This window comes from Eumetopias jubatus, unplaced genomic scaffold (genome assembly GCF_037043125.1).
Source record: "Eumetopias jubatus isolate StellerSeaLion01/CBP00866 unplaced genomic scaffold, mEumJub1_p1.0 scaffold_7, whole genome shotgun sequence".
NCBI classification, from domain to species: Eukaryota; Metazoa; Chordata; class Mammalia; order Carnivora; family Otariidae; genus Eumetopias; species Eumetopias jubatus.
In genome coordinates this window covers 122,943,384-123,085,206 of record NW_028274813.1, presented here as the reverse complement: position 1 = coordinate 123,085,206, position 141,823 = coordinate 122,943,384, and the positions used below count along the sequence as shown (strand labels likewise).

At 50.1% G+C, this 141,823-nt stretch overlaps 2 protein-coding genes and 1 pseudogene across 9 annotated transcripts; 2 read left to right on the top strand and 1 right to left on the bottom strand.

Moving 5' to 3' along the window:
* Window positions 1-49,302: 49,302 nt before the first annotated feature.
* ZNF710 (zinc finger protein 710) lies at window positions 49,303-116,789 on the top strand. 8 transcript variants are annotated; one of them, XM_028122111.2, is made up of 5 exons: window positions 49,303-49,431; window positions 104,807-106,310; window positions 109,501-109,692; window positions 110,204-110,378; window positions 114,112-116,789. In XM_028122111.2, the coding sequence occupies exons 2-5, from the start codon at window positions 104,835-104,837 to the stop codon at window positions 114,276-114,278; spliced, it is 2,010 nt and encodes a 669-aa protein (XP_027977912.1). In that variant the 5' UTR covers window positions 49,303-49,431; window positions 104,807-104,834; the 3' UTR covers window positions 114,279-116,789. The 8 variants fall into 8 exon arrangements, with proteins under 8 accessions (XP_027977912.1, XP_027977911.1, XP_027977909.1 ...); XM_028122110.2 differs by lacking the exon at window positions 49,303-49,431 and adding an exon at window positions 49,444-49,683; XM_028122108.2 differs by lacking the exon at window positions 49,303-49,431 and adding an exon at window positions 50,933-51,012.
* Window positions 116,790-117,999: 1,210 nt separating this feature from the next.
* On the bottom strand, window positions 118,000-134,597 carry IDH2 (isocitrate dehydrogenase (NADP(+)) 2). The gene is made up of 11 exons (XM_028122117.2): window positions 134,383-134,597; window positions 125,640-125,731; window positions 124,601-124,766; window positions 122,662-122,822; window positions 122,434-122,577; window positions 121,315-121,451; window positions 120,982-121,133; window positions 119,230-119,342; window positions 118,956-119,053; window positions 118,768-118,860; window positions 118,000-118,359 (listed from the first exon to the last, which is right to left on the bottom strand). The coding sequence occupies exons 1-11, from the start codon at window positions 134,495-134,497 to the stop codon at window positions 118,275-118,277; spliced, it is 1,356 nt and encodes a 451-aa protein (XP_027977918.2). The 5' UTR covers window positions 134,498-134,597; the 3' UTR covers window positions 118,000-118,274.
* LOC114223261 (ubiquitin-ribosomal protein eL40 fusion protein pseudogene) lies at window positions 123,063-123,645 on the top strand (annotated as a pseudogene).
* Window positions 134,598-141,823: the final 7,226 nt, after the last annotated feature.

Here is a 141,823-nt window from a genome sequence, read left to right as displayed (position 1 = left end):
CTCTAGAACAGCAAATTATGGGAAAGTAAGCATATAGGGGAGTAAGATTTGTTATGTAGACTCCTCTGGCCCCATCTCCAGACTGAGAAGACTCTAGAGTTGTTTGTGTTGGTTACCAATCATTCTGTCCTTCCTGGTGGAAGTGACTGGGGGAAGAGTTTTTCTTGTGTTTGCTTCTTCTCAATTGCCTTTAGCTCAAAATCATCCTTATGCTGGAGTGGCATATTTTGGAGTGGCATACTCTGATGCCTCTCATCTGTAACTGAAAATGATTAAAAATCCATAAAAATTCAGAAGATTAGGACATTATTAGCAAACCTGACTTAACTGACATATATAGGACACTGCACCCAATGACCACAGAATCTGTATTATTTACAAGTGCAAATTAAAGGTTTACTAAAATCAGTGACAAACTGGGCCATAAAGCAAGTCTTAACATATTTCAAAGTACTGAGATCATATATGTTCTGACTGCAGTGGAATTAAGCTAGAAATCAGTTACACAAGGTCGCTAGAAAAGGCACAAATGTGCAGAAATTAAGCAATATACTTCTAAGTAACCCAGGAGTCAAAGATGAAATCACAAAGCAAAATAAAAAAAAATCTTTTGAAGTGAAGGATAATAAAAATATGCATCAAAATTGTGAGATGCAGCAAAAACTATGAATAGAGTGCAATTTATGGCTTTAAATGCAGGTGCTAGAAAAGAAAATAAATCCATTATCTAAGTATCTTTCCTTAAAAAGCTAGAAAAGAACAGCAAATAAAACTCAAAGAAAGGAGAAAAAAGGATAAAGAGCAAAAACTAATAAAATAAAAGACAAATTTTGTTTTCTTTGGGAAAAATAATAATATGTATGAGCTTTGTTCCAGAGAGAAAGAGAATGCAAATAACCGGTATCAGAATTTGGAAAGAGAATATCATTATAGTATCAACAGACTTCAAGAAGATAGTAAGAGGAAACTATGGAACACCATGCCAACAAATCCAAAACTGAACTAATTCCTAGAAAAGCATTTTACCAAAAAGAGATATAAGAAATAGAAAATCTGAATAGTCTTAGAACTAGCTAGGAATTGAATCTGATCTCCTATGCTTCCAAATACTTATTGGAAAACTAATTCTAATCTTACACAAACTTTTTCAGAGAATAGAAAAGAAAAGAATACTTTTGGGACGCCTGGGTGGCTTAGTCGTTAAGCGTCTGCCTTCGGCTCAGGTCATGATCCCAGGGTCCTGGGATCGAGTCCCACATCGGGCTCCTTGCTCAGTGAGGAGCCTGCTTCTCCCTCTCCCTCTACTGCTCCCCCTGCTTGTGCTCTCTCTCTCTCTGACAAATAATAAATAAAAATCTTAAAAAAAAAGAAAAGAACACTTTTATGTGTTCTTTTGAAGTCTACATAACCTTGATACCAAAAGGACACTACCAGAAAGAAAAATTACAGATAAATCTTTCTCGTGATTATAAATGCAAAATTCTAAGTTTTTAAAATTTTTTATTTTTTGAAAGATTTTATTTATTTATTTGACAGAGAGAGACACTGCAAGAGAGGGAACACAAGCAGGGGGAGTGGGAGAGGGAGAAGCAGGCTTCCCTCGGAGCAGGGAGCCCGATGTGGGGCTCGATCCCAGGACCCTGGGATCATGACCTGAGCCGAAGGCAGACGCTTATAGACTGAGCCACCCAGGCGCCCCCTAAGTTTTTTTTTTTTTAATAAAATACTAGCAAACTAATTGGCCAACTGGTATACATACAGCTTCTCAATGTTACTCATCATCAGGGAAACGCAAATCAAAACCACAATGAGATATCCCTTCATATCTGTTAGAATGGCTGAAGTCAAAAAGACAAAAGATGTGCTGGCAAGGATGCGGAGAAAAGGGAACTCTTATAAACTGTTAGTGGAATATAAATTGGTGCAGCCACTATGGAAACAGTATGGCAGTTTCTCAAAAAATTAAAACTAACACTACCTATGATGCAGCAATCCCACTTCTGGAGGCATATCCAAAAGAAATGAAATCAGTATCTCAAGGAGGTAACTTCACTTCCACGTTCCTTAAAGCAATATTCACAATTGCCAAAGAATGAAGACAATCTAAATATTCGTCAACAGATGAATGGATAAAGAAAATGTGATATATTAGAATATAATATATTACAATATTATTCAGTCTCAAAAAAGAAGGAAATCTGCCATTTGCTACAATATGAATGAATTTGTAGGATATTATGCTAAGTGAAATAAGCCAGACATAGAAAGAGAAATACTGCATGATCTGACATATTTGTGGAATCTAAAATAGTCAAATTAGTAGAAGCAGAGAGGGGCACCTGGCTGGCTCAGTCAGAAGGGCATGTGACTCTTGACCTCAGGGTTGTGAGTTCAAGTCCCATGTTGGGTGTAGAGATTACTTAAAAATAAAAAATCTTGGGGCACCTGGATGGCTCAGTTTGTTAAGCGTCCAACTCTTGACTTTGGTTCAGGTCATGATCTCAAGGTTGTGAGAGGGAGCCCTATGTCGGGCTCAGTGCTCAGAGTGGAGTCTGGTTAGGATTCTCTCTCCCTCTGCTCCTCTCCCCACCCCTCTCAAAATAAATAAAATAATTTTTAAAAAATAAAACATCTTTTTTTAAAAAGCCTGGAAACAATCCAAATGTGCATAGAAAGTAGAATTATAAATAGGGGCACCTGGGTGGCTCAGTGGGTTGAGCGTCTGCCTTTGGCTCAGGTCATGATCCCGGGGTCCTGGGATCGAGCCCTGCATCGGGCTCCCTGCTCTGCTGGAAGCCTGCTTCTCCCTCTCCCACTCCCCCTGCTTGTGTTCCCTCTCTCACCGTGTCTCTGTCTCTCTCTGTCAAATGAATAAATAAAATCTTAAAAAAAAAAGAATTGTAAATAAGTTGTGGTGTAGTCCTCGAATAAGGCAGCCATTAAAGTGAAAGAACCTTTGCTACACCAACATGGAAGGTTGTTGTAAATATAATGCTGAGTGAAAGAAGCCAGTCGCAGAAAAAACTCAGGGAGTAATTCAATTTCTCCAGAGTTCAAAAATTAATTATTTTGAGATTAATTATATTGTTTAGGGATAAATTAATTATATTGTTTAGGGATAAAAGCTCAGGTGGTAAAATTCCAAAAGAAAATCAAGGAAGCTCTCCTTGTGGGAAGAAGTAGGGAAATGACATCATGTAAGATGGGCTTCCGGGGTCCTGACAAATGGTATTTCCCGGCTTGAGTTGTGGTTACATGGGTGTTCACTTTGTGATAAATCACTGAGTTAAATGTGTGTGTTTTGTGTACTTTTCTGCATGCATGTTATACTTTTCAATAAAAATGTTTTAAAAAGAGTATTTATTAGGGGGCATCTGGGTGGCTCAGTCAGTTAAGCGTCCAACTCTGGATTTCGGCTCAGGTCATGATCTCAGGGTGGTGAGATCAAGCCCCACATCAGGCTCCACGCTCAGCACAGAGTCTGCTTGAGATTCTCTCTCTCTCCCTCTCCCTCTGTTCCTCCCTGCCGCTTGCACACTCTCTCTCTCAAAAAAAAAAAAAGTATTTATTAGCAAGGAAACATTCTTGAAGTATCAGACAGTGAAAAAAGTTTTCAAAACTATACAGCATCGTCTTAATTTTACTATATGAATATATATTTACACATGTTTATATAAATGAAATGATCTGGAATGATAGACACAATAGTAAAATGGTAGTTATCCCGGGATACAATCATGAGTGTTTTTTGTTTCTGTCTGTGTATTTTCTAATCTTTCTGTAATAAGCCTTTATTGCTTTTCTAATAAGAAATAAAGTCATTTTGTAGTATCAGCCCAGGAATAAACTAACAGATCAATAGAACAGAACACAAAACTGAGGAGGAGATTCACTAGATAGAAGAATTTGATGTGTGATAAAGGTACAATGTTGAATCAGTGGGGAAAAGATGGGTAACTCAATACATTACATTCGTTCAACTGGCTAACAATTTGGAAGATAAAGTTGAGTCCTCATACCAGATGCTAAATAAACCCCCACGTTAACTTAAGTGCAGACAAAACACTTTTAATCATACGAAGTAAAAACATGAAAATTTTAGAAGAAAATCTAAGCAAATGGCTCCATAACCTTGGAGTGGAGAAGACCTTTCTAGGCTAGTATCAAAGTTGGCAGGTGTTGAGGAAAAGGGCAGATTTGACAATATAAAAATATGCAAGCACTATATATATATATATATATATACACACATGTATGTATATGCTTTAAAACACCCTAAGTTCAAAATAATAACAGCTGTAAAATACCTAGGAATAAACTTAACAAGAAATGTGAAATTCCTATGTGACAAAAACTACACAACTTTACTGGAGGACAGAAAAGCAGCTCAGGGAAAATGAAAGCTCGGTAGAAGGAGTGGGATTTATTCACTAAGCTTTGTTTATGTTTAGAGAGGGAGCGAGCATCTAAATGTTCGTGAATAGATTAAGCCTTTTGACGACATGATTTGTGGTGGTTAAAAAGAATGTGTCAGCTCTGCGGGTGGTTTTCCATGCAGGGCAGATTGCTCTGCCACTTCCTCTCCACACACCCCAAGCCTGGAGGAGGAGTTGTTAGGCTTTGATCAGACCCTGTCTAGCAGGGGTGACGTTACTGTGTTAAATGGACACGGCCATGCATGCTCTTCCCTAGACTGCCCTCTGTGCTCACCCTCGTGGGCTGGTAGCATCACAGAACTGGAACTAGAGCTAGAACAGCATCACAGTTAGGAACACAGGTTTGAGACTGACCACGTTCAAATCCAGATTCTACATCTAGCCAGCTGTGTGACTGTTGATGAGTTACTTAACCACTCTGTTCCTCAGTTTTCTTCTCTGGAAAACATTATCATCCTAAAATACTATCATGTCATGTTTGCTTTCCAGAGCTCTCGGGAGGATTAAGAGTTAGTATATAAGAAGCAGGCTCAGAGCTGTGCCTGGCGCAGACTAACTCTGTGAGTTGCTATCATCATTACAATGGAATCCAAGAGACTCCGAAAAACCCCTGCTCAGGCAGAGCTCCAGCCTTGACAGCTGGCTACCTAGCACCTCTTCTGAGAGGGAACCAGGAAACTGGAGAAGCCACCTCCCACACCTCCAGCCTGTGGCCGCCGAGCAATGTTGGCTAACTGGCCTCCTGCTCACTAATTGCAGGAACACGGACCTGCTCTAAGATGGAAGCACCAGGATGCACGTTGTGTGCCGATTTTCAAACCCAGGCCTCTCCAGTTTCAGGCATTTGCTCAGCCAGTAATGAAATGAATGGTGCTTTGATCCCCATCTGGCTGCTGAGCCACATACATGAGCTCCCTTTGGGAACCTCTCCGGTGATCCGTGGACAAGAGCAGCCTTCCGGGGTTCCCCGGCTCAGGGCCACGAACCCCACCTTACCTGTGGGGCCTTCACAACCCCACCTCCACCCCACTCGGGGCTCACGTGGAAAGACACCCATCACGCTGTTAGAACCACGTGTCTAATACAATTCTTGCTTAAAACATACATAAAAATGCATTTTGAAATTCTAGAGGGATGTATGTCGAACAGCTAGTCATGACGTTGGGTTGGTCTTCCGAGGCGCGGCGTGCGGGTGTGGAGGACCGGGCGCCTGCGCTGTTTGCTGTAGATCATTCGTGTTGCTGGGGTTAGAGCAAGTAAAGGCACCTTTCGCTACGAGGACATAGAGATGTTTTCTCAACAAACATCAAATATTTACAACACAAGTGGCGGACAAAGGGTTACAGCACGTATCTGTAAATGTGTGTGAATACAAAAAGTAGTTGAAGAGACTAGAAGAAAGCCACAGTGCTTATCCCTAGAGGAGAGCTTAATGGGGTAGTTTAATTTTCTTCTTTATACCCTTTTCCTATATTTTCCAAACATTTAGCAATAAATTCAATTTCTCAGAAATTGAGAAATTGGGTCAGAAAAATACGATTTTTTAAATCGGAGGGAAATACCACAATAAAAACAGATAATTAAAGAGGAGCTCAACCAGAAGGCTTAAAAGGTTGGAAAGGACAGAAGGTAAAAATGAGGCCATTTAAAAGGGAAAAATAGGGCGCCTGGGTGGCTCAGTTGGTTAAGCGACTGCCTTCGGCTCAGGTCATGATCCTGGAGTCCCGGGATCGAGTCCCGCATCGGGCTCCCTGCTCAGCAGGGAGTCTGCTTCTCCCTCTGACCCTCTTCCCTCTCGTGCTCTCTCTCTACCATTCTCTCTCTCAAATAAATAAATAAAATCTTTAAAAAATAAAGAAAGAAAAGGGAAAAATAATTGGGAGCAATACAAGTCCAAATAATAAAATAGATATTCATTCAAATAAAAAAAAATGAGCTAGGATATTAGAAATCAGTAGCCAGACAGCTGGAAAAGAAACCACGAGAAAGCGGACCAGTGGTGAGTCCCCAGGCAGGGCCTGCAGGGAGGAGACCCTGGCCGAGCATCCCACAGGCTTCCAGGGAGAGAGGCCCCAGGCCCTTGGCATTTTGTGGTCATCTAGCAGCTAGGGCCCCACCTTCTGGGATCCTCCACCCTGCCTCAGAGCCATGTGGGCATTTGTCCTAACACTCCCAGGGCTGCAAACCCCGTGAGGGCGGGCGCTCGGCTCCACCTGCTTCAGTCTTTGGGGGACCAGTAACTCCCTGGTTGCTTGCCCCGCCCACCCCACGGCCGCCGGGCCCCGCGCCCTTGGCTTTCTCAGGGCCCGCCTGAAGGGGAGCGCACCCGGCAGCCTGGCCCAGTCACCTCACAAGGCTGAGCCTCGGCTCCCAACCACTCCTTGGGAGATATTGGGGCACGGATTAATCAGATGTTGGCAAAGTACCTGGCACACAGTGGGTGCTTAGCAAATGCTTAGGGAGTAAGTGACTGAGTGGCATCCCAACCCCCAGGTGGCAGGACAGAAAATCAAAATTACAACCTGCCCAGGGTCCCTGCAGACGCCGCTCTGCCCTCCCCAAAGACAGACCCCTCATAGCAGCAGCGTCCTCGGCCTGCACGTTGAAGAAAGCCCCATGCTGCTGCATGCCAATCCCAGGTCCGCCAAGGAGACTCATGGTGCAAGACAGAATGGGCTTCTGCGGATAGAGGAGGGTGCTCTGAGGGTGTCAGGGAGTCCTCAGCAGGCCCCTTCCTCACCCAGACCGTGGTCCCCCTGCCTGAGAGTACCCCATGAGCTTCTGTACAACCCACAGCCTCTAGCCAGCCCCACGGGGGCCCAGAGTTGCTTGCTGGGGATGCATGTGCGGTCATCAGCTAATGATGAGCCTACGTCAGAAATAAGCCCTTAAGCTGAGAGCTGTGGTCAGCTCAGGGCAGGCCACTGCTGGTGAGAGCAATGGAGGCCGTCAGGGCACAAGGACAGCACTTCTCAAGCTGTTCTGTGTACGTGAATCACCTGGGAGCTTGTGAGAATGCAAATTCTGATTCCTAGGGCTGGGGGGTGGGGGGGGCGGAGCCTGAGATCCGCCATTTCTAACAAGTTCCCAGCCAGTGCTGCTGGGCCAGGAATCACACTGCGAGTGGCAGGCCTCTGGACAGAGCCTTCATGGCCATGAAATCATTAAACACGGAGGGACCCCAGAGACCATGCTTTCCTGTTTCCCACTAAGGCCAGAAATCCTTCCTGCCGCAGGTCCGATGGCGGGACAGTGCCCGGCATATACCAGGTGCTAAATGAATGTTAGTTGGCCTGAAATAAAATTATGTCCAGGAACAGGAAGCTCTTCTGGTGGAGCAGCTCTCTCGTGGGTAGAAAGTTCCTTCTCTGGATGCAGTGGGGCTCCCCGAAACTGCCACCCCCTGGCCTCAGCACACCCCAGGTCACTTCACACAGTGCTGAGGCTGAGCAAAATGTTTGCAAGCTACAAAGCGACCAACGAGCAAACAAAAGAGATTGACTCCAAAGACTAAAAATAGCACGATCACAATAAATGTTTGCCTGCAAAATGTAACCTTTGTCAAACAGGCAAGTGTAATGCGACTCTCATGTAGTTAGATTTAAGGGATATTGAATTGTGGGCGCAGGTGCATTTTATTATATTTCATGTGACCTGGGGTGGCATGTTTCTGACCCTCAAAGATCTTAGGTGGCCCTGTACCATCTTCCTCAAGCTCTCTTCCCCCTTAGAAGTCAGCAATGGGGGCCTCCTTGCTTTGTTCCCCCTCCAAGCTAAGTCAATCCCACAGGCTGCATAAGGGGGAACACACCTCAAAAGCAACTCAGAATGCTTCTAATCTCCTATCAAAAATAACAGTGGAATCAACATCTTTTTTTTGCACAAAGGCTTTTTAATAGTTAGGATGATTTCACTGGCATAAAGACTCAGAGAAGATGAGCATCACTAAAATCTCTTTCACCTTGACCAATCAGTTACCGATCCCATCAATCCTTTCTTTTTACTGTCTCTTGAATCCATCTACTCTTTCAAGTTCACTGGTTATTTATTTATGAAGATTTATCCATTTACTTTAGAGAAAGAGAACAAGAGTAGGGGGAGGGGCAGAAAGAGAGCTCCACACTGAGCATGGAGCCTACATGGGACTCAGCCCCAGGACCCCAAGATCATGACCTGAACTGAAATCAAAGTCGGACACTCGACTGACTGAGCCTCCCAGGTGACCCTCAAGTTCACCATTTAAATTTATGTTGTCAGGATTTCTTGGTCAGACTTAGGCCATTGCCTCCTACCTGGTCTCCCTTATGCTTGGATTGCCTTCCTCCAGTTTACCTTCCATATTTCTGCTAGAGTATTCTTCCTAAGATTAAATTAGAGGGAATCACTCTCCCATAGAAAATCTTCAATGCCTCCTCATTGCCTCTGGAGCAGAGCCCTAATTCCTTAGACTGGCTCACAAGGCCCTTAATGCCTGGACCCTAACTTCCCATCCGGTGCCCAGGGTACATTCCCTAATCTCCCCATCCTACTTATGCTGAGCCAGTTACAGCCCCTCCCCTACAAAGAGAGGCCATGCTATTTCTTGCCTCCATGTATTCATGCACACACTAATCCCTCTGCCTGGGATCCCCTTTCCAGATGCTCTTCGCAGAAAATACAACTCTCACTTCAAGCTCAGTACGCATCTGAGGAGGGAGGGAGGGAATGATGAATATGGATGCAAACATTCTGAAACACTGACAAGCACATGGATGGGTTATGGGAAAGCAGAGGCTTGGAATCCCCTAATTTAAGAGCTGCAGGGAAGGTGGCTCTGGAGACTATCTTGTCCAGTCTCTTCACTTCATGGGTAGGAAACCTAGGACAGAGAAGGGCACTGACTAGTGTCCAACATCCCCAAAAACTGGTGGCAAATCTGGGACGAGAACCCCGGACTCCTAATTCCAGACCAGCCTTTTCTCCACACCACTGCCCAGCTGCAAAATGCTCTTTTTGATGGCCTTTCATTCTTTGAAAATTTTTGTTCCTCAATTATCTACCCTGAGTACCCTATCCCACTCAGTGCCTTAGTCCTTTTCAATAAAATGCCTGAGCCACATGTTCATTTATGTAAAAGATGATTAGAGCTGTAATCCTCAAATCAGGAGCAACAGAATCACCTTGTGTGGAGGCTTACTAAAAGTACAGTTTTCCAGAACCCTACCCAGATCTACTATATCAAAAACTCTAGGAAGAGCCCCAGAAATATGTATTTTGTTTAAAGCTTCCAAAAGAGCCAAGAAACTGATAACACTGGGTGCCTCTGGAGAAGAGAACTGGAGAGTGGGAGACAAAAATGGAAGGACCTCATGTACTTTTAAAATTCTGAACCATGTGAATGTATTACTTTCAATAGATGGTATAATTTTTAAAGGAAAGAAATAGAATAACCAGACAGAAGATCAATAAGTAAATGCATGACCTGAATGATACTACAAACTAACTGGACCTAACAGATATATGCAGAACACCCAACAACGACAGAATGTATATTCTTCTCAAGTGCATACAAAACATTCTCTAAGATATACCACATTTTAGGCCACAAAACAAGTCTTAACAAATTTAAATGACTGAAGTCATAGACGGTATCTTTTCCCAATAACAAAGGAAGGCACTAGAAATCAATAGCAGAAGGAAAATGAAAATCCACAAATTCATGGAAATTAAAGAACATGGCCATAAAATCACCTATGGGCCAAAGAATAAATTACAAGGGAAATTAGAAAATACCTTAAGACAAATGAAAACGAAAACACAGCATACCAAATCTTATGAGATGCAGTGAAAGCAGGGGGATCCTTATAGCTGTAAATGCTTATATTAAAAAGAAAAGAAAAGAAAAGAAAAGAAAAGAAAAGAAAAGAAAGGTCTCAAATCAACAACCTAACTTCATACCTCAAGGAACTAGAAAAAGAAGAACGAACTAAAACCAAGCTAGCATAGGAAGGAAATAATAAGATTAGAGCAGAGATAAACAAAATAGAGAATAGAAAAAAAACAACAGAAAAAAAATCAACAAAATTAAAAGTGGTTTTTGAAAAGATAAAGTTGACAAACACTTAGCTGGATTAACTAAGAAAAAAAGAGAAAAGACTCAACTAAAATCAGAAATGGAAGAGGAGACCTTAAACTGATTTTACAGACATAAAAACTATTGTAAGAGAATATTGTGAACAATTGTACATCAACAAATTGGTTAACCTAGAGGAAATGGACAAATTCCTAAAAATACACACCTATCAACACTGGATCATGAACATCTGGTCTGACTACAGGCCCCACTCACCAATGAAAACTTCTCAGGGGATGGGACACCTGGGTGGCTCAGTCAGTTTGGCATCCAGCTGTTGATTTTGGCTCAGGTCATGATCTCAGGGTCATGGGACGGAGGCCCACATCAGGCTTTGCACTCAGAACAGAGTCTGCTTGAGGTTCTCTCTCCCTCTGCCTGCCCCCCACAGGCACAAGCACATGATCTCTTGCTCTCTCTCTCTCTCTCTCAAATAAATAGATAAACCTTTGAAAGCTTCTCAGGGGACAACAAAGGGAGAGTGCCTTGCAGTTTGATGCCACCCAGCTCTGGCAAATGCCTGTTCTGACCCAACAGATGCTCAAGGCAGACCCAGACTGGCCTATTAACAACGTGGGGACCAAACCCTGTCCAAAGCAGGCAAAGAGAACCACTGCAGGTGACTGGACTGAAGGCAAATGTGGCTCAGCCACAAAGGTAGGGTGCACATAACACAACTAGGAGACATGCCTGGAGCACCAGGGTCTAGTGAACAGGGGACATTGCACTTCAGGGCACTGCAGGACCTCTTCTTTATAAGGCCACCACTTTCAAGAGCAGGAGATGTAGCTGACTTTCCTAATACACAGAAACAGACACAGAGTTAGACAAATGAGGGGACAGAGGACTATGTCCCAAATGAAAGACCAAGACAAAATCACAGCAAGAGAGCTAAATAAAACAGAGATAAGTAATATGCCTGATAGAGAATTTTAAGTAATGATCATACAGATACTCACTGGACTTGAGAAAAGAGTGAAGGATTTCAGTGAGATCCCGAACAAAGAAATAGAAAACATTTTTTAAAAATTAGAGATGAAGAACTCAATAACTAAAATTAAGTTAGGCTAGAGGAAGCATAAGAATGGATCAGTGACCTGGAAGACAGAGTAATGGAAAGCAATCAAGCTGAACAGGAGAAAAAAAAGAACGATAAAAAATAAGAATAGATTTAGGGAACTCAGTGACACCATCAAGTGTAATAACATTCCCATTATAGGCATCCCAGAAGGAGAAGAGAGAGAAAAGGGGACAGAAAATTCATTTGAAGAAATAATAACAGAAAACTTTCTGAACTAGGGAAGAAAACAGAAATCCAGATCCAGGAGGCACAGAGACCCTCCCCCACCCCCAACAAAATCAACCCAAGAAGATCCACACCAAGACACATAGTAATTAAAATGGCAAAATGTAGTATAAAGAGAGAATTTTAAAAGGAGTAACAGAAAACAGTTACACACAAGGGAAATCCCATGAAGCTATCAGTTGATTTTTCACCGGAAATTTTGCAGGCCAGAAGACAGTGGCATGACATATTCACAGTACTGAAAGGGGAAAGAAAACAAAAACAAAAACAAAACAAAAACAAAAAAACCCCTGCAATCAAAAATACTCTACTCAGTAAGGCTATCGTTCAGATAAAAAGAGAAAAAGAGTTTCCCAGATGAACAGAAGTTAAAGGAATTCTTCACCACTAAACCAGCCTTACAAGAAATGTTAAAGGGGACTTTTGGAGTGGAAAGGAAAGACCATAAACAGGAGTAAGAAGAGTAGGGAGCACAAAAGCAGCAAAATTAAGTATATCTATAAAAACCAATCAAGAGACTCACAGAATAAAAAGATGTAAACTATCACACCATATGTAAAACATGAAGGGGAGAGGAGTAAATATTTAGTGCTTTTAGAATGGGTTCAAGCTGAAGCGACCATCAACTTAATATGGATGGCTATGTGCAGGAGATGTTATATACAAATCTAATGGTGGGGCCCCTGGGTGGCTCAGTCGTTAAGCATCTGCCTTCGGCTCAGGTCATGGTCCCAGGGTCCTGGGATCGAGCCCCACATCAGGCTCCCTGCTGTGCGGGGAAGCCTGCTTCTCCCTCTCCCACTCCCCCTGCTTGTGTTCCCTCTCTCGCTGTGTCTCTCTCTGTCAAATAAATAAACAAAATCTTAAAAAAAAAAACCTAATGGTAACCACAAATCAAAAACGTGATAGATATGCAACACATAAAGAGAAAGGAATCCAAGTATATCACTAAGGAAAGCCAGCAAACCATGAGAGAAGAGAGCAAGAGAATAAAGGAACAGAGAAGAACTCCAAAAAGTGATTAACAAAAGTAACAAAATGGCAATAAATACATACGTATTAATAATTACTAGGAATATAAATGGACTAAACACTCCAATCAAAACACATAGAGTTACAAAATGAAGAAAAAAAGCAAGAGTCACTGCCAGGAAGCTGGCATGGTAGTAGGACCCTAAACTCACCTCCTCCCATGGATACAACTAGATAACACTCACATCAGTGCCAACAACCCAGAAAATGACCCAAAGACTGGCAAAACAAACTCCACAACTAAATGTAGAAAAGAGGCCACGTTGAAGAAGGTAGGCAGGGCAGGGATGTGGTGAAGAGAGCTAAGCCCTGTGGGTCTGACCAGAGGAGAGAAGGAGCCATGAGTGCAGAGAGGGATGAGAAACTGACTATCACACCAGGAAGCTTGTACGGGGAAGAGAAATCCACATAGCATTTGGTGTTGAAAATCAGGGGCCAAATTTGGTTGAGTTCTTTCAGCCAGTGAGGCATAAAGCCTGGAACTTTAAAAATCAGCAGGTTTGGCTCTGGGAGAGCCCAGAGGGAGATAGGAAGCTGAGTCCTCACCCTTAAAGAGAAAGCACAACAAACAGCCTGCAGAGATACAGCATAGGAGCAGCAGTTTGAAAAATGCCTGGAGCATACAGGAGAGAGAGTTAGTTACTAATCTCAGAGTTCCCTGAGGGACTTCTCCAGGAACAAAGGAGTTGGCAGGCGCCATTTCCCCTGCCTCTCAGCGTAAACATACAACCACCTCCAGGAACCAGTGCAGCCAGGCATTCACCACCTAACTTGCTGACACTGTGCCCCTACCCCTTTAGCCAGACCTGCCTCAGTCCCAGGTCGGCAGGTCTCCTTCCCTGCAAGGCAGGTGCAAACCTTGCCAACACTGCATCTCCCAACCTCCTGAGGAAGACAACCGAATCTTGTTAAAACTACACGACCCACCCTCCCATGCGCAATTCAAGGAGCAACCATGGCCACCCTGGTCTCCCCAGCGGCTTTGCATCCCCTGTGGGAAAAAAAAACAGTGCCACCTTATTAAAAATGCCTGCTCCACCATTACTTGTAAGAGCAGGAGATGTAGCTGACTTTCCTAACACACAGAAACAGACAGAGAGTTAGGCAAAATGAGAGGACACAGGAATATGTCCCAAATGAAAGAATGGGACAAAAACGACAGCCAGAAACTTAAGCAAAATGGAGATAAATAATATGCTTGAAAGAGAATTTAAAGTAATGATCATAGGGGTGCCTGGTTGGGTCAGTCAGTTAAGGGTCTGCCTTCAGCTCAGGTGATGATCCCGGGGTCCTGGGATCAAGCCCTGCATCAGGCATCAGGCTCCCTGCTCAGCAGGAAGTCTGCTTCTCCTTCTCTCTCTCTGCCCCTCTCCCCTCTGGTGTGCTCTCTCTTTCTCTCTCTCTCTCTGTCTCTCTCGAATAAATCAATAATACAGCACTGGTCCACATTTAGTTGTGGAGTTTGTTCTGCCCGCCTGAAGTAGAACTCCAAACAAAATCAATCCAAGGAGGCCCACACCAAGACACATAGTAATTAAAATCGCAAAAAGTAGGGGACCTGGCTGGCTCAGTCCATAGAGCATGGAACTCTTGATCTTCAGGTTGTGAGTTTGAGCCCCATGTTGGGTGTACAGATTACTTAAAAATAAAATTTTTAAAAAAAGAAGGGGGAAAAGTAGTGCTAAACAAAAATAAAGCAATTACATACAAGGGAAACCCCATAAGGGCATCAGCAGATTTTTCAGCAGAAACTTCACAGGCCAGAAGGCAGTGGCATGATACATTCACAGTGCTGAAAGGGAAAAATCTGCAGCCGAGAAAACTATGCAGCAAGGCTACCATTCAGAATAGGAGAGATATGGAGTTTCTCAGACAAACAAAAACTAAAGGAGTTCATGACCACTAAACCAGCCCTGCCATAAAAATATTAAAGAGGGCTCTTTGAGTGGAAAGAAAAACCATAAGTGAGAGTAAAAAAGTTGGAAGCACAAAAGCAGCAAAAAAAAAAGTATATCTGTAAAAATAAGTCAAGGGACTCACAGAAGGATGTGAAGTACGTCACCACATGCCTAAAATGTAGAAGGGGGGGTGAGGAGTAAAGAATGTGTTCAACCTTAAGTGACCATCAACTTAATATAGACTGCTACATGCAGAAGAGCTTATATACAAACCTAATGGTAACCACAAATCAAAAACCAGAAATAGATATGCAAAGAACAAAGAGAAAGGAATCTAAATATATCACTAAAGAAAGCCAATAAACCATGAAAGAGCAAGAGAACAAAGGATCAGAGAATATCTACAAAAACAACAAAAAATAATAAAATAGCAATAATTACATATTTATCAATAATTACTTTGAATGTAAATGGACTAAACACTCCAATCAAAAGACATAGGGTGAAAATAAATAAATAAATAAATAAATAAATAAATAAGACATAGGGTGACAGAGTGCATAAAAAAATAAGACCCATCTATATACTGCCTACAAGAGACTCATTTCAAACTGAAAGACAATTGCAGATTGAAAGTGAGGGGATGGAGAAACATTTACCATGCAAATAGATGTCAAAAGAAAGCTGGGTTACCAATACTAATATAGAACAAAATAGAATTTTTTTATTAATATATAATGTCTTATTTGTATCAGGGGTACAGGTCTGTGATTCATCAGTCTTACACGATTCACAGCACTCACCATAGCACATACCCTCCCCAGTGTCCATCACCCAGCCACCCCATCCCTCCCACTCCCCTCCACTCCAGCAACCCTCAGTTTGTTTCCTGAGATTAAGAGTACCTTATGGTTGGGGCGCCTGGGTGGCTCAGTTGGTTAAGCAACTGCCTTCGGCTCAGGTCATGATCCTGGAGTCCCGGGATCGAGTCCCGCATCGGGCTCCCTGCTCAGCAGGGAGTCTGCTTCTCCCTCTGACCCTCCCCCCTCTCATGTGCTCTCTCTCTCTCTCTCTCTCTCTCTCTCATTCTCTCTCTTTCAAGTAAATAAGTAAATAAATCTTTAAAAAAAAGAGTACCTTATGGTTTGTCTCCCTCTCTGGTTTTGTCTTGTTTCATTTTTCCCTCCCTTCCCCTATGATCCTCTGTCTTGTCTCTCAAATTCCTCACATCAGTGAGATCATATAATAATTGTCTTTCTCTGACTGACTTATTTCACTCGGCATAATACCCTCTAGTTCCATCCATGTTGTTGCAAGTGGCAAGATTTCATTTTTGATGGCTGCATAGTATTCCATTGTGTATATATCCATCTTCTTTATCCATTCATCTGTTGATGGACATTGTGGCTCTTTCCATAGTTTGGCTGCTGCGCACATGGCTGCTATAAACATTGGGGGGCACATGCCCCTTCAGATCACTACATTTGTATCTTTGGAGTAAATACCCAGTAGTGCAATTGCTGAGTCGTAGGGTAGCCCTATTTTCAACTTTTTGAGGAACCTCCATACTGTTTTCCAGAGTGGCTGCACCAGCTTGCATTCCCACCAACACTGTAGGAGGGTTCTCCTTTCTCCGCATCCCCGCCAACATCTGTCGTTTCCTGACTTGTTAATTTTAGCCCTTCTGACTGGTGTGAGGTGGTATCTCATGGAGGTTTTGATTGGAATTTCCCTGATGCCGAGTGATGCTGAGCACTTTCTCATGTGTCTGTTGGCCATTTGGATTTCTTCTTTGCAGAAATGTCTGTTCATGTCGTCTGCCCATTTCTTGATTGGATCATTTGTTCTTTGGCTGTTGAGTTTAATAAGTTCTTTATAGATTTTGGATACTAGCCCTTTATCTGGTATGTCATTTGCAAATATCTTCTCCCATTTTGTCAGTTGTCTTTTGGTTTGGTTGACTGTTTCCTTTGCTGTGCAGAAGATTTTTATCATGATGAACTCCCAATAGTTCCTTTTTTGCCCTTGCTTCCCTTGCCTTTGGAGATGTTTCTAGGAAGAAGTTGCTGTGGCTGAGGTCGAAGAGGTTGCTGCCTGTGATCTCCTTTAGGATTTTGAGGGACTCCTGTCTCACGTTTAGGTCTTTCATCCATTTTGAGTCTGTTTTTGTGTGTGGTGTAAGGAAATGGTCCAGTTTCATTCTTCTGCATGTGGCTGTCCAATTTTCCCAACACCATTTGTTGAAGAGACTGTCTTTTTTTCATTGGACATTCTTTCCTGCTTTGTCAAAGATTAGTTGATCATAGAGTTGAGGGTACATTTCTGGGCTCTCGATTCTGTTCCACTGATCTTTGTGTCTGTTTTTGTGCCAGTACCATACTGTCTTGATGATGACAGCTTTGTAATAGAGCTTGAAGTCCGGAATTGTGATGCTTTGCTTTGCTTTTTCAAAATTCCTCTGGCTATTCGGGGTCTTTTCTGGTTCCATACAAATTTTAGGATTATTTGTTCCATTTCTTTGAAAAAAGTGGATGGTATTTTGATAGGGATTGCACTAAATATATAGATTTCTCCAGGTAGCATAGACATTTTCACAATATTTGTTCTTCCAATCCATGAGCATGGAACGTTTTTCCATTTCTTTCTGCCTTCCTCTATTTCTTTCATGAGTATTCTGTAGTTTTCTGAGTACAGATTCTTTGCCTCTTTGGTTAGATTTATTCCTAGGGATCTCATGATTTTGGGTGCAATTGTAAATGGGATCGACTCCTTAATTTCTCTTTCTTCTGTCTTGTTGTTTGTGTATAGAAATGCCACTGATTTCTGTACATTGATTTTATATCCTGCCACTTTACTGAATTCCTGTATGAGTTCTAGCAGTTTTGGGGTGGAGTCTTTGAGTTTTCCACAGAGAGTATCATGTCATCTGCAAAGAGTGAGAGTTTGACTTATTCTTTGCCAATTCAGATGCCTTTTATCTTTTTGTCGTCTGATTGCTGAGGCTAGGACTTCTAGTACTATGTTGAACCGCAGTGGTGATAGTGGACATCCCTTCCCTGTTCCTGACCTTAGGGGAAAAGCTCTCAGTTTTTCCCCATTGAGAATGATATTCACTGTAGGTTTTTCATAGATGGCTTTTATGATACTGAGATATGTACCCTCTATCCCTACACTCTGAAGAGTTTTGATCAAGAAAGGATGCTGTACTTTGTCAAATGCTTTTTCTGCATCTACTGAGAGGATCATATGGTTCTTGTTCTTTCTTTTATTAATGTATTATATCACATTGATTGATTCGCAGATATTGAACCAAACTTGTAGGCCAGGAATAAATCCCACTTGGTTGTGGTGAATAATTCTTTTAATGCGCTGTTGGATCCTACTGGCTAGTATTTTGGTGAGAATTTTTGCATCCATGTTCAGCAGGGATATTGGTCTGTAATTCTCCTTTTTGATGGGGTCTTTGTCTGGTTTTGGGATCAAGGTAATGTTGGCCTCATAAAATGAGTTTGGAAGTTTTCCTTCCATTTCTATTTTTTGGAACAGTTTCAGAAAAATAGCTATTAATTCTTCTTTAAATGTTTGGTAGAATTCCCCTGGGAATCCATCTGACCTTGGACTCTTGTTTGTTGGGAGATTTTTGATGACTGCTTCAATTTCCTTACTGGTCATGGGTCTATTCAGGTTTTCTATTTCTTCCTGGTTCAGTTTTGGTAGTTGATACATCTCTAGGAATGCATCCATTTCTTCCAGATTGTCTAATTTGCTGGCATATAGTTGCTCATAATATGTTCTTATAATTGATTTCTTTGGTGTTGTGATCTCTTCTCTTTCATTTATTTGGGTCCTTTCTCTTTTCTTTTTGTAAGTCTGGCCAGGGGTTTCTCGATCTTATTAATTCTTTCAAAGAACCAGCTCCTAGTTTCGTTGATCTGTTCTACTGTTCTTTTGGTTTCTATTTCATTGACTTCTGCTCTGATCTTTATTATTTCTCTTCTCCTGCTGGGTTTAGGCTTTATTTGCTGTTCTTTCTCCAGCTCCTTTAGGTGTAGGGTTAGGTTGTGTATTTGAGACCTCTCTTGTTTCTTGAGAAAGGCTTGTATTGCTATATACTTTTGTCTTAGGACCACCTTTGCTGCATCCCAGTGATTTTGAACAGCTGCATTTTCATTTTCATTTGTTTCCATGATTTTTTTAAAATTCTTCTTTAATTTCCTGGTTGACCCATTCATTCTTTAGTAGGATGCTCTTTAGCCTCCATGTATTTGAGTTCTTTCCAACTTTCCTCTTGTGATTGAGTTCTAGTTTCAAAGCATTGTGGTCTGAAAATATGCAGGGAATGATCCTAATCTTTGAGAACTAGTTGAGACCTGATTTGGGACCTAGCATATGATCTATTCTGGAGAATGTTCCATGGGCACTAGAGAAGAATGTGTATTCTGTTGCTTTGGGATGGAATGTTCTGAATATATCTGTGAGATCCATCTGGTCCAGTGTGTTATTTAAAGCCTTTATTTCCTTGTTGGGCTTTTTGCTTAGATGATCTGTCCATTTCAGTGAGGGGAGGTGTTAAAGTCCCCCACTATTATTGTATTTTTGTCAATGTGTTTCTTTGCTTTTGTTATTAATTGCCTTACATAATTGGCTGCTCCCATGTCAGGGGCATAGATATTTAAAATTGTTAGATCTTCTTGTTGGAGAGACACTTTAAGTAGGATATAGTGTCCTTCCTCATCTCTTATTACAGTCTTTGGTTTAAAATCTAAATTGTCTCATATAAGGATTGCCGCCCCAGCTTTCTTTTGATGTCCATTAGCATGGTAAATGGTTTCCCACCCCCTCACTTTAAATCTGGAGGTTTCTTTGAGTCTAAAATGAGTTCCTTTCAGACAGCATATTGATGGGTCCTGTTTTTTTTTTTATCCAATCTGATACCCTGTGTCTTTTGTTTGGGGCATTTAGCCCATTTACATTCAGGTAACTATTGAAAGATATGAATTTAGTGCCATTGTATTGCCTATAAGGTGACTGTTACTGTATATTGTCTCTGTTCCTTTCTGGTCTATGTTACTTTTAGGCTCTCTCTTTGCTTAGAGGACCCCTTTCAATATTTCTTGGAGGGCTGGTTTGGTGTTTGCAAACTCTTTTAGTTTTTGTTTGTCCTGGAAGCTTTTTATTTCTCCTTCTATTTTCAATGACAGCCTAGCTGGATATAGTATTCTTGGCTGTGTATTTTTCTTGTTTAGTGCCTGACTATATCATGCCTGTCCTTTCTGGAGTGCCAGGTCTCTGTGGATAGGCCTGCTGCCAATCTAATGTTTCTACCATTGTATGTTACAGACCTCTTGTCCCAGGCTGCTTTCAGGATTTTCTCTTTGTCTCTTGAGACTTGTGAGTTGTACTATTAGATGTCAGGGTATTGACCTATTTTTATTGATTTTGAGGGGGGTTCTCTGTGCCTCCCGGATTTTGATGCCTGTTTCCTTCCCCAAATTAGGGAAGTTCTCTCCTATAATTTGCTCCAATATACCTTCTGCTCCTCTCTCTCTTTCTTCTTCTTCTGGGATCCCAATTATTCTAATATTGTTTCATTTTATGGTATCACTTATCTCTCAAATTCTGCCCTCGTGGTCCTGTAGTTGTTTCTCTCTTTTTCTCAGCTTCTTTATTCTCCATCATTTCGTCTTCTATATCACTAATTCTCTCTTCTGCCTCATTTATCCTAGCAGTTAGAGCCTCCATTTTTTATTACACCTTATTAATAGCCTTTTTGATTTCTACTTGGTTAGATTTTAGTTTTTTATTTCTCCAGAGAGGGATTCTCTAGTATCCTCTATGCTTTTCTCAAGCCCAGCTATTATCTTCATAATTGTCATTCTGAACTCTACTTCCAACACCTTACTAATGTCTGTATTGATTATGTTCTTGGCAGTCTGTACTGCCTCTTGTTCTTTTTTTTTTTTAGGTGAGTTTTTTCATTTTGTCATTTTGTCCAGAGAAGGATAGATGAATGAGAGAACAAAATGCTAAAAGGGTAACAACAACCCCAGAAAAATATACATTAAAAAAATCAGAAGAGATCTGGAACCGGGGGTGGGGGAGGGGGGAAGGAAAGGGAAAAAATAATAATAATATGATCAGGCTGCTGAATACAACAGAGCCACACACTAGATTTGGGGTGTATTTTGGTCTGCTAGAAGAAACTGCCTCCCAAAATTTTAAAGAAAGAAAAACTCATATATATACAAAAATAAGGGTAAATACAATGAAGGGATGGAATATGACTGTAAAGATGAAAATTTTAAAAGATTTTTAAAAAGGAATTGATAAGTTGGTTGGAAAAGGAAAGAAGAAAAATTCAAAAAAAAAAAAAAAAAAAGGAGAGAATGTGATCCGGCGGGAGGGCGGGAGACTAGAACAAAGCCATACACTAGATATAGGGTATATTTTGGTCTGTTAGTAGAAACTATATCCCAAAATTTTAAAGAGAGAACAACTTATATATATATATATGCCAAAAATAAGGGTAACTAGTATGAAGGGATAGAATGACTATAAAAATGAAAATTTTTAAAGATTTTTAAGAAAGGAATTGAGGGGTGCCTGGGTGGCGCAGTTGTTAAGCGTCTGCCTTTGGCTCAGGTCATGATCCCAGGGTCCTGGGATCGAGCCCCACATCAGGCTACCTGCTCAGCGGGGAGTCTGCTTTTCCCTCTCCCTCTCCTCCTGCTTGTGTTCCCTCTCTCGCTGTCTCTCTCTCTGTCAAACAAATAAATAAAATCTTCTAAAAAATAATAAAATTTTAAAAAAGGAATTGATAAGATGGTTGAAAAAGGGAAGAAGAAAAATTTTTTAAAAAATAGAAAAAGAAAAAAAAGAAAATTTTAAAAAATTAACTTTGAAAAACTAAAGAATCATGGGGAAAAAGCCATGGATTCTATGTGCAGTATTGCCCTAGTGCTGGAGTTCTCCCGTTCTCCTTGATCGGTAAACTTGGTCTTGGCTGGCTGTTCGTGCTGATCTTCTGGGGGAGGGGCCTGTTGCCATGGTTCCCAAATGTCTTTGCCGGAGGCGGAATTGCCCCGCCCTTGTGAGTCCGGGCTAAGCAAGCTGCTCGGGTTTGCTCTCAGGAGCTTTTGTTCCCTGCAAGCTCTCGGTACAGCTTTGGAGGACCAGGGTGAAAATGGTGGCCTCCCAATCTCCACCCGTGAGGAGCCGAGAACTTGGGGCCCCACTCCTCAGTGCGCCCCCAGAGAAAAGCAGTCAGTCACTCCCGTCTCCCCGGTCTCTGGCCGCACTCCGTGCTCACCCGGCCTGTGACCGAGCGTTTCTATCTCCGGCACCCGACCCCGTGTGGAGTCTCCAAACCCAGCAGATCCCTGCGGTGCGCTCCCGCGCCGCTCCTCCCGGGGGAGGAAGGGGAAATCTCCCCGGATCTGCAGCTTGTTGGGTCCCTGCTGGAGGAGCAGTGGCCCGACTGGGCCGCGGATCACAGTTTATGGCCACCCCGAGCTGAGAGCCCGCGCCTCGGCTCCGTCTCTGCAGCCGGCTTCCCCGCTCCGATACTCGGGAGCTCTGCCGCACTCAGGCACCCCCGGTCTTTCTGTGACCCCGAGGGTCTGGAGACCACACTGTCCCGCGAGGGTTCCACCCCCCGCTTAGCCACTGCAGCAATGTCCCTCTGCGGAGCCGACTTCTGAAAGGTCCGATTTTGTGCTCCGCGGCTCTAGCACTTGCCAGAAGCGGCCCACGGAGGCCCCCTCCCCCGCCGTCTATCCTCCCGAATATTGCCTCGGATTCACTTCTCCGCACGTCCTACCTTCCAGAAAGTGGTCGCTTTTCTGTTCAGAGAGTTGTTGCTATTCTTTTCTTCGATCTCCTGTTGAGTTTATCAGTGTTCAGAATGGTTTGATCCCTATCCAGCTGAATTCCTGAGACCAGATGAAATCCAGGTCTCCTACTCCTCTGCCATCTTGCTCCTCCCCCTAGCCAAAATAAACTTTAAGGAAGACTGTAACAAGAGACAGGGAGGGGGGCGCCTGGGTGGCTCAGTTGCTAAGCTTCTGCCTTTGGCTCAGGTCATGATCCCAGGGTCCTAGGATCAAGCCCCGCATTGCACTCCCTGCTCCGTGGGAAGCCTGCTTCTCCCTCTCCCACTCCCCCTCTCCCACTCCCCCTGCTTCTGTTCCCTCTCTTGCTGTGTCTTTCTCTGTCAAATAAAAAATATCTTTAAGAAAAAGAGAGAGAGAGAGAGACAAGGAGGACACTAATAATAAAGGGGGCAATTCAACAAGAGAATATAACAATTGTAAATATTTATGTACCCAACACGGAAACACCCAACTACATAAAGCAGTTCATCCCACAAACATAAAGGGACTAATTGATAATATTACAATAATAGTAGGGGACTTTACCACCCCACTTACATCAATGGACTAAATCCATCTAAACAGCAAACCAACAAGGAAACAGTGGCTCTGAAGGATACAGTGGACCAGATGGATTTCAAAGATATATTCAGAACATTCCATCTAAAATGGCAGAATACACATTCTTTCCAAGTGCACATGGAACATTCTCCAGAATAGATCACATATTAGGCCACAAAACTAGTCTTAACAAATTCAAGAAGATTGAAGTCATACCTTGCATCTTTTCTGACCACAACGCTATGAAATTAGAAATCCACCACAAAAAAAATCTGGAAAGACCACAAATACATAGAAGTTAAATAACATGCTATTAAACAATGAATGGGTCAATGGAGAAATCAAAAGTTATACAGAAACAAATGAAAATGAAAACACAACCATCCAAAATCTTTGGGATGCAGCAAAACAGTTCTAAGAGGGAATTTTTAGCAATACAGGCCTACCTCAAGAAGCAAGAAGAATCTCAATCTTCTTCACCTAAAGAAGCTAGAAAAAGAAGAACAAACAAAACCCAACACCAGCAGAAGGAAGGAAATAAAGATTAGAACAGAAGCAAATGATATATAAACTTAAAAAAAATAAAAGGCAATAGAAACGATCAATGAAACCAAAAGTTGGCTCTTTGCAAAGATCAACAAAATTGATAAACCTCTAGCCAGATTCATCAAAAGAGAGAGAGAGAGGACTCAAATAAATAGAATCACAAATAAAAAAAGAGAAATAACAACCACACAAGAAATACAAACAATTATAAAAGATTTTTATGAAAATTACTCATGCCAACAAATTGGACAACCAAGAAGATATGGATAAATTCCTAGAAACATATAACTTCCTAAAACTGAATCAAGAAGAAATAGAAAATTTCAATAGACTGATTATACCATCAATAAAATTGAATCAGTAGTCAAAAAACTCCCAACAAAAGTCCAGGGCCAGACGGACTCACAGACAAATTCTAACAAACATTTAGAGTTAATACCTTTTCTTCTCAAACTACTCCAAAAAATAAAAGAGGAGGAGAAGTTTCCAAATTCATTCTATGCGGCCAGCATTACCCTGACACCAGAGCCAGATAAAGACATTACCAAAAAAGAGAACCACAGGCCAATATCTCTGATGAACAAAGACACAAAAATTCTCAACAATATATTAGCAAACCAAATCCAACAATACATTTAAAAAATCTTTCACCACAATAAGTAAGATTTATTCCAAAGATGCAGGTGTGGTTCAATATTTACAAATCAATCAACATGATACATCACATCAAGAGAAAGGATTTAAAAAAATATCATTTCAGTAGATGCAGAAAAAACATTTGACAAAGTACAGCATCCATTCATGATAAAAACCCTCAACAAAGTAGGTTCAGAGGGAACAAACCTCAACATAATCAAGGCCATATATGAAAAACCCACAGCTAACATCACACTCAATGGTGAAAAACTGAGAGGTTTCCCCCTAAGTCAGGAACAAGACAAGGATGTCCACTCTCATCATGTTATTGAACACAGTCCTGGAAGTTCTAGTAGCAACAATCAGACAAGAAAAGGGAATAAAAGCATCCAAATTGATAAGAAAGAAGTAAAACCTTTGCTATTTGTAGATGGCATGACACTCCATACAGGAAGCCCTAAAGATTCCACCAAAAAAACACCAAAACTGTTACATGAATTCAGTAAAGTCACAAGATACAAAATTAATATACAGAAATCTGTTGCATTTTTATACACTAATAATGAAGTAACAGAAGAGAAACTAAGAAAACAATCTCATTTACAACTGCATCAAAAATAATGAAACACCTAGGAATAAACTCAACTAGGTAGGTGAAAGACCTGTACTCCAAAAACTACAAAACACTGATGAACAAAATAGAAGAGGACACAAATGAGAAGATATTCTCTGCTCGTGGATTGGGAGAACCAATAATATTAAAAATATCTGGAGTGCCTGGTGGCTTAGTCATTAAGCGTCTGTCTTCGGCTCCAGTCATGCTCCCGGGGTCCTGGGATTGCACTGGGCTCCCTGCTTGGCGGGAAGCCTGCTTCTCCCTCTCCCACTTCCCCTGCTTGTGTTCCCTCTCTCGCTGTCTCTCTCTCACTGTCAAAATAAATAAATAAAATCTTTTCTAAAAAAATCTATATTATCCAAAGCCATTTACACATTTAATGTAATCCCTATCAAAATACTACCAGCCTTTTTTACAGAACTAGAACAAATAATCCTAAAACTTCTAAGGAACCGCAAAAGACCCTAAATAGCTAAAGTAATCTTGGAAAAGAGGGACAAAACTGAAGGTATCACACTCCCAGATTTCCAGACACACTACAAAGCTGTAGTAATAAAAGCAGCATGGTACCAGCATGAAGATAAACACATAGATCAATAGAACAGAACAGAGAGCCCAGAAACAAACCTACCCACGATGATATGGCTAATCAATCTTTGACAAAGGAGGCAAGAATAACCAATGGGAAAAAGACAGTCTTTTCAACAAATGGTGTTGGGAAAATGGACAGCTACATGCAAAAGAATGAAAACGGACCTCTTTCTTACACCATACACAAAAATAAACTCAAAATGGATTAGAGCCCTAAATATGAGACTTGGAACCATAAAAAATCCTAGAAGAGTGCACAGGCAGTAATTTCTCCGACAATAGCCATAGCAACATTTTTCTAGATATGCCTATTAAGGCAAAGGAAACAAAAGCAAAAATAAACTATCGTAACTTCATCCCAAAATAAAAAGTTTCTGCAGTGAAGGAAAAATCAACAGAGCTAAAAGACAACCTACTGAATAGGATACATTAGCAAATGACATATCCAATAAGGGGTTAGTATATAAAATATATGAAGAATTTATACAATTCAACACCAATAATAATGATAATGATAATCCAATTAAAAATGGGCAGAAGACATGAACAGACATTTCTCTAAAGAAGACATGCAGATGCGCAACAGACACATGAAAAGATGCTCAACATCACTCATCATCAGGGAAATGCAAATCAAACCACAATGAGAGGACGCCTGGGTGGCTCAGATGGTTAAGCGTCTGCCTTCAGCTCAAGTCATGATCCCAGGGTCCTGGGATCGAGTCCCACATCGGGCTCCCTGCTCCTTGGGAGCCTGCTTCTCCCTCTGCTTCTCTCTCTCTCTCTCTCTGTCTCTCGTGAATAAATAAATAAAATCTTTAAAAAAAATTTAAAAAAAACCACAATGAGATACCACGTCGCACCTGTAAGAATGCCTAAAATCAACAACATAAGAAACAACAAATGTTGGTGAAGATGTGGAGAAAAAGGAGCCCTGTTGGTGGGAATGCACACCGGTGGAGCCACTGTGGAAAACACTATGGAGGTGCCTCAAAAAATTAAAAATAAAATTACCATATGATCCAGTAATTCCACTACTGGACATTTACCCAAAGAATATGAAAACACTAATTTGAAAAGATATGTGCACCCCTATGTTTGTTGTAGCACTTTTTTACGATAGCCAAATTATGGGAGCAGCCCAAGTGTCCATCAAGAGATGAATGGATAAAGAAGTTGTGGTATATATACACGACAGAATATTATTCAGCCATAAGAATGAATGAACTCTTGCCATTTGCAATGACACGGGTGGGTCTGGAGGGTATAACACTAAGTGAAAGAAGTCAGAGAAAGAAAAATAACGTATGATTTCACTCATATGTGGAATTTAAGAAACAAAGAACAAAGAAAAAAAGAGAAAAAAAAAAACAGGCTGTCAAATACAGAGAACAAACTGGTCATTACCAGAGAGGAGGTGAGTAGGGAGATGGGTGAAATAGATGAACGGGATTAAGAATACAGTTATGGTGGGGCACCTGGGTGGCTCAGTCAGTTAGGCAGCAGACTCTTGAATTCAGCTCAGGTCATGATCTCAGGGTCCTGGGATCGCCCGCATCACACTCTCTACTCAGCAGGGAGTAATCTTGGAAAAGATCCCTCTCCTTCTGCCCCTCCATCTGCTCATGCTATTTCTCTCTCTCTCTCACTCTCTCTCTCTCTCTCTCTCAAATGAATAAACAAATCTTAAAAAAAAAAGAATACAGTTATGGTGATGAGCACTGAGTAATGTAGAGAATTGTTGAATCACTATATTGTACATCTGAAAAAGAAAAGAAACAAAAAAAAAGAAAGAGAAAGAAGAAAGAAAGGAAGGAAGGAAGGAAGGAAAAAAGAAAGAAATAAAAAGGAAAGAAAGAAGGAAGAAAGAAAGAAAGAAGAAAGAAAGAAAGAAAGAAAGAAAGAAAGAAAGAAAGAAAGAAAGAAAGAAAGAAAGAAAATCTAAGGAGTACAATGTGTGGCATGGTGAGTATAATACTATATTGCATATATGAAAGTTGCTGAAAGAATAGATACTAAAAATCTTCATTGCAAGAAAAAAAATGTGTAACCAGGTATGGTGACAGATGCTAACTATACTTTGTGTGGTGATCATTTTGCAATGGTGCAAATAGAATCATTATGTTGTACACCTGAAACTAATATTATGTTATATGTCAATTGAACTCCAATAAAAGAAAATCTGAACAGACCTATAAGGAGTAAGGAGTTTGAACTAATAATAAAAAACCACCCAACAATGAAAAGCCCAGGACTAGATGACTTCACTGGAGAATTCTACCAAATATTTAAAGTAGTATTAACACCAGTCCTCCTCGAAATCTTCCAACAAAGTTGAAGAGGAAGGAACACTCTTAAACTTGTTTTATGAGGCCAGAATTAGCCTAATATTGATTCCAAAATCCTCAACAAAATACTGGCAGACCAAATTCAACCACATTAAAAAGATTATACACCATGACCAAAGTGGAATTTATTCCTGGATGGTCCTTAATGCAAAGATGGTCCAACATACAAAAATCACACAAGTAGGAGTGCCCGGGGGACACAGTTGGTTGAGCCCCTAACTCTTGGTTTCCACTCAGGTTGTGATCTCAGGGTCATGGGATCAAGCCCCCCATGGGACTCCATGCTCAGCATGGAATCTGCTTGGGATTCTCTCTCCCTCTCCTTCTGCCCCTCCTGCTTGTGCTCTCTCTCTCTCTCAAATTAATTAATGAATTTTTTAAAAATCACACCAGTAAATGGAGACATCCTATGATCGTGGATCAGAAAACTACATATTGGGCGCCTGGGTGGCTAGGATGGTTAAGCGTCTGCCTTCGGCTCAGGTCATGATCCCGGAGTCCTGGGATCGAGTTCCGCATGGGGCTCCCTGCTCCTTGGGAGCCTGCTTCTCCCTCTGCCTCTCTCTCTCTCTCTCTCATGAATAAATAAATAAAATCTTAAAAAAAAAAAGAAAACTACATATTGTTCAGAAGTCATTACTACCCAAAGTGCTCTACAGATTCAATACGATCCCTATCAAAATCCCAATGACTTTTTTTTTATTTGCAGAAATTAAAAAAAAAATCCATCCTAAAGTTTACTTGGGATCTCTAGCAACACTGGTTAGCCGTGTATGTTCAAACAATCTCCAACAAGCATGCCAAGACCACTCGATGGGAAAAGGACCATTTCTTCAACAAACGGTGCTAGGAAAACTGGTTATCCACATGCAAAAAATGAATAAATAAATAAATAAAGTTGGGTCCTTACTTTATACCATATACAATAATTAATTTGAAATAAAATAAATAAAATCGATTAAAGACCTAAACAAGAGACCCAAAAGTATAAATCTTCTTGAAGAAATAATTGGGGAAAAGCTTCAAGACATTCACTTTTGCAATGATTTCTTGGCTATGACACCAAAATTACAGGCAGCAAAAGCAAAAACAGACTAATGATATTATCACCTCACACCCATTAAAAACCAGAGAACAACAAGTGTCAGCAAGAATGTGGAGGAATTGGAACCCTGTGCACTGGTGGTGGGATTGCAAAAGGGTGCAACAGCCAAGAAAAAACAGTATGGCAGTTCCTCAAAATATGAAACATAGAAGCACTGTATGATCCAGCGATCCCACTTTGGGGTAAAGACTCAAAAGAACTGAAAGCAAGGACTCAAACAGATATTTGCATGCTCATGTTCATGGCAGCATTATCCACAATAGTTAAAAGATGGAAGCACCCCAAAAATCCATCAGTGGATGAGTGAATAAACAAAATGTGGTTGGGGCGTCTGGGTGGCTCAGTCAGTTAAACATCTGGCTTCAGCTCAGGTCATGATCCCGGGGTCCTGGGATCGAGCCCCGGCATCGTTCTCCTTGCTCCGTAGGGAGCCTGCTTCTCCCTCTGCCCCTCCCCCCTGCTCGTGCACGCTCTGTCGCTCGCTCTCTCAAATAAAGAAATAAAATATTTTTAAAAATGTGGTTTACAAATATGTGTATGTATGTATGTATATACACTATATGGTAGAATGTTATTCAGCCTTAAAAATGGAAGGAAATCCTGTCACACGCTGAACACAGAGGAGCCTAGAGGACCTCATGCTAAGTGATAGAAGCCAGTCACAAAAAGATAAATATTGTATGATTCTGCTTACGTTGAGTATCTAAAGTAGTCAAATTCATAGAGACAAAAGTTAAAGGGTGATTGCCAGGGGCTGGGGCAAGCAGGAAATGGGGAGTTTTTGTTTAATATGTACAGTGCTGGTTTTGCAAGATAAAAAAGTTCAAAAGATCTGTTGCCCAACGATGTGAATGTACTCAACACGACAGCATTGTACCCTTAAAGATAGTTAAGGTGGTAAAGTTTATGTTATGTGCTTCTACCACCAAAAGAAAACATTTTAAGCCATGCAAAAGAAAAATAGACTTTCTCAGGTGAGTCCCAGCTTTGCAAACTACTGGCCCAAAGTGACCCTGCATGGCTTCTGGAAAGAAGAGCAGCGTTGAGCTGGGCTGTGAAAGACAGAGACGTCTTGGTTGGGCAAAGAGGTGGGGGCATGTTGAAAAGGGACGGATTAGTTCAGAAGCAGCATCATTATCACTGCAAACATTTAACATAATGCCTACTGTGCGCCAGGCGTGTGGTTCACACGTGTTGTCTCACATAATCCACATACCAGTGACTCTATGGGGTGGGGGGGCCACTACCGGGGCCATTTTACAGAATAGAAAGCAGGTGGCAGTTTGGAAGGAGCGAGCGAGGGCACCAGTCTGCCCGAGGGGAACGGTTGCACCTAGAGATGACACAGATCGGAAGGGAGGAGGCAGATCGTCAAAGGTCTTGACACCAGACAGAGACATCACATGATGCCATGGACCTGGGGAGTCATTGCAGGTCCTGGAGCAGAAGCACATGATTCGAGGGGTGTCTTCAGCAGGTGAATCTGGAAGCAGTGTCTGGGGAAGACCAGGCTGTGCCCTGCACTAGATGGAAACCCAATCAGTGCAAAACGAGTGACAAATGTGTAACAAGCAGATGAGCAAAGTTGGGGTGCAAGGTTGGGGTCAAGTGCTCCAGTCTTTATCTCCCCCACCCTCAACACTCCTGGGCCTCTCCTTTGAATGACTCGTATCCCAGGGGCTGCCGGTCTCCTGGTACCTGCCCTGCTCCGGCTGAGCAGGACCAGATGGGACCTGACCTGGTGTGGGGGCACCTCCCATCTCTGCGTGCGCCCTCTGCTGGAGGCGCCTGGCCTGGCAAGTGTCTGCCGGCCAGTCTGGGCACTGAGCCTCTCGGGCTTTTCATTTTTTATATTGGAATGATGGGATGTCTTTTGGAGCCTCGGTGATATTAATGACAGCCTAAGGTTTCACAGAGGACAGTGTTCTGTCCTCCCAGAGGCCTCTGGCCTCCAGACACCCCACCTCCACCTCCCAGGCCAAAAAGATTGAGTTCTCAAGGATTCTGGACTCCCTCCTCCTTCTGCTGCTCATCCTCAGGACGGCCTAGCAGGCAGAACCCTGGAGCTCTGGGTGGGAGATGCTGGAGAATTCTAGAAATCGATCTAAAATTGGACACAGGGTGTAGGGACGTGCAGATTTTATCTGTTCTCCTGGACCCGGGGCCTCTGTCGCCCCCATTGTTTCGCCAGATCCTGGGTCCGGCCAAGAAGCATATGAGCTTGATCTCCCTCTTCGTATTTATTGGAGGGGGAGGTACTGGAGCAGCGCAGTATGTGTTGCTCGTGGCATTGTTCAATCCAGGTGTCAGTTGGGATAAGAAAAATAACCCAGAACCCTGGAACACACTGGGTCTCCATGACCAATACAGGTTTTACTCGGTGAATGCAGATTACGGCAAACTGAAGAAAGAAGGTCCAGACTTCTAAATGAAATGTTTCACTATAAAGCTGCTTAGGATGGAGGTCTTGCAGAAGTCATCCGTGTAATTTTCCTCTTTATCCAGGAAAGATTTCCCCTCTCAATGCATGAAATCATGTTGGTGTATTGTGTTGGGGTTTACACTGCTGAATAAATCTCTGAAACTTGAAAAAACAAAAATGAAATTGGACACGGGTGGCTGTGATTGGACAATAGATTCCTGCTCCAGTAAAGAAAGGTAATAATGTCTACTGTGACAGGACTCTTCCAAGAAGGGCCTGAGCCACACGGGAGGAGCACCGTAATGGACTCAAGCATGGGGATGTGGGGTTTGCAAACCGCCTTCAACAGCACACTCCTGGAACCCTGCCTACTGGGCCTTCCTGGCATCTCTCTGCAGACTCCCGAGGCCATGACTCCAAGCCCTGGCTAATATCCCCTCCGACTGTAAGAGTCCCTACTCTGCCATTCTAAGCCAATCAAATAGTATTAAGTGAAGGAAGACAAGTACATTTGAAAATCAGATTTCCCCCTTGGAAGGTTGAGTGTTCATTTCTGATTTAACCCAGGCTGGATTCAGGGGTTCCTGAGTTTCTGACTTGTTTCTCCTCTTTGGGTAATAAAACAAAACTCACGGAGATGAAAAAAGTGCCAGGAACCATGCTAAGCGCTTTACACACGTTTCTCTTTCTGTCTTCACAGTAACACTCTCATCCCCATGAATAAAGGGAGACTGCAAAGTTCATAAGGGATCTGCCCAATGTCTCTCAGCTGGAGGCCAGGATTCAGGTTTAGGTCTGTCTGACACCTAAGTAGCTAGCCTGCCTCCCGTCTATCCACTCAGCCCCTGCCGCATTTTACAGCCCCACCCCAGCCACCTCCTGAGCAGGAACCCAGCCCAAGCCGAATTTTGTGTTGCTGCCCTCCCCACCCGGTTCCCACCATACCCACCCTCCAGGGCAGGAAACAGACATAGAAGAAGTATGTTCAGGGGCACCTGGGTGGCTCAGTGGGTTAAGTGTCCGACTCTTGGATTTCGGCTCAGGACATGATCTCAGGGTTCTAAGTGTCAGGCTCCACACGGGGCATGGATCCTGCTTAAGATTCTCTCTCTCCCTCTCTGTCTGCTCCCCACTCCCTCCCTAAAAAAAAGAAAGAAAGAAAGAAAGAAATGAAAAGAAAAAGAAAAAGTATATTCAAAATGTTTAATGTGCACTAGAAAATGGCAGAACCCAAACCATAGACCATGTAGACCATCTGGGACCATAAGAGGATTCTAGGGAATTTGAAAAGTGTGTCCATGTTCCACATTCCAATCCCCACATCCATCCTGTGAAAGAGACAAGTGTCAATACCCTCATCCCACAGAGCGAACACGAGCCTCAGAGAAGCTGTGACCCACGCAGGGTCACACAGTTAAGGAAAGCATCTCAGCCAGAGCCAAAGTGATGCGAGTTTCCAGAGGAAGAGGCACAGGCTGGGACCCAGCTCTCCAGCACCCGGGCCCGGGCTCCTGGCATCAGCGGGCAGAGAGCAGCAGCCTGCAGAAAGATCTCCAGACAGCGTCGTCTCACTAGCTCTTCCTCCCTCGCACGTGCTGTTTTCTCTTTATCCTTCCTCCTTTTGCTTCTCTTCCTTGTCTCTCCCCGCAAGTTACATCCCTTGTCTAAGGAATAATTAATTTGGCTTAAATAAAGATACCAGCAGCCTCTTTGCTGTGCTCACATAACATCGGACCATCACTTGCATAGCCAGCCTCTGGACATGTACACTACTACTTACTGAGCTTTCAACAATGTGCCAGGCAGGTGCATGCGCTAGCTCATCCCGTCCCCGCAGGCTTCTGAGAGAGGGTTCCACTTACCCATTTTACAGATGGGGTAATGGAGGCTCAGAAAAGTCACTCATAGCTTATTCAAGGTCACATAGCTCGTAAGTGACTGAGCCAAACTTGAACTTAACTCATCCTTAAAGCTAAAGTCCAGATTCTTTACCCCATGGCTCCTGCTGGGGGAGTAGCCAAACCATAGCCGCTGCCTGCCTTCTCCATCTTTAGAACTTTTCCGGTTAACCGGTATGCTTCATTCAGCATGCTCATAGGTGAGACCAGGCTTGGAGACACCTAATGATAATAAGAAGCATGATTTCCCCTCGTATACTGGCTGCTTACTTCAGGCATTGTGCGTTGCCCCACAAGAGGTGGATACTGCTATCCCCATTTTACAGGTGGGATGACTGAGGCTCAGTAACTTGCCACGGGCACACAGCTTGCGAGCAGTGAGATGAGACTGTGGACCCAGATCTGGCCGATGGCTTTAACCACATGTCTCCCTTCCTAACAGCCAGGTTTGCTATTCTTCCAAAGATGGCACGAATTCTCTCTGCCTCCTGAGAAGGGGCAGGAGAGGCCAGTCTGGTCAGTTTGGATCAAGAGACTCAAAACACCCTGAGTTCACGTCTCCTTGGTTCCGTCCCTGGGCTGGCCGTCTTTCCCTGCAGGAGAACTACTCTGGGCTTCAGGACGGATGCCAGAGGACAGCTAGTGTCTGCTGGAGCCCCGGGGACATATGTGACTTGCCTATTTGCAGGTACAGAGGAGACAAAGCTCAGAATATTCAAAAACGTTTCCTTTTCGGGCGCCTGGGTGGCTCAGTTGGTTAAGCGACTGCCTTCGGCTCAGGTCATGATCCCGGAGTCCCGGGATCGAGTCCCACATTGGGCTCCCTGCTCAGCGGGGAGTCTGCTCCTCCCTCTGACCCTCTTCCATCTCGTGCTCTCTATCTCTCATTCTCTCTCTCTCAAATAAATAAATAAAATCTTCAAAAAGGAAAAAAAAAAAACGGTTCCTTTTCTTTCAGCTAGGTAAGTATGCACTGCTCACCCTGCAAAGAGAGGAGAGTAGTGTATTGCAGTCGACAGTGGGGGATCGGTGAATCCGCCATGAGGCTCACTGATGCAGAAGGGATGACTGGGCATCAGAGAGCGAGGGAAACAGTGAGGCCCCTTTTGGTTACCAAGTGACAGAAAACCCAACCCAAACTGGTTTAAGCAAAGTGGATTTAGTGGTTCACAGAGCAAAAGCCCCCAATGTAGGTGGAGGTTCACCTGCAGCCTATCAGAGGATCAAAGGCTGACTCCAAGACCCAGCTTCTCAGCTCCGCTCTCCTCCATGTTGGCTTCACTTTCCTGTCATGGAAAGACGGCGACCGCGGCTCCAAACCTCTTACCCTCTCAGGAAAAAGGAAAAGGTAGTCCAACAAGTCAAACAACCAAGAGAGTTTCACAGGCTCTAGCTGACCTGACTCGGCTCAGCAAGGACACAGGGAAACGTGCTGTGTTGGTCGGCTGGGCCTGGGCACGGGCCACCCTTGGGTGAGGTCCACACCCACCCAGGCTTGGACTTAGAGTGGTGGAGGGTTGGTGAAAAATCATGAGAAGCAGGATGGAGGGGTTGGGGGTGGTGGTGTTGGATGTCACAAAGAATGAGAGAGACAAAGGGGGTGGGCGGGAGGAAGGAAGACAGGAAGGGAGGGAGGGAGGGAAGAAGAAAAGAAAGGAAGGCCAAAGTCTACTTGAGGTGAACGAATTCACAAACAGATCCACAATTCTGTGGTTACAGAGATGTGCCAAACAGCTTCCAGACAGATTATGCTCCAAAAATTCATTTGTAAATCAGTTTCGAACTCAGCGCATTTTTACCCATGTGGGGAGAGGGGAAGGGGAAGTTTTTTATTGTCAACTCCCCCAACTAGCCTAACATTGTAAAATGTAACCCATAATATAGTAGAAATGCTTGGCTATTTGCAATGAAAAATAGAAAGCAAAGCTTACAACGGTGGGTGATAAATAAAAAAGATTTTGGATCTGAAACTTTGTCGTTATTTGCTATGAGTGCTGATGCCTGAGAAAAAGCACACTAATTAATGAGAATGAGCTAGCAGATGGAGACTCCAGTGAGAATCTGAAGGGAGCTTCTCCACCTTCCAAGGACTCAGGAGGTTGACAGCAGGGCTCCCCATTATGTTGAATTTCCCCTCACATGTTATGGCTTTTCTTTTTCTTGACATAGGTACATCAAGGAGAACATTCGTCCTACATCTTTTTTACAGGTGTGTCGGGAAGATGTGAGTCTTCGCAACCCTACCGTGATTTGGGTCATTCGGGGCCCACCAGTGGAGTCCACAGGAGATGGTCCCATAATCCAGGAGCTGGTTCCACAGCACCTGGGCAAGAGGTGGTAAGGGGCGGGGCAGGGGAGGTGTTGGGCTGGAGGAGACCCGCCTGTAGGGGCGAGGCTGGACCTGCGGAAGAATGACCGGAGCTTGTGGAAGGCAATAGGCAGGAGAGGGGCTAGTCTCAGCTACAGGTGCATTCAAAGCCGTGCGTGGCTCACGCTCAGGCTTTCCCCTCCCTGACCGTCTAGAAGTATGGGGACAGCACCCCTGCTGAGCCTACTCGGAGCCCCACCCCACCCCACCCCACCCCTGCCCACTGGCCAGGGAAGGTGGTTCTCTGCTGCTTCCGTGTTCTCCGGAAGCAAACCGATTATACGTACCTCCCTCTCCTTTTCCCTGAGCTCTCTCCGCAGTGGCTACCGGGCCGCAGAATTTCTTTGCCTAAAATGCAAACCCCATGCCATCATTTGCAACCCCCCAAAAACCTGTCGTTTGCCTGGGGCCTTAACAGCAGCATTTCTTATAGACTTCCATATGTGCCTTAGAACCCTCATTCTTGGCTCCAATAAGTTTAAGAAACCCTCTATAGCATATACATTCTTAGAGAACCCCAACACAAAATGACAAGTTATGGGCTCCGAGCAGGCTTTCAGTAGAGTACCTGTTTTGATTTTTGACTCCATCAGTCCTTCACCTGATTAGGCACAGAAGGCCTTTTTATGCATTATCATTTAACAAGCACACTTTGGAAATCACTGGCTTAAAAGATAAAGCCCAGATACCCCAACAAGGCTTCCAAGACCCCTGCATTCCGGCCATGACCCCTTTTCCCAGCCTCACCGCCCCGGGGCTCTCCCACAGAGGCACCCTGCTTCCCCCATCCTGACGGCACACACAGGTGCTTTGTGCTTTCATTTCTCCATATTCTTGTTCATGTCATTCCTCCTTCCTTCCCTTTTCCCCAGTAAAGCAGTCATTCCCAGAACCCCATTCAGGTGATTATCCTGTTCATATAAATGACCGTTTATTGAGCGCTTTCTATGTGCCAGGAACACTCTAGTCACCTGTCTGCACCCGGGCTCCCAAGCTTCAGAGCTCAAGCAAGATGCTAACAATGTTGCCTTCTATGTTTTGATACCCCCTTCCACCTGGCCCCACAGCCCCTTGTACCAGTGCACCCCTCTGTCCTCATTGTTACCCTAGACTTCCTCTGCCTGGCTTGGGTCTCCAGTCAAGTTCCCCTTACCACCTTCTTCCCTCTGAGAAAAGAGCTTTGCAGCATCTAGTTCACAAGGATAATTGAAACCCCGGTTCATTCATTTTACAAAGACTGACTGAGCACTGGGGGCTTTAAGAAAGACATGGTCCCCACCCTCATAGAGCCACAGGCCAGGGGTAGACAGACAGGAAACACAGTGTTACGAACAAATCAATATTTGCTAGCACAAAAAGTGTTGCCAAGAAGTTGAGGAAGTGGGGGTAGGACCTATGGGAGGGACTTAAGAGGGACTTCACCTGGTCTGGGGAGTCCAGGGAGGGCTTCCTGGAGGAGACAAAGGCCCACAGGAGATGGGACAGCCTATGAAGGACAGAGGTGGGGGGGGCTGAGGTGCATTTAGGGGCTGCAGCAAGCACAGCAGGCCAGAGTGGCTTTGGGGGAGGCTGGTGAGCAACAGGCAGGGCCCCTGGACTCTCCCTGAAGACTCGGCACAGTGATGGAGTCGGCAGGCTTGGGTGTGAATCCTGACTGGGCCATTTAGCCACCGGGAGCCCTGGGCTGAGTTTCTTAGCCTCTCTCTGTCTCTTTTTCTGTCTGCAAAATGTTGCATCTTCTCCAACACTTAGCTAAATTTAATAAGCACTTATACTTGCCGGCATGTTCTGAGCCCTGTACATGACAGAACTAATTTGATCTTCACAATAACCCAATGAGGTAAGGTATTATCCCCACTTAGCCGATGATGAAACTGAGGCACTAAATGAACTTGTTGAAGGTGACCCAGCCAGCTGGAGGTGATGGTACCTACCTAACAGGGTTTCCAGAGCTGCAGGAGATGGCCCACCGCCACAAGACGTCCAAGTTCATATCCGTGAACCACTTCGCAAAGATGAGAGGTCAGGCCTTTGGAGAATGATAAACCAGCCATCATTTGCCAGCTAGCAAGGCTTTGACTGTGCCTGACCTCATGCTGAGCACCTCGCTGGCTCTCCCACCGAACCCTCCCCCCACCACCCTTGGAGCTCTGTTCTTTTTTTTTTTTTTTTAAGATTTTATTTATTCATTTGAGAGAGAACGCACCCGAAGGAGTGAGTGAGCAAGAGAGCACAAGCGGCAGAGGGAGAGGGAGAAGCAGACTCCCCGATGAGCAGAGAGCCTGATGGGGCTCGATTCCAGGACCCTGGGATCATCATGACCTGAGCCGAAGGCAGATGCTTCACCAGCTGAGCCACCGAGGCGCCCTGGAGTTCTGTTCTTATCCTCAACGCAGGAGAGTAAAAAATGAGTTCAGGAAGGTTCACTTACTTCCCTCAAGTCAAATAGGTAGTAGGTAGAGCTGGGATGTAAAGCCAAGTTGCCCAGATCCAGAAGGGTGAGCTGTCCACGGTCGCACAGTGGAGACACAGGGTCCACACAGTGTAAGCGACACTGGGGATCTAGACAGCGGAAGAGAAGGTTCCTGTGCCCAAGGGTTTCCACTCTGCTCCAAGAGCTTTAAGGAGGGAGCCCAGCACAGGGCTTGAACTCAAGACCCTGAGATCAAGACCTGAACTGAGAACAAGAGTTGGATGCTCAACCGACTGAGCCACCCAGGGGCCCGAGCTCCATGAGCTTTAAGAGCTCTTTGTCTTTATCAGTCCTGCCCACCTCTTCCCCTCGTTTCCTCCCGGCTCTGGGAAGCCCTAATGCCAACCTTTCCCCACGCTCTGGTGCTCAGGCCCCAGCAAAGAACTCAGTTTTGTCTGAGCCTGGCCATGCCACCAGATCTCCTTCTCCCTGCACTAGGTCCTGTCACAGAAAGGGCAGGCGGGCGGTGTCGGGGCAGGACAGAGCCATCTACTCTGCCAGAGGGCAATGGGCGGCCAGCGCTGGCAAAATCTCCAGCTGGGAGGATTTGGGCAGGGGCCCCCTTCTCCTGTGGGCTCCCCTAAGGTACCCACTTCCCAAGATGGAGCTGGTCCTGGAGCCCAGAAGGGAAGCTGAAACCTGAACCCTCCGTGCTAGCTTCCACTCTGGATTTATTTAAATGACTGTGAGTGTGAACATTTTCTTGTAGTTTTGTTTTCTGGTTATTTTCTCCTGAGTGACCTGACTTATGGTATCTTTTGATCATTTATCTGTTGGGATTTTACAGCTTAAAAAAAAATCATTTATACATGCCGTTTATATAATTTTTAAAGACGGCTTTTAAAATATTTAAAAATGTTTAACACAGTCTGCCTTTTGGGTTTTGTTGCCACTTTATCTTTTAAAATTATACAAGTGAACATGAGCATATTCTTGATGTAAAAAATTTAAAATCATACACTTCAAATAAAGCCAGTGTCCCCTTCGGCCCACTGTCTTCTCCAGTCCACTCCACACCCCAAATGCTAGTACATCAGTTTGTGTACGCCCCTTCTCACCGCTTTCTAGACATTTACACACATGGCATATTCACACACAAATAGCTTTGTTTTGTGTACATTTTTCTTCCTTATGTGAACATTATCCTAAATGCAACTTGATTTCTTCACTTAACAGATCTTGGAGATAATTTTTGTTTTCTTAGCATAGTAAGGTTTGACTTATTTACATCACCAAAAATGTTCTTTTTTTCTGTTGATTTCCTCCACTGAGTCTAAGCTTAAAAAGTCATTTCTAGGGGCACCTGGCTGGCTCAGTCGGTAGAGCAGGCGACTCTTGATCTCGGGGTTGTGAGTTCGAGCCCCAAGTTGGGTGTAGGGATTACTTAAAAATAAAATCTTGGGGCGCCTGGGTGGCTCAGTCAGTTAAGTGTCTGACTCTTGATTTTGGCTCAGGTCATGACCTCAGGGTTGTGAGATCGAGACTGTGACCAACCACCGGATCTGCACCCAGCAGAGAGTCTGCTTCTCTCCCTCTCCTCCTGCCCTTCCCCCTGTTCACGCTCACGCTCTCTCTCTCAAATAAATAAATCTTTTAAAAATAAAGTAAAAATGAATAAAATCTTTTTTTAAAAAGTCATTTCTTCTCCAGCTGTTTGAAACTGTCTATTTTCTTTTCCTCAGAACTTTTTAATGGTTTGACCTATTATTATTAAGTCAGAACAGAACCTATTTGCTGTATTGTTATGTAAGGTAAGGGTAGAATATGTTTCCCCTAAATTGCTAGCAGTTAGCCCAAAATAATTTTTAAAATAACCCCCTTTTCCCCATGATAGTACTTGATTACATGTTAAATTAGTATGTGGATCATTGTCTGATTTTGAGTTACCTATTTTTTTTTTTAAGATTTTATTTATTTATTTGACAGAGAGAGAGAGAGCACAAGCAGGGGGAGCTACAGAGGGAGAAGTAGAAGCAGGCGCCCTGATGAGCAGGGAGCCCGATGTGAGATTCGACCGCAGGACCCTGGGATCATGACCTGAGCCGAAGGCAGAAGCTTAACCGACTGAGCCACCCAGGCGCCCCCCCAGGGTGTTTTATATATAGATCAATTCCCTCCATCCTTATTTGTACTTTACAAAATTTTCTTTGAAATTCCGTTTATATTCCTAAATGAATTTTATAATCTTTTTTGTAAAAGTCTGAAAAAGAGTCACATTTGGATTTGCATTAAGCCTGTAAATTCATTTGACCTTTCCACCTGTCCATTATTTAACCTTTACCTCAGGCATGTGGTGGGTCTCTCCTTATTCAAGTCTTCTCTTAGGGGGGAAAAAAAGACAGTTTTCTTCATAGAGAAAATGCTATATTCTGGTTTTATTTCTAGAACATGGGGTTACTCATGCCTCAAAACTTTCGAAGACATCCACCCCAGTACAACCCTCTGGACTGACAACTTTGGGCGGAAGTGTTGATCTCTTCCTTAAATTCTTCCTCAATTCATTTATTCATTAAATTAGTATTTATTTCAAGCGCCCTGTGTGTGTCAGCTCTGTGCAGTAGGTATTCAGCAGCAAGCCAAGTGGTTTTCTTACAATGATCTTAAAATAAAACGTTTAATTAAAAAAAACACAATTATGTCAAAATAAAAAGTTAAATTAAAAAAAAAAAAAAAAACAAAATCTCTCTTCTCAGGAAGTTCCTATTCCAGTGGGGAGAGAAGAAGGGAAACAAGTAAGCAATTAGGCATATGTCATATCAGATGGTGTGAAGCGCTGCGGGGGAAAATGGAAACACAGGGGGGTGGGGGCGCGGGGCTTTGGAAAGTTGGTTGGGGAAGTCTCTCTGTCCAGGGTGCTTTTGAGCAGAAACCGAAGGAGGTACTTTAGATTTTCTGCTTTTGATTCTGTCACACAGGGAAACTTCTCTATTTTCTTTTTCCCAGAAAATTGCCTTTTTCACTGGAGTTTTCATATTTGTCAGCAATGTCACATAATATCCTTTTAGATTTTTATTTTTAAAGTCTCTCTGTGTCCGTTATTCCCACCATTTCACCTTGTGTTTGTTTCTGCTTCCTTTTCATTACGTTTGTCCGTTGTGTTATTTAGACCTCATTTTCACAAAAAGAACCAACTCAAAGGCACATGCATTAATTGGACTATTTTCCATTTTCTTAATTTATTCTTTTCTGCTTTTTGCCTGATCTCTTCCTTCCTATCTTTCTTTTTTCCTTAAGATTTTATTTATTTGAGAGAGAGAGAGTATGTGCATGCACAAGCGGGGGGGGAGGGGCAGAGGCAGAGGGAGAAGCAGGCTCCCCACTGAGCAAGGAGCCCAATGCCAACTTGATCCCAGGACCCCAGGATCATGACCCGAGCCGAAAGCAGACGCTTAACCAACTGAACCACCCAGGCACCCTTCCTTCCTTATCTTTACTTAGGGTGTTGTTTTCTGATATTTCTAAATTTGTGTAGTGAATATTTTGTTTAACTTTTTCTGAGTCTAATAGTAGAATCATCTTAAAAGCCAAACAAATTTTGGAGGCAACTGGGTGGCTCAGTTGGTTGAGGTTCTGACTCTTGATTTCGGCTCAGGTCATGATCTCCGGGTCATGAGATTGAGTCCTTCATCGGGCTCTGTGCTCAGCAGAATTTGCTTGTCTCTCTCCCTCTGCTCCTCGCCCCCAGTAAACAAACAAACAAATAAATAAAACTAAATAAATTTTTGAGTAGAACTTTGCACGTACACTGTTGGTTTTCATAGATTTGGTTCTTCTTTTGTATTATTTTCCAAATTAACTCTTTATCCTTCATTTTCTCCTTTAGCTAAAAGCTATTTTGGAGAATTTTAAATAGCCAATTAACATTCATTTCTAGATTTAGCATATTGTCAACAAAGGATGTGATCCCTATGAGGTTTGTATTTCAAATTTATTGAGATTTTCTTTATGGTCGAAAATTCCACTTTTAAAATTATTTTGTGAATCCTGGAAAATAGGCTGAGTATAACTCACAGGCCCAAGCCAACAGTCAAAATATCTTCAGGAACTGAGGGAAAAGAGCAAAATGTGAACAGGAAGTAAGCTTCAAAGGGGAAGTGATTTTGATACCAAGAGGACAAAGAACTGGCTTTTTTCAGTAACAACCGAAGGCCAGGCTCTGTGTGAGGCCCTTTGCGTGTATTGTCTCATTCAGCAGTGAGGTAGGATGCCTCAGAGCGGGAAACTGCAGCGGAAGGAACTTCCTAAAGTCTGTTCCCCTGCTCAAAGCATGTCCCCCCTTGTTTTGCTGAGCAGATTCCAGCTTTTCTTTCAAGACTCATTTTAAATGTCACCACTTCTGAGAAGACGCCCCAAAGATGAGAGCTGGGTCCACCTCTTGTGCTCTTGGTATAAGTCATCACTAGCCTTACACGTGTCACCCTTGGTTGCCTGGGAGACCCTTGAGGGTGGCTAGCACGTTGTGGGTTCTCAGTAAATGTTTGTTGATGAAGCGAAGATTAAAGGCAAAAGAAGGAGACCAAAAAGAGAATTCATGTCTGAAGATAAGGCACTGCAAAGCCATCACCTTTTGGTACCTACCCCTCCCCTGTCCCTGCCAAGCAGGTGATGCTTGGGGGTTTATAGATAATCAGACTGACATTAAAAGCTCGTTCCATTTGCAGACTGTTTTGCTGTCTACACAGCATTCTCTTGCAGGCATTATCTCGTCTGATCTCCACGAACATAGGTTGCCCTAAGCCCATTTTCTAGGCAGTGAAGCATTCAGAGACTGAGTCCGGTCAAGGTCACACAGCTGATAAGCTGCCACAGCCAAGAGCTCCTCAGATTCCACTTGTTGCCCCGTTCAAACTTGAACTCAGGTCCTTCCTGACCTTAAAGCAGACACACACAAACACACAAACACCCAAACACACAAGCACACCTTGCTGCCTTGGTGAAGACTATCAATTCCCCTCCTGTCTTGCTCATCATCATGGCTTCACAATGGAGTCTTTCTTTTCCAGACAATATGTTTAATTGATGCCTTAAAGGAAATTCATGAGAGTGATCCCTAATGTTACAGGCTTATCTGTTCATCTGCTCTTATGGACAGTAAACATTTGCTGAGCCCCTGTCACGAACAGAGTGCCAAGTCCTCAGCAGGCCCTGGACACTGTGACCCAGGGGTAGGCTGAGGAGGACAACTTGGAAGGACCTTCAGGGCAGCCCTGCTCGCAGTCCACCCACCACGTCCAGGCCTGCCTCCTCCTGCCCCAGCCTAGCAGTTCCCACCCTGCGCCCTCTTTATCTCCTTTCATAAAAAGCCCCATTCTCCTTTTGCACAATACACTTTCACAATAGATAGTCTATTCAACCCAGAGCCCAAATCATCAGCAACCAAAACGCTGGTTCCTCTTTCCTCCTAGGTCTTCAAACATTTCCAAGGGAGGAAAAATAATTGCATTCTGCAGAATTCACTTGCTGTTTGCTTGACTGTTTTCTCCTACGGAGTGGAAGCTCCTTGAAGGCCTGGCCTGTGTCTTTTCACCGTTGACTATGGCGGGGGTAAGAAGCCTAGATCTCACTCTCCAAATATCTGTTATTGTTTAAAAATAGTATCATCAACATAGAAATTTGTCAAATACACTAAGAGTCAAAGAAGGAAATAAAAGTCGCCTATAATTCCCACAAACGGGTAACTTTTTAACTTGTTTGTTTTTCCTTCCCAGTATTTTATATGTGTTTTTTGGGATAAATATGTATGTATACATAAAATCGTACAAAAATATAATCCTGACGCATATGCAATTTTGTATCTTGCTCAGGATGTTATAAACATTTCCCAGGTCATTAAATGTTCTTCAAAAACATGGTTTCTAGAGGTACCTCGGTGGCTCAGTCGGTTAAGCATCTGACTCTTGGTGTCAGCTCAGGTCATGATCTCAAGGTCGTGGGATCAAGCCCCGCATCGGGCTCTGTGCTTAGTGGGGAGTCTGCTTGAGATTCTCTCCCTCTCCCTCTCTCCCCACCCATGCTTTCTAAATTAATTAATTAATTAAATCTTTTTTTAAAAAAACATGGTTTTTAATAGCTATATAGTACTACATCAAATGTGCATGCCCTAACTTCTTTAAAAATTTCCTCATTGTTTAGGTCATTTCCTTCTCCTTTTTTTTTTGTTTGTAATTTTTGCCAACATAAATAATACTTTCTTTTTTTTTTTAATTTTTTTTTAAAGATTTTATTTATCCGACAGTGAGGGACACAGCGAGAGAGGGAACACAAGCAGGGGGAGTGGGAGAGGGAAAAGCAGGCTTCCCGCAGAGCAGGGAGCCCGATGCGGGGCTCGATCCCAGGACCCTGGGATCATGACCCGAGCCGAAGGCAGACGCCCAACGACTGAGCCACCCAGGCGCCCCTAAATAATACTTTCATAAACATCCTTCACACGCATTTTTGTCCACCTTGCTAATTCTCTCAGATTTCTAGAATGAAAGTTACTGAATCAAAGTAACTTTTAAACTTCTCTTGATCTCTAATATCAACCAATTTTCTTTTTTTTTTAAGATTTTATTTATTTATTTATTTATTTATTTATTTATTTATTGGCAGAGAGAGAGAGAGAGAGAGCACAAGCAGGGGGAGCGGCAAGCAGAGCAGGCAGAGGGAGAAGCAGGCTCTCCGCCAAGCAAGAAGCCCGATGTGGGACTCGATTCCAGGACCCCGGGATCATGACCTGAGCCAATGGCAGACGCTTAACCGACGGAGCCACCCAGGCATCCCTAATATCAACCAATTTCCCAGGCTTTGTACCAATGAGCCCTCCCGTAGCAATACATGTCATCATTGTGGCTTTTATGTACTTATTTGTTTTTAACTGTTTGGTGACAGTGGCAGTTTCCTGTTATGGTCAATGGTCTGTGTGTCTCTGGGCATATTTTTATTCTTATATTTATGCAAATATGTCCGGTTAAGTTACATGAGGGGAATGAACTCATGCAAATATGCACTCTTGGTCACAAGAAGGGGGTCAGGAGGAGGTGGATTATCTGATGTACCCCGTCATTACTCCTTGAAAAATAATCCGCAGATGTCAGATGTTTGCCCCATCTATCCACACAGACTTTCGATTTTCTTTGGGTTTGCCCTGGAAACCCTGGTTATTCCTAAATTGTTGCTATACTTCTGAGGATTTTGAGTCATTGCCCATCTTCTGTGGGACCCCAGTCCCTAACCTAGTTCTTGGTCCCCTGCCATGGGCCAGTCCTTCAGGCGCCCCAGACCCACCTCTGCTTTCCACAGCTCCTTTTAGCTCAACCCTGGGGTCCGACACCTTCCACTGGCTGGATTCCAGTTGGGAGGTTTGACACTAAAAATCGAATATTAAATATTGCAAAGAGACTGGTGATACTTTTTTTTTTAAGATTTTATTTATTTATTTGACAGAGAGAGACACAGCGAGAGAGGGAACACAAGCAGGGGGAGTGGGAGAGGGAGAAGCAGGCTTCCCGCGGAGCAGGGAGCCCGATGCGGGGCTCGATCCCAGGACCCTGGGATCATGACCCGAGCCGAAGGCAGACGCTTAACCGACTGAGCCACCCAGGCGCCCCTGGTGACACTTTTTTAAATGTCTGTTTGATTTTGTCAATGAAAGAAACATTTTAGGGCGCCTGAGTGACTCAGTCGGTTAAGCGTCTGCCTTCGGCTCGGGTCATGATCCCAGGGTCCTGGGATCGAGCCCCGCATCGGGCTCCCTGCTCAGTGGGGAGCCTGCTTCTCCTTCTCCTCCCTGCTCGTGGTCTCTCTCTCTCTCAAATAAATAAATAAAATCTTAAAAAAAAAAAAGGAAAGAAACAAATTTCAATATTCACCTGCTAATCTCCAGTTACTCTGGTGAACACATCAATTGAGACAGTGAAGAGCTGTGTTTCATCCCTTTTCTCAGCTTACAAAATTCCTCAGATTTTCGGAGACGGATATGAACATTCTGGAAGGCCTGTGGCATGCATGCATCCTCCCTCAGGGAGACCATGAGGATGAGTACACATCATAGTAACAAACCTTCCTTCCCATTTCAGCTCTAGGCCGGCAACTTTGGCATGCCCGGGAGAGGCCTCCATTTGCTGCTTCTGCATCACAACAGCGGATTTGGATTTCTCCCTCTCTCCCGTGTCAATCTGGAGGTTTCCTTCCTGGGTTGGGGCAGGTCAGGGAATTTGGCTCAACAGTGCTGGGGTCTGACTGTGTGTCTAGGCTCTTGCTGGGAGCTCCTGACTCTCATGCAGGCTTTATAGTTTATGAAATGCAGCGTCGTGTGGGCCATGTCATACATTACTGCTTTTATTCCTCCCAACTCCCCCCAGAAGTGGACACTCCTGAAGTTTAAAAGGTGTCAGAGAAGGAAGTGGGTCACCTGCCCCGACCGGTCGTCACCGGGAGGCAATCTGTGAAAAAAACACAACAGGGAGGTACATGGAGGGAACAGTTGCTCTCAAACAAAGGAGAAAACAGGCATACCGGAAAGGAACTCCCAACTGGAAACTCTGGCTTAAAAGTCTGGTTCAGCCACACGGCAGCTGTGGCCTTGGGAAGTTTGTTTTAATGTCTCTGTGCATCAGTCTCCTCCTGGGTAAAATGATGACCAGAATACAACATCCACCTGGCACTCAGGTGCTTTATGTTTATCAGAGCGGGTCCATAAAAGTGGAAAACTGGAAACATCCCGCAGTGCAACAATTTGTTTAAACAAATGAAGATGAAGATACACGCACACCATGGAATAGTATCATTCGTGAGTGATAATGTGGATGTTTATACACAGGGAAGGATATTTATGGCCTATTACCGGGTTGAAGTGGTTGTAATTCAGTAGGCATAGTGCTATGTCATTTTTGTTAATTTTGTAAAAATACCGTATTTACACGTATCATCATTCAACTGTTTAACAAGATTTACTTTGCACAGTTTCACCATGATGGGCATTTACATGTGGATATGTGGGTATAAAATGTCCAAGGATCTACACCAAAATATAATGTCTCTACAGGGGGTTCTTTTTCTGTTGGGCTTAGCTGGTTTTCAAATTCTTTCACAATGAACTTGTGTCATAAAGAAATAATAGAGGTATAAAATGTTTACAATGCAAGAACTGGAACACCGGGGTCTGCTTCTATCTAGGGGGGCATTTTGCTGGTGCCAAGTTCATCGGCAGGTTACTTGGGGAATGAGGAACCCAAGCAAAGGCCTGAGAGGTTTTAAGGGATTTCATTCGGGCTCTGGAGGAGTCAATAATCTTTTTCTCCCTCTCTCCCCCTCGGTGTGAACGTCTGTGTCTACTTCTCTCCGCTGAGCAAACACAGCCAGGTGTCTGCTCCTAGGGCCCCTCCTGGATTTTATGAGGCCCCCTCTCTTCTGATTTCTATTTGTTCTTCAGGCAGGCTACAACTCCACTGATCAGGCCAGGCCTCTGGAACTCCGGTCCGCACATTCTAGTCATGTTCGGGAGATGACACCCTGGACATCCTGATCAGACAGAGGTGTTGCCCCAATCCCAGTCACCCACCGGGACACGGGCCATCTTTGAAGGAATGCTTCTTCCCCAGAGAGCACATCACGTTTCTGACATGGTGAGTCATTTTGGTTTCAACCCAGAATGTAATGTCACTTCCAGGTTGGACAGGCACCTCCCTGTCAGTCACTCGCTGAGTTATAATAACGAATAAAAGTTACCATATATTGGAGCTTCTGTCCCAGATCCTGTGCTGGGCATGGGCTCTGGTAAGACTCAAAACAACTCTGTGAGTGAGGGGCTTTCATCCTCATTTTACAGAGGATGAAACTTAACTTGGGTTAAGTTGCCCCAGGGACACGCAGCAAGTAAGCCTGGGCCCTTAAACAGAAGACCCTGTCGCTGCAGCCCGCGTTAACCCCAATTTAGGAGTGAGCAAACTGAGTCTAGGTTATTCCCTGAGGCTGCTATCACCCAAGTTCATGAAGCTAGCAAGTGGGAGAAGCTAAAATGTGCTGTATCTCGCTGATCCTGGCCCCCCCCTCCCTGACTTACGCCCTGACGCCCTCCCCACCGGCCCCTCCCTGACTTGTGCGCTTGGCGGTCCTCACTCCCACTCCCCCGTTGTACTCCACACTGCAGCAAATACTTGTGGCAATTCCAAGAACCTGTAAGAATGTTCTCTCTTGCCCCGGGGCCTTTGGACAGGCTGTACCTTCCCATGCATTTGCCTGGCACAGGCCTACTCATTTAGATGTCACCTCCTCCAGAAAGCCACCCCTGAGCACTCCAGTCCAAGTACACTTTTAGGTGCTTCCTTGGTTCATCCTGGCATGTATCACATGGCATTGTGGTTGCCTGTCTTCTCGCCACTTCCCCTCCCCTGCCGGGCTGCAAAGCCTAAGCGAGGGCCATGTGTGCCAATGGTGAGGTCCTCAGCATCCAGCACCGTGGTGGGCACAGAGGAGGTAGTCAGTAAGCATTTGTTAAATGAATACCTGATTATCAGAGCTGTGTTCTGCTTTGTTTGGAGACTACAGCTTAGGTGCCCTAAGTGGGAGGATATAAAATGACAGCAATGTGGCTTCCTGTCTATCCTATTAAGAGGGTATAGTGGGCGAATGCTCTGGGGTCACCCCGGGCTCAGTGCTCTCGTGTGAAAACCATGGTGTCCTCCTTGCTAAAGCAAAGTCTCAGGCTACTGTTTTCTCACTCCCAGGCAGAAACAAACCATGTTCTGAGTGACTGGAGTCATTGCTCACAACACCAGGAGCTGGTTTAGGGTGGAGCGAGGGGCAGCGGCCTTGGGGCTCCAGTCTCTAAAGGCCCAGGCCTCTCGGCTGGGGGGAGGGGTGAAGAGTAGCAGGTCCTGTCCCCGGGAGGCTGCAGTCACTGGGGGAGAGACAATGGGACTCAGCATCTGCTCCTCGCTGGGAGAAGGGACCCTCCAGTGAAAAGCCAGGGAGAGCAGGGAAGTGTGGGAGGAATTGATGAGGAGAAGGGGTGGAGCCAAGGAGAAGCAGCCGGGAGGAAGGAAGAGAAGGGGAAGGAAGAGAAGAGGGAGGGGTGAGGATTCCGGCTTTCCTTCCTCTCGGTGACCTGGTCCTGGGCGGCAGCCTGCTCTGGCATTGTTTCCTGCGGAAACTCTCGGGGCCCACGAAGACCTCACGTTTCTCCCCACAGCCGCTAGCAGCAGCCCCCGTCCAAGGGTCAGGCATCCAGCAGGTGCTCAATACTCACTTGGGAAAATGAGAAACGGGGCCAACTTTGCTCTGGGAACTTTTCCCTTGTCTTCTCCCCACTTCTCCGGAGAAGCTGAGGGCAGAGCAGGTCTTGGGAGCACGCCCAGGCGCCCCATGAATAATTGACCCTTCCTGGCGGCTCTGCCCGGCTCAGTCCGAGGACTCGCGACCGGCCCAGCGTCGGAGTTGAGAAGCGGCTCCGAGTGGCGGGCGTTCCGGAGGTTGGAGGCCGAAGGTCCGGCCTGCCCGGGAGCGGGGTCTGGGGCGGGGGGGCGGGGGGCAGGCTGTGCCAAAGCCCGCGGGGAGGCGCCTGGGGCCTGACCCCCCGCGCCGCGAACGGCCACGCCTCGGCGCCCCCCAGCCGTGCGCCCGGGGAGGGGGGCGCCGGGGCCCAGGCTCAGAGATCGGAGAGCCCACGGCGGGAGGGGGAGGGCGATCCCAGCGCCTCCTCCGAGCCCCTTCCCACCCCCGCCCGGGCGCTCGCAGCCCGCGCCTCTCCCTCGAGCCTGGCCGTCCAGGGCTCTGCAAACAGCTGTTTAAAGGCTCTTTTACAGTTCAGTGCTCTGCGGGGATGTTTGTTCCAAACCCATCTGCCTACTTTAAAAATACATAAGTAAAGAACACACCCAGCTTTCCACCCCTGGCTGGGGAGGGGCGGACTCGGCGGCCCCCGCCCGCACTTCGGAAGGAACCGGCACCCAGCCGCCGCCGCGGCCCCCGCCCCCACCCCCACCGACCCTCCTCTCGGGAGGACGCCCCGGGCTTCCCAAGGGGGAGGGGGCGCGCAGCCCCCGGGCCCCCTTTGTGACGGGCCGGGCCCCCCATTTCCATGCGAGGTTCTGGCGCTCCCCCTCTCCCCCGCTTCAGTTAATCTTTGTTCCCCTTTTCTGCTGAGAGGAGAAAAAAAAAAAAAGAAAGAAAGAAAAGGAGGAAAAAAGGCGTGACTTGATTTTCAAACGAAACTCCCACAGCAAACAAAACCCTTTTAGAGAAATAAGAAAGGAGGAAGAAGGAAGAAAAGAGGGAAGAAAAAAAAAGGAGAAAGAAAACCCTCCAGGCTTTCAATTTGAGTGGGAGAGTTGAACCGAAAGAAAGAGAAAGAAAGGAAGAAAAAAATCCTCTCTGCGGTAGAAAGAGAAAAGAAAACTTGGGCTGACAAGAGGGGGGTGCTGGGGGGGGTGGAAGGAAGTGAGAAAACAAAAGAGAGATAAAAGGGCTGCTTTTCTGTCTCTCTTCCTCTGCGAGCTGGGTTAGGAGGAGCTGTTTTGCATCCCTTCACGTCAGCCCTGCCTCATTCCCTTCTTCCAGGGAGGGAGAGAGAGCGAGCGAGCGAGCAGGAGGGAGAGAGAGCGAGAGAGGAGAGGGAGAGAGAGAGAGAGAGAGAGAGAGAGGGAGAGAAAGAGAGGAGCCGGAGGGAGGGCGGCAGGAGCAGGCGGCGGGCGCGCGTGGAGGCGGGCGGCGGGCGCGCAGCAGCAGCCCGGGCGGTGGGCAGCCAGGAGCCCCCGGCCCGGCCCCGGCCCCGGCCCGCCGAGGGCCCCAGCGCAGGAGCCGCGCCCGGAGCAGGGTGAGTGTCCCGCGCGGCCCCCGGCCCCCGGCCCCGCAGCCCCGGGTGGCGCGCCGGCGGGGGCGCGGGGGGCGCGGGGGTGGGTCGAGGCGGCAGCGGCCGACCCGCCCCCCGCCTCTCCCCGGGGACGGCCGCGCGCAGGCCCGCGCCGCGCTGCAAACATGTCGTCTTTTCCTTTCACTTCCACATTCCCTCATGCCGGGGAGCTGGAGGGAGAGAGGGAGAGCCGGGGAAAGAGGGAGAGATGGCGTCTCGGGGGGGGAGGGGGAGGGGAAGGAGGGAGGGAGCGAGCGAAAGAGGGCGAGAGCGAGGAGAGCGCGCGAATGAGAGGAGAGAGAGAGGAGAGAGAGGGAGAGAGAAGCAGAAATGAAAGGAAAGCGCCGTGGCGGCGGCGGCGGCGGCCGCGGCGGAGCGGGAGGCTGGGGAGGCTGGGGAGGCGGCGGCGGCGGCGGCGGCGGCGGCGGCGGCGGCGGCTCCCGGGCCCGCACGTGGGTGTCTCGGCGCCCCGCGCGCTCCCCCCACACCCGGCCCGGGACTCAAAGTTTCACCCCCTCGCCGCGCCGCCCCGCCCCTGCGGCTGCCCACAAACTTTATTCTCCGGGGCGGGGGGGGGGGTGGTTGCTGCGCGTCCCCGCCGTCCCGGGTGGGGGGGGTGGGGGAGGGCCGAGCGCGCCGCCGCGGAGGAGTGGGGGGGAATCGGGGCGCCCCGGAGGGCAGCCGGCGGCCGCACGTCGTGCGCTGCTGGACCCCGGCCCGGCCGGCGTCGGGGCGCCCCGGCCGGGGGACCTGTTGAAGGCGCTCGCCGGCTGGCGGGGTCCCCACGGCCTGTCCCCAGGCTCCTTAGTCTCACTTCCCCTTCCTCGTCGCCCCTCTCTGTCTCCTCGCGGTCATTTTCCTAATTGGACAGAGCTGTGGGGTGTGATCGCCGGCGTCAGACTAGGGGGCCAGGAGGCTGCCGGGTGAGCGCGGGGACCCGGGGACCGACGGGGCAGCCCCTACAAGCGCGCGGATCCCGCAGATCCGGCCCTGGTGCCACCGTCCCCCTAACTGCGGACTTGCTAACTAGTGCGTATCGGGGGTTTTTTCCAACTTGCCTTTTAAGATGACTTTTATGGTGGCTGCAACTGCTTCCCTCCAGTCTGAGCTGTAGTTTGGGAAGATTTAAGAGGCCAGGGAGGTGCTGGCGTGGGTTTTAACTAACCCGAAACGGTCCTTGGTGTTATCTCTAAGCTCTGCGTTGGTTGGGGCAAAGGCAGAGCCGTAGCCTGGGTGCGTTTTCACAGGGACACTGCGAGGTGCTCGTCCTTGCCAGTCTGAGCGGTCCAGTGAGTGACCATCCTGGTGGCCCACCTTTGAGCTGCAGGCTGAGCGCCCTAACTGCTAAGAACACCCTGAGCGCCTTTTATTTCTGAGCAAAGTGGAAACTCCTAGCAGTTGTCGACCTGGAGGGGACGTAATCGGTTCCCGTGGGCGCCTGGGAAATTCACAAAAATTCCCCCACAGGTGTGCAGAGCAGGACTTTGCACCCTTGGGGGTCACCCAGCCAACTTTGAAGCTACTCTTTGAGTTCTGCCTTTGTACACGTGTAAGCAAAAACAGTCAAAGTTCGTTTCTCCCAAGTGGAGGGCTCCTGGGCCTGCATGCCTGTTGTGCTCTTATCTAGGGGCCTTCAAAGGAGCGGGTCTTATGGGAGAAGGGAAGAAAACCACCCCTAATTGTCATTAGACGTTAGAAACTGTATTTTTAGTGTTTGTGATCAAGCCATGGGCCTGTCCAGTTTTGATATTTTGAGACCTAGTATGATTGTACCTTTCTTGTTTGCTTTAAAGTGAATATTGTTTTCTAGAGTTTTCTTGGTGGTTTTGTCCACTGGCCCATAGGCCACGTGTCACCCTGACCAAGCACCTGCCTGACCCCTAATTGGTCACCTATAGCTCCAGCTGCATCTGTGCTCCTGAAACCTGCAGGATCTGGCTTTCTCACACGAGGGCAGTGGGAGTAGAGCTGCTTTCTTTTGAGTAGGGGGAGCTGGACATTTGGGTCACATCTTCTTTCCTGCAGTCTCGCCTGGTTGCCCACCTGTCTATGGAGGGAGATGCAGTGAGTTGAAGTGAGGGCAGGTGCTCACTCTTCTCCAGGCAGATTCTTAGGTGAGTCCTTGTCCTGTGGTGTGTGGCCAACAGGCCATTTGTTCTGTTCTTGGGTCACTTCCATTCCAACCAAGCATTTCCTACCAAGGAGAATTTTTTTTTTTTTAGGATTTTATTTACTTATTTGACAGAGAGAGAGACACAGCGAGAGAGGGAACACAAGCAGGGGGAGCGGGAGAGGAAGAAGCAGGCTTCCCGCGGAGCAGGGAGCCCGATGCGGGGCTCGATCCCAGGACCCCGGGACCATGACCTGAGCCGAAGGCAGACGCTTAACGACTGAGCCACCCAGGCGCCCCCTTACCAAGGAGACTTATTTTAGTCTCGCTGTCTAGAGACAAGGCCACAGACAAGGTCTGGAAGGGTTCTTGAGCTGAAGGAAGGGAAACTAATGGGACCCCCAGAGATTTTGCACGACTTCTATTTTAGGTTTGCCTTGTAGCCCAGAGATATTTCTGTCGGAGTCTGCTTAAAAAGTTCAAGTTTGAAGTTAGAAGGGAGTAAATAAACAAAGGAGAAGTCAGGTGTATCTCGGGGGATGCTCCCCACAGGCGCCTCATCTGGCTTGCTCACCACCAGGTCCCAGACCTGGGGCTCATGTTGCTGAGTTAAGGAATCTCTGAATCTGTTGAGTCTCATGTTAATGATGGTTGATCTCAACCCTTAGACTTCAGAGCTGGAAGACACCTTAGAGATTGTCTAAGAGAAACCGAGGCAGGAGAAAAGCTCCACGCCTAGGGCCACACGCTGTTGACAGAGCCAGCATTTGAATGTTGAGCTTTCAGAGTCCATTTCCAGTGTTCTTCAGCACAAGGCCAGGGCCTCTCTTCCTGCGGGGGGTCCCGAATCAGGCTCTGTCCAAAGAGTGTGGCTCTGAGAATAAAGCCATCGGTGTATGCTACCTGCAGGGGACAGGTAAACGGAGCACCTTATTGCCCAGGTGTGTTACACACGTACCGTTCTGGAGGATTTGACAGGCCGGCGTGACTGCTAGGGGGAACCAGGACCAAAGGCCCCCCCTTCCGTAGGGCAGCATTTTAATCATCAGGATATTCCCAAGTCACACTCAGCACTTTTGGATCTGGCATGCTTTCTTCATGCTTTGTACTTGTGTGCAATTTATTTAGGATTGGTCTGCCGAGAAGAATGGGGGTGTAGGGAAGAGCCAGAGACCTGAACTGATGTTTGTTCATGGGTCAGATCTCCTACTAGAATGTTAGCTCGTGAGGGTAGAAAGTCTTTGTTCATTGCTGAGCCCCTGTGCCCACGTGGTGGGCCCTCAATGATACTTGGTGAATAAGTGTCCTGGGCATTGGGAAAAAGACCTCCCTCCCAGAAGGAACCCGTGAGTGACACACAGAGGCGGGGATGGGAAGGTGATTGATGGGACCTGCAGAGTTTTGCAGTGAGTCATGGCTTCAAACAAGCTCTAGACAGGTAAGGCAGGAGCAGCTGGGAAGAGTCGATCCGAAATAGGTGGAGCCACGGGGTAGAGATTGTGCAAAACAATAGAGAGATCTCAAATTGCGCTGGATAGAGGGAGAATAGTAATAATCGTGTATCTGGGGCCAGGCTTGTGCTATGTGTGTGTGTATCATGTCCCTTAGTATTCCCATTTGGCAGATGGGGAAACTAGAGCATAGAGGAGTTGAGTCACTTGCTGAAGGACACAGAGCTGATCCCTGAACCTGGGCTGTCTGGCTTCAGACTTTGCCTCCCTAGAGCTGAGCACTCAGAGCTTTGGAGTTCCTCAAAAGGATGGCAGCAGAAAAACTCAAAAAGAAACTGTTGGTCTGCAGTGGAGTGAGGCTGGTCAGGGGGCGTGCTCCCTGCTCCTGATGCCGGAGCCCGCGCAGCGCTCAAAGACCGTTTACCCAAGGAAGATTCGAAGGGAGTGCTTCTTTGGGAGGCCTAACCATTCCCCAAGTAGAGTAGCTAGTACAGATCTGGGACTATTTTGCACTTGATAAACATTTAGGAGACGTTTTTCTTTTGAAGTATGCCTTTCAACTTAAATTTTAATTGGTATGTATTTGAAACTGCTGGGCATTCTAAAGCTACAGGTATCACTGTTGGCCTTGAGGCTTCCAGAAGGTGTTTTCCACGGGTGTAAACCTTCCCTTTCTACTCGAGGACGCTGGTCCAGGCTATTACAGAGCACAACAGCTCCCCTTTTATTGACAGTGTGATTTGCCGGTCTCTGTGCTGGGCCCGACCTCATGGAGCTTGTAGTCTCCCTGGGAGACAGACACTGAACTAATAATTACACAAATACTCTTTAATTACAGTTGTTATAAACACTTCAAAGGGAAAAGTACAGAGGCCATGGGAGCTGATAATCAGGGAGCATGGAGGGGAAGAGAGGCTTTCCTGAAGAAAGGGCATTTAAACAGCCGCAGGAAGGGTGGGTGAAGAGGCTTTAGCCAGGGTGGGATAGTCCATTAACCTTGACGTAAACCCTTGCTACTCTTAAGTGGTCCGAGCACCTGCAGCATCAGCATCACGGCCCGGGAGCCTGCTAGAAATGCAGAAACTGCATTTTCACACAACTCACCTGCACGGTAAAGTCTGAGAAATGCCAAAGGAATCCAAGTACTGAACCGGGAGGTTCTCAGCTTGGCTGTGAATGAGTGGGGTGGCCACTGGGAAAGTCACTTCTCTGGTTAATTAGGGAATTAGATCATTTCGTGAGTTCCTTCTGGCTTCTGTCATCTTTGGCTTTTGCTGGTTTGCGCTGTTTCCAAGCTTATTAAGAGTGAGGGCCCGGGCGTCTGCAGCATCCGCCTCTGCGGGGCCTTGGGTGGGGGTGCCCAGCAAGCACGGGGTCTGTGCAGTGGCCTGGCTTCAGTAGATGCTGCACAGCGGCCCGACCTTTGGGGAGCTTTGGGGAAGGATCAGAATAATTCGCAAAGAGCAGGTAGAGCTTTATTGCACACTGAGAGATTGTCTTAAGGTGACCCAGGGAGGATTTGGCCTGAATCGAGAGCAAAACGGGCAAGGGTCAGAAGGGCTTTGGGGAAGAAAGGTGTAACATTTCTGCCAAAAGCGGAACCTGAAACGGGGCTGTTGCTCAATAGTCCATTGCTTGTGAACATGAGACTTGAAGCGTTGCCACAGAGTTTCGCGCCTGAGATCCTCACATCAGTGTGGAGAGGACCAGAGGGCTGAGAGTGGTCCTTGAGCCTTGCAGTGTGGGGCGTGGGGAGGCGAGGGGGTACTTGAGTTCACATGCAGCTGTGCAGAGTGTTATGGGGATGTGTGTGCACTTTGCTGGGGAGAGGACCCATAGCTCTTGCCAGCCTCAAAGGGGTCTGTGGCTTCCCCGAACTATAGGGCAGATGCCTTTTTGAACTAATCTCACCCAACTCTCTTAATGACACAGCACTTACTAGGGACCAGGCACCATTGTAAGCACTTTCCATATTATCTGGTCATTTAGGTTGAATAACTTTCCGGAGGTCAAGTGTCAAAACCAGGCCTGGCGCCGGATGGGTGGGCCCCAGGGCGTCCCTGCTCGCAAAGCCTCACTTCGTTAACAGGGCCGGTGGGACTAGGGGAGAACTCCTTTGGTAGGACAGAAATGGAGATTACGGAGGCCCCTACTGTGTCTCCCAGTTAGTTGCTCATGCATAAAACAGAAAGGTTTTTCCCGAGGAAACAGGTTACCCATTGCACCAGGTTGCCGGGCTAGCCCATGAGAGCCTGTGTCACTGTTGGGCCCAACTGGTTTTTGTTTGCTCAAAAAAAAAAAAAAAAAAAAGAAGAAAAGAAAAGAAAAAATTAAAAAAGACGGCCGCAGTACTGCAGGCTAAATTAAAAATTCTAGCATTGGGCAGGAGATCCTTGAAGACGTGAACTGTCGAATAAAGGGTGAGGCGGGGGCAAGAGATTGGGGTAGATTCCTAAAGGGGGATTAAAGGTTGTGACAAGCCAAAGCAGGGCCAAAAACCTATGTCGAATCAGCAGCTTCAAAAGGTAAAATGACTGGTTCTTATTATGTACTAATTAATGTGTGTAGCTCGCAGACCTGACCCTTCCCCCATCCCCAAGTGCGTTACCCCCAAGGACAGAGGCCTTTTGTTTTCTCTTTAATTCATTTCTGTAATATGTGAATTTTTATCAGTATATATTATCTTTATAATCTATATATTTATAAATGGAGTAAAAAGACTATTAGAAGTGGGTTGACCTCTAGGGGGGTTTTAATTCTGTCTTCTGCAACCGTCACGGTAAAGGCGTTTCTGATATTACACCTATATGCTCTATTGTGTGTATATTTGGGGAGTACTGAGAGGTGTTGGAATCGTGAGGATTTTCAATGCAGTGGGAAGCTGAGAATAGGGGATCATGTTTGTGGCCATACTGCTTTCCCTTTCTTCCTTCTGTGTCCCCAGTGTGTAATAAGTAGGGGATCAAAATCCGGTAAGAATGATCACCACCAAAATCAGGAATGTCCACGCTCCAGATTTACGCGGGACACTAACTTCTGTGATGACTCTTGGTTGTGTGTGGTTTGTCTTCTGGGTGGTGTCTGAACGCCATCCATGACGCCATCCTGTTCCCAGTAGGGCAGCCATGGAATGGGCTATCCTGTGTGCGTTCGGTAAAAAACAAGAGCCAAACCTCAGTGGTGGTTTTGTGCACCATGTCACAACGTCCTCACAAGGACCACATCCACGCCGGCCTCTTGAAGAGCATCAGGTACCCTTTGGAGGCTGGTGCTGCTGGTAGGCTAACCCCACCCTGTGATGTTTGATCCTGGGGCCCCCGGAGCTTACATGCCTCACCTCCCGTCACTAGCCACAGACCACGAGTTCACTGTGGACTTGCCATTACCTGAAAGCAGGTGGCCTTTGAAATTCAGAATTCTTCCCATCCCCCACCACTGCACAGCCCCTCCTAGAAACACCCCTGCCCCAAGCTGGGAAGCCTATGCCTACCACTGGGGGAGCATGGCTGCCATCGGTCCCAGCCCTAGATCCCTGTATCCTGCCCCCAGCTGCCTCCCTAGGCCTGAGCATCCCACATCCTCCTTTGGCCCTGCCTCTCCCCAACTCCCGTTATCACTCTCTCCCCGCTAGGACTTTACAGAGAAGAGTTCACCCTTTCTGTCCCTGCTTCTTCTCTCCAGCTCTGAAACAGCAGAGTATTTCACTCCCCATTCCTACCTGTGTTTGCAGAGGCCCCTGGCCCACCCCCTAATCACACCTGGCAGTCCGTTTTGGGGCCTCTACTCGCCTGACTTCTCCGTAGCAGATACTGTCGTGGAGGGTGTTGGCTTGTCACTCTGGGCACTCTTCCTACGTCTCTGATCCTACTGTTTTCTGCCATTCCCTCCTCTCCTAGCTACACTTTGGTGCCCTAGCCAGGGTTCTCTGCTGCCCGTTTCCCTTCCATGGCTCTGGTTTCGGACTCTTGTCTTATGTCCCCGTCTCCGTGTATCCTGTAAACAGTCCAGAGCTGGGTTGACGTTGGTTATAGTTTCAGATATATATGGATTTCTTTCTACCATCTTATTTTGTGCTTTCTGTTTCTTCTTTTTTTGATTCTCTGTCCACTCTTTAATTTTTTAAAGACTTTATTTTTCAGTAATCTCTACATCCATCATGGGGCTCAAACCCACCACCCCAAGATCAAGTGTCGCACACTCCACTGACTGACTGAGCCATCCAGGCGCCCCTGTTCATTTTTTTAAATTGATTAAGAGGTGTTTTTTTTCTTTTCTTTCCTTCATTCTGTTTTTTTCTCTACTGCTTTGCAGCTTACACACTCTGTTTCTATTCTTTTGACGCATGCAGACTGCAGAAGTTAGTTGGTGTCTGTATCTTTTCTTAAATAATGCAAGGACCTTGGAATGCTTTATATAAAGTCACCGTTGTGACACATTGAGTTGTCACACAGTGGTTTAGATGCATCTTATTTTGCTCTTCAGTTCCACAAATTAGGCATTTATTTATTTATTTATTTAAAGAGAGGGAGAGGGGAGGGGCAGAAGGAGAGGGAGCCAACTCCACATCCAGCACAGAACCCGACGTGGGGCTCGATCTCAGGACCCTGAGATCATGACCTGACTTGAAATCAAGAGTCAGACGCTTGGGCGCGTGGGTGGCTCAGTCACTTAAGCGACTGCTTTTGGCTCAGGCTGTGATCCTGGAGTCCTGGGATCGAGTCCCACATCGGGCTCCCGGCTCAGCGGAAAGCCTGCTTCTCCCTCTGACCCTCTGCCCTCTCCTGCTGTTTCTCACTCTCTCTCTCTCTCTCTCTCTCTCTCTCAAATAAATAAATAAAATCTAAAAAAACAAAAGAGTCAGATGCTTAACTGACTGAGCCGCTCGGGTGCCCCAAGCATTTATTTTTAATGTCCTGTGCGGTTAACCTTTGCTTTGATTTTCCACCTATCTTCCATTTTGTTTCCTGATTTCTCCTTGCATCGAAGACCTACTTTCTATGATCAGAACAGCATGTGGTGAAGATCTTTTAGGCATAAACTTTTCAGTTTCTGTTTGGCTAAAATTGTATGTCATCCTTGTTGTCAAGGTATTGTTTTAGTGGGTATAAAACATTAGCTTGATAGTTATTTTCTCTTGAGTATTTAAGGATCATATTCCAGAGGCGCCTGGGTGGCTCCGTCGGTTGAGCATCCAACTCTTGATTTTGGCTCCGGTCGTGATCTCAGGGTCCTGAGATTTGGGTCCAGGCTCAGCGCAGAGCTTGCTTGTCCCTCCACTCTCCCCCTGCTTGTCCACGAGCTCTCGCTCTCTCTCTCTCTCTCTCCAAAATAAACAAATAAAATCTTTTTAAAAATAAAATATAGTATTCCATTGTCTTCTGGTCAGGTGTTGATGTTGAGAAACTGGTAGCACAATTATTGTTCTTCTTAAGTAATATCTTCTGCTTGGTTGTTGTTGGGGGGGGTGCATGTGTGTGCATGCGTGTGTGTGAGTGTGCGCGTGCGCACACATGCACGCTCATTTGTATGTTTTGCAGTTCATGATTATTTACTTAGGAGTGGAGTGAATTTATTCGGCTAAGGATTCATTGGGCTTCCTGAAACCAAAGATAGGTGACTTTTATCAGTTCTAGAGGATTTTCAGTGGTTATCTCTTGGAATATTGTCTCTCCATCATTATCTCTCTCTGGTCTCTCTCTTGGGAACTCCAGTTAGATGTATGGTAGGTCTTACTCTCTCCTTTATGTTTCTTAACTTCCATTTCATTTTCAGTCTTTTGGTTTTCTGTAATATTTTCTGGATATCTCACTTGTCTTCCAGCTCACTAATTCTTTAGTTATCTCTAATCTTCTGTTTAGTCCTTCCACAGAAGTATGTTTAGTATCAATATTAACTCACAAATTTTAATATATTGGATATGTTTTCACTGCACTTATTATTTTTGGTGCTCATCCTTGGAGTTTTTAACCTGGATGATTATATTTTTTATTTCTGTTTCTATTTTATCCTTTTCCGAGGATGCATGGTGGTTTGTGTTTTTTTTAAATAATCTCTTGACTCCTTCCTTGTGTTTTTAATTCCCCATTTTTTATTAATCACATTAAACATACTTATTTTTGGATTCTGTACCCAATAATTCCAGTCCCTGAAGTGTTTGCAGGCACAGTTCTGTCATACGATGCTTCCGCTCATTCCCACTCTTGAGGGCTTGCTCCCTGTGTGTCTGATGATTTTTGGTTTTGTGTTTAAGATTTATTTATTTGAGAGAGAGAGAGAGTGAGCACTCGTGAGGGAGGGAGGAGCAGAGGGAGAGGGAGAGAGAATCCTCAAGCAGACTCCCCGCTGAGCACGGAGCCCAAGGCGAGGCTCCATCTCGAGACCCTGAGATCATGACCCGAGCCAAAATCAAGAGTCACATGCTTAACCAAGTGAGCCACAAGGTGCCCCTGCATGTGTTTCATGATTTTTGATTGTGAATTTATGATTGTTAGAATTATCTGTGAGAATTCTTTGAAGTATGGGATGAGAGTACATTCTTTCACAGAGGACATGTTGCTTTCTGCCAGACACCTAAAGGCCCGTCAGATGGGTCCATTTATTTGTAATTCTTAGTGTGCCGTTTTGAGGGCCTGGCAATGACCACAGATCCTCAGAGGAGCCTTTTTTTTGAAAGTCCACCCACAGCTAACATGAAGCCAGATTACTTCCTTCCTGACTATGTAGGACCAGATACCCCACTTAGTCTCATTGTTCCCCTATTGGCAAATACTTTCTCCCCATATTTGGAAAAGTCCTGGTCATGCCAGGCCCAATTAAAGGCTACGTATCTTCTGAGCCTTCCCCATGCCATCCCTTGCAGAATTGACCTGTTCTTCCACATCTATTGGCCACTGTTGCCTTACCTCTTAGTCTGTAGGTGTGTACGTCTAGACCCCACATTGGATTCTGAGCTTCTTGAAAGCTCGGAGCTGTGTCATTTATTTCTAGAGCCCCAGTGCCTGATTCACTGTTGGGCAGAGTAGTTGCTTAATAGATACCTATTGATTGAGCAGAATTTATGGCAAAATCAATTCTTCTCTTCTTCTTGGATAGTAATTTAAAAAAAAAAAAAAAGTCCAAGCTCAAGCCTTCCCTATAATCTTAGACAAGTCCAGTTCACCTTTTTGGACCTCAGTGTCCTTAGCTGTAAAATGAAGGGATGCTTCTGTGATCTACACTTGTTCTAAGATGCGGAGATTCAGCACAGTTTGCATGATTGTCAGTCACGGTAACATGGATCAACTCTTGGCTCACAGATGGAATGAAGGGATATGAGGGCCATGGAGAGAAAGAGAATGATTTGAGGCAGCTGAGCAGGATTTGGAAGAGAAAAAGAGAAGGGACTCAGAGGTAAATTAATGGTAATTTGATATGAAAGAAAGATAGCATTTTTAAAAAATTTGTGACGAGATGACAACTTGATGACTTTCTAAAAAAATGAACCAATTATAACACAATAAATTTCAGATGGCTTAAAGATGGTAAATATAAAAAAAAAATGAACCCAGGAAATACTAGGGCTTAAAACCCAGAAGCCATAAAAGAAAAGATTGATGTAATTATACACAAGTAAAAAATTTCTGTGTGGCTAAAATCATCATATGTGGAATCAAAAGAGTCTCCTAGTTCTCAAAACTGGAGAACATTTTTGCAACATAGGTCATAGATAGAGCTGGTTTCCTTAATATCTAAAGAGCTCCTGCAAATCATTAAGAAAAAGACAGTCAGCTCAACTATTTTTATGTTTCATGTCATCTTTTTTTCAAGTAGCTCTAGGCCCAACGTAGGGCTCGAGTTCATGACCCCGAGATCCAGAGTCTCAGGCTTCACTAACAGAGCCTAATAATTCCAGTCCCTGAAGTGTTTGCCGGAAAAGTTCTGTCATCCGATGCTTCCGCTCATTCCCACTCTTGAGGGCTTGCTTCCTATGTGTTTCATGATTTTTGTTTTGGTCTTAAGATTTAAAATAGGCTAAGAACATGGACAGTTCACAGAAAAGGAAATACAAATGGTTCTTAACCTTGTAAGAACATGTTCAGCCCACTACTAATTAGAGAGATGCAAGTTAACTCTGGAGAAGTCACAGTAGGAACAGATACTCTCATAATTGTCGATAGAGTGCACATTATATAGTGAGGATTTTGACGGTGTTTATTAAAATCCAAAGTGCACAAGCAATTCCAGTTCTGGGAATTTTTCTCACAGGTGTGTGGCATAACATGCAAAATGAGCATTTTTCAAGATGGTTCATTGCATCATTGCTTGTAAAAGCAAAAAGCAAAAAAAGAAAGAAAGAAGAGAAAACCTTAATGTCCACCAGGAGGGAACTGGTAAATAAATTGTCCTATGATCATACAATGTCATTCTGGGCAGCTGTAAAAAAAGGTGAAAGCTCCCCGTGTGTCGATGTGGTCGGTCGATGTGGTCCTGGTCACTGAGATGTTTTCTTAAGTGACAGAGGACGGGACAGAATGCCTGGCTATGCAATAGCTCTGCAAGTTTACTTTTTCTACATTTTGAATCTTATGCCTTATGTGAATATCCTGCCCAACAACAACAACAAAAAAAGTATTTTTTAAAGAAGGAAGTTAGGGAGGGAAGAAGAATCTCACCTTTGCTCTGCATTTTCACACAGGGCATCTTAGTTACTCCCCTCAGCAACCCCCAGTGAGGTTACCATTTTTATAGACCGAGAAACTGAAGCTGAAATGACTTGCTCAAGTTCATGGAGAGAGCCTTGGAAACTTGCATTGAATCCAGTTACCACTCCAGAACCACTGGGCTCCTGTCCGTAGATAAGTTTTTGTTTTGTTTTGTTTAGATTTTATTTATTTGACAGAGAGAGGTAGCGAGAGAGGGAACGCGAGCAGGGGGAGTGGGCAGAGGGAGAAGCAGGCTTCCCGCGGAGCAGGGAGACCGATGCGGGGCTCAATCCCAGGGATCATGACCAGAGCCGAAGGCAGACGCCTAACCACTGAGCCACCCAGGCGCCCCGATAAGTTTTTTTTTTTCCTTGTTTTTCTTCCCTTATTTTTAACTGACATCCCATTGGTCAAAGACCAGTGGTTGTACACCATGGCCAAAGGCCCACCCCTCCCAAGGGAGTGAGTCTAAGTTCTGTCCCACCTCCCTCAGCTGGCTTGCTGGCTCACAAATGCCTATGGGGCAAAGCTCAGGTAGTAGGTGGTAGAGCCAGCCCAGAGCCCAGCCAGCCACATCAGACACAATGAGGAGGATTAGGGATGGGCTTTGCAGTCCTACCTTTGAAGTTCCCAGCTTTTATCAGAGTGTCTGAACCTTAACATTATTTCAAGGGAGCTTTTATTACTGTCTGTGAACTGGCCTCAGGTAGGTACCAGCTGCTGCCAGGTGCAGGGAACACTTCCTGGTGCCTGAAGCGGGGGCTTTGACTTTGTTATATGGTGGAGAAGTTTCTAGGGCTAAAGGCACTTGGTACGTAGAAGATTCTGGAAGAATAATTTTCTGTTTCTATTTTTCTATCCAAAGGTGCAATTGGATGGCATCCCTTTAATTAAAGGGAAGGAAAAGTGCTTGCTTGCTTGCTTCTTTTTCTTTTCTTTTCTTTTTTTCTTTTTTCTGTCTCACAAAAGCACCTCCTATGCTGTTTTCTTTCTTTCTTTTTTTTTTTTTTTAAGATTTTATTTATTTATTTGACAGAGAGAGAGACACAGCGAGAGAGGGAACACAAGCAGGGGGAGTGGGAGAGGGAGAAGCAGGCTTCCCGCCAAGCAGGGAGCCCGATGTGGGGCTCGATCCCAGGACCCTGGGATCACGACCCGAGCCGAAGGCAGCCGCTTAACAACTGAGCCACCCAGGCGCCCCTCCTATGCTGTTTTCAAAGTAGAGTATTGACGGCTTCTTTTTTGTCAAGGAGAAATGCTGTAGGAGAACAAAGCTAAAGGTGTTGGCCATATATAATACGAGACTGTAATTTATAGGTACAGCTTCACCCGGGGGAAGAATTTGATGTCTTTAGGAGATACAAGATCATCCAGCACCACCTGTCCTCGTGTGTGGCGTCGTATTTATTTTCCGAGTTGGAGTCATCATTTCTTAAGAAAGAGGCAGAGTCCTTTGGGGCCGAGGAATGCTAATGGGGGTAAGAAGTGTTCAGGATCCGTGGGCCTGAGCCGGCATGTCCAACTCCCTGTCGCAGGGCTACTTGGCATCTTTACAAGGGATGCATCCTAATGACCCACGCTGTCCATTTTTGTTTGTTTGGCTGGTGGATGTGAAAGTGCCTTAAACGTCACAGAGCTGTCCCCGTGTAAAGTTTGCTGAATGCATGAACCGGTAGGAGGCACCCAGTGTACGTTCCTCAAGTGAATACATTTTGATATTAGAGGTGGACTTTAAAACTTTTGATCATAAAGAGGACTGGAGAAATTTAGATGTCTGCCATTATTCCTCCTTGGGTTTTCCTGACCCTTGAATAATTAAGACCATCCTCCGTGGAATTGTTCCTTCCTTGGGCTCTAGGTCATCTCTGTTAGGCAAAGGCCAACTTCTGTAAATGGTGTGCTGAGTACTCTTAATGCCCTCCCGAGTGTTCCAGTCCATTATCTGCCTATGTTCTAGCTCATTCTCCAGAAAAACTTCTATGTAACATCAGCTAAATTCTTTTGTTTCAGTTACAGAGCTTGTCAGAATTTGTCTTCCAAACCCCAATTTTATTTTATTTTATTTTATTTTATTTTTTTGAGAGAATGCACGTGTGTGAGCAGAGGGGAAGGGCAGAGTGAGAGGGAGAGAGAGAATCCCAAGCAGACTCCACTCCCAGAGCAGAACCACCGCCCCCCCACCTTTGCTCAATCTCATGACTCTGAGATCATGACTCGACCTGAAATCAAGAGTTCGACCCTTCACCGACTGAGCCACCCAGGCGCCCTCAAACCCCCATTTTAGAGCTTTTATACCTTGGTTGTAAAGATTGATTCCCTATCACCAGGTAGATTAGTCAGTCTCAGCTTAGGAACTGGCCTTTTTTTTTCTCCCTCTCTCTCCTTTTTGAATTTACTGTCTAAAGAGACAGCTATTGTCCCGTCCTCCACGAAGGACAAAAGAAATGTTTGTTTTGCCTTTTTGTACCTTGGCTCCGCTGCTTGCTCTCCTTTCCCTCTCCCAGTGGCAATTATCTGAAGGACCTGGACAGAGAAGTTGGGTTCTGAGTATTCTGGGGGGGTTGGCTTTCTGCTTATGATTCTCACCCTGTCTGCACTCACTCCGGCCTCCCAGAGATTTTAATTCATCTTTGCTGGAAACCACCCCTTAGTTCTTGAAAATATTCTTAGGTGATTTTAAGATGTCTCTGTTCAGTTTTGTTTTGTTTTTTGTTTGTTTGTTTTCCAAATCCAGTTCAGGTTTGAATGTCCAAGGAATGAACAGTCTCTTGGCTCTTGGATCTCTTCCTTTTGTTTTTTAGAAAATAGATTTTATTGATTTTTTTTCTTGTTACAAAGAGATTTATGCTCTTTGCAGAAAATTTAGGAAATATAAACAAGCAAAAAGAAAACAAAACCCTTCTGTAATTATTAATATTTCAGTATATTATATGCCCTTCCAGCCTATATTTTTTTAATTAAAATGAGATCATACCGTGTGTACCTTCATGTTACTTTTTTTTTTCCTTAACAGTTTGTGATTAAAATTTCCATGGAGTTAGATCTCTTCCTCCAAGTCACTATATTATTTAGTTGTTTTTTTTAAGATTTTATTTGTTTATTAGAGAGAGAGAGAGAGAGCACACATAAGCAGGGGGAAGGGGCAGAGGGAGAGGGAGAAGCAGACTCCCCACCAAGCAGGGAACCCTCTGTGGGGCTCAATCCCAGGACCCCCAGACCATGGCCACACTGAGGGCAGACGCTTAACCAACTGAGCCACCCAGGTGCCCCTATTTTTTTTTTTTTTAAGTTTTGATTCCAGTAGAGTTAACATACAGTGTTGCATTAGTTTCAGGTGTGAAGTATAGTGATCCAACACTGCCATACACCTCCCAAGCTCATCGCCCCCAGCTCCTTTAAAGGGCTGCATAATACTCTTTCAAACAGAAGGACCATAATATAGTTAAGCAGCCCTTCCTACATTTCCAGTATTTCCTCTTTCTCTGTCTTCTGAGGAACGCTGTGGTGAACATCCTTGGGTATTTTTGCCCACAGCCTTGATCATTCCTTGGGATCCGTTTCTAGAAGGGAATCCCTGTGCCACGGACACATTCTAAAGGCTCTTGATTCAGATGGTTAAACGGCTCTCCAGAAAGGTTATATCGTATTTTCTTACTCCTTTTGGGTAAATCCAAAGTCCTTTTCTTTTAAACCCTAGCTGTGTGTTTCTTGGACATCACTTTTCCAAATGTTGAGCACCTGCTGTGGTAGAGAGTCCGTGGCCGGGGAGAGGCCTGAGCTGAGCTGTGAGAGAGAACGTCCCATCCTTGCCCCTTGGCTCGCCGTGCGACTCAAGGGCTGAGTCTCCTCTGACTGCAGGCGGCTGGGCAGGCCTTTGGCTCCCCAGGGAAACCTCAAAGTGCCCATCCTTAGAACGCCCAGGACGGTGCTGGCTTTGAGGGCTCCAGAGTCTCTTGGGGAACTTTGACAGTCTTTTTTCCAAGAGGATGCTCGTAGAGCAAACATCCCACCCTAAGGCCAGAGACCAAGGCTGTTCCTCCGACCTGGGTTGGGGTTTGGGCTTGCAGGTCAGGGGGATTTTCTGTCCCCGCTCCGGGGAGGGGGGAGTGCATCTGCCCCGACCTTCAGCCCCACCAGCCAGCCTGACTCCTCCACCCACCACCACTGCCTTGGCCGGGGCAAGAGGGGGACAGCAGGGAAGCTTGATGGAATGACTGAGGAAGTAACAGTTGCTTAGGCTAAATCAGGCCTTCCTGTTCCAGCTCCACACTCCGTCTTCCTCCTTTTCGGCTCTCTTCCTCCTGCATGTCAGCGTGTTCTTTATGGTAGTTTTGGTCAGTGTGGCCTCTGAGGGCCTTCCCTGCTTCTTAGCTTCCCTCTTTCCTCTACTCCGCCAGGGACACCTAGGCTGGTGCCCACCTCCCAGATCTGACACATCCAAGCATGTCACCGCTCCTTCCCCGCACCCGCTCTGCTCCGGTTCCTGGCCCCCCTTCACCCTCCTTTCCCAGGCCTGATGGGAAGGCCGCAGGGGCTCCTGGAGGACCAGGCTGCTCCTCTCCTAACCGGAGACACAGCATGCCAGCTACTGCCCGTTGGGTTCCAAAAAACAAAAACACAAAACCCAGCCCCCTGAGATGAGGGACGGACGTTTCAGTTTCTCCGAGCCTGTGCTGGAAATGAGAGGCGCGGGCTGGGAGACGAAGGCTGGAGGTTTCCCCTGGGGTGGGCTTTGTTTAAAATTTAATGTGCTCTTCCTTTCCCTCGGTGCACCAGCGATGGCTTCTAGCGCCTTTGTCATTGTAGCCCCGTTATCTGTCTGGTGGATGAGATCTCTTACCTGTCTGGTCCTGCCTTGCGTCCCTGAATGGCCCATCGCCATCCTACCCCCCCATTTGTGACGTGTTGGCTGGATCCCTTTCTGCCACCTTACATAGAATGAAACTTACCCTTTGCTTCTTAGCCAGTTAAGACCTGGGGAAGACGAGGGTCCACTGTCAATGGTGTTAGACCCGCCAAAGGCACAAGCAGTGGGCAACTTTAGTGCCCTGATAGAGGGGGTGTGGAACGCTGTCCTTAGCAGTGGGGAGAGTGCTGGGTCCCAGGGTGGGGGGGTCCTGGCTCGGGGTAGCCTGAGACAAGGTCACCAGGGTCATGGGTTTGCTCTCCTGTGTGTTCCAGCTTCTGCCCTGGCACCTTCTTGGCCCTGGGGAACTCTGTAGGACAGAAACTGTTTTCAGTTTGGAAACAGGGAGCTGCTCTTTGCCCCACAAGCTCCCCACAGAAGTGGGCTCTGAGACACAGGGGAGGATGTCCCTTTAAGCCATAGGACTCAGGTTCACGGGAACCATAGCTTTGCATCTTGGCTTACCATCTCCCAGTCCTGACGAGGCACAGCCTTCCCGACCAAGCCTTGGTTTCATGGCCTGTGAAATGGGTTTATGAGCCTACTTTTATAGCTGTGCTCTCTGAGGGGTAACACGTGGTTATCATTATTACCTGTGTACCACAGGGCTGTCAAGTCAATTCAGGATGGAAGAGCCATCCTGAATTCTCGTTTCTCCTACAAATCTCCTTACTCATCTCTTTATTCACTTGTTAGAGCAGCAAACATTTGCCAAGTACCTACCATGTGCCAAACTCTGTGACATAAAGGGAAATGACAGGGCTTTTGTCCCCAGTGAGCCCTTAGCCAGAAGGAATACTGGATATGCAAACAAGAGCACAGGAAGTTAGGAATATGGTGGGGGCAGGGGTGTATGCAGAGAAGACTGCCTGGTGGAGGTGGTCTTTAGGGGAGTCTCAGCAGGCAAGGGGAGCAGGAACATTCCACTGGGTACTGGAACATGCCAAGGCAGAAAGAACCGGCACATTTGAAGACTCAGTGGTGGTTTGGTGTGGATGGGAGGTAGGATGTGTAGGTGAGATGGTAGAAGATGGGGCTGGAGGTGTAGGGAGGGGCTGATCTGGGAATGTGTCCAAAGGCTTGGACTTAATCCAGAGGCTAGGCAGAGCCCCCGTGGGCTCTGAGCAAAGAAGCAACATGACAGATCACTGCCATAAACCAGGGGACTTGGGACTTGTGTTGTTGTTAACTTCATGTGGGGAAATCCCCTTGGAAACGTTGATCTGAGAGTGGAGAAACCCCTCAGAGGAATAAATATAGCACTTGTGCTTGAATTGCTTCTCATTTCACCTAAAATTTCAGCTTTGCACCAGTTGTTTACAGATAATTTACAAAAGTACATTTTCTATGCTTGATTGTATTTCTTAAAACTCACGAAGAAATAATCCCAAGTAAAATTTTTCCACCAGGGTGTGTTCCTAATACATATTTATAGTTACCAAATTGACTTGAGAATGTAGGAAGATCTTTTGAAATGTTGCATGAGTGCATGAGATCTTCAGGCTGGGTTTCCCTGAAGCTTGGCAAGAGAAAGAAAAAGAAAACCAGTGTTTGTTGAGCGAGCACCTGCTCCGGGCCAATCACAGGGCTAGACTCTTTTTATTCAATAACCCTGCAAGAAACAGTATTCCGGACTCATTTTAGAGGCAGAGAAGCAGGTTCACAAAGGTGGCCACTTTCCCATGGCCTTGTCCCTGTAAGGGATGGTAGGGGGGTTTGAACCCAGGTGTGACTGAGTCCAGAGTTCACACTCCATCCATCGAACCACTCTGCCACCCAAACCCTAGGACACACCAGAACAGTAAAGCAGGAGATACAGAGGTGGGCCAGATGAGCCACTGGAGAGCCTGCTAACTTCTAGATAAAAATTAGACCAAAAACACGAGTTCACTCCCACTCTCCCTCTGTAAGTTCTTCTGCTGGCTGACGTGCTGAGAACACCCTTTCCAAAGGGTGATGGCTCCAAGTCGTGTCGACCCGCTGTGTAGACACCACACAGAGCAGAGGGCAGGAAGCTGGGGTCTGCAGGCAGCATCAGGCTTAAACATAGACATGCTTGAAGGTCACTGCTCAGAACATCCAAGGTGATGGGCAGAGCTCTGCCTGGACGTAGGAAGCCAGAGGGACAGCAAGGGCGGCCGGGGGGTCGGGGTGCAGGGTTTATAGAGAAAGGATGTCTGTGGCTCTTTTCCCTGGTGGCATCACGAGACCCTCCCACACCCCTTACCTGAGCTATACCCAGGTAGTGAGCGTCCGCCAGAGACAAGACACCGCTGGGAGCTGGGCACACACCCGCATCTCTCTGCCCACCGCTGCACTGCTTTTGGCCCTTGCTGTCTTTACTTGGCCACCTTAATACGTTCCCCGAGGGGAAGGGCACCTCCGTCAGGATTCTCTTCCTCGGCTTTCTAAGTGTGTCCTCCCTATGACGCAGGTGGCCCTAGACTACCCACCAGACTGGGCAGGGGCTCTTTGGAAGCCAGTCGAGACACCTGAGGGACCTCCTGTCTCCCCTTCCTCCCCAACATGCTTTTCTGAAACCCTCCTTCCTGCCACTGTCTTCCGGTGCAGAGGGTGTGGGTCAGTGGGAATGGAGGGCAGGGAAACAGGAGAAAGACCGCCGTGTGAGGGACTCCTGGTAATGGTAATGAACGTTGAGAGGGGGAGTCAGCCCAGGTGGCTGGCTGGGCCGTTGCACCTGTGCGGTGCGCTCACTGGCTCATGGTTCTGAAAGGATGGGTCTCCCAGGAACTCCTGAACTACCTCTGCGCTCCCTGTCACACACCCCCTTCTCCCTCCCTCTCTCATCCTTTCTTGCCCCTGCCGCCTCTCCTTCAGCTTCCCTCCCTGCTTCTTTCTCAGGGTGGGCAGTCATGGAGCAGGCTTCTGGATCTCTCTGGATCTTTCCATCTCCAGAGCTGCGAGTATTGAGGGGGAGCCACAGGAGCTGGTGGTACAGCCAAGGGGACCGCCAGCCACCTTTTCCATTTGCAAGGGCCCAGAGGGGTGTTTGGCCAGAGTTGCTCCAAGTGCAGTTCTAGCAGTTGGCCTGGGCTTGAAAATGTGGTTTTTTGGGGTGGGCCTTAGAGATCACGTAGGAAGGGAGAAAATAAAAGCCCGCATGGGTCGGTTGTAGTAGTTGGATTCTGTTGTTTTTTCCTTTGAGGGACAAGTTGGCCATCACAGTAATAAGGGCATGCTCGTTCGCGAGTGGGGAACGCAGAGGATGAGGGTGACTCTCCTGGGTGCCTCCTGCGAATGAACGTCCTCCAGAGGGGACCTCCAGCGCCAGAGTGACTGTGGGTCCCTCACAAGGGTCACCATCTTCAGGTGTCATTGCTGGTTAGAGTCCAGGTCCAATCATTGCTCAGGTACTTCTTGGTAACTTCCTTAACTCTGGCCAGGGGGCGATTTGCAAAAACACTTTCAGCCGCAGAGCATTTCTCTTACCAAAGCTTAGGCGAATAAGCATTCAGAGAAATCTTATTATTAAAATAGTAAATCTTACACTTCTAAAGAAAATTTAAAATACAGGACAATTTAAAAATACAAGAAAAGTGTCAGGGTGCCCGGCTGGCTCAGTCAGTTGAGTGTCTCAGCTCAGGTCTTGATCTCAGGGTCGTAAGTTTAAGCCCTGTGTTGGGCTCCACGCTACTTTAAAAAAGAAGAAGAAGAAGAAGAAGAAAAATACGGGAAAGTAAAAATTGCCCATAATCTCCTCAAAGTAGAAATTACCAACACTGTTCAGTGCCTTTATATATTTGGTCACAGCCTTCTTCGGTGCACATATGTAAACATACTGTATTTTAAAACATGGTTACAAGCACATTGAACTTTGTATCCTCTTTCTCTTTCATTTGACGTAACATTATGGCAAGCAAGAACTTTTGAAAAGCACTTGGGCTTTGCAAGCGAGCATATGCTTTGCAGACATTTCTGTCAGCCACCAGTAACCAACTGTAAGAACTCACGTTCCACCCACAACAGAAATTGTGCCAGTCAGGGAGTCCTTTGATCACCATGCAGTAAACGTAGCCAAAATAATTGTAAATTTAATCGGACTAAAACTAAAACCCAACCACTTGAAAAATTTTAAAACCCTCTCCTAAATTGCTATTTGCTCAAGGAAGGAATAAGGAATATAGTGACAAATATTTAGAAAGCCTTGAAAACCAGAATGCCACATAACCAAACCTCTGCGAGACAGCTGCCGCTATTCTCATGGACTTAAATGCTTTTATTATTAAGAAGGGAGACAGAAAAAGAAAATAAACCAAGAAGTAGCCTGAGATCTTAGAAAAAAAGAATAAAAAACAGCCCCTAAGGAAAATGGGGAGAAAAAAAGAGTAAAGCCAGAAATAAATGAATTAGAAAACAGAAACACAGTAAAATTAGCAAATATATCCAAGAGCTGATTCTGTTTTTAAACAAACCATAAAGTAGACTAACCTCTGGCAAATCTACTTGAGAAAGAAGAGAAAAAAATAATAGGAACGAGAAAGGGAACATTGCAGTAGAGACATTTTAAGAAATAAAATGTAGGCACGATCGACTTAAGTTTGAAAATCTCAAAATGAAAGCTCTTCTGAAAATATATATGTTGTTAACTGAGAAAAAAAAATTGTGATTGTTATCAAAACACTGCCCCCTTTACCCAAAGAAAACACCGGTCCCAAGTGTTTTTGCTAGGTAATTATTTCAAATTTGATAATACTGATAACATTAAGCTAGTCCATGGCTTAGCACAAGATTGATGGAATGATCCAATTCATTCTACAAAGCAAAATAAGCCTGATATTAACCATGGCACAGAGGATGGAAATGTTATGTTGGAAATAGAATTCAATAACGTATTAAACAAGTAATCTGCCATAACCCAGTGGGGGCAATTGTCAATATCAGGAAAGCTTAATATAGTAACTACGTCATGCTAATGGGTTAAAGAAGTAAGACTGGATTGATTCCAATATATGCAGGGGAAAATTGATTAAAATCGAACAACCATTTCTACCTAATCAGTACACCAAAAAAGGAATAGAAGGGCGCATTTGTAGTGTGATGAAGAATATCTATTTCAAACCAATAGCCAATGTTGTAATTAACCATGAAACACTAGAAGCGTTCCTGTTCAAACCAGTAACAAAGTAAGGAGGCCTGCCATCATGTTCACTGTCCTAGCCTCGCTTTTAAAATCCTCAGTAATCCTGAAACAGAAATATATACTAAAAAAGAAGTAAACGTTCCATATATTTAGTTTACTCTATACCAAATCTTGGGCTAAAGGTCTATTTCCAAAGTTTAGAAATAAAAAAGTCATCAAAAATCCAACAGATTTGACCACATTTAAAAAAAATTGTAACTGCTCTATGAAGTCTACGGAACATTTGAGAACCTGGGGGAAAAGATTTTATTATAAGATGCCCTAAAGGGTTAATATTTTGATTCTACTAAGACCATATATACATTTGTTTTTAAAGATCGAGGTTTAGGGGCGCCCAAGTAGTGCAGTTGGTTAAGCATCTGACTCTTGGTTTTGGCTCAGGTCCTGATCTCAGAGTCATGAGATCAGGCCCCTCGTCGGGCTCCACGCTCAGTGCAGACTCTGCTTAAGACTCTCTCTCCTTCTCCCTCTGCCCCTCCCCACCTCAAATAAATAAATAAATCTTTTTTTAATCAAGATTGAAACTTGAGGAGAAAGTGAACAGACAATAAAATTAGCAAGGAAATACCCACCCAAAACAATGCTGGATGGTAAGCTCTATGAGGTTGGAGAGCATCACAGATACTATACTGTTAATTACTTGTTCAAATAAATGAATGCAATGCAAGTTTTTAAAGTATTACATGGCTTTTTACCTTTAAAAATTTTTTTTAATATTTTATTTATTTATTTGACAGAGATACAGCGAGAGAGGGAGCATAAGCAGGGGGAGTGGGAGAGGGAGAAGCAGGCTTCCCACGGAGCAGGGAGCCCGGTGCGGGGCTCGATCCCAGGACCCGATCATCGGGGATGGGATCATGGGTTCATGACCCGAGCCGAAGGCAGACGCTTAACGACTGAGCCACCCAGGCACCCTACCTTTTAAATTTAAAGCAGGAGTTTTCACCGAGGTTTTATAACGAAAAATTGCAATTATATAGAAATGAAAGAACAGTACAGTAAATACTCGTACACTCGTGATTAGATATGACAGTGATGTTTGCTGCCATATATATGGGTTTTTTTTTTCCTGAACCATTTTGAAGTAAGTTGCAGAATACATACACTCCTCGGAATTACGTCAGTTGTGAATCCTAAATTTCCCAGAATTTAGCTATCTGTGCGGAGGATTGGGGAAGCTCCTGTGCCATCCTCCAACGGGTGTCTTTGCAGATTGTCCTAGCCTTTGAGAAGGCATTCAGGAGTCACAGTGACGACCTTCTGGTATTTAAGAGAAAAGAAAGTGCATATTTATTGTCAGCCCCTGTGCTGGGGGTTTTACTGATGGTCTCCAGTTTAATCCTCTTCATAACCGTATGAAGGAGGTGTTGTGCCAGTTTGAGGGGAAACCAAAGTTCAAAGAGGTTAAGTGACTTGTCCAGGTTCACACAGTGGCATTACTCAACCCAGGCTCATCTGACACCATCGAATTATACATCTGCCTCTTCCCTTTCTCTTCTCTCTGCATGAATGCGTGAAGGCATTCTGTGGGCCTTATGGACAAATGGGAAGAAATCTGAGTGTCCTTCGGTGCGAGTGTGGGCGGGCAGATGGTGGTCTGTGTGTTAGTGTGGACGTGCTGTGTTTATGAACATAGACTATTGATTATGAACGTACAACATGGAAAATCGCTTGGTCATCCAGGTAAGGGGAAATGAGCAGGACACCAGGTTGTCGGTGCCACCATCAACATCTTGTGAAAACCACATGCTTGGGGAGGCCCAGGAAGAAATACACAAGAAGGGGCTGGGTTAGGGCAAGGAGTATTAATTTTTTTTTTTTTCTCTTCCAACCTTTTCAAACTCTTTGCAGTGGGTGGTTTTCTTAATTTTATAATAGAAATTTTTAATCAGAAAAAGAAATTTGTACCCACTTTACAGTTTTGTATGCTCGTGGCAGGGAAAGGCTCTGCCCTGTTTATTGCTGTTCTTGTATTTTCCAGTGCCCAGCACCATGCCTGGCATATTATGGACATAGTAAGTGTGCTGGACAGGTGCCCACTGGGAAACCTCTGAGGGCCCGGAACGTGTTTGCAGAGAGTTTCTGCCAGCTGGTCTCCCCAAGAGCAGGCACAGGCCAGGTGTGTGTCATGGGGTGGCCTATTTGCAGGGTGGTGAGCTCTCCTGTCCAACCAGAAAGGGGCCCCCACCAAGGCGGAGGGGCCATTTCGGCCATTCAGCCTCACCAGGGCATTTAGTGCTGATATCCATGTGGAATAAACAAGCTCCAGTCAGACAGAAACAGATTTTATGTCATTCTCAGGCTTTCAAAATTGAGAGTCATGGTTATATGGACAGTTACTGTATATTTACTGAGTGCTCCCCGGAGGGCAGGCCAAGTGCGTTTACAAAGCAATCCTCTCCTTTCGTATTCACAACTATGTAAGGATTCGCAACTACATTAGCTCCATTTTATAGGTCAGGAAACTGAGTTACTGAGGAATGAGGCATGAGCTCCAGGGCAAGCCTTGGTTTTGCCAAGAACTTAACTTTGAGCAAACCGTAAGCTTTCTGGGCTTTAATTGCCTCGTTGATGAAGAACAGCCACTGACGTTAGTTGAGTGTTTACTATGTGCCAGGCTCAGCTGAGCGAGAATGAGAGGCCGCCTTCAGCAAACAAACAGGATTTATGCCACTGGCGTCTCTACGCTAGGGACTGATGCGGCACTTGCCCTCGTGCACTAAACCCAGTTGGTCTTTTTGGTTTGGGCTTGTTTTTCTTGCCCCAGGCCAAAGTTTCTGAGGACCCTGGTGGCGCCCTGTAACTCCGGGTTCTCACAGAGCAGGGCCATCTTCAGTGGCCGAGTCCTTCATTATTCCCTGCTCTGGAAGCTTGTTAAAATGCAGTTCCCTTGGGGCGCCTGGGTGGCTCAGTCGGTTAAGCGTCTGCCTTCGGCTCAGGTCCTGATCCGAGTCCCGCATCAGGCTCCTTGCTCGGCGGGGAGCCTGCTTCTCCCTCTGCTTGCTTCTCCCCCAGCTTGTGCTCTCTCTGACAAATAAATAAAATCTTTAAAAAAAAAAAAATGCAGTTCCCTGTGTCCAGCCCCAAATCCACTGGATCCAGCCAAATCCACTGGATCCAGGCAGGGCCCGAGAGACTGCATCTTAAAGTAACATCAGGTGGTTCCTAGCTGCCAGTCTTGTTTGCAGCCAACATAGGCCAACCCTCAACTGTTACAGTGGCCTTGTCCTTCTGAGATTAAACCGGCAGATGCTTGGGCTCCTATAAACCAGAGCCCTTTTCCATCTGGAGGAACCCAGCGGAGCAGTGAATGTGGCTAAGGATTGCAAATTTTGTACTGACTGAACACTTGTGAATTTCCCATTGACAGAACATTCTCTTCAAACTTCAGCTCGGTGGACCTCAGCAGGCCATGTGCAGTTGAATGTAAATTCCAAGAACACTCAAGAAACTTAGATGTTTTTGTTTTTGTTTTTTGTTTTTCTGTTTTAAAGAGAGAGGAGAGGCCGGTGAGATGACCTTTGGAAGGGCAAATTTGAGGCTCTCTCACCTAGCAGTGGAGTGTTCACCTAAGGGGAAGAATAATACATCTACATTTAATTTCTTTTTTTTTTTTTTTAAGATTTTATTTATTTGAGGGCGCCTGGGTGGCTCAGTCGTTAAGTGTCTGCCTTTGGCTCCGGTCATGATCCCAGGGTCCTGGGATCGAGCCCCACATCGGGCTCCCTGCTCAGTGGGGAGTCCGGTTCTCCCTCTCCCACTCCCCCTGCTTGCGTCCCGTCTCTCGCTGTGTCTCCCTCTGTCAAATAAATAAAATCTTTAAAAATAAAGATTTTATTTATTTGAGAGAGAGCAAGCATGGGCGGGAGGGGCAGACGGAGAGGGAGAAGCAGACTCCCTGCTGAGCAAGGAGCCCAACACAGGGCTCCATCCCAGGACCCTGAGATCATGACCTGAGCCGAAAGCAACACTTAACTGTCTGAGCCACCCAGGCGCCCCCACGTTTAATTTCTTAAATGTATAAGCACCGTCATACCTTCTTGGGCCAGAGCCACACAAAAGGATGGGCCATGGGCCGATGGTGCTGTTCTGCACAGCGTCACCCAGCCCAGAGGAATTGAGAACGAGCTATAGCAACTGCATGCCACCTGCCGGGACGGCATCCGAGGGCGGGCGTGACCTGCAGCCGCACCTCGAGCCGGGTGTGGATTCGTGTGGGCATCACGCACCTCCTGCCTCAGTCTCGGGGCCAGGAGCTGTCCTGTTAGTTCTCGTTTTTCCTGGGAGCCCCACAGGCCAGTTCGTGCAGAAGGCAGTCAGCTGCCACACCAGCTGGCCACTCCATTGTGAGCCCTTCTGCTTGTCCCCGAAGATTCGTGGAAAGCCTGGTCTGGGAGCCTGCGGGGGCGGGGGGCGGGGGGAGCGGAGACTGGTTGGTCCGGGGCGGAGCGAGGTGGTTTAAGAGCTGGCCCTTGGAGTCCTTGCAGGCAGGTCTGGCTAGCAGTTGTGACTTCGGCCCCGCTGGCTTTCCTTCTCTGAGTCTCGGTGTTTAGGAAACGGGCAGTGACAGTCCCTCCTGGAAGGGCTTCCGAGCGAGATAAAAATGAGACGATGCTGGGAGTCTCTGCACTTGGGGTCGGGGAAGGGAGGCTTCCTTGTGCTGTTTTGTCTGTGTTATTTGAAAAAAGTGGATTGCATTGTGGGTCTCCAGGAAGTAGCCAGTTCTCCTCTCAGTTTCTGAATTCCTGTGTGTGTGTGTGTGTGTGTTTTCTGTGCCCTTGGTGCGGGGAAACAGTCTTCGGTTTCCTGCTGATTAATCCAGTTCCTGAGGGCCCTTCCCTGGCAGAGAGGGGGGCCCGGCCTCCTGCCGCACTGCCTCACTCTCCTGGCCCCTTCTAAGGGGCCCGCCTGCCCTCCTGCCACCCTAGGGCCCAGGACACCCTTTGCAGGCCTGGTGAGCCCGGCTTTGTTCTGGCTGTAGGTGGGCCTCCTGGCTTCCAGCTGAATTGGGTTTGGCCTGCAGGTGTGTTTCCTTTGCCCACCTGGCACCTGTGGGTACTTGGGCTTCTTCCCATCGCCCCCAGGTTGCGGCCAGGAGGTTTTGATCATCTGAACCGCAAGCCCTTGGAAATGAGGCTGTTGGGGTCCTCCACCCTTTCAGAGCGGGAGGCTGATGTCCACGGCTCCCGAAAGGCACCAGACCCCAGGATCTCCCTGCTGGTAGGGAGGGAGTCTGGAGAGTATGCCTTTGGTCTTCAGAAGGAAAGTTCTGGCAGCGGGAGAGGCCAGTGCATTGGGGACTGGGGGTCCCTGGCCTGCGCCTTGGCCCTTGAGTGAAGGACCAGCAGAGAAGGGGAGTGCAGCTCGGGTCGGGCCTGCGGTCGCCGTGTTGGCCTGGATCCGCCTGGCCACTTCATTTAGAGACTTGGTGACTGCACAGTGGTCCCGTGGATGGTGTGGGGGCCACATGTGAATCCGTGGTCTTGTCCCCAGACACCGCAGCTCTTTGGCTACAGTGTGCTGGTGATGAGCTGAGCGTCCCTTCTTGGAGCCCGCAGCAACCACAGACGGGGCGTCTCCACTCTTCGCCCAGCTGTTCCTGGATGTGGACCCTCGGTGCCAGTGAACTGCGGAAGGCAGGTCTCCAGGACCGGGTGGGTGTGCAGCCTGGCTTTGGGGCCTGAGGACCACCCGTGCCTCCTACACTGAGGGATGGGGTCAGAACCATCTTGTGCCCGGTGTGTGGCGGACCCTCGGAGCTCCGGGAACGACGCTGCGCTACAGTGCACACGCAGCTCCTCACACTTCATCTGAGTCAGGCCCGCCTGCTGGCTGAGTCAACAAGGCCAGGATGCGTATTTGGTTAGCAAACAGGGAGCAGCAACTGGAGCTGGCCCACCGCCTTCCTGCCCCTGCCTTTCTAGCAAAAATGACCTCTGGAAAGGTCAGCCAGGACCGGCTACATGATTTGGTGTTGCAAAATGAAAATGAGGGCTCCTGGTCTGAAAATTAGGAAGAACTTCAAGATGGCTAGAGCAGAGCGTGCCGGAACCAAGCACAGACCCTCCTAAGCCTGGCGCCGCAAGCGGGGGGACGGCACCCTGCGGTCAGCGTTTCCCACCCTTACGGATTTCTGAGGCTTCCAGGGTGGCCAAATTGGGCTTCTTTTTGGAAGAAGAGGGACTTAGCCTCCACACCAGCTGTGAGTTCTGCGACATGCATGCCCCACCCTGTCCTGAGAAGGCAGCTTTTCTCAAGGGTTGGAGTGACTTCCACTTCTCCTTTCTCTGCTCTACCCTGTTTCCCCCTTCCTTAAGTAAACTCAGAAACACTGGACCCTCCCTCCCACTCCTCCTTCTTTCTCTCCGCCCCTCTTTCTGTGCCTCCCTCCCCCTCGCTCCAGCTCTGTTTCCCTCTTCCTTTCCCATTGCTTTCATCTGGAGGGGAAAACCCTTCCCGTGTTTGCTGGTTGACATTTCCCACCATTCATTAGGTGCTGTTTGATTTTAACATCCCTCTGAATGAGCAAGAATGCTCCTTGGATTTCCAGAGCCTCTCTCTGAAGTGGCTCAAGTGAGCACCTTCCCCCACCGAGGGACGTCCCTTCAGTGGCCTCTGGCTCCGTCCAGATGGTCTCTGCCCATTGGGAGCCTGGAATGAATTCTCATTGTTAGCATTTGTCACTCACCATGTCCTGCCCACATTCAGCTGTCAGCCCTACTGGCCACAGTGGAAAGAGAGCATGCTCTGTTCTTGTGACACCACTCATCCCCCGGTGACAAGCCTGGCCCTGCGTCCCAAAGATGGAGGTTTCGAGGCTTCCGAGGAGGCCCAAGAGTGGGGGGTGGGGACTGTGGAGGAGATAACAAATGAGCCCAGTGGGATGCTGTCCTGGCCTGCCTTCACCATGGCCACACTGTAACCAGAAGGACTGGATCACAACAGTCCCTTGCCTAAAACCATCCTCTGGCTTCCCGATGCCTGAGCATGGCATCCAGGCGCTCATGCGGCCTTCAAGGCCCTGTCCTCCCAGAGAGGTAGGCAGCCGGGGCTTGCTGAAGTGACCCTGGAGCCCCACCTTTGGGGAGGTGGAGAGGGGAGGGGGCCTGCCCAGGAAGGGATGGCTCCTCTGGAGGACGGGCGGGGGGAGGGGCAGCAGGACACACCGGCTCTGACCTGGTTCCTTAGGGGATGGTACTCCACCCTGGTGCACCTTCCAGTCACGCAAGGGCTTTGAAAATTACCAGAGCCTCTCGGGCTGGGCCCATTCTGGGTGTTTTCATTGGCTCCCCCCAGGGCAGCAAGTCCAGGCATCCCCTGGGAGCACTTGAGGAAGATGGCCTCAGCGAGAACGCACTGGCACTTTTCTCTGGTGATGATAGGAAGGCTGCTTTGCTCAGTCAACCCTGAGCCTCTGGCCACAATGACCTAAGGGAGCACTAAGCAAGGATGGGGTCCCTAGAGAGCCAGTTGGCAGGGCCCATGTTCAGAAAGGAAAACTGAGGCCTCCTTGCCAGGGGACATCACCACTGGGTAGCAGAGCCTGGGGTTTCCAGCCTTCGATACCACCTGGCTAGGATGGAATGAGGGCTGAGCTAGTACATTCCGGTCCAAATGATCTCCAACGGGCACTTCGTGGTTCCGACTGTTAGAGCATCTTCAGCACCGTGATCCCCACAGTCTGTGTCCTTTTCTCTGACCTTCAAACGTGGGGTACCAGGATCTGGGCTTCTGTCCTCAAAGAACTCAGAATCCAGGGGGCCGATGGGTCCAGGCATAAAGTATTGAAATCTGGACACACAGGAGATGGGCTTGAGGGGGAAGAGATGAGCTCCTCCAGGGGCTGACCTGAGAGGAAGCCGTGCCCAGGTGTTGACTTCCCCTAGGCCCTCCAGCGGCAGGGCAGGGGCCAGCTGTGGCCAAGGCTGACCGTGAGCGGCCTTGCCTGCGTAGTCCTGCGCACCGTCCAGGTATTTCCTGTGTGTGCCGGCGGATTGGATCGGGGAGCACAGCATAACCCCCGTCCTCATCACGGGTACATGGAGTCTGTGTTGGGTAGGTTGGGTAACAAACCAAAGCTGGGCCCAACAAACGCAAAAAACAAGTCACAATTCGCCTGCAGGGTCTGTTTCCTCATTACTTTGTATTTTGAAAATGTCAAGCCTAACTGAAAAGCTAAGAACCTTCATCTAGGTTCACCAGTTGTTAACATTTTGCTACGTTTGCTTTATCTCGTTCTCTTTCAAATGGTTTTGCTGAATCATTTGAAAGTGAGTTACGGGCAGCATGATACTTCACCCCTCAATACCTCGGCAGGTGTCTTTTAGGAGCAAGAACTTTCCCCTTGTAGCTGCAATGCTGTCATCATGCCTTAAAAAATGACCATTATTCAGTAATATATAATATAATGTATATTATCATATGATATCCCCCAGTTGTCCCCTGAATGTGTTTTTTAGGTTCCTTTCCTGATCCGAAAAGGCTCAGGTGTTGCGTTTGGTGGTTATGTTTCTTTAGCTTCTTTTAATCTAGAACAGTCCTCCTGCTTTGTGTGTGTGCCGGTGGCTTTGAAGAGCCCAGGCAGGCCAGCTGTCTTGTAGAGTGGATTCTGGCTTTGTCTTTGATTGAGCCGGTACAAGTTAAGTTTGCATGGTTTTCAAACTCGCCTGATAATTGCTTCATTGTGTCCAAAAAAGTCCGAAGGCAGAGGGTATCTCCTTTGTCCCCTACCCTTGTACGAGTCATGGGATGTCCTGTCCAGCCACCAGAAAAAGAGGTGGCGTTAGTAACATTACGTTATATTTATAAAATGTTTCAGCTGACTCTGAAGATTACTTCACTTGATCCGCACCAAGCCTGGCCCGATTGGGCCGGCATTCTCTAGTCACTGAGTGGATGGGGTTCTGAGAGATTGAGTTCATGCCCAGGTCCCCACGGTGGGCAGAGCTGGCCCAGAGCCCAGCCCTTCTGACCCACACTGGGGCTTCCCATGCCCCCTGCACTGAGGTGGCAGCTGGGAGACCGGGTAAGTTACAAGGTCCTATCACCGAACCTCAGCCTTGGCCCCAGCACCTGCGTCCCCGAGTGCTAAACAGAACACTGGATATACTCTCATAGGATTGAACCTGTGTTGACAGTCAGGAGCTTAGGCACTGAACTGAGGTACGGAGGTGCTGGAGCTGCCCTCCCCACCCTGACTGGTCCCATGCTGCCATCTGGTAGGTTTGCATCCCGCACCCTCACTGTTCCAGTCTCTGGCAGGGGCACCCCAGCCAGCTTCCTGCTGGTCCTTCTCATCTGTGGCCTGCATCTGCCGGTCTGGGAAGCCAGACACACAAGCTTGTTAGAGCTGAGTCCAGGGGCACCTGGGTGGCTCAGCCGGTGAAGCGTCTGCCTTCGGCTCAGGTCATGATCCTAGGGTCCTGGGATCGAGCCCCTCGTCGGGCTCTCTGCTCGGCGGGGAGCCTGCTTCTCCCTCTCCCTCTCCCCCTGCTCCGCTTGCTTGTGCTCTCTCTCTGTGTCAAATAAATAAAATCTTAAAAAGAAAGAAAAGAACTGAGTCCAGAGGCTGCAAGGGAGGGGCATTGTCCGTGGAGGGAAGAGTGAGTGTAACTGCAAAGACCCCTCTTGGAGGCACCCTTAGTCCGATTAACTTCTGGGCTTTCCGAGCTATGTGGTACCCCCTCCACCAGTCTCTGGTTTTGGGGTAAGTGAGGTTGCCAGAGAAGGGACTTCTGGACAAGTGGGGTGTTGCTGTCACATGTTTCAACTTTAAAAGGCCTAGAAAATTCCGTAATGTACAGTGGAGTGGCTGGTGGGAACAGCGTGAGCCTGTGAGTGCCAGAGCGCAAGGGCACTTTGGAGGTGCCTCGATGCTGAGCGTCCGGGGGAGCTCAGCTCCTCAGGGGTCCTGGGGCTCAGAGGGCCAGCGTGCCCCGACCACCACCCTCCCTGCAGGTAGATCACGCTGCCTTCGCCCAAGTGAGCTGTATTCACACGCACCCCAGTTTTCCTGAGGATCTAGGCCCCTGCTAGAGAGCAGCACCCCAGTCTCTGGATCTCCTCGTCCCCCAGGGCGGCGTCCCTAGTGCTCCGGACCTTGTTGTTAAAGCCACATACCAATATCCTCCAGGTTTTTTTCCCCAAGGTACTCTCCCCCCATTCTGTTCTAATTGTGTTACGTTGGACAGGAGCCCACTGAATCGTGCTCTTCCTCGAAGAAATTTCTGTTCTCATAAACATATAAGCATGGTGCCCTTTCTGTTTCTCGGCTGAGTACTCCAGAAAGATCCCAGTTTGACTTAACAGTGCGTCCTTTGCCGAGACTTTTTGCTTATTTGCTTGCTTTTTGTTTTTTCTTGTTTTTTTTAATCAAACTAATCCATATGCATCCTTCTTTTTTTTTTTTTTTAAGATTTTAGTTATTTGACAGAGAGAGAGAGTACAAGCAGGGGGAGCAGCATAGGGAGAGGGAGAAGCAGACTCCCACTGAGCCCCATCCCAGGACCCTGAGATCATGACCTGAGCTGAAGGCAGCCACTTAACCAACTGAGCCACCCAGGCGCCTCATATGCATCTTTTTTAATGTCAGACAATTAACTAAAGGCCTGGTCAGGAGAAAGCAGCAGGCCCCGCCCGCCTTCTTGCCTACTCTAGCCCTCTAGATCCATAAACCATTTTCTCAGTTCTTTTTATTGCTCCTCTGTTATTCACCTCCATATTTTGAAACAATATGTTTATCCTATCACTTCTCCATTTAGCAATTTTGGACATTATCTGTTGCCACCATATTCTTGCCCTTCCTGCTAATATTCTATCACAATTCAGGGTTAAACTCACAATGCTAATATGGCTCATCGCCGAGCCTAGTACTGAGCTACATTTCTTCTTTAAAAAGAGTTCATTATTTTTCTCGGCAGCTTAGTTTTCTGGGTCTATTTCTGATTCTTCCCAATACACCAAAGGATGGAGAAAACATCTATCAGATGTTTTATCTGTAGTTCATTGATCAGTTCCATTGTTTTTTCCTAGACACTGGGGTATCCCACCAGTGAAATTCTATAAAGCTTTCTCAAAACAAATGAAAATCTAATTCGTTTTAATGGATTACAAGAACTCCATGCCCTCTCCTCTGCAAAGGTTTCCCTGACCCCTCCTCCCAGCCTCCCCGAGGCTGCCCCTCCTCCAGGGCCCCCACAGCCCCCTCACACTAAATTGTAATCCCCTGTTTCTTTGCCTGCGCTGCCCCACACCCTGAGTGTGAGTTCTCGAGGGCAAGCCTCGATCTTCTTGTTCACTGCATTCTCTAGGAATGCACAAGAGCTGGCTGGCACATAGTAGGCACTCAATAAATACTTGTTGGAATTTGCATTTGTTGGATTGAAAGGCGAGAGTAATTATATGCTCCTGGTGGTGCAGGGAAATTTCCGACCCTGCACTTCTTTGCATTTTCCATGTGCCTGATCTCTCGGCTTCCTTGTTGGGTTTGGAGGCCTTTCTGGGCCCGCTCCAACCTAACAGCCCTTCCCAGATGAAGCTAGCAAAGGCAGGGTTTCCTTTCCCAGCTCGGTGGTGCACCCCACCCCCACTCCCCACTAGATTGGCCTCAAGCATGTCGGGGCCTCCGATTGGTCCTTGTCACTTTCTAATCCCAGCCCATGCCACTGAGCTCGGCACAGACTGATTGCTCAATAGAGGAGTGAGGGTGAGTCTCGCTCAATCAATCAATCAATAAACCAATCAGTCCTCCTGCACCCAGCCTCTCTGTTCCCAGGCATTTCTCGTTATCCGGCGTCTGGATGATCAGAAGGAAAAAGGAACCTCTGCATGAAGGTGACCCCATTTCGGGTTTCGTCATGACTCGCTGAGTATTGAAAGACAAGGAGAGCAAGACCAGGAAAGACAAAGAAAGGGGGACCAGGGACATTCACCCGTGGTCTCAGAGGGACATCCTGGAAGCCATTTGGTCACTAGACTGAGGGCTGTGTGCGGGTAGGCAGGGTCCTGTGCGCTGTGTGACCCGGAGCTTAGCACCAGGCTGAGCACACAGGCGATAAGTCATGACTGACGTCTGATTGCAGGGAGGAACGAGGGACCTGGGTCCTGGGCCCTGGGACCATGACCTGAGCCGAAGGCAGGCACCCACATATCTTGCAGTCTTTTGGTCTTGGCTAACTCAGGAAAGTGCCGATCTGTGAGGAGGCCACAGAGGCCCCTCCCTTGTAAGCACAGTGATCCCTAATGAAAAGGACTCAGCTCTCACCCTCCCAGCCTGAGCAGTCCCTGCAGAGGACTTCCCCCCATCCCAGAGCCACTAGAATGTCATTCATTCCACAAGTACCCTGTGCCCAGCCGCCCCGCTCAAACCCTCTTCCTTGGCCCTCCTGCCTGGGCCCTCAGCTCTCCGCCGGGGCAGGACAACCACGAGGGCCAAGCCGCCCACGGAGACCAGGCCTCCCCGACAGCGTCACAGCCTGGGGCCCTCTCCGCCTTGGCTCACCCAGGTCCCTGAAATAAAGCTGATGGCCGCAGGCCTGTGCCCCCCGCTCCCCGAGAGGGAGCACCACCCTTGCGGGTGTAGTGAGTTTCTGGGGAAGCCTTTCAAACCGCTCTTTGATGCTTCTCCGTGGAACTGAATTTATTTTTTGTGTATTTAGGAATTAACTTGCAGTTCTCAGCCTCTCCCTCCCTCCCTCCATTTCTCCCCAGAAAGGGGAGAAGGAAAAATGAAGAAAAGGGTCTGCATTGTCACTGTGATTGGCACGAGTGTGAATGAGGGGTCACAGCCTCGGCTGCTCCTTTTCAAGTGCTCCCCTCTCCCCTGCACGCCGAATTCACGCCGAACACTCTTCCTTTCAAAGCTCCCGGCTTTCTCTCCCGCTTTGTCTCTCCGCTCTCCTTCCCTTCCCGCTCTGCCTTTCATTCTGAGCCCTGCCCGGCTCCCTCGGGGACCACTCTCCTCCCGCTCTCCTTCCCCCCTTCTTCCTCTTCTATTCAGTTCTTTTTGCCTCTTTCTTTCTTCTTTTTTCTTTTTCTTTTTGAATAGTGCTTCTGTTTTCAAGGGATGGAACGCACAGAGAAGTCGGTTTATTTGAGCAGGGAGAATGTGAATGTGTTCATTTTCCTCCGTTGCTCTAAATGTGTAAAAGGAAAAAAAAAAAAAAAAAAAAACCCCGCCGTGTGGGACATGGTTTCCTCCAGGCTCCCACTTTGAGAGGGAAGGGTGTTTGGAAAGGGGCTCCGCCAGACCAGAGGGAGCTGCTCACAGGCAGCCGGTTCTCGCCGGGAAGGCCCGCATCGGTCAGCAGGGATGATTGGCTAAAGGGCCGGTCCTGCCGCCTGCAGGATTCAGACATGGCCCTGGGGACCGGCTCCCTCTCTGCCTGGCCCTAGGGTGGGCCTCGATGTGAGGGTCAAGGTCCGAGGTGGATGCAGGACCCCCCCCCCCACCCAAACCTCCCTCCTCTGTGAGACCCTGGCTTTCCTGCAAGGGACGCGGCACGTGGGCTGAGCGTGAGGAAGAAGGCCAGGTCTGCACCCACTGCCACAGTTGTCTGGCATGGCCCCAGCCCCTGGGGGTGGGCAGGTCCTGCATCAGCTGGCCCTGGAGCCCTGCAGAGGGGCCTGAAAACCTGGAACAGCAGAAAGGAAGATGCTGAGAGGGGCCGGTGGCTCCCAGCAGGCGAGCCCTCCTTGGAGTTTAGACGGATGGTTAACAGAAGGTTCGACACCTAGGAAACGCTGCGGGGTGGGGAATAGAGGCATCGTTCTGGTGACATCAGCACAGAGGGGAGAGTCTGAGGAAGCCCTGGTAAAAGGGGCCAGCAGAGCCCACCAGGAGGAAGAAGCAGAGCTAGAGGGAAGCCGTGAATGGCTTGGAGCCCGGGGAAGATGGGGGAGCTGCTGCCAGGTCAGGGAGGAGGCCCGAATCAAAGCCTCTGCATTTGGAGGCGGTCACCTAGGGCGTCCAGGGGAGGGAACAGAGAGCAGGGGTCCAAGAGGTGGTGGAGGACGTGGGATCTGACCTCCTGTTCAGGGGTAGAGGGAAGGCAAGCAGTCGGGCACCACCAGGGCATGCAACCAGGGTGTGGTGAAGACCTCGAGCCTGAGGCCTGAGACGGAAGGCGAGTGAGTGGATCAGGGTTACCTGAGGAGTGTGGGGGAGGCAGGCGTGCAGGAGAGAGGGGCCAGGTCTGGGAGACCCTTTGGCCCTCCTCAGAGCCCAGGAGGAAGGGTTAAGTCACCTGCGGGGGACACAGGGAGCCCTGGGAAGGAGTCCTGGGGTGTGAGTGGCCTGGGCAATGCGGAGTGAGGATGCTGGCATAAGCCACAAGGCCAGAGTGGAGGCCTGGGCCAGTGGGAGGCTCCCAAGGGCAAGCTCTGTGTCTCCCTGCTCTGCCACACCCAGCACAGCTGGTCCAGGGTAGGTGCTTCGTAAACATTTGTTGAGGTGTGAACTGAATTTGTCCTTAGCAGATGTGGGATGGTTACAGCACTGCACGCAGCCGAGTGCTAGGTAGAATGGAAAGCCCCATACCGAGTGGGGCCCCGTCCCCTACCCACTGAGGGCACAAGGTATTGAGGGAAAGGGGCAGTCTCCTCCCCAAAGAAGACTGGGACAGGGTTCCGGCCACATCGGTGGAGGAAGGTAGAGGGACAAGTCAGCACCAGACGTGGAGTGTGGCAGGAGCCGGAATAGGTGGTGACCAAGCCAGAGAGCAGGACAGGCAGGGACAAAGAGCAGCCTCATCTGTGGCCACTGGGGTCCAGGTGGAGGAAGAGCTTCTGGGGAGGTGGATCTGAGCTACCCCCCACCCCCACCCTGAAGGGTCCTTTGTTCAGGAAACCGTGCCTCGAGCACGGACTGTGCGTCCTCACTCTGGGCCTGGGGCTCTGGATGAAGTGGACGATGGGTAAAGGTAGCAGGGAATGCGGTTATCTAGGGAAGTTTGGGATGTGGACCCCAGGGAAGGATGGAGAAGCCTGCGGAGCCAGTGTGGACCCAGCCAGAGAGCTCTGAGATTGGAAACAGGCGAGAAGGCCACCACTGCTCTTACTGGGCCCCACCTACTTCTCAAGACACCTGCTGGCAAAACTGGAGGTTGCAAGAGTTAGGGGTGCTGGCTGCCCGGCAGGTTTTTCCAGTTTGGGCCAGAACATCTCCTTATACCCCTTGAAGGCGCCCACAGCCACCCTGGCCTGAAGATGAAAGCAGGGCAGCTCCCAGCAGAGGGGTGGAGGGTCTGCATCTGTGGAAGGGCTTTTAGAGGCAGGTGCGTGTCCTGGGCCCCGGCCACCAGAGTGGCAGAGGAGCTGATGGTCAGTCCCCCTCGGAGAACTGGCATCAAGGAGCGCCACTCCTCCAGGAACTAGTGCTATGGCCCCAGCAGGGTGCCCAGTGCTAATAATAGCAGCAAATAGGCGTGCCGGGTTCCTCTGGGAGCCCTTTGCATTTTTCAGCTTGTAAGGCAGGTGCTCTCCGTACCACCCCACTTCCGTAGAGAGAAATAGTCACGCCTCTGGGAGTGAACAGGGGCAGGACTGAACTTAGGCCTTCGCAAACCAGTCTGGGCTCTAAACCAGGGCTTCTACTTTTAAAACTACTCTTATTCGTGATCCTTACAGACCAACACCTTATCAACCTGCCTGGATGTCCTAACAGTTTCACGTTGCTGTAAAAGTTTCTAAATGCTACCGGCTTGGGGGCACCTGGGTGGCCCAGGAGGTTAAGTGTCCAACTCTTCATTTCAGCACAGGTCATGATCTGAGTGGTGGTGCGATCGAGCCTGCTTTGGGCTCCGTGGTCTGCAGGGAGTCTGCTTGAGATTCTCTCCCTCTCCCTCTGCCCCTCCCCCCACTCGTTCCCACATGCTCTCTCTCAAATAAGTAAATAAATCTTAAAAAAAAAACACAAAAAACCCTAAATGCTACCCGCTTGCATCAATATGGAAGCAGTCCCAGAGAGCACTGCTCTCAAGGTGTTCTTAATCTTTCCGTGCCTCAGTTTCCTTATGTGTAGGACGGGAGGGTGATGGTCCTAGTACCAACCACACGGACAGTGGTCAGTAGTAAGTTCGGTGATGCCCTTCGAGCAGGCGCGGTCGGCCCTGCAGCTCCCAGGACAGCCAGTCGGCTAACGTCGGGATCCTCACCCGCCCCCGCCCCCGATCTGTGGGGCGGGAATAGGCCCTGCCCAGATCGGCCCCCAGCAGAGAGGACCCCTGCAGCAGTGGCCAGACCGGGGAGCCGGGGAGGGCTGTGCCTGCATGAGCGGACCTGTTCCCTTCCCCGCCCGGCCCCGCTCTCGGAGTCCCAGAAGAGCCTCTGTTCGTCCTGCACTTGGCACCCGGATCCGGGGGCGTTTGGAGGAGGGGCTCTGCCGAACCTCCCGGAGGCAGGTCCCGGGCTGCAGCGCAGGGAGGAGGGTGACCCTTGCCCCCTGACCTGTGCATGTGTCCGGGAGAGTGGCTTTCTCACTAGAAGCTTCTTGGACATTTTTGTTTCGGGGAATCCGGGCCAGCACACTGGCGGAAGGGGGGGGTGTCTCATTCTCAGCGTCTCCCCTTCACCTTGTGACCCATCAGGGCTGAGTTTGCTGACGGTGAGTCATCCCAGCCCTGAGAGACTGAGCAGGTGCCCAGGGGTCCCAGAAATCGACTACTCGCGTGAGGAGAGTTTGGTTTTGTGATTTGTTTAGGAATTTGGTCTTTGGGGCTGCCCTGATGGGTTGTAAAGTTTCAGAAAAGAGACGATGTCAGGCACCTATGAGGAGGGCTTCCATGTCCAGCCAGGAAAGGCTTTCCTGCTTCTCTGAGGACTCTCCGAGGGCTCCACTCTGGGCCTGGGGCCCGAGGGACCCTCGCGGCGCACCAGCACTGGGGTTGGGAACGCCGGTCCCCAGACAAGCCAGGGGCTCCTGTGTAGGCTGAGAACTAAACTAGAACCTTCCATAAGGTCAAGTTCGTTTCCATCTTCTCTCCCGGTGCACCCGATTTGGCTGCTTTCTCTCTTTCACAATAGCAGATGCTTTTTCCAAGTGGTCGTGCTCATTCATGGGAGTGGTAAGAGCATATTTTTAGTAGTAATAAGTACATGCCAGATATCGTCGGGTCCTTGGTGATTCACATTGTGTGTGCACATATATTGTAGTGGTGAAACCAAAAAAAAAATCACCATTTACCAAACGCCAGCCCACATGCCAGGTACTTTCACTCCGGGAACTTATTTAATCTTCTCTACCATTCTGTAGGGCAGGCAGCTGGTATCCCCATTTTCAGTTGAGCAAACTGAGGCTCTGAGAGTTGAAGCAAGTCACCCAAGGCCATTCAGCCAGGCAGTGGCCAGGCTGACTCTACATCCCCGTAGGACAGTGGGAGGAAGCCTTCAAGTCGGACCACAGTCACCTCTGCTGAAGGCCAGATATTTATGATTGTCACGTCCACCGAAGTCATTTTGGCCCTTGGGTCCCAGCACCACATGCATCTGAATTTTTGTACCTGGGGATCCACGACCCAGAGCTCACGGCTCTGCGGATGAGGCCTCTGGAGGCCCTGAGTGTCGTCCTTTGTGATCTAGATTGAAGAGGAAACCAGATCGCGCTCTGGGCTAAGCTGGCCACCTGCAGCACCTTCTCCTCTGAGTCTGTGGATCCGCCTCCCTGCTGGGGACCTGCCCTTAAGCGCCCCTCCCGGCTCTCCCTCCCAGGCCTCCCTGCCTTCCTGGAATCCCCTCACTTCTCCTCCAGCCTGCAGATGAGGCCCACCTGGGCCCACGGCATTGGGCATTGGCTCCCGGGACGTACCGACCCAGCAGCCCCCAGCTGGGATGCCCGTCCCGCCTTCCCTGCCAGCCTCCCGCCGACCCTTTTATCTCACAGCTGAACTGCGGGTTCCCTCCCCACCACGTGCATTCCTCCCCAGCCAGTCTGCCGGGTCCTTGAGTGTGCATATGCACGCGGTCCTTGAGTGTGCATATGCACCCACCCCTTGCGTGGGTCCGGACCCTCGCCTCATCCCTCGCCTCACTGCATGAAGGTGACTAAGAATGGATGGATTTGCACGTTGCTCCTGCTTGCCGCAGGTTATAGCCTGTGTGGACGGCGTACATGTCTGATGTCTGCCTGCGTACGCTGTCAGCCTAAATGTTGGGCCAGCAGTCCCTCCCCCCGGGAGATCCATGGAGGCTTTACATGAATGAGAGAGGCATTTTTTTTTTTACTCCTCTCCTGGCATAAATCCGTTCTCGAGTTGGGTGTGTGGGTGACTGCAAAATAAATGTTGATCACGGCATGGGCATCAGGAGGCATCCGCGCCAGGGGCTCTGCCGGAATGGAGGCCCCAGGGTGACTCACACCGGCGGCGGTGGGAAGGAAGGGGAGGGCTCTGGATCCAGGCCACCCTCCTCCCCCATCCTTGTCTCTTCTCTGCCCACTGCTCTTCTGTCCTCCTTACTTTCCCTCGTCCGGGCAGGCCCTCTTCAGGCCTTGTGCATCTCTGGGGGTGGGGGCTTCCTAGCCAGGCTGCCCCATCTCGAGGCTTCCCCACCCTTCCGCCTGACCTCTGTGTCCTGAGCACCAGGGTATCATGCTCACAGGGCTTAGTGGGCTCAGCGAAACCTCCTGAGAGCTCTGGAAAATGTGAACCTTTATCCCCTGTCACAGAAGACATGGGCTCACACACACACCGACGTGTGAGAGAGAGGGGCAGCCTCTGTGGCCTCCCGAAGGGCCACTTGACAAGGAAGAATGTTCCTGACCTCTTTACGTTGAAATAGAGGGGGGGAAAAGCATCGTTACTTTGTCCTTCTGTGGTGCCCCACACGTTTAGGGCTCATTTCCTGGCTGCTATTTTGCTCTTCTGTTTCGTGGTTCTTAGTCTTGTCCTTCTGACCGAATTATGAGGTCCCTGAGAGTGGGGGTCTCAGGGTCCCACCAGCGTCCAGCACCAGTCTGGCCCAGCAGAGTGGGCGGTGATGGGGAGACGACGAACAGTAGCTCCCAGAAACCTAGTCCTTACTATGCTCCAGCACTGTTACCAAATTCTATCGCCCCGATCTCCTTGCCCTTAAAAGCCTCACGCATTTAGGTTAGACCTGAGAAGGAAACCCAAACTCCACCCTTCTCTGGTGATCTGGTGACTTCGGGGCATGTCACCAGACTCCTCTGTAAAGTGGGTCCTGTTATGCGGATCCCACCCCTTACGTACATGATCTCATCATCTACAAGCCTGACCTGAAGGCAGGGCCTTTCCATATCCCTACTCCATTTTACAGATGGGGAAACTGAGGCCCAGGGAGGTTGAGGAAGTTGCTCAAGGTCACACAGCTCGTAAGTGGCAGAGAGATAGGGGTGCAGGCCGGGCCTGCCAGCCTGAGAGCCAGGTTCCTCCCCACTCTGTTCATCTGCAGAGCCAGGGGCTGCCCCTCCCTACTCCCCCATCCCCGTTTGCTGCTTCCTCTCTCTTCTCCTCAGGCCTTGTTCCCGGGACTCCTGAGGCACTGAGCCAGCCTCTTAGGGGAGAAGCAGAGCTGTTGTGTCATGGGTGTCTCTGTGGGCTCAGCCAGCCTGGGCACCGGGACCTGCCACCTCCTGTGGCCAGGCCTTGCCATCTGCACCCGACAGGGTGGGCCAGGAGCTCCTCCAGCAGAGCCTTTGAGTCCCGGGACTTAGGGAGCCAGTCACAACTTCCACAGAGGCCCACAAGCTTGTGGGGCACCCAAAGATCCACGGTCCTTTCTTCTCCAGGTGACTTTGGTCTCAGAGGAGAGTAACATCATTTTCTGCCAGGCTATCCTCTGTCACTCAGACGCTGGGGCCACGGCGACAGTCGGCTTGCTTGTAATTTCTGTGGTAAATTTCTTTGTTTCTCCTGTCATTTCTGATCACTCCAGGGATTGAGCACAGAAATGCAGAAGGCAGGATGGGGGGACACTGGGCCAAAGGGGGGGCCTGACCCCCTCTCCTCCTGGGGACCCAGGAAGAAGGGACATAACAGGGGAAGAACATGATTATAATCGGTTCAAAGCCCACCTTTACCTCTTACTGACTGTGTGATTTGGACAAGTGACAGCTCTTCCAAGCCTCAGTCTGCCCATCTGTAAAATGAAAATTAAGATGCCCATCTCCATGGGACAGCATGTATCACGTGCCTGGTCCATCCTACAAGCTCAGTCAACAATGGCTGAAAGGAAACGGACTGGCCACCTTATATCTGCCCTAAGCTGTGGAGATGCAGAGCTGGTGAGGAGAGTGGACGCTTCCTTTTCCCAGAGACGGTTTAGGATTACGGTGAAGGGTGAATCTTGAAGAATGGATGGATCCGCCATCCTGTCTGGAGCGGGAGCGTACCTTGCCTGGTACATTGGGCATCCCCGTGTGCCGCAGCGTGGGGCCTGGGGCGGGCGGCTCGGGGCAGTGTGCGCGGGGGCTTTCGCGGGCCGCACTGAGGAGGGATTCTGGATCTGGCTTAACCCACGCTCTAGGTCCTGCCCTTGCTGCATCCTTGGAGGGCCTCCGGCATCTCCCCCAGCCCAGCCTCAGGAAAGCAGGGTGCACCCCCTGGAGTGCCCGCCCCCCGTGAGCCCTCACCCGGACACCTCGCAGCTGTCCTCCCCGCTGTGCGTCTGCCTCCTCCCTCCTACAGGTGAGGTTGTGGGGAGCCTGCATGGTGGCGGGCGGGGGGCCCACTTGGGGCTGGCTGCAAGAGAATGGTGGCTGGGACTGAACTGGAGAAGCCAAGGCTGGTGAAACGGGGGTTTCTTTTCCCTCCTTCTTCTATTTTCTTAAGCGAGAGGTAAATAAATGTCGCCCTGAGATGACAAGAGAACATTGAAGGAGATAAAAGCGTAGCAAAAGGGAGTGAGAGACCAGAAGCAAAGGACGGAGGGGCATGTGGACCATACCCCACGCGGAGGGGAGAGATGAAAGAGGAAAGAGGAGGTGGGAGCGCAGGACCGAGTGGCAGAGCAGAGGATGGGGTTGCCACGGAAACGGAAGGAGGGGAGGAATGGAGGGAGAGGAAGACAGGATGGAGAAGGCTGAGGTCTCCGCGAGGGCGGGGCCCGCTGAGGAGGAAGGGAAGCCAGGAGGGGCTCCCAGGGCTGACTCGGGCCCTGGCGGGGAAACTGAGGTCGGCAGGGGTAGAAGACGCAACCCGGAAACCTCATCCCCCGCCCAGAGCTGGCCCGGGCCCTGGGGAGACTCCCCACCCTGCAGGGGCTGCCTCTCTCCAAGCCACTGTTTCCACAACGGAAATGGTCCTCCCGACCCCAGAGGGCTGCCCGGAAGCCTAGAAATTGTGTGTGCTCCTCACAGGGCTTGACAAAGTTCAAGCCCAATAAATGCCCCTGTCGTTCCTTCACCTGTGATTCTTATCTTTGCCCCATGAACTCGTAAGCCCAAGTTTTTGTTTGTTTTTCCCTGGGACAGGAAGCTGGTGATCTTTGGGCCCAGCACAGGGTAGTTGTTTGGAGGGCAGATGTGCTTTTTGCTTCTGGATTTGGAGGAAAGACATGGAGTTTTCCGGAAACATGAGGGCTGCTGTCCCTTCTCCTGGGAACAGGCACTGGTCCCGGAGCTCGAGAGGAAGTCTAGGCTCAAGGGAGGAGGCTGGTTCCACCTGGGGCTCAGCAAAGGGCCTCTTTTTTCTCCTTTGCACTTGGATATGGGTCTTCTCAAAAGGACAGTCTTCGTTCTCGATGTGCACTCTGCTGGGAATGAGCCGCGGAAGCACCCGGACGTGCCCTTTGCCCTGGCCTTGTCGGCTGTGATCTAACCGGAGTGCCAGACAGCAAGCCAATAGTTACGTACAGAGATACAGCGTCACGATTTTTAATAAGGTCCAGGAAAGGAAACTATTGCATGTCTAGCTTCTTAGAACTTGGGGGAGTCAGACCTGACTGGGGTCATGAGGAGAGTCAGGGAAGGCTTCCTGAGGAAGGGCTGCCCCGTTGAAAGGTGATAGATGAGGAAGAGCATTCCAGGCAGGGGGAACAGCATATGAAAAGGCTGTGTGTGGGCAGGTCTGTTAAAGATGAAAAAAGCCCACGAGTCTGGGGGGTGATAAGGGGACGAGCAGCATGCTGGGAAGCTGCCACATGGGGAGGGACCAATCCCGCAAGTTCTTCTAAGTCCTTGGTGGAGATGTTTGCACTTGACTGCAGGAGCAGGGCAAGTGGCTAGGGTCCTGAGCAGGGGAGCCAGGACTGTTTTAGACTTTGAGGTCAGAGGGCCAACTCTTGAGAACTCAAGACACTTCCTGCAGGTTGGTTGAATCCCTTGCTGCCCGATCCCACCGTGGCCTCCCTCGAGGCCCCCAGATCTTGGAAGGCAGACACCCCGGTGGGAGTTTCCACCATGTTTGTTGACACGGTGGGCAGAAACCTACCAGGAATCAAGAGCTCTCATGTTCGTCCCTGTGGTGGGGGAGGGCTTGGGGCCTCGCTTCCCACATCTCTAAATGAAGGCATTGGACAGGAGGGTCCACAGAGTTCCTTCCAGCCCTGCCGATGGGATTCCAAAGCCAGTGTGGAGGGTACACAGCCCAAGTGGCCGCGGTGAAGGGCCTTCAGCAGGGCCACTATCCTGCTGCGGGAGAACCGAGCTTTCTTCCTTTGTGGTAAAGAAACAGATGCATCTGCCCAGGGAGTCGGTGGGGCATCAGGTGGGAGGAGGACCCGGGGCCCACAGCTTCTGGGGGCCTGGTGACTTCAGATCAGAGACACCATATCACTCCCACACCAGCGTCAAGGGGAAGCTGCCCTGGGTCCTGTGGGCGGCTCTGCAGGTGGCGTGGCATTTCTCCCGTAATTTCTGCATCAGATGCCTGGGTCGTTTTTAGACAGGCTCGTTTGTACAAGGATCAGAGACCCGCCCACCTGACCTCAGGACAAAGGGGGTTGACTGTCAGCAAGGGATCCCCAGGCCAGAAGCAGGGGCTGGCCCCATCCAGAGAGCAGGGCTCTCCCCAGGCCCTCCTGAAGGTGCCTCAGTCCGCCTCTGGCCAGGGCTCTGCTCCTCTGGAGTGTGCGTGTCCTCCTCAGAGAGCCAGGCACAGCCCCCAGCCCGCCTCCCCCACCCCACATACCTCAGGCTTGCTCAGGAGTTCTACCCACTCGTGTCCTGGCCTGACTCCATCTCAGGGCATGCCTGCATGAACTCCTTGTGCATCGGCTCCTGTGGTTGAGGGTGTGAGGCCTGATGCATAGCCGTGTTTCCCAGAGAGGAACCCTTCTGGCCTAAGCCCACTGCGGCATGGGGAGGAGCTGGCCAAGGTCTGGGTCCAGCTGCCTGTGTGGGGGTGAGCTGTGTGGGGTGGCCCCGCGCCAGGAGTGGGGCAGCTGCCCATAGGGGAGGGAGAGGAAGGAGCCCACGTGGGGTGGGCTGTCACAGCTTCAAGAAGGTAGGGTCAGGGCGCCTGGGTGGCTCAGTCGTTAAGCGTCTGCCTTCGGCTCAGGTCATGATCCCAGGGTCCTGGGATCGAGCCCCGCATCGGGCTCCCTGCTCCGCGGGAAGCCTGCTTCTCCCTCTCCCTCTCCCCCTGCTTGTCTTCCCTCTCTCGCTGTGTCTCTCTCTGTCAGATAAATAAATAAAATCTTTAAAAAAAAAAGAAGAAGAAGAAGGTAGGGTCTTCCTTTTTCATTCCAGTTACTTAACATAGTGTTACATTAGTTTCTCATGTACAATATAGTGACTCATCACTTCCATCCATCACCTGGTGCTCACCACCAGTGTGCTCCTGTTTCCCCCGCTCCCCTCCCTCTGGTGACCAGCAGTGTGTTCTCTAGAGAATCTGTTTCTTGGTTTGTGTCTCTCTCTCTCTTTTTTTTCCTTTGCTCCTCTGTTTTGTTTCTTAAATTCCACGTAAATAAGTAGGATACTCTTAATTCACCCTCCTACCTTAATTCGCCAGGTCATTGCGAGGGTGCTCATCAGATCTTACTAATTTGGAGAATCGGAATCAGTTGGGGAGCTTTTGGAACAATAGGATGCCCGGGGGCACCTGGCTGGCTCAGTCGGAAGAGTGTGGGACACTTGATCTCGGGGTCATGAGTTTGAGCCCCACGTTGGGTGTAGAGATTACTAAAAATAAGTAAACCTAAAAAGGAAGAAAATATCCCCGGAGATTCCAGGCCCGGGCACTGGTGCTCTTAATCAAACGAGGCCTTTGGACCCTGTGAAGCCAGGATGTCTGCCCTCGGGAGAGTTTGAGTCTGACAGGACACACAAGTAACAGTGGACCCGAGGTTGGGCCTCTCGCCACGGGGACTCCATCCCTCGTTTCCTTGGGTGAAGGGGTCCCTGCGACCTCCCTGGAGGAGGGGGCCTCACACAGTGGCGGCCCTATGGCAGCCAGGCCCACCTCAGCTCTCAGCTTCTAAAGCAGAGGTGTGGCCCCCAGGATGATTCTCGGTGCCCGGGGCCTAGGAGATTGAGAAGGAAAGGGCTTTCAGAACAGGCCTGTGGGAGGAACCGGCCCCACCTGTGAGGGTGTCACAGGTGGGAATAGCGCAGAGCTCGTGGGCCCGAGCCCCTGGGGACTCTGCCAGAGCAAAACCCGCTCTGTGAAGCCTGGAGTCCACCCCTGGGGAGGAGGCAGGACTGTCCCGGGTGTGAGGTGGATAAAAGCGCAGAGAAGAGCAAAGCAGCTGTGGAACTCTCAGGCAAGGATTTACCACCACCACCACCCCCCCCCCGCCCCGGGTCTCATTCATTCATTCTAGGTGCCTCAGTGGCTGTCAGCTCTTTACTCCCCCTTCCTCTAGCTCGGTGTCTGTCTCCCAGGACACTCCCCTACGGGGCCCACTCTGCTCCCCTACAGTCACTGTCCTCTGGGTGTGCCGGCTGGTGGTGAGATGATCATAAACATACAGTTATGAATCAGCGTGATTGTACCGAGTTCTCCAGAGAAGCAGAACCAGTAGGATATATATATACAAAGAGAGAGATTTATTTTAAGGAATTGGCTCACCCAATTGTGGGGGCTGGCAAGTCCGAAATCTGCAGGGCAGACTGGCAGGCTGGCAACGCGGGCAGGATTTCCGTGATTCGGTCTTCAGGCAGAATCCCTTCTTCTCTGGGAAATCTCGGCTGTTCTCCGAAGGCTTCAACCGATTGGCTGAGAGCTGCTGACATTAAGGAGGGCAGTCCGCTTTACTTCAGGTCAGCTGGTTGTAGATGTTAATCACATCCACAGGATAGTTCACAGCAACATCTAGATTAGTGTTTGAGCAAACAGCGGGGCACCATGGCCCAGCCGAGTCTATAGGAAAATTAACCTGAGGCCTCAGGTTGTGGAAGAGGCCCTTGCCCTGCCCACAGGCTAAGGAATGCTTCCCTGGAGGGGGGAATCCTAAAGGATAAGGGGGTATTCACTCAGTGCCAGGGAAGGGCATGCCTGGCAGAGGAGTCAGCCTGTGCAAAGGCCCTGAGGTAGAAGACAGGTTTTGTGTGTGTGTGTGTGTGTGTGTGTGTACACATGTGCATGCACACACTGCAGAGAGGCAGGAAGGCTTGATGGAGGATCAGGTGGAGCCTAGCTGGGGACAACACTGAGCAGCCAGCTAAGACATGAGGACTTTATCTTACAGGCCATGTGGCTGAGGATAGGGTCTGGGGCCCGCAACCTATACTCTAGTCCTTACCTCACCTTCTCACTGTGTGACCTTGGACCAGTCCCCTCCCTGGGCCTCACTTTCCTTACCTGTAAAAAGAAGTGGCTGGACAAAGTGTACATGTATTTCAGGCCCTTGTGTGGTTTGTGGATTGGAGGCGCTATGTTGGTGGCCCAGCCACCCTGACTCCTGGAGGCGGGCTCAGCAAATCTGCCCATAGAGAAAAGGGGAAGCTGAGGCAGAGAGAGACTCGCACACTTCCCCCTTGGCCGACGCGCCCCATCCCCACCCGCCCCCTCAGCACGGCCCTCATGCCCCGAGTCCATTGAGGCCCAGGGCCGAGTCCAGTGAGGCCCAGGGCCAGCAGAAGTGAGACTGTGGCAAGGAGCCCCGAGGTTTGCACAAGACTCCAGCCCTGGCTTTTGCTTCCTCTTCCTTTCTGGGGATTCACCTTGAAGTCTACAGTGAGGAAGACAGCCGAGGACACAGGACACAGCGGGCAGTTTTGCTGCAAGTGCTTACAGCCCCGGACATACCTGCGACTGCCTTTTCCCCTCCCCCGGCCCAGCTGCCCTCCTCCGCTTCTCCAGGGGGCAGAGGGCCCAGCCGCACGCCCCCCCCCCCCCGCGCGCATGCGCATGCACCCCCCCCCCAGCGGTGCAGCTGGCCCCGGGGGCAGAAAGGGACCCTGAGCCACATTCCAGAGGGTGCAAATGCCAGACCGAGGAGTGAGACCATCCTCTGTTCTCTACTGAGCCCTGAACTGTCTCCGCAGGGCCCCAGCCCTCAGCCCTGCCCCCACCCGGCCCCAGTGCTGCACCCCTGCCTCCCTCCCACCCCCAGATCCTGGTGCTTCCACTGTTAACTGAGCTCACTCAGGGCAGCTCCTTGAGGGCTGCAACTTTATTTTGCTCTCTACTGCATCCCTACAACCAAGACCAGTACCCAGCACCTCGTGGGTACCCGGGAGCTGTGGCTGAGTCAGTGATTCAATTGCAGGACTGGAGACTCAGCCTCTGAGCCACCTGGTGGTTCAAGGTCAAGATGAAGGGGCCAAGGGCCAAACCTGCCCTCCCAGCAGAAGCCTGGGGCACCGTGCAGCCTGTGTGGGGGCACAGGCCCTGACACCTACTAGACCCTCAAGGATAGTCATCGCAGTAAATGGATCACAGGCGCATGGAGACATCCCAAAGTGGGGTTGGCAGAAGCCCCAGGGCGTTATTCCTATGCTGTCAGTTGTTTTTTGAGAGGATGTCCTGGTGGTGGAATTTACTCAGAATAACCTGCTGGTCACTTCCTTCCCAGAGGCCCCAAGGCAGACCAGGCCTCCAGTGCCTTCCACCCGAGCTCTGCCCTACCATCTGTGTTCTAGGGACACTGGCCACCCTGAGCTCCCCAGCCCTGTCCTGCTGTCAGAGCGGGGATGCGTGGAGGGGCTCTCACTGACGGGAAAGGTGCTTCTAGAACACTGTCGGGGGAGCAGGGGTGCTGCCACATCTCACAGAGGGGACCCGGGGTGACAGGCAGGTAGGCCAAGGATTAACCTGCCCTCAACATTCCAAGAAGCCACGTGTGCCCTTTTTACAGACAAGGAAACCAAGACCTTGTGTGGTCAGGTGACTCATCCAGCATCACACAGCAAGTCACCCCTTAATGCATTTGACAAGAGTGTCGGTGTTGACAGGAACACTTAGAGCACAGCAGCAGGTGAAGTGACAGAGCTCTGGGGGCTAGGGTCCCTGCTGGGGTGGGGAAGGCCTCCTGCTGGGCCTCAGAGGGTAAGGCTTGGGGCGCTCCCCAGGGGGCCGGCCTGGGTGATGCTGGGCCCTGGGAAATAGGGCTGCCCCTCCTACCTCCCCACCGTGGCCTCCCTTCCCCCGACTCCCAGTCCTAGTCTTTACGCTACAACCAAGCAGCTATTCTGTCTCCTCTGTTTTCCTGCCTTTGCCATGTCCTTTCTCTCCACACTGGGAACCAAGGGTGCCCTGGGCAGGAGGCTGAGCTGCATCCTGCCCAGATGGATGCTCCTCACCTCCTAGCGAGGCCACGGAGAGCCCAGGAAGACCTGAGCTCCCCTTTCTCTGGGACACGGTGGTGAGCTTTGGCTCTGAGTCCCACACAAGGGGGGGCCTTGAGGCCTTGAGGAGGGGGTGCCTGGCCCACAGGTGGGGCACACCTGGCAGGCTCTCCTCCAGGCCTCGAGCTAGGGCATAAAACAAAAGGGCTGTAGCCAGTGGGGCAGAGGGGGGAGGGTGCCCCAAAAATGACCCAGGAGGAGGAGAAATAGGGACACTGGGTTGCAGAGTGTCCCCACCTTCCCACTCCTCGTTTCTGTGTCTGGTAGACGGAGCACGCATGCAAAATGCAGGTAAATTAGATTCCCTGTCTTTCTCTGAGCCTCTGTCTCAACAAACAGAGCCCATCTGAAACCTACGCACGCACACGTGCAGCCAGCCTGGCTGCACCAGTGAACATGCACTTGCCGGGGGGGGGGGGGCGGGGGCGGTGTTCTGCTCAAACAAGTGTCTGTTGGGCGCACAGGAAGAGCAGGGGTCTGACTGGCCAGGCAGGTACGGGGCTGATGCAGGGTTCCAGCAAGAAGTGCGGTCTGAGTAGAGTGCCATGGAGGGGCTCTAGCTGCCCTGGAGGGGTCCCCGGACCAGCCAGACAGGGACAGCTCTGAGGCTTCCCAGTTGCAGGTCACCTGGGGGCCCATGAGCACCTGCTGGCTCCTCAGACCCTGGGCACCACAGGGCAGCACCTGGGAGCCGAGGCCGGGCTCAGAGCCGTGACACGACCTACCCGGTGGCACAGATTAAAGGAGCAGAACTGGAGGCAGGGGGCCCAGATGGGGCCGGGCTGTAGGGCCCCCAAGCCTGGGTGCAGACCCAGCTCTGCCCTGACTGACGGGACACTCAAGCCTGTGACTGAGGCCCTGGGTTCCTGGGCTGTGAAATGGGGTGCATCCCGCCCCCACCCCCATGGGGTTGTTTTTAGGATTAAACGGCTCACCTGGGACCTTGTGAGCACTCGGTAATGGGAAGCTAGCTCTTCTGCCCAGATTTAGGGTTAATAGTTGGCTCCCCTATGTCCCACGCCACGTGGGCACAAACCCCTCATGAGCAAGAACCCCGGGCAGGTCCCCTTTCACACCCAGGCAGAGGCTCCTGTCACAGGAACATTGACTCCAGCCCCAAAGTCAAAACTGCCTGCCTGCTCCCAGGGGAAGGGGACACCTGGTTGGCCAGGGGCTGGTGTGATCATTAGGAGTGGCCCCTTTCACTCCGAAAGGTCAGTCCTAGCCGTGATGATAAACTGGACGGTCACCCGCCCCACGGGGGCCCACGCCAGACCTGCGCCCCGCTCCCACGGCTCATCTCCCAGAGGGATGATGGTTTCTTTGCTCCCATTCACTTGAGGTCGCTGGGGGTGGGGTGGGGGGGAGGTGCCAGCTTTGGGGCCGCAGAGGGGAGGACAGAGAGGCAGCCAACATTTGTACTCGCCACCCCACGAGCTGGGGATGCTATGGGATGTGCCTGAGCGAGAAAAAGGCAAAATTCGGATTTGAACTCCAAACCCAGGGCCAAGTCCCGACACCGGCTCTGCTGCTGGGGATCAGTTGCTCCCTCCCTGGCCCTGACTTCAGGGAAGTCTAGAAAAAGTGCTGAGCATGTTGTTTGCTCAAACCCACAGCCGGCATGAGGGCTGTCCCTGGGTGCTGTGTCAGACTGGCGGTCTTGGGGCGGGGAGAGGGGGGACGATGCCGCCCCACGGGGGGCCACGGCGGGCACAGCAGTCTCCTGTGAGGATTCCATGAGGCGGGGGGCCTGCCTCGCCCACCTCACATCTCCGGGCACAGGGCCTGACCCAGAGCAGGGATTTAGCAAGTATTTGCTGCACAAAGAAATGAATGAGTTCTCATCCCAGAAGCACCCCCAACCTTTGCTGAATTGGGGGCCCCACAAGGGAAACATCTCTGGTCTCTGTGACTTTCATCAGGAAAATCTTCCAGAGCTCTGGGCAAATAAATAAGTTAATTGTTTACATTTGGTGAGGGCTTTATAATTAACAAATCCCCTTTCCTAGTTACGAGCTCCGGGCTCTCACGGTCCTTCCGTGTGTAGGTCTTTCCATCCCCATGTTTTATTTAGATGGAGAAACTGAGGTGCACATGAGACTTTGAAGTGACCCTTCTTAGTCCCTGTATGTGACAGAGTTCTGACTTGGGGCCAAGCTGCCTGACCCTCCCTCCCCCCCCCCCATTCTGTGCTCGTTCCAACAGGGGCGGTGGCGCTGGGCTGAAGGAGGTTCAGCCCCTCCGGCCTGTTCCGGATGGACTCCGAACCCGAGTCAGGTTCCGTCCCACCTGACCCTCTCACGAGAGCCTGACTTTAAGATTAATAGTTTAATCTTTAGTGTCCGTTTCAAGGAAGCTCAATTCCTGTCTGGGGTATTTTATTTTTAGCCGGCTTCAGGAAGGAGAAGCTCCCCTGGCCTGTGAGGGGAGGGAGATAACGAGGCCCGAGCCGGTTTCCTGAGGAAGGGCCACAGCCCGCCATGCGCCTGACCCTGACCCTGGGATCAGAGCAGGCCCGGCAGCCAGGAGCCACCCCAGTAATAGCTTTCCCCTTCCTATGGAGCACTTCTGATGTGCCTGCGCCGAGCCAGGGTGGGCCTTGCAATCAGGCCAAGTGTCCCAGGCCAGAGAGGAGGCCCTCCCACATGCAGGGCACACACAGTCCCGTTGAGGCCCAGAGAGGGCGCCAGAGCCAAGGGAGGGCCGGTGAGTCCCAGAAACAGGTGGAATTTGAGGGAAGCCTGGGAGGCTGGTGGGAGAATCATATGCAAAGGCCCGCTACACAGACTGCGTCCCTAGGAAGGCAGGGAGCCGGTGCACCCGGGGTTTGGACTGGAGCGGGTGGGCGCGTTGGCTTCTCTAGAAGAACCCGTCAGGTCAGAGCGCATGCCTGCGAACCTGGGAGCCGGCTTTTGTATTCCTGTCAGTGCTCTGGAACGTGTTAGCCATCACGGGCCCTTCGATCAGATCACATCTTACATGGAACGCCAGTGTACCCATCGGAGGAAAGCCGTGCTTTTAATCGGCATAAATTTAGATATCTAAATGTGTAATATTTAGCTAATCCACAACAATCACCTGTTGTGACACAGTCATGTGACATCAGGCTTCACAGATAAGTGGTAGCCGCCGAGATGGACCTTGGCACCTAATTTATGTTTGTGTGTTGCCTTGTTTTTGCCATATATATATATATAACATTTTTTTTTAAATTTTCCCCCACCTCACCCCCCCTCCCGGCAATATATATATTTTTTAAAAACCAGACACCTCACTGTACGGTCTCAAGGTCTGTGCAAAATTAATTACCTTGGGAACAAAGCCAGCGAGGCTGTAGAATGTGCCGAAGCGAGGTGTATTTTACATTTGAGAGTAGATGGGTACTCTAAAATCGATTTTTTAAAAGAGAGGAATCTTTATTTTTTGCAATTTTAAATCAGCTTTTTGGAGGAACTCTGGAAGGACATTATGGGGAACATAGTTTGAAAACCGCTGTGGAAATGCCACCTTCCTGTTACAGGAGGGCCGGCTGAGGCCAGGGAGGGGGCAGGGCTTGTCCAGGATCCCACAGGGAATGGGGAAAATGGTCAGACACACAGAGGGTGTCCCCGTAATGACAAGTGCGTCCTGTTCCCAAGGCAGGGGGAGAAACACGCCAGGGACAGACGCACCCCAAATCAGCCAAGCCCCTGCTGCAATACGTGTTTCTATTGTGTGTGCGGCCAAGAACCGGCAGTTATTAATGCTCCGTTCTCCCCCTGCAGCGATGCCCTCCTAGCCAGCCGCCGCGGGATGGAGGGCTTCATGGACTCAGGGACACAGACGGATGCCGTGGTGGTGCTGTCCTTGGCTCAGGCCGCCGTGCTGGGCCTGGTCTCGGAAAATGAGCTCTTTGGAGCCACCATAAGCGCGGAAGCCTTCTACCCGGACCTGGGGCCCGAGCTGTCCGGGTCGGCCATGGGGGAGCCCGGGCCCCCAGGCCCCGACGTCTACCAGCTGGCCTGCAGCGGGAGGGCCCTGGAGGAACCGGCAGAAGAGGAGGTGCTAGAGGTGGAGGCAGCCTTCGAGAAGCACACCCGGCGGAAGACGCGACCGCCCGTGCGGCTGGTGCCCAAGGTCAAGTTTGAGAAGGTGGAGGAGGAGGAGGAGGAGCAGGAGGTCTACGAGGTGTCCGTGCCCGGTGACGACAAGGATGCCGGCCCGGCGGAGGCCCCCGCCCAGGTGGCCGGCGGTGGCGGCGGCGGCGGCTGCGAGACCCTGGTGCAGAGCAGCGCCGTCAAGATGATCGACCTCAGCGCCTTCAGCCGCAAGCCCCGGACGCTGCGCCACCTGCCCCGAGCCCCGAGGCCGGAGCTGGACGCGGCCCCCTACGACCCCCACTTCCCCGACCCGGCGCGGGACGGCTTCCCGGAGCCCGGCATGACGCTGCCCGGGCCGGAGGCCCTGCCCTCCGAGTGTGGCTTTGAGCCGCCCCACCTGGCCCCCCTGAGCGATCCCGAGGCCGCCACCATGGAGTCCCCGGAGCCCGTGAAGCCGGAGCAGGGCTTCGTGTGGCAGGAGGCGGGCGAGTTCGAGGCCGACGCGGCCGGCTCGACGGCGGAGCGCCACAAGAAGGCCCAGCTGGACCGGCTGGACATCAACGTGCAGATCGACGACTCCTACCTGGTGGAGGCAGGCGACCGCCAGAAGCGCTGGCAGTGCCGCATGTGCGAGAAGTCCTACACGTCCAAGTACAACCTGGTGACGCACATCCTGGGCCACAATGGCATCAAGCCGCACTCGTGCCCGCACTGCAGCAAGCTCTTCAAGCAGCCCAGCCACCTGCAGACGCACCTGCTGACGCACCAGGGCACCCGGCCCCACAAGTGCCAGGTGTGCCAGAAGGCCTTCACGCAGACCAGCCACCTCAAGCGCCACATGCTCCTGCACTCGGAGGTCAAGCCCTACAGCTGCCACTTCTGCGGCCGCGGCTTTGCCTACCCCAGCGAGCTCAAGGCGCACGAGGTGAAGCACGAGAGCGGCCGCTGCCACGTGTGCGTCGAGTGCGGCCTGGACTTCTCCACCCTGACCCAGCTCAAGCGCCACCTGGCCTCCCACCAGGGCCCCACCCTCTACCAGTGCCTCGAGTGCGACAAGTCCTTCCACTACCGCAGCCAGCTGCAGAACCACATGCTCAAGCACCAGAACGTGCGGCCCTTCGTGTGCACCGAGTGCGGCATGGAGTTCAGCCAGATCCACCACCTCAAGCAGCACTCCCTCACCCACAAGGTAGGGCCTCCCGGGGCGGGCGGGGGAGGGGAGGGAGCTGCGGGGGCGGGGGCGGGGGGCCCTCCCCGGGGAGGGGAGGGGCGGGGCGGGGCCTAGCCCCTGGCGCCTCTGCCCCTCCCCCACCCACGTCCCTGCCCCTACCCCCAGCGGCCTCTCTCCCCCAGGGGCCTGGCCCCAGGCCTGAGGCTCCTCCCTCTCGTCCTGCCCGCCTTTCATCCAGTGCCTCCCAAAGTCCTGATTCAGATCATTTAGGGGACCGTAGAGATGGGACGCAGATGAACCTGTCTTCCGTTTATAATTACATATTCATTGGGAGGAGTATTAGAAAAAAATACAATTGAAATTCAGGGTTTTTTTTCTTTTTTAAAGATTTTATTTATTTATCTGAGAGACAGAGAGTGAGAGACAGAGAGCACGAGAGGGAAGAGGGTCAGAGGGAGAAGCGGACTCCCCACTGAGCAGGGAGCCCGATGCGGGACTCGATTCCAGGACTCCAGGATCATGACCTGAGCTGAAGGCAGTCACTCAACCAACTGAGCCACCCAGGCGCCCTCAGGGTTTTTTTTTTTAACAGTAAAACTTTTTTGAAGTTTTTTTTTAATGTTATGTTAATCACCATACATTACATCGTTAGTTTTGTGTGGTTTTTTTTTTTTTTTTTTTTTTTTGACAGAGAGAGACAGTGAGACAGGGAACACAAGCAGGGGGAGCGGGAGAGGGAGAAGCAGGCTTCCCGCCGAGCAGGGAGCCGATGGGGGCTGGATCCCAGGACCCCGCTATCACGACCTGAGCCAAAGGCAGACGCTTAACGGCTGAGCCACCCGGGCGCCCCACATCATTAGTTTTTGATGTAGTATTCCGTGACGCATTGTTTGCGTATAACACCCAGTGCTCCATGCAATACATGCCCTCCTTAATACCCATCACCAGGCTAACCCATCCCCCCTCCCCTCCCCTCTAGAACCCTCAGTCTTTTTTGAAGTTTTTGAATGAACTGTTGGAGGAACCCCGGCAGGCCCCAGGGCACCCAGTTGGAGAATCACTGAAGCAGCCTAGCCTCCCGGAGCGCGGAGGCCGGGAGGCCACGGGGCGGTGGACCAGATGGTCAGAAGTAGGGGTTTCCTTTGCTCCTTATAATTACAAAACTGTATCAAAACCTGGGACTTACCTTTAGGAAAAGCTGAAATATATTTCATTTTTAAAAGGGATCAGATAGAAGGAAAAATAATTGTTACGGGAAAGGACATAAACTAGGCAGAGCGGTTTGTAGGGATGGAAGATGGAGCACGCTGTCCTTGACACCTGTGTCCCCGAGACATCACTTTGACCCACTGCCCCCACCGTCCTCTCCCTCCCCTCAGGCCACTAGCCACCCTGCCTTTCAACCACTGCCACCACCCCCTCCCAGAGGCCCTTCTGCCCAAGCAGACGGAATGAGGCCTCGTGGGTCCCACAGCCTTGCTCTGGCACTTAGCCCGCCCCGTCGTTTCCACCCCAAATCCAACCTACTTCACGTTTTGCAGCTCAAGGTACAAGAGCTCCCTCGTTCCGTAACGGCCGCCGTAGGGCCACTCGGGGTCCAGCCTGCGCCCTCATTTCCCACAGTGGACGCGGCAGCGAGTTGGGGGCGGCGATAGCCTGCCGGCCCAAGAATCCGGCCTTCCTCGCTCCGGGAACGCCTTCTGCTAGAGCAGAGATGATTTGTAGGCTTTTGCAGCTGCTCCCCAGTCAGCTGGTATAGTTGCCCAGAGTGTGATGTTAAGAAGGATTCTGAAGCTGAGTCTGGGCTCAGCCATTAAAGCGGACCGTGCCTTGAGTGAAACCGGATGACTGACTGACTTCGTGTCTGCAGGGAAAAGAGGGGCAACCAAAAGCACATGGGCCCTCTCTGTGCCATTTTTCGCCTCCACTAAAAATCCCCGCGAGTCTGCAGAGTGATAAAAGAGAAATAATACCGTGAAGAAAAACCGAAAACAAAAATCAAAGGCCGGTAAAATGGAAAACTTGCCTGTCATCAGCCTAAATTTGCACAGCATGCACATCATAGGCACCTAGGGAGTCAGCACCGAAGGCAGGGCCCCCTGGTGGTCAGACACACCTTTGGTGTGTCAGGCGAGCGTAGGGACGCGACCTACAGCCCCTGTCTGCTAAAAGAGACATAGGCACCTCATAATACGAAACTCTGTCCACATAAGCAGTTAGACAGCAGCCGTACCTGCAGCCACATGTCTGTCCCACCGAGGGATCTACTAAATTACCGCCTCAGCAAAGAGATCGACTCCCACCCTTTGTCCTGACTTTCCTCCCCAGACGGTACATCGGACCCCCTGTGCTCACAATGCCCTGACCCACTGCAGGGGTCCCCTCCAGACCATGGATGAGCATGTTAAATAAACCAGAGGGTTGGCCCCTGGAATCATTGTCTCCTGGGGCCAGGTGTCCCAAACTCCTTCAGTGATAAGAATCATCTGAGGGACTTGTTGAGACTAAAAATTCCTGGGCCTGATGGCCCAGCATCTCCAGGGAGGACTCTCCCAAGAGGCTGTATGTGCAACAAGGTGGTTGGTTCTTATTACCAGGGAAGCTCGGAAAACTCTCAAGGGGTCAAGTGAATGGGCTCCGGAGGTTTGAGAACTCTTGTATTTGGATCCAAGTATCATTTTTCCTGGAGTGTCCACACTTTTAATCTCAAAGGGGTCTGTGAACCAGAAGGACCACTGAGAGACAACACTGAGGGGAAAAACACATACGTGTGCCCTTGACCTGAGGACAGTCCTCCAGGCTGTGGCTCTCATCCCAGCCACAGATCCCTGGTACCTGGTGTGATGCTGGGCTTGTCACAGGTGCCCAGTAAATGGTTGCTGGATGGATGGATGGATGGATGGATGGATGGATGGACGAACGAACGAACACATTTGCCTTAGTGCGCTGGTACGAACCTAGAGGTGCACCTGCCCAGGTGGGCAGGAGACAGCAGGTGTGTGGGTAGGAACTAGAAGGCTTCCTGGAGTCAGTGGCCCTGCCCCAACATTCTCCCAGAGGCTTTCCACAAGTGGTACCCCTCCAGAACACCTCCAGGAAGTCGCTTTCTGGAAGCTGTGCATACATTCAGATACTGTGGCCCACACACACAGAAGCTGTGCCCATCGTGTGGCCTGACCATCACCCCTCCCGCCCCCTCTCCTGCCAGGGCGTGAAGGAGTTCAAGTGCGAGGTGTGCGGCCGGGAGTTCACCCTGCAGGCAAACATGAAGCGGCACATGCTGATCCATACCAGCGTCCGGCCCTACCAGTGCCACATCTGCTTCAAGACCTTCGTGCAGAAGCAGACCCTCAAGACCCACATGATTGTACACTCACCTGTGAAGCCATTCAAATGCAAGGTACCAGGCTGTCAGGGCCCCCAAGCAGGACGTCCCCACAGGTGGCCCCTGGTCGGCATGACTGCAGCAGCTGAGACCCGCCCGGAGCCGGCCTGGCCAGTGCAAGCAGTGGAGCCCAGTTTGGGGTGAAAATGCCCGGGCTCGGTGGGTTGCTGTGGGCCATAGTGTTCAGAGCCTATACGCTGTTGAGGTTGTATTTTTTGGAAGTTGGAGAGGGGGTGAAGGTCCCTGCACAGCCAGAGGGGGAAAGCCCAGGCATGGGACACAGTGTGGTCGGAGAGCCCAGCCCTGGGTGTTTGGTAACTCCAGCTCGGGGAGAGTGGAACAGTGACCAGCAAGAGTTGGCTTGGTTCTCTGGCTCTCGGGCCTCTGGGGTCACCTAGGAAAGGACAGAGTGAGTGCTGTCCATAGCGAATGGGATTCGAGCCCCAGCGGGGAAGTGGGAGTGGGCTGGGGGTTCAGGGAGGGCAGGCTCCCCTAGAGCTCCTGATGCCGAGTTGCTGTGTTCCAGGTGTGTGGGAAGTCCTTCAACCGCATGTACAACCTGCTGGGTCACATGCACCTGCACGCGGGCAGCAAGCCCTTCAAGTGCCCCTACTGCTCCAGCAAGTTTAACCTCAAGGGCAACCTGAGCCGGCACATGAAGGTCAAGCATGGTGTCATGGACATCGGCCTGGACAGCCAAGGTGGGTGGGCCGCGCACAGCGGACGGTGCAGGAGTGGTCCTGTCACGGCACACTCAGGAGCCTCCTGTCCAGTCAGGGCCGGCGGGAGGCTGGCCAGGCCTGAGACCTCACTGGGGTGGGCTCCGGGCTAGGGGCGGGGAGGCACCCTGGAAGGTGGTCCTGGTGCTGACGATGGGGCGTTTATGTATTCCTCAGAGGACTTCAGCGGGCTCACGTAAACAATAAGAAATAAAAATCCTAACTAATATTGATCAAGTGCTGACTGTGTGCCAGGCCTTTATTAACTCACGTGCTCCCCACAGTGAGGTTGGCTCTGCTAATTATCCCCATCTTACAGATACGGACCCTGAAGGACAGAGAAGTTAGGTAACTCAGGGAAGATCACAACACCTGGGCATGGGGGGGGGACAGACACTTTTATGACTGTGACAGTGACATTTAGAAGACATGGTTGGCTGGGAAAGGAAGTAACAAAAGGGAAAAGGACAGGCTGGAGAGATGAGGGAAGCCGGGTGAGGTCCCGATCCCAGCTGTACCACGGGAGGGTCTGTGGACAGCCCGGGGGAGCTCTGAGCTTCCCAGCGGCCAAGGCGAAAAGTATAACGCAGTCCGTCACACTCTTCACAGTGCTTGCCAAAGACAGTGTAGGCCACGCACTCAGGGTAGGGGCCTCACCTCTGCGGTTGGTAGCTTGTAACATCCCTAGGTGTGAGCGATACCCTGTGCCCTCCGCACTCGTCAGTCGTGGAAGACCATTAGTCTCTCTTGCCTTATTGAGGGAAGGAGGGACTTTTAGAGATTCTCCTGGAAGAAAGAGCTGATGGCCCCTCAGGAAGGCTCCCTGAATGGTCTGGAGCTAGTTGACTGTCTGGCAGGTCTTCTCAGACAAAGCAGCAGAGGGAACAATACGGGTGAGTTGACCTGCCTGCATGACGTTACTCACTAGGAGTCAGTCAGATGTTGGGGGATGGCTGCAGGCACCCTGCTTTGGTTTTGCACCAGCTAACCAGTGAGTGGCCCGGGTTTTCTGGCAGAAACGGGTGACCTTGGTTTTCTATTCTTGTGAGCAAGGATGCAACCCCATTAGCTGCAGAGAGGTGCTCTCTGCAGCCCCTTCCAACTCAAAATGTGGTACGAGAACCAACGGTATCAGGATCATCTGGGATCTTGCTAGAACTGCTGACTCAGCCCTACCCCACACCTCCTGAATCAGAATCTGCACTTCAAAAAAGATCCCAGGGCGATCTGTTTGCACAGTAGAGTTTTAGAGGTATGGGACTAGAGTGGTGGTTTCAAACTTTGGTATGCATTGGAATCACCTGGAAATCTGTTAAAACAAATGGCAGGGCTCCACCCCCGGAGCATCTGAATCTGTAGGTCTGGGGTAGGGTTGCAGAATTTGCATTTCCAGCAAGTTCTCAGGGGATACCAAAGCTGCTGATCAGGGACCTCACTTTGAGAACCTTTGATCTGGACTCTAAAGGTCTGGTTCTCAAACTTGGCTACGCATCGAAAGCACCTGGGGAATTTTTAAAATGCTGATGCCTGAGTCTCAGCCCCAGAGAGTCGGATGTAATTGATCTGGCATGTGGCCTAGGATCAGCACTTTAAAGCACTTTAGATTATTCTATGTGCAGCAGGGTTTGACAGCCACAGTCTAGCAGACCCGCCATGTACCTAACCCACCAGGAAAGACCAGAGCAGAACTTGTCCTTTTGGAAACAGCTGTCCCTGCACACCTTGCTCCCAGGGGGTGGTGAAGGCACACGCTCTTTCTGTCTGAGGTCAGTAACCAGGGATGCATAGGACTGCCTTCTTCCTGACTGCACCAGATGACAGACAGTAAAGGAGTGATTGGCACTTGAATGGCTGGGACCTAAGCCAATCCGCCTCTCACATATAACCTTGATCGGAAAAGCTCAGGCTTCACACTTATGCAGGAGGAAGGCAGTGCACATTCTAGATGGAACCATCTCATAAATTGGAACTATAATTTGGGAGGTGGATCGATGTCCTTGTAAAAAATGGTACACTATTAGCTTGCTTTAATGTTTAGTCAACTCTATCATTTGAAGGTATGGCACTAGTATTTGAGGAAGAAACAGCCAACAACCTAGTATCTTTAGGATTTGGAACAGCTAACCTTGTTTTATAAAGTCAAAGACTCACAGTTTGTCAGATGCTCTGGGCATGAGTAATAGACCCCCCCGCCAACTCGTTAAACAATAATGAAATAGATTCAGAAAGGACTTGAAATCCAGGCCATCTTCAGAGTTGGGTGAGTCAGCCCCTCAACAATGACACCAGGGTGAGGCTCCCTCCATCTGTTCACAGCATTAGCTCTGATTTTCCTCATGGTCGCAAGATGGCTGCCATTGTTCTTTAGGGTGGTGTGCTGCTCAGGGCTTGTGCACAACCAGTGGGAGAGTAAGAGCCTCTTCCCTTTGCTCTATAAAAACCAGTGAGAATCATGTGACTTCAAAGAATTCACAAGCAGACCTCTCACGATTCACTGGCCTGAATTCATTCCTGGACCACTCGTTGGCAAGGGGTAGAATTGCCTTTAGACCACTGGTTCTTACTGGGGGTGAGTTTGTCCCCTGGGGACATTTGGCCAAGTCTAGAGACATTTTTGATTGTTGTACCTGGAGTGACACTGCTGGCATCTGGCTGGTAGAGACCAGGGAAACTGCTAGCTGTCCTACCACGCACGCACATCCTACAGCGTCCCCCATAGGAAAGAATTATGGTCCCAAATGTTAGTAGTGCCAAAACCCTGCCTTAAGACTTGTCAGGACCACCCCCTTGACTGAGGTCTGTTTCTCCCCAAAACACATCACTTCTCCTAGGTGCACAGGGGCAGAACACACACTGGGGCTCAGCCGCAGGCCTTGCCAGCCAGCTTCCCAGGGTCCCCAGGTCATCCCCTGGGCTTCCCTCCCTCCTTCCAATGGAAGGCAGCCCCAGGCCTCCTCTATGGAGCTTTCCACCTGGCTTTTGTTCTGATGCTAAGAACTTTACGGTAAGGTTTCAAATTGATAAAATTACAAGAGGCCTCTTGGAGTTTTTGCCTCTTGCAGCTCTGTTGACCTACCTTGGGTGTTTGTCCTCGAAGAGCAAGGCCCAAGGAGACCACTGGGCAGAGCCGGTCTAAAGCGCTAAGGCTGGTAGGAAGCCAGAGGTTAGAAAGGGCTCCCTCCCGCCCTTTGAGGCAGAGCAGCACAGTGGGCCAAAACAGTGCACTTGCTGGGCGCCCTTTGGCAAGTGGATTAACCTCTCTGAACTTCCTTTTGACCCCTTCCATGGGATTGCCATGAGCGCTCATGAGACGGTGTATGGGAAGTTCCGGGCATGCAGTAGGTGCTAAATGAGTGGTGCTGCAGAAACATGACGTAGAGCAGCAGGCTTTCATGTGACCAAGGGGGCCAATGCAAAACACTGCAGAGGAGGCATAGGAGGGCTGACTTTGGAGGGCAAACAAGAGTTCAAGGCCAGGCCTGCACCTCTCCCCGCCTCCCCCAACACACACAGCTTTAGCGCTCAGGTCTGGTGACCCGTCTGAGAAGCCACAGGAGCCTGGGGCTTCCCAGCACAGGAAGAGAGGCAGCGGAGAATCCTCTGGAAGCAATGGCTAGGAAGTCCTCTCTTGAGAAAGGCCCTCTGCTTCCATGTAGAAGTGACTGGTTCTTCCCAGGAGGCGGCATCCGGGCCTAACTGTGCCTCTCTCTTGCAGACCCCATGATGGAGCTGACAGGCACTGACCCCTCCGAGCTTGACGGCCAGCAGGAGATGGAGGACTTCGAGAACGCCTACGCCTACGCCGGGGTGGACAGCAGTGCCGAGGCCAGCGTCCTCACCGAACAGGCCATGAAGGAGATGGCCTACTATAACGTGCTATAGCACGAGTTGGGCCGCCCAGAAGGGGCGGGGAGGGCGTGGGATGTGGGGGGAGACCCCGGCGCTGCGGGCTGCACCTGCCGCGGCCGAGAAGCTACTGCCCCACTGTCCCGAGCCCCCCCCCCGCCCCCCACACACACACCAAGTCGTTTGCACCACTAGGGACTTTTCGACCAAATGGAGACTGTACTACTGGCCTCAGCTGTGAACCAGGCACAGGCCCCAGGCATCTGGGGAAGGAAGGAGAGCACAGAAGGCCCAGCTCTGGGTCTCCTTGGCCTGCTGCTGCGGGAGGGTGGGAGAAATGCTGGTGGGGGCCGTCTGGGGCCAGGCCACAAGGGCACAGGTCCTCAGGTCTCTCCAGGCCCGGCAGAGGGAGAGGTCTCTCCAGGCCTGGCACTAGAGGAAGACATAACTTGAGCCTGGCCTTGTTTCCCCTCTGGACCAACTCCTGCCTCTAAGGGATGTTTGAGCTCCTGCGGTGGTCAGCACTGCCCCCCCCCCCAACCCGCCCCCTTCCCTGGGCTGGCAAACGCCCAGGCCCCAGAGCCCCCTTCCCCACCCTGTTCATCAACAGCCAGGCAGGGCCCTCTGCCTTCTACCTCCTGGTGCCTCCCGAGCTCTCCGGGAGCCAGGCATGCATGCAGCCCCGGTCCTGGCCTCAGGAAAGCGGGGTGTAGCCCAGCCCCCAGCTAGTGCCCTCTCCAGCCAATCCCCCGAAGGCCCCCACCTTCCAGCCGTTTGAAAGTGGGTGTCCCTAAAGTGGATTTCAACAGATGTCATCCAGTTCTTTGTTGAACGGGTCACCGCACCAGGGTCCCCCGACGTGAGCAGAGCTGGGACGTGCCTTTCGCCGGGCACACGCTAAGACAGCCGGAAGCCCCTCAAGTGAGGGGCAGGGGACCGAGAGGGGCTGTCCTCAGAGGAGGCCAAGGACCCCACCTGGGGGGCGGCTGGAGTGTTGTATTATTAACAAGTATCCATGTTGAGGAAGTGGACAGCCAAGAGTCAACAGGTTCCCAAGAAGAGCAACATAGTTAAAAAGAAAATGAAGACCATAGAGAAAAAAAAATTTTTTTTGAGCAAAAGGGGTATTTTGAAGGTAATTTATTTTTTTTTTTCCTTTCCAATTCTGTGTCGCCTATTCTTTTCTGATGGAGATCATTTTCTTTTTCCAAACGGAAGCTCCCTCGTGTGCTGTGCGTGCTTCATGCCTCCTCCCCAACCTCGAGCGGCCGGCCGGGCAGGGCTCAGGCCTGGCTCAGGTGCGGAGGGGCCGGGGCGGGAGGAAGGAGGCGGGAGGCAGAGCCAGGCAGGCCCGTGCCGTGGCCCCTGCGCCGCCCCTCTGGCTGGTGACTCGCGTGGCACCACCCACCGCAGTGGCCGGAGCGGCTTGATTCTGCTCAGCCCGCGGCTTGCTGCCTGGCTTGCCTGTTCTCCTGGCCTCTGTCCCCACACCCCCTCCTGCCCCGGGACCCCAGGACAGGCCCGGGGCACGAAATGGCACATTCAGGAACGCTAGGGCACCCAGACTCCTGCCCACTCGCCTCCTGAGGCCTCGGCGGGGAGGGGCAGGCAGTGCTGTCCCCAAAGGCGCGAAGGAGGTGAAGCCACCAACTTCAGCCCGGAAACCAGAAAAGGAGGGGTAACAGCCGGGGCGGGGGGTGGGGGGACCAGTTGGAAATGCAGCCGCCCCCAAAGCTGTATCCTTAGCGAAGGACCAAGCCAGGCTTCAGGGTGGCTGTGATCAGGACTGAGGGGAGGACAAGGTGGCCTCGGGATCAGGCAGCCAGGTGCCCCTTCCTTCTCTGCTAAAGCTCGCTAACGCTAAGAGGCAGCAGACCAGAGGGCTGGGGGCTCACAGGAGCCTTTCCCCTCCAGAACCCCGAGGCGCCCCCCCCCCAGCCCCCCAGGTGCCCGCCATGATGACCCTCAGGTGGCAGTGACCCCGTCACTGTAGAAGACATTTTCTCCTGCTGAGCAGAAGCCTCACCCCCTGCAAACTACCTCTTCCCACAATGTCTTTCTCCCCTGGTACCAAAAAGAACCCTGTACCTCCTCCTCCTCCTCTTTCCTGCCAGTGCAGTGGCCTTGGTCGTGGAAACCCAAGGGAGAAGGGCTGGCCCCCAGGGCGGGGCTCTCCTTTCCTCCCCCAGCCCCGCCATCAGCACCCGCCCTCTGCGAGGTTAGATACTTGAACGCCCCCCTGCCCTGTGCCTTGGACCCGGGCAAAGCTAAGAGAAGGAAAACAGCACAACTCACACATTTGAGCTGGGGGGTGGTCTCCGCAAGGCTCCCGTCCTCACCCCTCCCCCAACCTTTCAAGAGAGGCGCGCACGCGGCCTCTTGGGTGACTTGGAAACTCCTGGACAAATTCCATCCTAACTTATTTTGACGTGTATACAAACCAACTGTTTAGAATTTCCACTTGTGCAAAGCCCTACTGTGTTTTTATGTTCCCGTTTAAAAGAGAAGTTTACTTAGCAATAATTATAAATAAATGAATATTCTTTAGCGAGGTGACTGTGAGTGCTTCTTCCCCTGGTTCTTGAGGACTTGGTCCTCACCCCTCCCCGACAAGGGACTTCCCAACAAGGCTTCCCAACCCCGCGGGGGCGTCACTCTCCGAGGAGGGGAAGAAACCCACGCCATCCTTTGCATCGGAATGGCCACCTGCAGGGCCAGGCACCTACAGGGAGCTGCTCCGAGCCCCCCAAGAGGGAAGGGCTCCGGCCCAGGCCCCAGAATTCCCACCACTTGCAGAGAAAAACCGGTTCCCCCGCTGACCCACCAACAGGGCACCAGGACAGAAGCCAGCTCACGATGCCAAACTGCCCTTCAGAGGCTACCAGCCCTTAAGAAGGGGCCGGAAACCTTGAGCTTCACCCCAGGAGTTGGGCCTAAGCAGAGCCAGCACACCAGCTTTTCCTGCTACCGCCCTGGGAGTTCAGGGTGATGAGCGAAGGGAGTAAGTTGCCCCTCGGCCAGATGGAGGCCACCAGAGTGAGTGGCGGCTACAGCCCATCTCCAGGCTCCCGAGGTCCCAGCTATCCAGTCTCAGGAGCCATGAGAGTCCCCCCGAAACTGGGTTGCCAAGTATTCACTGTATCAAGTGAAGATGGTACAACTCTTCCCCTGGACATGTAAACACCAGAAGTAGACTATAATCCCTGCATAAAAGATAGCCCTTTCAATTGGATCTATTTAGCTTTAAAGCAACTTTGTAATCCTACGTTCCCGGTTTTGCCAAAAATCGGTGAAGATGAACCCAAGTCTGGGCCCCAGTCCCAGCCCCAGCCCCAAGCCCCCAACCCCAGGCAGCCATGGAGAGGACAGAGGGGCAGCTGCCGTGGGGGACCCACTCTGAAGACCCAGAAAAGGGCACAGAGAGAGGTCTGGAGATGTTGAGAAGGCGAGAACCAACAAAGCAAAAAACCAGAATCTATGAGGAAGTGATAGCAACCCTGAAATGGAGAGGAGGCTACAGGAACGGGATTGTGCCGGGAGTCCCGGGGGCCCGGCGGGGGGCTCCCATACAGCTCGGGACGCTCACGGTGCTGCCCACTCCGCCCCCCTCGCGGTGGGCCCTGACTGATGGCGGCCGGGGACGCAGGCCTGCGGCGTCCCCGTCCGTCCCGGGGTAGAATCCGCCGGCCCTGGAGGCCCTCTCTCTGGGGCCCTGGCCGGGCGGCCTCCTTCCCTGGGGCACAAACACAGCAGACGGTTTTGTGAAGAACTTTTTAGTAGCTAAATACGGCACCATGTGTTCCAAGGGCAATATAAATTACAGTATGCAAAACACACTGACCGGCTGAGGTAAAACACTCTGTTCCTGCCTCACATCACCATGAGGGGAAACACACAGATACTTTTAAAAACATCTTGCTTATATAAAAAAATGTCCCCTAGAAAGGCCTGAGAAGGGGCTCACCCGCGGCCCGCGGCTTTTGCTCGGCCCGGCCCGCCCGCCACAGCCGCCGGGCCGCGCTCCCGCCCCCACTACTGGCCCAGAGCCTTGTCCAGGCTGTTCTTGATGGTGTCCAGGAAGTCCGAGGTGTTCAGGAAGTGCTCGTTCAGCTTCACACTGCCGACACAACACGGTTCGCGTGAGGAGCGGCTCCAGCCGGGCCCTTCCAGGCCAGAGCCTGAGCTCGGGCACCCGAGGGGCTGCCCACCACCCCCCTCCCGCGCCCGTGGGCAGCGGCGCGCCCGGGCTACCGGTCACAGGCTGCCCAGAGCCCACGGCCAAAAGGGCCGCGGCGAGTTCAGCGGGAACTCGTACGGAAGGGGATGGCAAGGCTCTGAGCGGCTAGCCCGCTAGCCTCGGGAAGGGGGACCAACCCGCTGGGCCTCGGGGCTGTGGACCCGGCCCACCTCAGGCCCTTGGCAGCGAAGCGGATTCCAGAGGGGCCTCTAAGGAGCCTCTGGCTTCTTCCCACCCGGCCCTGAGGTCCTCGAAGGCCAGCCCCGCCCTGTGCCACAGGCCACGCACTTGCTGAGACCATGGATGCAGCCTGCCAGGTCCTTGGTCATGGCTCCGCTCTCCACAGTCTGGACACACACTTTCTCCAGGGTCTGCGCAAACCTGCAGGCGGCGGGGCAGAGTGAGGCCCCAGCTGACAGAGCCGGGGCCCAGAACCTGTCCTGGGCCGGCTCGGGACCGCCGCCCTCTCCGCTCACCTGATGAGGTCCTGGTTCCCGTCCAGCTTCCCCCGGTGCTCCAGGCCGCGTGTCCAGGCAAAGATGCTGGCAATGGGGTTCGTGCTGGTGGGCCGGCCCTGGGGGGCAGGGGTCACAGCGGCATTAGGAGCCGAAGCAGCTGACAAGGGGGCCACCTGGACGCAGCTGCCCACCCCTAGACTGACAAGCCAGACCCGTCCTCCCAGTCTTCCGCGCCAATGGGTTCTGAGCCCCTGGGGTAGGTGGGCATGCGACCACAGTCCCTACCACTCACCTTCTGGTGCTCCCGATAATGGCGAGTGACCGTTCCATGAGCAGCCTCAGCCTCGATGGTCTTCCCATCCGGGCAGACCAGCACAGACGTCATCAGGCCAAGGGAGCCAAAGCCTGAAGAGGAGGAAGACCCTCCTTTCAGTGCCAACACCCACCCCTCACCCACCTGCCCTCCTGCTCGTGAGCTGCCACTCAGCTCACAACCCCCGACTGTGCCCGGGAGGACAGCCACCGTTTCTGGCTTGTCTACCCTTGTCGTGGGTCTCCAGAGCCCACACAGGGTAGGGGGCATTCAAAGGTGGCATTCGTCAGCCTGTGAACATATATCTGTATAGCCACCTAGGCGTTCCCAAAAAGTGAAAAACTTCTGTAAGAAAATTCCTTGTCTAAGGGGCATCTGGGTGGCTCAGCTGGTTAAGTGTCTGCCTTTGGCTCAGATCACAATCCCGGGGGATCCTGGGATCGAGCCCGGTGTCAGGCTCTCTGCTCAGTGGGAAGCCTGCTTCTCCCTCTCCCTCTACTCATCTCCTCTCCCCCTACCCTGCTTGTACTCTCTCACTTTCTCTCAAATAAATAAATAAAATCTTAAAAAAAAAAAAAAAGAAAGAAAATTAGTTGTCTAAGAATGTCTGCAGCTGGGGCAGGGGGAGGGGGGTCTCTTCTCCATGTTTACCAGACCCTCACGCTCACCAGTCCCTTATTACTTAAGGGTAACTTTCATGCCTTTCTCTTGTCTGCTATGGCTTTTCATCCTTCCATCCTAGACAGGAATTGTTCTAGTGAGAGGATCACCACTGCCCTTACTGAAATAAAGCCAAAGGTTTTATAAAACATCAGGACCCTAGGTCTTTTCCTCACAACCTTCACTTGCCTTCGTGTCAGGAGCTAGACCTCACCCCATCTCGTGGAACATCGTTTCCCCTCCCTGTCTGTACTTCACATGTTGTCTACCCTCACCGCCTGTCCTGCTCGCGTTCCCAACATAAATGGGCGAGTTCCCACGGCTCGCTCTCTAATGGCCTCATCCGTGCTCCCGCTGCAATCCAATTTGTCTCACGGGACACTCTGGGGCGTGGGGCTTTGCCACCTTCCCCAGTATTCTCCTACATCCAACAGATTTACTGTGCAAAATGAATTCTCTGTTGTTCAAAAAGTACCCAGTCGTGCTCAGTCCCATTTTTCTCCTGGAGTCAAACCTGGCCCAAACCTGGAGCCACAGTCACTTGGCCCATAGGCAGGAACAACCTCAAAGCTGACACACCTAGCCCTTTAGAACTTGAATTCCTGGGGCGCCTGGGTGGCTCAGTCGTTAAGCGTCTGCCTTCGGCTCAGGTCATGATCCCAGGGTCCTGGGATCGAGCCCCACATCGGGCTCCCTGCTCCGCGGGGAGTCTGCTTCTCCCTCTCCCACTCCCCCTGCTTGTGTTCCCTCTCTCGCTGTCTCTCTCTCTGTCAAATAAATAAATAAAACCTTTACCAAAAAAAAAATCTTAAAAAAAAAAAAAAAGAACTTGAATTCCTATGTTCTCCTTTCTCTGTAACAGTAGCTTTAGTAATACACCAGTCCAAACCTAATTTGGGAAGCCTTCCTCACTCAGATGCCAGAGAGCTCCTGCCCCCTGCTGTCCACGGGGAACCCTGCAATGAGTCAGCAGGCCACACTAGAGAAGTTTTCTATAAAAAGGGTCTGAAAAATCCCCCAGCCAGAAAAGACCAACAACCCACCCCCTGGAGAACGGTGCTCCCAGCGTACCCTGGGCCAGGATGTCCGACTGCACATCTCCGTCGTAGTTCTTGCAGGCCCACACGAAGCCACCGGAAGACTTGAGGACCTGAGCCACCATGTCATCAATGAGCCGGTGCTCGTACCAGATCTTATTCTTGTCAAAGTCGGTCTTATAGTGCCTGGAAGCACAAGGGCCTGTTGTGGGGAGAGGGCGGGGGGCTGACAGGTTGGGGATCTCCCCCCAAGCTCAGGGCTGAGTCAAATGCACTGGGACAGTGACCACCCTAGAGGCTGGGGGCTGGGGGGCAGGCAAGGAAGGCTGTGAAATCCTGAGGGGGCAACAAAGGGAGAGGCCGTTACTTCTCAAAGATCTCCTGGAAGATGTCCTTGAAGCGCCCGTCGTAGGCTTTCAGGATGGTGTTCTTGGTGCTCATGTACAGAGGCCACTTCTTCTGGATGGCATACTGGAAGCAGCTGTGTGCAAAACCCGAGATGGACTGCAGGGAGAGAGAGAGACAGAGGTCCCTGGTGTGATCCCCAGCTGGGGCCCCTGGGCCCTCCATACCGCCTGCCCGGACAGTCTGGGTGAACCCAGCCACCCTGGACGGAGCAGCTGCTGTTTCTACTGGCCCAGTAGCCCCCTCCCAACTTCTGGGAGGAAGCAGCCCCTCAGTTTTGCTTTGGAAAACTACCCTCCCCTCCCCAATTCTTAGACCATATGGCTGGGGTGGGGCTGATTCCCCCGGCCCGCCCACCCGTCTCTAGAGTGAACCCTGTGTCCCGGCTTATCGTCTCGGAGCCCTCTGTGATTGGCTCAGAGGTGGTCCTGTGACCCAGGCCCGCACTTTTGCCCGAACCCTGTTGACAAAAAGGCTCTTTTCTGATAGGGTAACCAAGCTGGCAGGGGACAAGCCTGGGGCTCCCGGTGGCCACTTCCTCACCGCCAGAGAATGAGACCAACCACAGAAGAAATGAAAGCCAAGAGTTGGGAAAGGGGAAAAAAAATGCCTATCCAGTTTGCTTAAGCCAAGCATCCTGACAACTAACGTGCCCCGAAAGGTGTGTCGGTAGAAGGAGCATAGGAAGTCGGGCTGTCGGAGAAGGAGCACAGGAAGTCGGGGTGTCAGAAAAGGAGCACAGGAAGTCGGGGTGTTGGGGAGCACAGGAAGTCGGGGTGTCGGAAAAGGAGCACAGGAAATCGGGGTGTTGGGGAGCACAGGAAGTCGGGGTGTCCGAGAAGGAGCACAAGAAGTCGGGGTGTCGCAGAGGGAGCACAGCAGGGGCATCTGGCTAAGCAGGAGTCTGCCCGCCCCACTCCACCCCAGGCACACTGTGGGTCCCCCTGAACGCATCCCAGATGCATTTGCTCGTAGGCCTCGGAGCTTCCTCAGGCCGCTGTCGCCGGGGGAGTCAGAATCCACAGTCCACCGCGGCCTGAGAGCGGGGCCAGGCTCGGGGAGCCACACGCCGGGGCCTCACCTCGTCAGTGTTGTACATGCCCATCCCCACGCCGCCGGCAGGGAAGTTGTACACCTCCCACTCCTTCGCGCCACTGCCGTCCTTCGGGGAGAAGACGATCTTGAACGTGCCGGCCCGGTCCACCACAAAGTCCGTGGCCTTGTACTGCGGAGACAAGAGCGCGGCTCAGGCGAGGGGGTCCGGGTGAGGGTCCCAGGCCAGTGCGAGCCGGCTCCCTCCGGGGCCAACCTGGTCGCCGTGGGCGTGCCTGCCAATGGTGATGGGCTTGGTCCAGCCAGGGACGAGGCGGGGGATGTTTTTGCAGATGATGGGTTCCCGGAAGACGGTCCCCCCGAGGATGTTTCGGATGGTCCCGTTGGGACTCTTCCACATCTTCTTCAGCTTGAACTCTGTGAGGACAGAGACGAAGTGGCCCCGCTGCAGCCCCCACCTTCCAACCAAAATTTTAACCCTAAGCAAGAACGCAGCCAGACGAGAGCCCTGGAAATCATCCTGGGGAATGTCTAGAATATGAATGTGTGGGCCATGGGATCAGATTTCCTGGCTTCAGGGTCTAACTCCACCACCTCTAACTGTTGAGTTTTATGCAGGTGGCTTAACCTGAGCTATAAAATGAAATGATTGCGCTCTTTCTCTTCAACGAGGTGGTCGAGTGGTTTGGTGGCGGCGGCCTTGCGGATTCGCACCAGACGCAGAGATGCAGATCTTTGTGAAGACCCTGACAGGCAAGACCATCACCCTCGAGGTCGAGCCCAGTGACACTATTGAGAATGTCAAAGCCAAAATCCAAGACAAGGAGGGCATCCCGCCTGACCAGCAGCGTCCGATTTTTGCGGGCAAACAGCTGGAAGATGGCCGTGCTCTGTCAGACTATAATATCCAGGAAGAGTCCACCCTGAACTTGGTGCTTCGCCTCCAGGGTGGCATCATCGAGGCTTCCCTCCACCAGCTGACCCAGAAATACAACTGTGACAAGATGATCTGCCGCAAGTGTTACGCTCGCCTGCACCCCCGTGCTGTCAACTGCCGCAAGAAGTGCAGCCACCCCAACAACCTGCGCCCCAAAAAGAAGGTCAAATAAGGCCCCTCCACCGGCTCTTCCTTTGCCTGCAGGGCAGCCTCCTGCCCGAGCCCCAAGGGCCTGGGGCCTCAATAAAGTTTCCCTTTCATTGACTGGAGCAGTAAAAAAAAAAAAAAAAAAAAAAAAAGAAATGATTGCTAAGGGTCGCGGTGAGGATTAAGTAAACTTATTCCTAAAGCGGCTCCCACATCATGCTCGGCTGTGGCAGCACCCGGCCTCGCTGCAGACGTGCTGTTCTAGCCCCAGTACTCTCACGAACCATGGGGTCCAGCCCACATTACTAAGACAGTGACTCCCTACTTCCTTGGCCACAAAATAGGGATGCATAAATCCTGGGGCTTGGGAGAAATAAAAGAAAACCTGCAAAAAAGAGCTTAGCACGGAGATGATTCCAGTAGCCTAAGGTCAGTTTCCACCAGAAAGACGGGAGGAGCTCTGGAGCATTTGGGAAATAGGGCTTGAATGCCTCCTTCCAGCTCCCTCACACTGCAGGACATAGCAAGAGAGAAAGAGCTCCGCAAGCCCCTAAGCTACCCTTTCTCGAATTTTCCAAACCTGGCCCCTTTGTCCACACATTGGTGCCCTATTTCATGGAACCCTCGAAAGTGGTCCCAGAACCAGGGCCCAGCAGCCAGTCCAAGCCTGGTGAGGGCACCTCTCTGAGACCCTTCCCCAGCCACAGGGGCCTGGGGCAGAGCTGCGGTGCCAAGTGGGTGGTGAGATCCAAGCAATGCTCCCCAGCGCCCTCTGAGGCCCTCTGAAGGATACGAGCCTGACACAAAGCACTCTGCTGGACAGAGGTGGCCCCAAGGTCTCTCCGTAAACCTGCCTGCAGAACAGCCCAGGAGGCCAGAGGGGCAAGCTGCCCAAAGAGGCCGTCCTTACTGTGCCTTCATGAGCTTCCTCCTCGCTGGTTGCCAACGACCCCTAGCCTGGCCAGAGCCGCACAGCACAGCACAAACACCACGGGCCTGGGAACAATACCCCGCCCAGCCTCATCTGCAGGCACCCCTAGGGCTCCCCTGTCTCCCAGGTTCATGGCCCAGCCCCCACTGCCCTGGCCCACCCACCTCCGCACCCTCACACCTTCCACACGGGCCTCATCGGGGGTGATGGTGGCACACTTGACGGCCACACTGTACTTCTGGGTGGCCAATGCAGAGTCTATGGTGACCTGGTCGTTGGTCTGGTCACGGTGTGGGAGCCCCAGGTCGAAGTACTTGAGCTGGACGTCCACGTGGGGTAGGATGAGCTAGAGACAGATGACCAGGGCAAGGCATCAGCCCAGATGTCTGTGACTCAGGGGCATGTGTGGGCCATAGCACAGGATGCCCAGTCAGGGAAGGCCAGTGGAGGAAGGGGGCAGCACGGCAGAGGGGTGGGATCAGCCATTCCTCAGTGGGGCCGGGCGGAAGCTGTCAGGGTGCCAGGGCTCTCTGGAAAGAGGCCAGCAGACCAGGCTGCAGCCCCTCAGAGGGCTCAGCCCCTGGCATGGACCACGATGGCCCACCAACTCAGCTGAACCCCAACCCCAAGCGCATCTAGATTTCTCTGTATGGTGGGTTCCCTTCTCCTACCCATTCAGAAGTGGCAATTCTCGACCTTCTTGTGGACACACACACAATACAGGGGTCTTCACGTGGACAAGTTCTCCAGGCAGATCCAGACCACAGCGACTTTGGGGAAGCCAAGCAGCCACGCTGGGAGCCATCCGCCGTGACGGCTCAATGGCTCGGACGTGTTGCTGTCCATGGCCTCGACTCCAGATAACATCCCTGAACCGCTGAGGAAAGGTGTGCACACTGCCAGGCACACCCGCCCTGCTCTTTCCACTCCCTAGAGAACGCACATCGGACTGTGGGGCATCAAGACGGACCCGATACAGGATGGGCCTTGAATGTGCACCCATTCTGGAAAACATGTGGGCTTTGGCACCGGCACAAGACACACGGCTGAGGACGGGCCCCTGCATGACGTTGTGAGAACTATGTGTGGACGTGACAGAAAGGTGGTTGGAAGGACAGAAAAGGGCTGTTGCTGCCCACCAGGGTGGTGGGTGAGCCCTGGGACCGGACACGGGGCCCAGGAGGCCGTGCGGAGAGCCGCCCACTTTGGGAGGAACTACCTTCTCCTTGATGAACTGCCAGATGATCCGGGTCATCTCATCGCCGTCCATCTCCACCACCGGCTTCGCCACCTTGATCCTCTTGTCGGCATCTGGCACCGGGCACACACAGCGCATCACACCTCTGGGGAGGTTCGTGGGGGAGCCCCTCTCCTCCCCGGCCGGACCTGCCCTTCCCCAAGGCGGGAGCCATGTCAGCCAGGGCCCAGTTCCCCACGTTCCGTCCCCCTCAGCAGGAGCAGCTCCCCGGCCACCTGGGGGGCCTGGATCCCCCACTGAGGACAGCCACCTAGGACTGGCCAGAAGGATGCCAGCCTGGCCGGTCAGACCCTCTCCCCTGGAATCTGAAGGCAAAGGAGACCAACACAGAGCCTAAGATTCAGCGGGGGCCACCCTATCCAGCAGCACGTCAGGGAGGGCCGCCCACAGGCTGCTATCACCCCGTCCCCGGGGCGCAGCCCCTGTGGTCCCATCCCTGCAGTTCTGGGAGCTACCCCGTGGCCTTCCTGTAACTTCCTCTCAAAGTTAGCCAGTCGCTAACCTGGTAACAAGAGCCCGACTAAATCTAAGTGAGGCCGGCAACTCTGTTGGCACCTATGTGACAGGGTACCCACGCCCTTCACGTGATTCCTTTTAAGGCTCCAACGGCTTCCACAGGGAATATGCTTATCTCCACTTTAAACGCGGTACCAGCGAGGCTCAGAGAGTTTACCAGCTTCCTGCCAAAGCTTATACTGCTTGAAGACAACACATCTACCAGGAGTCACGCCTTTCTCGATGGAAAGCGTGGCTTAGGGCACGTGGACTAGAACTCAGAACCCTCAATCCGAGCTGGCTCGGGGTGGCCAGTCCCACCAGAGAAGCATCTAAGGTCCAGGGAGATGGTTGAGGACAAGAGGAGCCGGGGGGAGGCTCGCCAAGCAAAGTCTGACTCATGAGAAAAACCAACGGTCTGGGAAGTGAATTCCAAAGAAAACTCAGGAAAAGGGCCCACCCCATTAAATCAGTGCAGGCTACCTGGAGGGAGCTTGTTGAACCTTAGCCTGTAGCAGACAAGAGGTACCCAGGCGCCAGCACGTTCCTCTACGAACAGCCGGGAGGAGGCAGTGACTGCAGAGTCGGGCAAGCAGATCCGTGTGACACCTACAGCCGGGCCTCCGTCACCAGAAAGTTCACTCACTGCTGGAACGTAGGCAGGAGGACAGCTGAGGAGTGGGGCTCTGTCCCCAGCAGAGCCTCCTCAGCCCTCACTCAGGGCCCATTGACTCTTACGTTACGCACAATCCTTACAGATGTAGTGCTGGGTCTTTCACCGCACCTGAGATTAGACAGCAAGTCCAAACAGGGGACCAAGATGCTCACTTAAAAACACCAATGGTCAGAAGAAGTGACCACCACTAGGTGGACAGCAAGGGACAGAAGTCTGTAAAAAGCAGGCCGAGACTAAAAAAGCATGACCACCTACGCACATGTAAAACAGAAGTGACCAAAACCCCACAACCCCAAACATATCACTGTCCTACAACACACACCACCACTGTGATTCATGCTGACTTCCCCAGCCCGCTGAGAAAAAGGTGAATTATGTGCAGCAAAATGACTCACTTTCCAAAGATGTGCACAGATTTTTTTTTAATCTAAAAATAATCTCCCAAGGATATGCAAACAGATTTTTTTTTTAACCTAAAAAGAATTTTAGAGATTATTTAGGAAGAAAAATGAGACCCAGGGAGTGTGGCTTGTGTCAGAAGTCAGGATAGATCCCAGGTCTCTGGTTCAAGCGCAGCCTCTGGACACCCTCATGGGTCACATGCAGAGAAGCAGAAAGCAAACACAGACTCCAAACATTCCATTCCCTACAGAACAAGGCGGACCCAGCTCTACCACCCTTTCCAGGATTCGAAGGGGCCTTTGGACCCAAGTTACAAAATTCTTTTACCTCTCCCGGTTGAAAGCTTGAGTATAAAGGGCTTTAGGACCTGCAGAAAGTCTGGGCTGTTGCAGAGCTGGCTTAGTTTTTAAGAGCATCTCTTAAGAGTTAATGTCATGAGAGCTAATCAAGATTTTTTTTTTAACTGTACTGAATCTGCCATAATTATAATGATAATCCCTACGGAGAATTCATTTGGGGCCAGTCCTAAAGGTTTCAGCTTCACCTGGGCTCCACTCAAGTTTTGGGTTTCAGACACAGCACCTGTGGGCTGTGGACACCACACCTCCTATATGCAGAACTCAATGTCGAGATCACAGTGGGCAGCCCTCCCTGCTGTGCCTGCAGGTGTCAAACCCTCGGAGGACACAGGGCCCACTTATTTACAACCAGGTGCTAAGCACCTCTTCCTGAAACAGAAAAACGTTAACAGTGCCTGGCCTCAAGGAGTGAGTATGTAAGGGGAAACCTACAGATGGAGAGAGAGGGCAAGCAGGGGCTATTAACAGAGTCAGGAGTGGGGCGCCTGGGTGGCTCAGTCAGTTAAGTGTCTGCCTTTGGTTCAGGTCATGATCCCAGCGTCCTGGGATCAAGTCCTGCATCGGGCTCCCTGCTCGGCAGGGATTCTGCTTCTCCCTCTGACCCTCCTCCCTCTCATGTGCTCTCTCTCTCTCTATCTCTCTCTCATTCTCTCTGTCTCAAATAAATAAAATCTTTAAAAAAAATAAAATAAAATAAAAATTACCAACAATTACAAAATTACAAATAATCACAAAAAAACGACCCTGCTCAGGCAGGGTTTTTTAAAAATAATATATTGATTGGTGACCAAGGTTTTAAAATCAGGTGATTTCAACAACAGTAACAACCAACTAATAAATGGGCAAAGGACTTGAATAAATATTTCTTCAAAAATGATACATAAGGGGCGCCTGGGTGGCTCAGTTGGTTAAGCGACTGCCTTCGGCTCAGGTCATGATCCCGGAGTTCCAGGATCGAGTCCCACATCAGGCTCCCGGCTCAGCGGGGAGCCTGCTTCTCCCTCTGACCCTCCCCCCTCTCATGCTGTTTCTCTCTCTCTCTCTCTCTCTCTCTCTCTCAAATAAATAAATAAAATCTTTAAAAAAAATTAAAAAAAAAAATAAACCAAACAAACAAACAACCCCCCCCAACAGAAAACAACAGGTGTTGGTGAGGATGAGGAGAAACTGGAACCCTGTGTACAGCTGGTAAGAATGTAAAATGTTGCAGCCACTATGGAAAACAGTATGATGGTTCCTCAAAAAATTAAAGATAGAATTGCCGTATCGTCCAGGGGCACCCGGGTGGCTCAGTCGGTTAAGCGCCCAACTCTTGATTTCCACTCAGGTCATGATCTCAGGGTTGTGAGGTGGAGTGGGGGGTGGGGGGGTGAGGGGTGCTCAGGCTCTGCTCTGGGCATGGAGCCTGCTTGGGATTCTCTCTCGCCCTTTCCCTCTGCCCCTTTAAAAAAAAAAAAAAAGGAGAATTGCCACACGGTCCAGCAATCCCACTTCTAGATATATATCCGAAATAATTAAAAGCAGGGTCTCAAAGAGGTATTTGTACACTCATGTCCATAGCAGAATTATTGACAATAGCCAAGAGGTAGAAGCAAGTCAAGTGTCTATCAAGGAACGAATGGATGAACAAAATGTGGTATGAGCCTTCGAGAGAAGAGGACTCTGGAAACTAATCCAGGAAGGTTAAGAGAAATGTCCCTCCAAAGGTTAAACAATGTTCCTAATTCCAAGTTTCTCCAAGACTGGGCTCCCCACCACTCAAATGGGAATGGACTTGCTTGGAAGCTAAAAAAGGAAGTGCCGCCATGGTTAGTGACAGCAACGGATCTGGACCTACCTCAATAGCTTTTGCTGCTCAAGTTCTTTCGTTTCAAATTCCACAAAGCCAGGTTCCCCTTGGATGGCCAGTGGACTTACAATGTGATATACTTACATAGACAGCATCACCACATCCCAAACACTTTCAGTATGGCTGTGATTAACATTTCTGGGAGGTAACTCTTATAATAAATTAGAAGCGATAATAAATACGCAAGGAATTAATAGTCATATTGCCTACGCTTTTCACAATTCCTGTACTTTACTCAGAATGTCAATAAACTTTTTTTAAGATTTTATTTATTTATTTGAGAAAGAGAGAATGAGAGACAGAGAGCAGGAGAGGGGGGAGGGTCAGAGGGAGAAGCAGACTCCCTGCTGAGCGGGGAACCCAACGCGGGACTCGATCCTGGGACTCCAGGATCATGACCTGAGCCGAAGGCAGTCTCTCAACCAACTGAGCCACCCAGGTGCCCAGTCAATAAATTTTAAATGGACTATTTTTTAAATGGGTATATAGAGAGTGGAATATTCAGCCCTAAAAATTAAGAAAATGCTGACACAAGCTATAACAGGGATAAACCTGGAGGACTTATGAGTACTGAAACAGCCTAGGCACAAGAAGAAAACTATGGTCTGATTTTATTTGCAGGTGGTACCTAGAGTAGTCAGATTCACAGAAACAGAAAGTGGAAGGGGTGGGGGGGAGGGGTTTGCCGGGAGCTGGGGGGAGGAGGGGGTGGGGCACCGTTGTTTAATGGGTACAGAGTTTCAGTTTTGCAAGATGATAAAGCTCTGGGGATTGGTTTTACGACAATGTGGAAGTATTTAACACTACTGAACTGCACTCTTAAAAATGGTTAAGATGGAAATTTTTATTGTGTGGTTTTTACCACAATACAAAATAAGATTTTTTTTTTTTAAGTTTTTAAAAATTTGAACGGGGGGGAGGGGAGAACAACCCAGGAGATTTTACATACAAATACAGTCTCTCTCTTTTTTTTTAAGATTTTATTTATTTATTTGAGAGAGAGAGAGGGAACAAGCAGGGGGAGTGGCAGAGGGAGAAGGCAAGGGAGAGGGAGAAGCAGGCTCCCCACTGGGCAGGGAGCCTGACACTGGGATCAATTCCAGGACCCTGGGATCATGACCTCAGCCGAAGGCAGATGCTCAACCCACTGAGCCACCCAGGCGCCCGTCCAGTCTCTTCTTGAAGCATGATTTGCTTCCCAACCACACTGAGCTGGGGCTCACGCAACACCTTCTCCTTGATTCCAGGCCTATCATGTACGCTCCAGAGGACGTGCACCCCAAGACGTCAGAGTTGGGGACCTGGTGTGTGGTTTGGCCAATATGGTAAAGGCACCCCCGTCGTCTGCCCCTCTCTGGGTAACAGATGATGACAAGCAATCTGAAATCCAAGGAACAGTACATGGGCCTCCCTGGCAGCTTCCAAGGGCCAGCCACCATGAAATCCTCAGAAGCCATGTTGCACACGGTCCTCTTGGTCAGAGTATGGGATGGAATTATACCAGTCACAGGCGACCCAGCAGGCCAGTTCTCCTCCTCATCTGGACTGCTAGCACCCAACACCAAGTAAGGATATCAAAACTTGTCCCCAGTTTCAAGATTGGTCTGCTGCTCCGAACTCAAGGCTGAAGGTCTCTCCCAAGACAGCCGCCCCCAAGAGTTAAGTGCTTTGCCACTTTCCCACCCTGGCGGCGGTCAGCAGAGAAGCTGATTGGCCAGCATGGCCCAGCAGAATGTGAGGGGAAGCCCCCAATTCCTGGTTGCTCAAGAAGGCAGGGCAGCGATTCTGGAAGAGGCTCTAGAGTTTTCCTTGGTGTCATCCTGCACTCCACTCCCTCACACCCACATCTGCACCATCAAAAAATCCTATTGGCTCTTCCTTCAAAATACATCAGAATCCAATCCCTTCTCACCCTTCCCAGCCCTACCACCCAGGTCCCTGTCACCATTTCTCTTTTTTTTTTTCCACCATCTCTTGCCAGATTAGGCCTACAAACCTACCAAGACCCCTGAAACCAGAGTGCTCCTGTTAAAATGTAAATCAGGCCATACTCTTCTCAAAACCCTGCAAAGCTTCCCCTTTCACACAGAGTAAAGGTCAAAGTCCTCAAAAATGCAAGGCCCCCAGAGGCCTGACCTAATCTGTCACTGCCCCCCCCAACTCTGTGGCAGCCTCAGGCACTCCTCCCTCAAGCAAAGGGGGACACGCCCAGCATGGCCTTGGCACCTGACAAGCAAACGGCCTGTTTCCTTCCTTCCCTTAGCGCTTCATCCGAGGTCTTTTCTGGCCACCCCATCCAAACTTCCATGCACACCTGCCTGGTCCCAATTTGTTCCCCTTAGCTCGTGTTCCTTTACACCACACTAGCCAACTTCGACCTTGTTTTACTGACTGTCCCCGCATTAGAATTTAGGCTCCACAAGGGCAGAAATCTTTGCCTCTTACCCCTGGCTCTGTCCCCAGCACCTTGCCTGAAACACAGGAGAACACAATAGCTGTTGAAGTCACAAGTCAATGTCAAGTCACAGTCAGTTTGGTCTATAGTAAGCTGCTGCCCTTCCCTCCCCTCCTGTTGGGATGAAATGTGCTCCCTCCCATCCCCCACCCCGTCCCCATGCCCCGGGATGCATTGCCACACAGAGATTGGGCAAATTCTCACCAGCAGATTGCATCAGACCATCACAAATGTACATGAGTGGCATCTCTGCCAGGCAATGGGCAACTTGCCCTGGAAAAGCTCACACTTTATACTGTGTTAAAATGTGCAATCCATTGGCATTTTAAACATGCATTTACATTAGTGTAAACTCCAGGGCAGGTCACAGAGCCTGGCTTCCAGTAACCAGAGCGCAGTGTCCAGCACCTCATACCCTGAATGGAACCAGCACAAGAGAGGCTCCAAGCTCCCATGGAGGATTTGGGGGCTGGCCCCAGGCCTTCTGGAGGCTTTTCCTCCAAACCTGCCGGGCCACAACATGACCACCCAAAACACCTCTGATGGGGCAGCAGTGGTCTTATCTGATGTGGCTGAAACCAGCTTCAGTGGAGAACACGTTAGTAACTCACTCCACCGGTGGGTCTGCAGAACTTTGACCAATGATTAAATAATCTGCCCTGGAATCTAAGAGTGCAGGCAAGTCACCAAGGTCTGAAAAGTTAAGAGGTAGGGTGAGAAAATCAAGAAATTCCCGGGAGAGGAGTGGAGCTAAGGAAGGCCAGACAAGATCATTCTCCCAGTGAGCGCTTGGGCAGAGCCCACCCTCACTTTCCCAAAGGCCAGCATATCAGAACCACCACCAGCAGTCGCTGGAGGCCTAGGAACTGCAAAACTAGAGACGTGGGAATTACTGAGCAGCAAAGACACAGGAGTGTTTTAGCCAAAAAAAAAATATTCTTTCCTTGTCATCAAGGGGAATGCCAAATATTCTGCCTCCCGCAGCGTTGCCAGGTAACAAACTAGCAGAGGCCACAGTTGTAATCACTTGTCCAACTCAAATACTATGTACTGGCCCCATTAATAACCGACCCGCTTGGGGACTTCTGGAAGGACCTACTACTGAAGGAACTTTCTTTCTTACCATCAATGCAGAGGAGAAAAGGGGAGACCTGGAGAATGTATCTAACTCCCACTCCATTTTGCTAAAGGTGGTGCCATATGGGAAACTCTGTTTGGGGACCTGTGGGCACTTAGAACCTTGGAGTTGCAGGACTGACCACTTGGAGACAAATCCCACTAGTACAAAAGCAGAAATGCCCCTTTCTTCTTGGCAGGAGACGTCTGGGTGGGGGCCCAAGCTCTCCCCCCCTCCTCCCCAATTCTGGTCGGCTGCTCCCACACTCGTTAAAGATTACCTACCCTAACAGTTAACGCCAGGCTGCCTGGGCCCCACTGCCTCTTCCTCACTGTCCTCGCTCACTCTGAGGGGCTCCAGGTCAGGAAAGGGGTTTCCGTGGCAACAGGCAAGAGACGGGGCCAAGAGACCTACATTCTCCCTGCCTTTTGTAGCTGGCAATGGAGAGCCTCAGTGCCGGCCAATGCCCACATGCCACAGGGGGCGGGGGAGGTTGGTAATGGAGGTTCAGGCTAAATCCTGCTTATTCTGACCCGACTACTGTCTTCTCTCCTAAGCAGGGTGCTAAGGGTACCACAGAAGCAGTGAGGAACTATTCAGGAAAGTGGCATTTTGGTGCGGCTGCCCAGGAGCCCAGTCTCCCAGTCGGGAGAGAGGGCCGGGTCAAGGAGCAGCGCAGGATGGGCTGGCGAGAAAAGGCAGGTCAGGCCAAGGAGAGGCCCCAGGATGGAGACTTAAGTTAGACCGGGGCGGGGGGGGGGGGGCAAACAAAAGGGAAAATAAAAAGGACGCTCCTCCAGCTGTCGCGTAAAAGGCTCCAAAAATAGCTGACGCGGGCCTGACAGCGAGGAGGGATTACAGAGCGCCGGGCTGCAAAGGAAGGGGAAGCGGCAGCCTTCTCCCCGCCTTTGTCTGAGCCGGGCCCGCGCCACGACCATCCCTCTCACGCGAACACCCGGCCGGGTGCTCCCGCCCCTTACTCGCTGGCCTGTCCCCCTCCCGGGGACGCAGGGCAGGCAGGATAGCCTCCGGGCCCGGGCCCCCCCCCAGCACCCCCTACAGGAATACCTAGGGGCGCGGAGCGGCCCGGAACCCCCGCCCGCGCAGGGCCGCAGGACTGGCCGCGCCAGGGCCACCAGTTGCCACCGTCCTTCAAGCCCCCTGCGCCTGGCGCGGCCAGAGAGCCTAGGGCCGGGGAGGGCGTCCCCGCCCCCCCGGCTCTTTATGTGCCAAGCCCGCCGTCCCCGGCCCCGCGATTGTCCCGACTCGCACTCCCAGGTCCCCGCCCGGGAGGCCGCCACGTCGCGGTGCCTGGCGCCCGCCCCGCCCGGACCCTCCTCGTGGCACTCACAGTGGCGCCGCGGCTGCTCCTGCAAGTTGGGGCCCGTCGGGGCTGCCGGCGCCCAGGCCGGCCCGGAGCTGGAGACTCTGCAGAGCGAGCGTACGACCCGCAGGTAGCCAGCCATCCCGCCAAGCAGGCGAGCGAACCGAGCGAGGCAGGCGAGATCCCAGCGCCGGTGCTGCTCCGGGCCGCCTGGCTGCGAGCGGCCGAGGCCTGCCCGGCGCCCGCTCGCGGGCAGGGGCGGGGCGGGGCTGCCGGGGGCCGCCACCCGATTGGGCCTCGCCGGAGAGGAGGCGGGGCCGGGGCCTGGCGGGCCTCCTCCCGGCCCCCACCCGCCCCGCACCAGCCGGACTCCGCCCCAGCGCCCAGAGCGCGCTGCCTTTGGAGCCAAGGGTCTGCTGCTAGAGGTCGACAGACCCGCGGGGAAGGGCGAGCCGGGGTCTGAGCTGGGGGATTAGGGCAGCTGTTAGCGAGGCTAAACTCCTCTCTCCGGGATTCCCTATTTAAACCTGGGTGTCAGTTGCTGACAAATCAGCTTAAACCCCCAAGTGAGCAAACGCCTGCGCCCTTCGCGTTGGCTGAACTGAAACTCCTTCGCATTAACCAAGTGCGGGTTCAGTGTTCTTGGACTAAGACCACGGGCACGTCGGCTCCTCAAGTTCGCGCTCACATACTCCTGTCCACACGAGTTGTGTAGACCGATCCGAGTCAAGAGCTGACATCTCTTCTCCTCTGCTTCTCACCAGGTCAAGCTGCTAATCCTCGAAGTCATTCAGCCTCACCAGACTCTGCTTTCTCCCGTCCCAAATGGGAATTGTTAACAGTAACAGGGCTGCCCGGAGAGGTGGGTGACACAATGCAAGGAGAAGGCTTGGGGCACACCCTCGGCTCAACGGTTGTAGTTGATGCTTATCACGACCCAGATGAGTCTTCATGCAGCCTGCACCGAATGAGTTCAGGATCCACCCTGGCAAACAGTTCCATCTTTGCCTGTTTGCATGCGGAAGACAATGCTGATTGGTTCTGTCGCAAGCAACCAGAGTCTCATCGCCCATGTTCTTGAAATGAGACACCAGCTGGGGCTGGGTTTTATTTAGAAAAATCTGACCCCAGACCCCACTTTCCTGGTCACACCAACTCACTCCAAATACTAGCAACCTCTTTCTGCCCTGTGTCCCCAGCTCTCCCCTTCATTGCCTCACAGTCAACAGTGCCAGATGGGGCTGGGCCAAGAAAGCGACCTTGAATTACTGACTTCAGTGCTTCCTTCTCCCTGTCCCAACCAGGCAGAGCTACTGCTTTGGCCCTGAGACCCAGTAGACTGGATCCAAGGGGAGGTTGCTTTTGAACACCCCTCCCCCGCAAAGTCTGAGGTCTCAGTCAAAGGCCTGATCTTAGGCCAGCATGTCCCAGAATGACTCATGATGCCTTTCACTCTGTTCCCAGTCCTCTTGTTCAAAACAGTTAAAGACCTTGGAAGCCTCTGGTATTTGCCTTTATGCCATCCTGGTATTATCAGGCACCTGGGCCTCGGTGTCCATACCTATCAACTGGGAGAAAGGACACCCTGAGGATCCTTCTGTTATGGATGTCAGCTACCCATACTACCACTTCTGAAATGGCCATGAAGAAATTTCTGCCCACCCCCAGGGGCTCATCTGTGCCTCTGCATGGTAGACTAGGGTGTCAGAAGCCCTAGTGAGAGGCAGCACTGAAGCCTCGGTGTGTTCCAGAGTCTAGCCATCACCTGCAGACAGGGTGGCGGCACATGCATCCTTTGCAAACCCAGCAGTAGCCCAGGGCAGTGAGGCAAAGTCTTCAGGTTAACGTCTTCACTCCCTACTTCCCAGGGCTCCAGCTCCATGCCAGCCTTCCACATACGGTGCCTATTTGGTGAGACAGCTGACATTTGCTCAAAGAGGTTAGGACACTTACTCAAAGTCACACAGCTGGGAAGTAGCAGAACTCTAGTTCATACCCATATACCTGGCTCACAGTCTGTTGCTCTTGTAAGAAGAAAGAGGGAGAAAAGAGTCCCTATCTATTGCACTTGTTTGGAATGCCTGGCAGTGCTAGCTACTGGCCCTGAGAGCCACTTCATAGAAAGATGGTGTTTAAAGGAAAAATGCTCAGATCCTTCAGTTTGGGGTCAGCAGAAGCAGAAACTCCCAACCTTCCATGTTTTTATTTTATTTTATTTTATTTCATTTTATTTTATTTTATTTTTAATAAGGGTGAGCTGGATTTACTCCAGGAATGCAAGGTTGGTTTTATTTATTTATTTATTTAAGATTTTTTATTTATTCTTTTGAAACACAGAGATATATATATAGAGAGAGAGAGAGAGAAGCAGGCTCCCCGCTGAGCCAGGAGCCCAACGCGGGGCTCGATCCCAGGACCCTGGGATCATGACCTGAGCCGAAGGCAGACGCTTAACCATCTGAGCCACCCAGGCGCCCCCCTTCCATGTTTTTAATCAAACGGATGAGGTCATCTGCAAGTTCCCTGTGGAGGCACCTAACTCAGTCTCTACCCTTGGGGAACCAGACACACAGCTGTGTCATCACCATAAACTAGGCACAAGAAGAAAGTGTCCCGAGAGGAGCTTAGGTGACAAGCAAAGCACCAAAGTCAAAGACAAAATTACCTCTGTGGGGGGGGACCCTGGTTGGTTTAGGGCAAGAATGCCCATCAAGCTGGCCCTTAAGGATAATTACGATCTGGGAGGAGGTTAGACAGGCCTGGCCGTCTGGGAGAGGGAGGGACTTGCACTTCACTCAGGTGGACACTCCAGGGCATTAGCTGTGAGGTGTGTTTGTTGGCAGGGAGTAACATCAGGCAACAGCAGTGAGAGGATGTTGGGGACTGGGGGACCGGGCCTGGGCAGGGGAGGCCAGAGTCCCCGAACCAGGGCCAGGCCTCATACGAAGTCCTGGCAGGACCCTCAACACTCCAGAGGTGGTGTAGATATGGAATCAGCAGGAATGGCCCCTGGCTGGACTTGGCCGGTAGGAGGAGTCAGAACGACTCAGACCTCCATCCCTGGGGTTAGAAGAATAGTCATGCCGTTATTAGAAATCAGAAAAGAGGAGAAGAAGGCAGGGTATGGGGGGGGCGGTGTTGATAGCAGAGCTATTTATGGTCATTTCTAAATGGGTGTCCCTGCCAGCAGTCTGTTCCCTCCCCTTCCCAATCACACTAGGGCTGCACAGCCCTGAGCAGTCACTCCCCAGCCGGCTCCAGGCAGGTGCTCTCCAGGCATGACACAGTCAAATCTGATCGCTTAGAACATTTCCTGGCCTTCACCTCCCTCACCATCCTTCTCTTCTACTATTTCCTCTCCCCAAGAACTCTAAATTTAGCCATTCCCTTAAATAGTCCCTGACTCTGAGCCTTTGCACAGCCCCTTCCTTCCATCAAGTGGACTCTTCCCACCCCCCCACCACACCCCGCCCCAATCTCCAAGCCCACATTCTCAAGCCTGCGCTGGGGGTGAGGGGCACACAGCATTCATTTACACCTAAGTCATCGTGCAAGGCAAACAACTGCCCAGGTCCCCCCTCCCAATAGAAGAGCACCATATACTACTCTGATTTTAACTTTGTCAAAGAAATCTATGGATAGGGGCGCCTGGGTGGCTCAGTCGGTTAAGTGTCTGCCTTCGGCTCAGGTCACAATCCCAGGGTCCTGGGATCGAGTCCCACATCCAGCTCCTTGCTCAGTGGGGAGCCTGCTTCTCCCTCTCCCTCTGCTGTTCCCCCTGCCTGTGCTCTCCTGCCCTCTCTCTCTGTCAAATAAATAAATAAATAAATAAAATCTTTAAAATAAATAAATAAATAAAAATAACAGATGGGGTCCAGAAACGAACGTGGAAGATTTTTTTTTCTAAGATTTATTTATTTATTTGACAGAGAGAGACACAGCGAGAGAGGGAACACAAGCAGGGGGAGTGGGAGAGGGAGAAGCAGGCTTCCCGCTGAGCAGGGAGCTCGATCAGGGAAGGAACTTGATCCCGGGATCATGACCTGAGCCGAAGGCAGGCTCTTAACCGACTGAGCCATCCAGGTGCCCTCGAACTTGGACGATTTTAGGATACTATTTAACTTTATGAAATTTTCTCTCAGGTTGCCTAAGTGAATCCTAAAAATCCCTAATAAAACTGGAGATCCAGAAGATGGAGCAAGGGGAAATGATTGAAAAGGCCTTAAAAAAGAACCAGGGGCATCATTACCCTGTGGGCAGTAGATTCCTGGAGCGCAAACGTTTCTGCTTGTTTGCTGAAGTCATTAGTTATGACTGTCTCATTGTCTGGGCAAGTCACTTAACTTCCCAGCCTCAGTTTCTTCATCTATAAATGGGGGTTATAACAACACCTACTCTTAGTAGTTATTCAATTAAAGAAATTCGGGCAGGCAAGATCCTTAGAAGGTGCCTGACACACATAATGGAAAACTGTTGGCAGTGTTAAAATTCAACTGAGTAAAATTTAAAGATCTTATTGGCTTTATTCAACAATTCATGAACTGGGCAACACCCCATCTAGCAGGTGGGGCTACAAATAGCTGTACAAAACGGAAGATTTTAAAGGCAGAAGCAGGCAAGAAAAGGAAGTTTCTAGCAAAGAGTGGATTGTTTCCAGACAAGGTCACCGTCCTACGGAGGACAGAAGGGATCTATCAAGCGAATCACCTCCCTAGTGCTGGCCACATCATTCCAGATTGACTCCCAGATTCCTGGAGAGGCTAAAATTGCCATTGGGTTAGGTATCAGGTCTTGGTTTGCTGACACTGGGCTTAGCACAAGAAACTCCATTTTGGGCCTGTTGTCTCTTTTTTAACAGTGCTGTTGTTACTATTACCCATTCATTCACATGAATGAGCTCCTGTGACATGACAGTTGTGACCCAGGGACAGACAAGAGGACACATTCCATTCCCGAGGGGACCCCAAGCCACTGGGGGTACCAGGGAGATAGATATGTGAAGAGGTCATTTCAAAATACAGCGGATGTGGTTGGAGGGAGTGTTGGTTAGTATCATCTCTTTGGAGGGTAATTGAGTAGCCTCCATCCTTTTATAAAATGCACATACCCTTTTATCCAGAAATTCCACTCTGAAGGACTGACACCCTGGAAATACCCACTAGATTATTTAGAGACATAAAAGAGCAAGGTGTACACCGCAGCACTGTTTATACCAGGGAAAACTTAGGAATGAGTAAATGTCCACTGTCAGTTATATATATATATATATATATTTTTTTTTTTTTGAGATAGAAAGAGAGAGCACAAGCAGGGGGAGAGGCAGAGGGAGAGGGAGAAGCAGACTCCCTGCTGAGCTGGGAGCCCAGCGGGCAGATGCGGGGCTCCATCCCAGGACCTGGAGATCATGACCTGAGCCAAAGGCAGACAATTAACCATCTGAGCCACCCAGGTGCCCCACTTATCATTTATGTTAAGAATGAGGTAGATCTATATTTGCTGATGCAGAAAATTGTAATGTGATACATTAAGTGAAAATAGAAAGTTGAGGAGAAATACCCCATCGATATATATATACATATATATGAAAAATACATATATGTGAAAAACCGGAGGCACATACACCAGATAGAGCATGGCGGCGAGCAGGATGAGGGGAGACGCTCGATTTCTACTATATACAATTCTGTGTGGTTTGAATATTATGTAACAAGCACCTATTATTCTTATAACCAGAAAAAGAACAATCAAGATGTAGATTTCTTTTTTTTTTTTTTAAGATGTAGATTTCTTATTTTACTTTTTTTATTTTTTAAAACAAATCGCCCCCGTAAGTTAGGTGTGGTATAGCACAAGTCATTCCAGCGGCTTCCTTTCCACCCTGGGGGAAGTGAAGGGTTAAAGGGGCTGGGGGAGGGGAAGAGGAAGTGAGGTCAGGAAAGAAGGGTGAGGGGCCCCGTGGGCCCAGCTGGCTGCCTGGCGGCTGGCCACGCCCCTCGGCTGGAAGCCGCGCCCCCCGCCCCCCCCCCCCCAGCCCGGGCTCCCTGGGCGCCGCCGCACTGTTCCTAGGAGCGCAGGAGGACGAATGATGAGAACTTAATGTAAACTCAGGTGGAGATGAAGACAAGATGGTGCCACCTAGAGCAGTGGTTCTCAAAGTGTGGTCCGAGGACCTGGAGGGGGAGGGGCGGGGGTATCCAGGAGGGCAAAACTCTTTGCATACCGATACCAAGACGTCACATGCTTTTCCGGGCTGTGTTATTGTTTGCACAGGTGGGGAAAACTGCTGGCACTTTACCGTGAATCATGAGCCAGAGGCACCCAACTATAGGAGCAGTGATTTTATTGTCCACCACGGGCACTCTTTGGCTTTTAAGAAAAAGTATAAAGGGGGGCGCCTGGGTGGCTCAGTTGGTTAAGGGACTGCCTTCCGCTCAGATCATGATCCTGGAGATCCAGGATCTAGTCCCGCATCATCGGGCCCCCTGCTCATCAGGGAGTCTGCTTCTCCCTCTGACCCTGCCCCCTCTCTGTGTGTTCTCCCTCTCTCAAATAATTAAATAAAATCTTTAAAAAGAAAAAGTATGAAGGTATCTTTAATAAAGCAGTAAAAATGAATAATGTTATTAAATCTTAACATCTTGGGTTTACCTCTTTTGAGTAGCCTGTCTGGTAAAAGTGGGAAGTACCTATGAAGTGCTTGTGGTGAAGACCTAGGTAACATGGTTTTCTTCTGGAAAAGCATTTAGGCTTATTTGAGTTTTCGAGAGGAAGCAGCTGCTTTTTTCAGAGAACACCATTTGAACTGGAAAGAAGAACTGGTAGGGAAACCGTAGTTATTCAGACTTGAATATTTGACAGATATTTTCTCAAGAATGAATGAAATGAGCCTGTCACTTCAAGGAAATAACTGACCATATTTGTTGCCAATGATAACATTTGAGCTTTCAAAGGAAAACTGAAATTTTGTAAAACTTGTATATACCACCTGAGCTTGACAGCTTCCCAGTTCTTAAAGACGTTTTCTAATGAGATTGGTGGCATTACCAAAAGTGATTTCTTGTTCATATGGTGCAATGAAATGGGTCAATTTTTAGAGGGTCTGCATACCTCTGTGACCCAGTATTTTCCAAGTGACCAATGCATGATGTTAAAACTTTATGCATGGGTAAAAAAATCTAGTCAGGAATGAACTTGAATGTAATAGATACGAATGTCACAGAGTGGGAAAGGCACACTGATGTTGTTCTGGATTCCAGGTAACAATTAACCTTTAAGAAACAATCACTTGTACATTTTTTTTAAAGATTTTAAGTAAGCTCCACACCCAAGTGGGGCCCGAACTCACAACATGGCGATCAAGAGTCACTTGCTCTACCCAATGAGCCAGCCAGGCACGCCCCCCCATACATCTTGTTATGGTAAAAGAATACCCCCCCCATGGGGTCTCACCCAGTCTCAGTGACCAGAA

Bases quoted from the DNA above. Each gene is read 5' to 3' on its own strand.
- ZNF710 (XM_028122111.2), top strand. From the start codon at position 104,835: ATGGAGGGCTTCATGGACTCAGGGACACAGACGGATGCCGTGGTGGTG. The intron at 106,311-109,500 runs GTAGGGCCTCCC...CTCTCCTGCCAG, and splicing joins AGCACTCCCTCACCCACAAG to GGCGTGAAGGAGTTCAAGTG. The intron at 110,379-114,111 runs GTGGGTGGGCCG...TCTCTCTTGCAG, and splicing joins CATCGGCCTGGACAGCCAAG to ACCCCATGATGGAGCTGACA.
- IDH2 (XM_028122117.2), bottom strand. From the start codon at position 134,497: ATGGCTGGCTACCTGCGGGTCGTACGCTCGCTCTGCAGAGTCTCCAGC. The intron at 119,343-120,981 runs GTACGCTGGGAG...CCTCCTCTTCAG, and splicing joins GTCGGACATCCTGGCCCAGG to GCTTTGGCTCCCTTGGCCTG. The intron at 118,360-118,767 runs GTGCGTGGCCTG...TTGTGTCGGCAG, and splicing joins TGCATCCATGGTCTCAGCAA to TGTGAAGCTGAACGAGCACT.